At 47.3% G+C, this 133,725-nt stretch overlaps 14 protein-coding genes and 1 long non-coding RNA gene across 26 annotated transcripts; 8 read left to right on the forward strand and 7 right to left on the reverse strand.

Moving 5' to 3' along the window:
* Window positions 1-4,144: 4,144 nt before the first annotated feature.
* Window positions 4,145-23,741, forward strand: boc (BOC cell adhesion associated, oncogene regulated). The gene is made up of 18 exons (XM_029146930.3): window positions 4,145-4,452; window positions 13,807-13,935; window positions 14,402-14,674; window positions 17,441-17,587; window positions 17,997-18,140; window positions 18,230-18,523; window positions 19,178-19,450; window positions 19,529-19,797; window positions 19,885-20,050; window positions 20,157-20,213; window positions 20,490-20,699; window positions 21,035-21,210; window positions 21,297-21,519; window positions 21,605-21,799; window positions 21,879-22,090; window positions 22,176-22,264; window positions 22,387-22,532; window positions 22,675-23,741. Exons 2-18 carry the CDS (start codon window positions 13,824-13,826, stop codon window positions 22,848-22,850), a joined length of 3,162 nt encoding a protein of 1,053 aa, XP_029002763.1. The 5' UTR covers window positions 4,145-4,452; window positions 13,807-13,823; the 3' UTR covers window positions 22,851-23,741.
* Window positions 23,742-24,081: 340 nt separating this feature from the next.
* On the reverse strand, window positions 24,082-33,211 carry LOC114853502 (basic helix-loop-helix domain-containing protein USF3). Its single transcript, XM_029146928.3, has 7 exons — window positions 33,061-33,211; window positions 32,424-32,548; window positions 32,304-32,335; window positions 32,120-32,202; window positions 31,921-32,017; window positions 26,913-31,807; window positions 24,082-26,407 (listed from the first exon to the last, which is right to left on the reverse strand). Exons 2-7 carry the CDS (start codon window positions 32,465-32,467, stop codon window positions 24,584-24,586), a joined length of 6,975 nt encoding a protein of 2,324 aa, XP_029002761.1. The 5' UTR covers window positions 32,468-32,548; window positions 33,061-33,211; the 3' UTR covers window positions 24,082-24,583.
* A 173-nt stretch (window positions 33,212-33,384) lies between these two features.
* On the reverse strand, window positions 33,385-36,927 carry naa50 (N-alpha-acetyltransferase 50, NatE catalytic subunit). 2 transcript variants are annotated; one of them, XM_055508467.1, is made up of 5 exons: window positions 36,704-36,927; window positions 35,458-35,591; window positions 35,056-35,175; window positions 34,899-34,965; window positions 33,385-34,815 (listed from the first exon to the last, which is right to left on the reverse strand). In XM_055508467.1, the coding sequence occupies exons 1-5, from the start codon at window positions 36,709-36,711 to the stop codon at window positions 34,638-34,640; spliced, it is 507 nt and encodes a 168-aa protein (XP_055364442.1). In that variant the 5' UTR covers window positions 36,712-36,927; the 3' UTR covers window positions 33,385-34,637. The 2 variants fall into 2 exon arrangements, with proteins under 2 accessions (XP_055364442.1, XP_055364441.1); XM_055508466.1 differs by having other exon boundaries at window positions 35,458-35,594; window positions 36,704-36,926.
* Window positions 36,928-38,054: 1,127 nt separating this feature from the next.
* Window positions 38,055-44,566, forward strand: atp6v1ab (ATPase H+ transporting V1 subunit Ab). Its single transcript, XM_029147172.3, has 15 exons — window positions 38,055-38,214; window positions 40,358-40,461; window positions 40,573-40,701; window positions 40,869-41,083; window positions 41,173-41,310; window positions 41,521-41,672; window positions 41,762-41,924; window positions 42,001-42,109; window positions 42,191-42,313; window positions 42,584-42,698; window positions 42,787-42,850; window positions 42,925-43,128; window positions 43,198-43,292; window positions 43,390-43,561; window positions 43,666-44,566. The coding sequence occupies exons 2-15, from the start codon at window positions 40,380-40,382 to the stop codon at window positions 43,756-43,758; spliced, it is 1,854 nt and encodes a 617-aa protein (XP_029003005.1). The 5' UTR covers window positions 38,055-38,214; window positions 40,358-40,379; the 3' UTR covers window positions 43,759-44,566.
* A 217-nt stretch (window positions 44,567-44,783) lies between these two features.
* Window positions 44,784-51,602, forward strand: gramd1c (GRAM domain containing 1c). The gene is made up of 17 exons (XM_029147171.3): window positions 44,784-44,943; window positions 45,531-45,639; window positions 46,090-46,213; window positions 46,328-46,428; window positions 46,642-46,737; window positions 46,818-46,898; window positions 48,098-48,343; window positions 48,409-48,568; window positions 48,650-48,793; window positions 48,873-48,991; window positions 49,067-49,209; window positions 49,285-49,388; window positions 49,503-49,676; window positions 49,859-49,922; window positions 50,015-50,134; window positions 50,401-50,506; window positions 50,649-51,602. The coding sequence occupies exons 2-17, from the start codon at window positions 45,544-45,546 to the stop codon at window positions 50,715-50,717; spliced, it is 1,947 nt and encodes a 648-aa protein (XP_029003004.1). The 5' UTR covers window positions 44,784-44,943; window positions 45,531-45,543; the 3' UTR covers window positions 50,718-51,602.
* Window positions 51,603-52,013: 411 nt separating this feature from the next.
* On the forward strand, window positions 52,014-56,467 carry zdhhc23b (zinc finger DHHC-type palmitoyltransferase 23b). The gene is made up of 5 exons (XM_029148228.3): window positions 52,014-52,263; window positions 53,678-53,829; window positions 53,914-54,600; window positions 55,187-55,354; window positions 55,429-56,467. The coding sequence occupies exons 2-5, from the start codon at window positions 53,687-53,689 to the stop codon at window positions 55,700-55,702; spliced, it is 1,272 nt and encodes a 423-aa protein (XP_029004061.1). The 5' UTR covers window positions 52,014-52,263; window positions 53,678-53,686; the 3' UTR covers window positions 55,703-56,467.
* ccdc191 (coiled-coil domain containing 191) lies at window positions 56,413-63,648 on the reverse strand. Of its 2 annotated transcripts, XM_029148224.3 has the most exons (17): window positions 63,349-63,644; window positions 63,225-63,251; window positions 62,885-63,020; window positions 62,636-62,788; window positions 62,243-62,421; window positions 61,860-62,083; window positions 61,268-61,409; window positions 61,001-61,191; window positions 60,656-60,905; window positions 59,751-60,139; window positions 59,110-59,201; window positions 58,718-58,800; window positions 58,508-58,609; window positions 58,287-58,430; window positions 57,383-57,535; window positions 56,992-57,146; window positions 56,413-56,687 (listed from the first exon to the last, which is right to left on the reverse strand). In XM_029148224.3, exons 1-17 carry the CDS (start codon window positions 63,421-63,423, stop codon window positions 56,546-56,548), a joined length of 2,637 nt encoding a protein of 878 aa, XP_029004057.1. In that variant the 5' UTR covers window positions 63,424-63,644; the 3' UTR covers window positions 56,413-56,545. The 2 variants fall into 2 exon arrangements, with proteins under 2 accessions (XP_029004057.1, XP_029004058.1); XM_029148225.3 differs by lacking the exons at window positions 56,413-56,687; window positions 56,992-57,146 and having other exon boundaries at window positions 57,396-57,737; window positions 63,349-63,648.
* Window positions 63,649-63,754: 106 nt separating this feature from the next.
* On the forward strand, window positions 63,755-71,967 carry qtrt2 (queuine tRNA-ribosyltransferase accessory subunit 2). 3 transcript variants are annotated; one of them, XM_029146851.3, is made up of 9 exons: window positions 63,755-63,887; window positions 64,123-64,358; window positions 64,442-64,497; window positions 65,533-65,609; window positions 65,714-65,923; window positions 66,828-67,027; window positions 68,057-68,226; window positions 70,825-70,936; window positions 71,080-71,967. In XM_029146851.3, exons 2-9 carry the CDS (start codon window positions 64,141-64,143, stop codon window positions 71,321-71,323), a joined length of 1,287 nt encoding a protein of 428 aa, XP_029002684.1. In that variant the 5' UTR covers window positions 63,755-63,887; window positions 64,123-64,140; the 3' UTR covers window positions 71,324-71,967. The 3 variants fall into 3 exon arrangements, with proteins under 3 accessions (XP_029002684.1, XP_029002686.1, XP_029002687.1); XM_029146853.3 differs by lacking the exon at window positions 63,755-63,887 and adding an exon at window positions 63,888-64,025; XM_029146854.3 differs by lacking the exon at window positions 63,755-63,887 and having other exon boundaries at window positions 63,894-64,358; window positions 68,057-68,208.
* Window positions 71,968-85,763: 13,796 nt separating this feature from the next.
* Window positions 85,764-100,922, reverse strand: drd3 (dopamine receptor D3). Of its 5 annotated transcripts, none has more exons than XM_055508465.1 (8): window positions 100,387-100,922; window positions 98,474-98,804; window positions 95,685-95,797; window positions 93,000-93,136; window positions 91,171-91,364; window positions 89,596-89,661; window positions 88,406-88,805; window positions 85,764-87,248 (listed from the first exon to the last, which is right to left on the reverse strand). In XM_055508465.1, the coding sequence occupies exons 2-8, from the start codon at window positions 98,762-98,764 to the stop codon at window positions 87,181-87,183; spliced, it is 1,269 nt and encodes a 422-aa protein (XP_055364440.1). In that variant the 5' UTR covers window positions 98,765-98,804; window positions 100,387-100,922; the 3' UTR covers window positions 85,764-87,180. The 5 variants fall into 5 exon arrangements, with proteins under 5 accessions (XP_055364440.1, XP_029002674.2, XP_029002677.1 ...); XM_029146841.3 differs by having other exon boundaries at window positions 85,764-87,309; window positions 88,406-88,802; window positions 100,387-100,918; XM_029146844.3 differs by having other exon boundaries at window positions 85,764-87,309; window positions 100,383-100,918.
* Window positions 100,923-102,517: 1,595 nt separating this feature from the next.
* Window positions 102,518-104,180, reverse strand: LOC114853461 (thiosulfate:glutathione sulfurtransferase-like). The gene is made up of 4 exons (XM_029146859.3): window positions 103,941-104,180; window positions 103,404-103,525; window positions 103,159-103,321; window positions 102,518-102,891 (listed from the first exon to the last, which is right to left on the reverse strand). The coding sequence occupies exons 1-4, from the start codon at window positions 104,120-104,122 to the stop codon at window positions 102,837-102,839; spliced, it is 522 nt and encodes a 173-aa protein (XP_029002692.1). The 5' UTR covers window positions 104,123-104,180; the 3' UTR covers window positions 102,518-102,836.
* An 864-nt stretch (window positions 104,181-105,044) lies between these two features.
* Window positions 105,045-108,968, reverse strand: LOC129604048 (uncharacterized). Its single transcript, XR_008694587.1, has 2 exons — window positions 108,627-108,968; window positions 105,045-105,820 (listed from the first exon to the last, which is right to left on the reverse strand). It is a non-coding gene; the product is annotated as an uncharacterized LOC129604048 (long non-coding RNA).
* Window positions 108,969-109,087: 119 nt separating this feature from the next.
* Window positions 109,088-110,209, forward strand: LOC114853460 (cystatin-B-like). The gene is made up of 3 exons (XM_029146858.3): window positions 109,088-109,247; window positions 109,360-109,461; window positions 109,951-110,209. Exons 1-3 carry the CDS (start codon window positions 109,176-109,178, stop codon window positions 110,068-110,070), a joined length of 294 nt encoding a protein of 97 aa, XP_029002691.1. The 5' UTR covers window positions 109,088-109,175; the 3' UTR covers window positions 110,071-110,209.
* Window positions 110,210-110,340: 131 nt separating this feature from the next.
* Window positions 110,341-112,562, forward strand: LOC114853459 (cystatin-A5-like). Its single transcript, XM_029146856.3, has 3 exons — window positions 110,341-112,129; window positions 112,221-112,322; window positions 112,434-112,562. The coding sequence occupies exons 1-3, from the start codon at window positions 111,998-112,000 to the stop codon at window positions 112,560-112,562; spliced, it is 363 nt and encodes a 120-aa protein (XP_029002689.1). The 5' UTR covers window positions 110,341-111,997.
* Window positions 112,563-112,626: 64 nt separating this feature from the next.
* On the forward strand, window positions 112,627-113,351 carry LOC114853458 (cystatin-A-like). The gene is made up of 3 exons (XM_029146855.2): window positions 112,627-112,783; window positions 112,858-112,959; window positions 113,060-113,351. Exons 1-3 carry the CDS (start codon window positions 112,631-112,633, stop codon window positions 113,186-113,188), a joined length of 384 nt encoding a protein of 127 aa, XP_029002688.1. The 5' UTR covers window positions 112,627-112,630; the 3' UTR covers window positions 113,189-113,351.
* A 705-nt stretch (window positions 113,352-114,056) lies between these two features.
* On the reverse strand, window positions 114,057-131,078 carry LOC114853455 (D(2)-like dopamine receptor). 4 transcript variants are annotated; one of them, XM_041070399.2, is made up of 9 exons: window positions 130,522-131,078; window positions 130,095-130,425; window positions 127,295-127,407; window positions 124,614-124,750; window positions 122,785-122,978; window positions 121,214-121,279; window positions 119,882-120,281; window positions 114,654-114,713; window positions 114,057-114,566 (listed from the first exon to the last, which is right to left on the reverse strand). In XM_041070399.2, the coding sequence occupies exons 2-8, from the start codon at window positions 130,383-130,385 to the stop codon at window positions 114,682-114,684; spliced, it is 1,233 nt and encodes a 410-aa protein (XP_040926333.1). In that variant the 5' UTR covers window positions 130,386-130,425; window positions 130,522-131,078; the 3' UTR covers window positions 114,057-114,566; window positions 114,654-114,681. The 4 variants fall into 4 exon arrangements, with proteins under 4 accessions (XP_040926333.1, XP_029002683.1, XP_029002680.1 ...); XM_029146850.3 differs by lacking the exon at window positions 130,522-131,078 and adding an exon at window positions 129,908-130,024 and having other exon boundaries at window positions 130,095-130,233; XM_029146847.3 differs by having other exon boundaries at window positions 119,882-120,278; window positions 130,095-131,078.
* Window positions 131,079-133,725: the final 2,647 nt, after the last annotated feature.

Below are 133,725 nucleotides of genomic sequence, written 5' to 3' on the forward strand. Positions count from 1 at the left end.
ATCACAGTAAAAACAAAATAAGGTTAATTAAGAAAGCAGGCCTTCTGTTCCCAAACAATGGTTCAAACAAAAGCCAGGCATGAAAAACAAAAAGCTCCAAAGGAATCACTCAGACACAATGATGAATATTGGCTGAGAGAAGCTGTAAAGGGATTCAGCTACAGACTGTACGCTTTAACCAGCAACGATGACGCACTTTGACACGGTGGGTCGACGTCGACTTTAAAAAGTCCTGGAACAAACAAGCAAACGCTGTAAATAAAATCAAGCGGGTGAATCTAAACAAACAGATTCCGTCACTGCAGCTCAGGCACCAGAGCCCCGCGCAATGAAAAACAGTTGCAGAAAATTACATCCCATAGTCTCCGCGGGGACGTGATTTACCTCTGAGCAGAAAAACAACATCTAATCAGAACAGTCACACAGCACATTCCTCACCGTGACACACACAGTACCTCGCCCTGAGGTCCGACCCCCACCTGAGCCCGGATCCGCGTCTCAACAGCACCGGTGCGGCGGAATGAGAGCCAAAAACAGGCCGTCGGCCTCCGCGTCCCTGCGACACACCCACACGCCGTGAGCTGCACATCAATAAGAAGAGAGAGGAACAATAAAACCTCCGGATATTAAAATCTCCCCGGGCGACGATGCGCGGAGCATGTAGCAAAGCGTCTCGGTTGCGTGCGTGTGTGTGTGTGTGTGTGTGTGTGTGTGTGTGCGTGTGTGTGTTGGAGACGTATGAAAAGAAAAAGATGCCATAAATCTCTGCTCCTGCAGTTGTATGAAGAATGTTGATTGTGTGTCTGCATGCAGAGGCCCAGGGCGCAGTTCATCCCGCATCGTCAGTAAATCTGAGGCAGGCTAAAAAACAGGGAGGCGTTCTTATTCTAATAGTTACTACTAACCTTTTATTATAGTTACCCACAGATTGTTGTTTCCTTCCCACACGTAAGTACGACAATACCTTCTTAACTGTGGCTCAAACACTGCGTTTACACATTGTTTGACAGCACTTCTGCACACAAACATATTTTATTTCATTCAAGATGATTTTTAAAGTTACATATTGTAGCTTCAGGTACTTGTGACTAATAATCAATCTTGAGATTTGTGCTACATTATGAGTCCCCAGTGTCATTCTCAGTTCCACTGATCTACTTTACAATAATCTTACATACGAAATACTTCATTTTAAAAAAAAATATTTTTTAATATAGTAGTACGTTTTCGTCCACTTAATTCCAAAGTGTTTCTTTTTACTTTTCACGTTTCACGCTACATTTCAGAGTGAAGTCAGATATTTCAATAAACTGCACCAGAAATAAGACGATAAGTGCACTGGTCAAAATCTGTAAATATTTGTATGAGGGTTGAATAAATCCAACCAACTACTTCCTCAGCAGTGTCCAGACTATATTCTGATTATATCCGTTGAATTATTATGGCAGCTGTTATTACTATGTAGGACAAAACTCTCAATTAAACAGTAACAGAAGCAAGGAATCCCTTAGAATAAACTGCTGTGTGTTCTACTGTATCTGCCCCTGCTGGGTTTGACATAAGTCATGTGCTTGACGTTTGCAGTTTAGAGGTCATGAAACGACACCATTTAGCTCCCTATGAAGACATTTTCCCAGGGGTTCTTTCTGTATTTTTACAATTTAGGATCTGGAGGTTCAAAGGTTGGAGGAGGAAAAAACATGATTCCAGTCCCTGCGATGAATCTGTCGCTGGACGACCCTGACATGTGCTACACAGTATTTCATGCTTGCATGTTCTTGCTAGCGCTTAATTACCTGACTGTTACAGTATGTGTTCAGACTTATAGGATGATTCTACAGAAACACCTGTCGTTTGAATGTCTGGGTTACTGGAATGACACACACCATGACTGAGGCGATTTGTGCACATTTCCGCTCACAGTGGAGCTTCAGGTCCTTTGAAATATTATTACATCGATGTGGTTTTCATGGAGTCTTGGTTGCAACCTTTGGCTTACTGTATGATGGCGGTTCTGAGGCAGCGAAGGTGGATAAAATCACTAAGATGGAAAAATGTGCAAGTCGGGACCTGTCATCAGCCCGCATCCTTCGCCTGCGCATCATCTGCTGTCATGTTTAGAAAATGCAGTCAAACAAAACAAAGTCCAGCAATGGAGAGTTCACGTAGCAGCAAAGGATAGTGTTTTACATTAAAAAGCTTTTTGTCTGTTTCATTTAGACTTTTTACCAAATCATCTGAAAACTCAGTACAACATCATCACTTTTAGAAAGGTTCCTGCTGAACTCACTACAGTGCCCGTCTGACTGATTGATTGCTACTTGGTGTCTTGACGGCAGATTTGCTTTTAATGTGGCAACACAGAGCCACTAGGTGAGTTAGAATGTGGTGAGGCAACAGGTTGTACCAGCTAATTAGCTTAATTAGCAGCACCTGCACCGGCGCTGTGGTCGGCGATCGCAAATTAATGTACATTTTTATACACCTATGCCCCACGAAGTGTGTGTGTGTGTGTGTGTGTGTGTGTGTGTGTGTGTGTGTGTGTGTGTGTGTGGCGTGATCCATTCTGGTTTTGTTACGCTGAGGAAGCGACACAGCTGCTAAGGTCAGCGGGAGACACAGAGCGAGGGGACAGTGTGCCGTTGCCATGGCGCCCAACCAAACAATTGAGCGAGCAGGTCTGAGCGGAGACGAATCACGCGGCCGCGAGGAGGAGAGAGATCACCTCGTGTTCGGCCCGAACGCTCGCTGATGAACAATGCGCCCTCCAACACACTGGATGAATTCACACCTGTCAGCTGACACCTCAGACCTCTGTTCAGCCAATTCAGCCTTTGTTGGTGAAACGCACAAATCACACCACATGCTCACACGGTGCTGACACCCTCTCCTCGACTCTCCATTACTTTCATAACCGCATTCATAATCATCTACATGACAAACTGTGCAGGGCTGTATAGTAGGGTGCGGGTGGTGGGGGCTGACAAGTGTTTGTGCTGCAGGGAAGAGGTGCATGCTGGGATTGCGGCCTGCTGAGAGAGTGGCATTCTGGGAGGCGGCGTCCTGCGGGCAGGGCCTCTGGGGGATGCAGTATGGTTAATAGGCCTTTCATGGCCGACCCACAAAGCCTTTTGTCCCCGGCTAATTCATCCTGCCCAGCATGGAGAGATGCGGGGGGAGGGGGGCCGCGGAGGGGCTTTTTTTCGGGGTTGGGACTCCCCTCTTTTCTTCTTCTCCCCTCTTACACTGCCGCGTAGCGTAGGGTGGCGCCGGGGTGAGGGAGCCGCGTACAAACAGAGCCCCGCTCGGTAGCAACAGCATCAAAACATTGGCAGGGCCCGCGACGTGCTGGCAAACGGCAGCACAACACAACGCTGGAAAACACCCGTGATTAATGAGGCCGAGGCCGGAGTATCCTGCAGCGCGTGACGCACGCCGGGACGCGGACGGCGTCACGCCGCCCGGCTGCGACCGGGCCTCACCTGAGCCGCGGGTGTCCCTGAGCCCTCAGGTATAGGAGTTTGGGGTTTCAGAGAGCAGGGACACGGCCCGCTTCCCACCAACAGACCCCCGCCCCCCCATCGGACCCCTCTGTGATGTGGGAACAGTCAGTTATTAATGAACTGGACGGCAGAGCTCCAGCGTGTGCTGACTGAAGTGGAGAATTCCTGAGCAAGCACAGGGGGGGGGTCAGGCTGTGATCAGTAGTGTGATGTAGTATGATAGTGTGCGTGTGTGTGTGTGTGTGTGTGTGTGTGTGTGTGTGTGTGTTGCACAGTCCTGACTGGTTCTGTCCTGTCCACAACAGCACAACACTGCACAGCTGCACTAGAGGGCCTGCAGGCATCAATGGACCGGGGTCAATGCAAACCCTGTGGGGACCGGCGCATACCAAATCAGGGGGAACGGAGCAGGAGGAGGGGGAGGGTGTGTGTGTGTGTGGGGGGGGGGGGGGGGGTCGTCTTCTCCTCCGGGACACCCTAGCCTCCCGAGAAGTCACGTTTCGGGAGCTCGACTCCGCATTACGACGCGCCCGTTCACTGGGAACGCCGGTCCAGGCGCAGTTTTGCGCGCAGCCCGCGGAAAGTCCCCCGTGTGCGGCGAGTAGGGATCTGTAGTCTGCGCAAACGGCTTTGCGTCGCGCAGCTCTGGGATTTTCGGAGCCAGTCCCTATTGTTCAGATCCCTCCTCCTGCTTGGGAAGTGGGAGGACCCGAAAAGGCGTCGCAAAAGGGAGAATTGTTTGAGAGCTCAGTCATCCAAAAACGTCCTTTCAATGCGAGAAGTTGAGGAGCCGAAGAAAATGTCGGTGGCATCGCAGTAAATTACTAAAGCGGGGAGGAACGAGAAAAGCGAAAAAGCCTTGTTTTTCTGGGACTAAAACCGCAGGAGAGACGAGGAGAGCAGAGCGCTCGGCCAAAACGAGGTGTGAGCACCAAGTCGAGCAGTTTGGGTGAGTTGTGTCCCTTCATGCGGTCAATGTTGTCGCGTTGTTCGGCGTTGTATCAACTTGTAGCCATTGGAAACCGTTAAAGATAAAAAGCAGCCGGTTTGCGCCTTTACATTGTGGCGAGACTATTGAAAGGCTCGCGTGTCGCCGTGTTTATAGAGAGCGTGGTGACTTTTGTCAGACCACTTCTACTGTTAGATCGGCTACTTTGTGTCTTTTCTGCTTAATGATGTAGCTTTTCGAAACGTTTCCGTGTCACAGATGCGCTTTATTGCGACGGGGGTGCGCGTTTTCTTTGCGCACTTTGGAAACTTATCCCCCGGTTGGAGAAGTGAACTTCGCTGTCGGACTTAGCCTGTTGTTGTGCGCCCGCATCCCACGAACTCTCCCTTCTTTCTTCCTGCCTCCATTGCTTAAATATCGCGGTCGGATCCACACACGCAGCGAGGCACCGCATCGGTGTGGCTCGTTGTTGAGACCCACGGTGTGTGTGTTTTTTTAGACCTGCGTGGGGTTCATTGGACGGGGTTTTGCGTGCGCCGTTTTGCAGGCCGCAGCCTATAGCTGCTACCATAGGGTAACCGAAAACAGACATGCCGAGCTCTGCCAGATTCACCCCCGTGTTACGAACGTCGTGTCGTGATGCGATGACGTTCGTCACCAATAAAAACCCACAACGGCCTCCTTTTTATAAGTTTAGTCTAAACTCTGCAGGGCGTCACTGATTTCCGTTTAGCGTTTTATTAATGCACGGCTGGCACTGATGGAGCAAAACACAACGAGCCCACCTGAGTGCACGCCTGTAGTCCCGCAACCCCGCACCCACGGTCCTGTTGTTAGAATAACCTAATTAAAGCCTCCAATAAAGTGACAGCTGCTCGGTGCGGCCGCACAGGAATGCGGCATCCTGCCTCCGCTGTCAGGAGACACCCCGTCTGATATCATCCCCTCATTCAGGGCCGATTTAATGAGAAAATGTTTGTCTTAATCCCCGGGCTGCTAATGAGTGTTGGCCGGAGTGTCACTCACCGTGGGGCCGAGCGGGGACACAGATTAAAGCGGGGCTACACTGACGGGGCCGCGCAGGAACAGCCGCGGGGGTTCAAGTTTCCAGCCCCAGGTGTCGTTTTGTTGTCCGGATTACACGAAGGCTCCGCGGCCCGGCGGGGACGAACGCCGGCCGCTGAGTGACGGACATGGCATCAGACAAGAGGGCCCGATTGTTCCCGCTGAATCAATGTCACTTGGATTAAAAGTCGAAACGAATGGCCTGGCCTCCTCCAATTAGGCGCACAGCTTATAGGAGAATTAATTGGTCTCAGTAAAAAGGAGGCCCTTGTTGGGTTAGTTGTTGTTGTTGATCATCTCTGGCAGTCGGGTGGATCAAAGTTGAACTAATTGATTCCAGTCTGATTATCTGCCTGTTTCTCACACTGCTTTGGTTGTTTGGCTCTGCTTTACGGAGAATAGGGGGGGGGGGGTCACACAATTATGGACGTTCAAAAGACATATCGCACCATATTCCAAGTCGTACAGCTAAATCTGCTCATAATAGTCTGCTCAATACACCTCTCTATTAGTAGCAAATAATATCCATTAGTTGTTTTCATGCTTGAATCTAATAAATAACCGAATGAGGAAAAACATGCAGGAGACATAAGTTTGGCTCCTGAGAAGTGTTTTAAAAAATGGAAAAACACGTCATCAAATAAATTCCTAATAAAAGGGTTTTAACTCTTTCGTTGCACCTCTGGACTAGACTGATCAAGCTCTGTTTCCAGATGTTGCTACCATCTGGATAGACAGAAAAGCAGCCCTAAATATATATAAGTTTACTTTTTGATGAGAAATGTGCACAGCTGAGACGCGTCAGTTCGGCAAAGGAAGGTCCTGTAAGACCTTTACACTGAAGCGTAACCTGAACATATGTGACTGATCCTGGTCACCTGCCAGACGCCCATGTAGCCGAGTCAAGAGCCGCCCGCTCCCTATTATTTGCCCAGAGTCTGGGGTTTCATCTGTGTCTGTAGCAGCTCAGTGTTCATGTGTGAAAAGCTACTGGATTTACTGAAGAATATATTGTTTAAGGCCGTGTTGGTTTGATTTTATAATCCACTCAGCCTCATGACGTATGACTTAATGATCCAATTATCAGGATATGGTTGGACTTGTTTAATGCTCACCTTTTACGTCCTGGACGGGAATCACACGTCCTCGGAGGTGGATTTAGGGATCACGAACGGCGGGCGGTTTGAAGAACGCCTCCGCCGATCTCGTGCTTTTGAGCCGTCAGTTCCCCGTTTCTGACTGTGGTGCTGGAAAGCAACAGTGTTATTGTACAGGGTGTAACATTGGCGTTAATAGACAAAGGGGGAAAAAGTCCTTCCTGAGGGCAGGCTTTCATCTCTATGACAGCGGGTACACTCCTGCAGTCATAACAGCCTGCAGGTTCGGCTGCATGAGTGTGTGAGTGACGCTTGCGTCCAATCCGGATTATCTCTTTGCACTGGAATGCGTTGCTCGTCATTACGGTCCTTAACTGGCCTCACCTGCGCGGTTGTTATTGAAAGGAGAAGCTGACGGAATGTGTGTGTGTGTGTGTGTGTGTGTGTGTGTGTGTGTGTGTGTGTGTGTGTGTGTGTGTGTGTGTGTGTGTGTGTGTGTGTGTGTGTGTGTGTGTGTGTGTGTGTGTGTGTGTGTGTGTGTGTGTGTGTGTTTCATAAATGAGTGAGGAACACACACATCGCGAAATAAGGCCGCTTCATTTCCCAGAGCTGGACATTATTGGCTTGTTGACATACGGTGCATTAATCCACCAGATTGGAGGTTGGGGCTTGGGCCTCGTGCCCCCGAGGAGGGCTCCTACTCAGATATTGGATAACCAGAGAGGCACACCTGGAGCGGCAGGTGGCCAGTGTAAACCCCCCCCCCTCTCCCCGGGGGCTGCATACCTCTCCTCCTGATCCTCCGTGGCAGCCAGGACCGAGAGAGGGAGGAATGGAAGGTGGGAAAAGGGGGGAACGGTGAAGGGGAAAGTAGTGACAGAACGTTGGAGGAGCTAATTAAACAGGATCAAACGTGAGGAAGGTTCTAGGAGAAAACACACTTTCATTCAGTCCTGACAGCTCTGACAGCGATCACCCAGAGCCTCTAAGCCAGCTGAGTTGATTTGTTCCACTACTTAAAGTTAAAGTTAAGAATGCCTTGATTGGATAATGAAGTTAACCAGAGCGTACTCCCTTACACACACACGCTCACACACTCACGCACAATCGCTGATCAACTCCAGACTCGGGTAAGAATCGTGTGTGTGTGTGTGTGTGTGTGTGTGTGTGTGTGTGTGTGTGTGTGTGTGTGTGTGTGTGTGTGTGTGTGTGTGTGTGTGTGTGTGTGTGTGTGTGTGTGTGTGTGTGTGTGTGTGTGGACATAGGCAAGTGTGTGTTAAGCAGATATTTGGACAAAGATTAGGGGGAGTTATTACGAGCCAAAAGCAACCCAGAGACAATAATAGATCATTTACACAGAGGCTCTGAGATTCTATTTTAACTGGGACCGCTCACTTTAAGCCCCCCCCCCTTATTTTTTTGTGTCTCTACCACACACAATAATAAATAATCATTTAACCAATAATCATATATTTAAAGTGTTGCCCCAGAGAGTGAAACTCATCACTGAAGAATGCCGTACTGGCAGGAGAGGATATGATTCAACAGAATAAATCACTGGGCACCGGATCGCTTATTTATTGGGCCCTGGAGGTTATCGGATGTGTGTGTGTGTGTGTGTGTGTGTGTGTGTGTGTGTGTGTGTGTGTGTGTGTGTGTTATGTCGCAGGATGATGCACATGCATCTCTCCGGTGGACGGGGCCGGCGCATCGTCTGGCCTCTCGCGGATCCAGCTCTCTCTGAAACGAGCCTCCAGCTGTTTCTCCTCTGGCGAGCGGCTCCGGACGCGGAGCCTTCGCTCGTGAGGCTCGAAGCAGCAGTTGCACCATCTCGAGGCCCACGCCCTCTCGCGCTGTTCACTTCACCGACTTGGCGCCGCTTTAGAATTCGGCCTCACGTTGTTTTCCTGTAACGTTTGCCCCGGTTGTTTCATGTAACAGCCTTTATCCTTTTGCTCGTCTCTCTCTCTGTGTCTCTGCCTTATCTCTGTCTCCCACAGCCTCCCTGTATCTGTTTTTCATATAACATTTCACTCCCTGCTTTTCTTCATCTCCCACTGAGAGTTGTGAGGCCAGGCAGCTTCTCTGTCTCACTGCTATTTTTTTTCTCCTTCTTCTGGTTTCTGATGAATAATGGGGAGAAATTGCTCTTGATTTATAATTGGTACCATTCATCTGATGCATGAGCTGCCAAAGGAGCTTGGGGCCCCTTTCACCCCCTCACATCTCTACTCCCTCCCTCCCAATGATGCAGGAACTCACAAGGAGAAGGCAGCAATGTGTACACTAATGAAAGTCTATATTAGCATGGATGAAGCTGCTGTGTGTGTGTGTGTGTGTGTGTGTGTGTGTGATTGTGTGTGTGTGTGGTTTATCTCTCTGAGGATCAGCTTTTTCTTTCTTTTTTTGCATGTTGAGAAAAGTTCTTGAGGTCTGCATGTTTATGTGCCTCTGTGAGTATACTTTTACAATGTAATAGGAGTTTGTGTGATGACTTGTTTATGTGTCATCAAGTGTGTGTGTCTGTGTGTGTTTGTGTGTTTAGAGAAGACAGGCAGGGGAAAAATGGCTGTGGGTGAATTAAGTACTAACTGCATGCAGCACTATGAATTTCTGGGTATTAGATATTTTTCTCACTAGTGTGTATGTGTGTGTGTGTATGTGTGCATGTGTGTTCCAGGCTCCTCAAGGTGTAAACCAAGAATTGGTTTTGAATGTAGTACTAATAAGAATTTTAAGAAGATGGGAACATTGTGTTTTCACACACACACACACACAGTGCGTGCTTTTGCGTTTGTGTGATGAAACCTGATTTAATTTTAATTTTTAATTTTTTAATTTGTTTCCAATTCATCCCTTTTCCTAATTATCTATATAGATTGACAACTCATCTTCTCAATGAAGCCATATTTACACGCATTATTATCTATATATGCATTGATTTATTCCGTCCACCCGTCCAGTGGTGCCTCATCATTAGTTTGCTCAGATGATCTTGCTCACCCTGGCAGCTGTACTGATCCAGGCTTGTTCCCATGGCCCTGGTGGGCACACTGTCGTCTCATCCTAGCCAGAGGAATGCGGGTGGGTGTGTTCCCCATACAACCATAATTAGCTTTCCTGGGTTAATTCAGCTTCGTTATCTAAATTATGCAAATTCTGCAGCACCTAATTGATTAGAGACCCCCTCCTCTACATCACAGGGCCCGTCCAGATCGCGTTAATCCTCAAGACGCTCTGTAGCTCATTAGTGTCGCTTTGGGCAGAGGGGCAGAGGAGGGGCTGGCTGGGCATATAGCTTGTTAATACTTTGTGAAGAGTGTGTGTGTGTGTGTGTGTGTGTGTGTGTGTGTGTGTGTGTGTGTGTGTGTGTGTGTGTGTGTGTGTGTGTGTGTGTGTGTGTGTGTGTGTGTGTGTGTGTGTGTGCACAAATATTAAGCAAAAAAGGAGTAAATTCTCAGCCTCAGGGACGCTGAGATGCTTTGATGTGTGATTTTATGGCATGAGAACGACTGATGTCTTAGTGAAGGATTTCAATGAAATTTCCCCCGTCCACCTGTTGGAGTTGAGTTTTGATGCCAAGTTGAAACTCCAGACGGTTTTACTCTCGATCTGTGTGGGGGGCCGGCGATGGATGGGAATGGATTCAGGATTTGTTCTGCCAAGGGTTCGGTTGTGTCAAATACAGAAGTGGAAGAACAGACGTTCTGCTTTGTTTAGATGACGTTCCAGGAGCCACAGGACAAATATTCCTCATCGTACCACAGGTTTTCACATTGTTGCACGAGCTGTTGAGACTCGACATCAAATGTGTTCATTTAAACCAGCTTTGTGTTTTTGAATAGTTTATCAAGCAAAATTTTTTTTCTATACTATATATACTTTCCTAAATACTTTCTTTATCACTATAAATTTAATGAATGAATCATATGCATTTGAATTCAAGTATTTTAATGAATACATAGTCATAATTTCTTAATGGGTCTCACATAATTGGTGGATTATCTAAGTCTTAGACAGTTGATTGGACAAAACGAGCAGTGTCTAAAGGCGTCGCCTCCTGCCGTCTGATCAGATTTCTCCGTATCAGTTACGGACGTTACCCTCCCCACATTTACTCTGTTTCCGCTCTCCCCCCGCACGCCGATGCTGAGCCGGCGGCGCTGCCGACCCGTTGAGCGATCCCCGGAGGCCCTTCGCGAACCCGGGTCGGGCTGCGAGGGCCGGCAAACAGATCGACGGAGTGAGGGGAAAATATGTTGGGACGCGGCCGCGTCGCTCTCACACACGCTCCCCCGAACACTCCCTCTCTTTGTGGAGACGCTGCTCTCTCCTCCTGCTCGCCTGCCAGTTAACGGCCTCTCCATTAATTTGAGTTGCTGTTCTGCTTTCTCAGTCAACCTCTCCAGCGCCCCCCCCCCCACTACTGCCATAAACCCCCTTCACCCATCCCGCATCAATCCATGAACCCCCCCCCTCCCTTTCCAGCCTTCCCAAACCCTTCCCTCCACACACTGCTCTCAAACCTCTCGGTTATTGAGCCCCCCCCCCTTCTCTTTGGTCATTGAGCAGGGCCCATCAGCTCTTCCCCGGGCCCTTCAGAGTAGCGTCTCCCCTTTCTCCAGGGGTCTGCGAGGTCTTTGTCCGTGCACCGGCTCACTGCTTTACAATGACTCTCCACTCTATTAAGGTGCGTTCTGCCTGTTAGCGTCGCCAAGGGCAACTGGCCTCCCGCATGGCAGCTATGCAGCATGGCATTGTGGGCCGCAGGCCCGAGTGGGGCAGTTGAACCCCCGCCACTCCTCACACTTGACACCGCATGTGTTTATCTAAAGGGGGGGCTTTGTGGTGTTTGGAGAATCTTGAGGTTGTGGAGGGGAGGGGGTGTAAAAACATGTAAAAATGGGGGAGGATGGGGGAGGCCAAGGGGGGAGTTTGGGGAGGTGATAAATATTCAACAGCTCAGCTCCTCAGAAGGAGTGAGTGCCGGCCCTCCATCACCTCCTCCCCTCCTGCGTGTCCTCTCCATGCCAGAAAGCAGATGGAATGTGAGCGCTCAGGGAGGAGGCTCCACTCGGGTTTTATCCAATTAGCAGGGTTGTCAAAATGAATTTATCCACGGAGGTTGGGGGACAATGGGGCTGGTAGTGGCCGGGGACGACTGGGTCCCCGCTGTCTTTACTTAGCACGCTCACAATGCGCGTCTGTCAAGTGACTCTCCCACACTGACATATAAGGCACTGGCAAACCTTCTCTGGTAATGCTCGCAGGCACAGTCTGATCCCAGTGTGTGTGTGTGAGTTTGACTCTGAAGGGGCAAATTCTGTGTTGCTGAAATATTTCCCCTCTCCTGCGTTCACGTTGCTGCTCTGGATTTAAAAGGTTCACACAGTTCCCTCCCTGCGCTGTCACTGAAGTATGTTTTAATACCACAAGGCTGCTCACACAGTGTTTGTCATGCTGTGCTATTCATCGCCGGCAGGACTGAAACAAAACAGTCTCTCTGGTTCCTAATTTACTGGCACTGTCTGCGTGTGTGCTCTGGTTTTTATCAGGCCTGGGGATGTGGAGGAGGCGCTTCTCCTCCGTCTGCGAAGGACGGATGGAGACACTTGAACGTAGACGTGGGGTCAACTTTTCACCCTGTGGTGGGGCATCGAGGAACCGCGGGTTCCACCGTAACTCGCTGTTTGTTTACAGAGTTACTGACGGCCGCTCCATGAGTAAACCCATGTAATAGATGGCAACGCTTCCAACGTGAACAGCGAGACGCACGCGCGGCTGCACGTGAAAGCGGTTAATTACTGCGACAAAGAGTCTCCTCAGTCAAACGCTGCTCCTTGTGTCGTCATGGTGTGTGTGTGTGTGTGTGTGTGTGTGTGTGTGTGTGTGTGTGTGTGTGTGTGTGTGTGTGTGTGTGTGTGTGTGTGTGTGTGTGTGTGTGTGTGTGTGTGTGTGTGTGTGTGGCCATTAGCGCAGCAGCAGCTGTTTTCTCATCAGCATGCTGCTTTGCTTATTGTCAGTGGCGTGTGCCAGGCCGCCCCAACGTGTTCACTGGTGCCGTTAAGTGAAGGTGCTCGTAAGAGTTTCCATTTTCTTACTAGCTTCAACCCCTGGAGTCTGTGTGCGAGCGCCGTTAATCATCTCTGTCGCCAAAATAAGATCAGGACAAATATGTATGAGAAAGTTGTGCGCTGCCGCCGCATAGGAGCCACTGAGGTCTGGTCCCATTCTGCACTAAGGTTCGGAAGGCAATAATGCTGGGTTTGGGTTCAGACGGTGCTGGAGAGAGGTCCCGCCGCTCCTCGGCTCATCGTTCGGGGGCGCGGAGACGTAGATGAGCTCAAACCCAGCTCGTGACTGCGCTCTGTGTCGGAGAACGCGGCGGGACCACCCTCCTCATCCTGACGGGAAGCTGTTAGTTTAACCTGACGGGAAAGAATTTGCAGAAGTTGGCAGCAAGTAACAAGGGAGCACGAAAAGCTCTCCTCTCTCCATTAACTGTTAATAGACTGATCTCAGCTTTGCTTGCACTACGTGCTGCCCTGAGCTGAAACCCCTCCTCTCCTCCATCTTGAGCACATGCACGCTGCTCTGATAGATTCCCCTCTTGTTCCTCCTCCTGTCCTGTCTCTCATTAGTTGTTCTTTGTGTGTGTGTGTGTGTGTGTGTGTGTGTGTGTGTGTGTGTGTGTGTGTGTGTGTGTGTGTGTGTGTGTGTGTGTGTGTGTGTGTGTGTGTGTGTGTGTGTGCGTGTGCGTGTGTGCGTGTGCGCGTGTGTGCGCGAGACCCCTCTACCTGTATCGGTTACACCTGAGCGGGAAGGCGGGGGGATCGGGTTACGGCCCGCAGAATGAGGGCGCCCCTTTGATGAATGCGGGCGCAGGAGACGGGGTCGCTGGGCGAGATGGGGGCCGACGGAGAAGAAAGGAGTTATTTGTGTCTGCAGTTTGGCTGCTGAGGGCACTGCAGCCTGCACCCACTCACCTGGGCTGTGTTTGTGTATGTACGTGTACAAGTAAGGCTGGAGTACAGAGGGCGGCCTGTACCCCCAGCTGAAGATTTACAGCTCAGATGCATCCAAGTCTGTGCACTTGTGTCCGTTTGTTTCGGTCACAATAACGTCACACTACTTGCTTTGCGTGAGTTAACCCTTGAACGTTCTCCTAAAGTTCTCCCGTGTGTGTTTGCAGGGGCCAGTGTATGGAAGATGTCTGGAAAGCGAGACTGGGCACCGTGGATGAAAAAGAGAAGGGCTCCAGTGTTGTGTGCTCTGGGCGCAGTGCTGCTGTGCTGCCTGCAGGGCGGCGCCTCCGCCTCCGGTAAGTAGACGAGGAAAAAGAACACGCTACACGCAGCAGAAAAAGCCAAAAAGCTCCATTTTGTGGAACCGGGTCAGTTTTCACCATTTCATAGACGTTATTGATCCGACTCGGTTCGTACCGTTGTTTTTTCTGAACCCTCGGAGCAGATCTCGCCAGAGCCAAAGTATCCGGGCTGCCGGGGAGAGGCGTGTGTTATGTGTCTGGCAACAGCTGGTTGTTTGAAATAAATTTGAAGAAGTGGGTAGTTTTAGATGAGCTGCACTAACCACCAGCGCTGCACCGAAAAAGAAGCCGAGAACTGTGACGAGGAGAATTAACCGTGAGCGCTTCAGCGTGTTTCAAGTGCCAAATATTTAGGAGTTAAGACGCACAAACGCGATCCCGGCCAAGAATATTGCAGTTTGATGGAATATGTATCAAAGCGACTAAACATCTGGGGTTGTGTGTGTGATCTGCTCTTCAGATGACGTCCCGGCGTTCACGGAGGAGCCCATGTCTGTCGTGCAGAAGCTGGGAGGCAGCGTGAACCTCAGCTGCAGCGCCCGGCCCGCCTCCGCCAACATCAGCTGGCACCTCAACGGCCGCGAGCTGCGCAACGGGGACCTGGGCGTGGTGCTGGGGCCCAGCGGCCTCTTCGTCCCCGCGCTGTCCAACGTGACGCTGGGCCGCTACCGCTGCGTGGCCGCCACCGCCGCCGGGGCCCTGGCCAGCGTGCCGGCCAACGTCACCGCTGCCAGTGAGTAGCCTCCAACAAGCACAAACGAACACAACTACAGTTTGATGTTGGTGGAATCGGCTGCAGGTCCCGAAAATCTCACGTTGATGCGATGGAGTTAGGTGAATTATTCTCCTCAGCTATTTGCTGGTCTGAGTGTGTGGGGTTACATTTGATATGCATCATGGGACCCGGAGGCGGCCTGAAGCTGTGTAACACGAGCCGGAGGAATGGAGTGGACACGGGGGCCGTTGAGAGCAGCCCCCCCCCCCCCCCCATCGGCCCCTCCGCTGCTCACAGCCGCCACATTCCTCTCTGCGGGACCCGACAGCAGGGCGCAGCAGAAAATTATGGCCCCGTAATTGGTGAAGGGGGCTTAGGGGGAGATAAGAGCGGCTGTGTGCGATGGGGGGTGGGCAGGGGTCACGGGTGTGTGCCTGACTTGGGTAAGAAGAGGGTCTCTGTGTTGTTCTGCATGTGGTGATGTGATGTATGAGGCTGCCACAGGTGAAGAAACTGGAGGTGTTTCAGGCCAGTCGCGACAAGATTCCCGCACAAGATGAGACGTGATGTCACATCTTGTCTCTGTGCGCGAGCACACACACACACACACACACACACACGTTTTCACTCCTCACCCTGCACTTTCTCTCCCCCCTTTTTTACTTCTCCTCCCCTTTTGTTCCCCTCACCTCTTGTGGGCTTTTCTTTTCTCTTGTCAACCTGTGATTACTGCCAGCGAGTGTGTAGCACATGCACAGAGACATTAAGCAGTTATTGATAGCGCCAATAAAGGATGAATCGCTGAGATAACCACATGTGGAGCCAGAATGCTCGCCCCGCCTCTCCTCTGAACCGCCTCTAATTTAATAACGGCCTCTCCGCGGCCACCCCCGAACCGCCTGAGGAATCGCTCCGCGGGGAGTGTGTGCGTGCCTGCTTTTCCATTTGAACCCTCTTTAGGCTGTGCGCACATGTTTTTTGTGATCAGGTTAGCTCGATTCCAGACCCTCCACGCTATCCGGCTCCGAAAGGATCCCTTGCTTTCTTGGCATTAGTTGAAAGGCTCCTCGCTCGGAATTCCTGCGCAGACAATCACCCTCCCATTTGGCCGCACGGAAAGGCAGACGTGTATCCGCACAACGCGAACACGCCGCGCAACACATTGCACAAACATGTTATTCGGATACACATGCGTACACACAGGCCTCCTACTGCTGCACATAAAGATGATGGATGCACTGAGTCTCCAGAAATATTTAAGCCGGCCTTGCCAAGCAGCCCTGGTGCGGTAGGTCGGCTTCACTTTATGAATACCATCAATCCTCCATCCCTGCTGAGTGTGTGCGCACACACACACACACACACACCTGAGAGGCACCCATACGGGACTGTTCTACAAAGAATGTGGAACAGTAGAGTGGGGGGTTAAAAGGTGTAACTGGAGGAATTTGGAGGAAGGGGGTAGGTGGGATGGGTAGATATGGAGAAGTCCTGGTGGTAGTGTCTGTAAAAACAGCAACTGATTGATTTAGCAAATGGAGCACCACACGGCCTCTCTGTAGGCCCACCCTCTCTCTCTCTCTCTCTCACACACACACATATATACACACACACACACACACACACACACACACACACACACACACACACACACACACCATCTTTTTAAAATAAGAGCTGAAACACAGTCTTGGAGTGTTTCTGGACCCTGGTCAGCTCCCTCAGATGAGGACACGGGGACGGATCCAGCTCTCATGCAGACTAAATCAGCAGCCTCGAGTAAATCACTTGTGATGTCCATATCGGTTGATGCCCTGGCCTCGACTAAGCTTCGCTCATTACAGATGTACACAATGCTTCATCGGCTGACTGTATATTCTCGCAACAGCTTTCTTTTTTTTCGCCAGAGCGTGTGGTTAGGCCAAGAAAAACACACCAGTTATAGCACCTCTGGAAAGAATGGAGAGAGCCTGTGTTTGTTAGAATAAATCAACAAAGGCTGGTAGACATTTAATTACGTTTCTGGAGAAGTTTTATTTACCTTTCATTTCGCTGCTGGACTCCTTCATGACAAATTTCCCGCTTGTTGCTTTCTTTTTCCCTCCTGTGCTGCTCCCTTCTCTCCTTTTATTTTCCTTCTGTTTTAAATCTGTGAAGCTGCATATAGTGTGTCCCCGCTAGGGTTTTGGGTTTTTTTCCCCCCTGGTTTCCTTAAACGCCAAGTTGTTTCCTCCCCGAACCAAAACTGGATATCTTTCCATGAAACTCTATAGGAAGGACACCTCTGACCTTTGACCCTGCAGCCAAGCCTCTGGGCTGCTCAGGTGGGGGTTTAGGAGGTCAGAGGTTGGATGAGTGTCTGTGCTGTGCAGACTGTGTGTCTACGGTACAAAGTCACAGCACATGGCCCCAGTAATCCCACTCCTGCGTTTCCCACAGAATCTAAACCAGCTCCACTCTGACTCTGGTGCTTGACAGGATTAATGACGCGTACTTGCATGTTACAGACACCACTTTTAGGCTTTGGCCTCGTCCAAAGGGACACGAAATGAGCCAAACAGAAACATTGGTCTTAATGCTTGTAAGAAACCTCTATACATTTAGCCAAGTCGTGCTGATGCAAACAGTGGGAGTACAAATTACCAAGTGAACACAAGAGGAGCTGTGGGGCTGTGGTTGCTGAGGTCTGATTGTGTACACGTGCAGTTAGAGGTGATTTATACTGCATATTAGCGTCATGAAACCGAGCTCATCTGCGTTTTTCCACTGTTTGTCTCCTTCCAGAGCTGCGTGACTTCGAGCCTGACGACCAACAGGAGATCGAGGTCGACGAAGGCAACACGGCCGTCATTGAGTGTCACCTGCCCGAGAGCCAACCCAAAGCTCAGGTCCGCTACAGCGTCAAACAGGAGTGGCTGGAGACGTCCAAAGGTACGGCGCTTCCTGCGGATCCTTAGGCCCCCCCCCCACCGCCAGGCCCATCTCGGTGATTTACTGGACGGAATGCTATAATCCTCCTATCTGACCCTCCATAAAACTGGTGATAAGGGTATTATCTGAAGAATGTTGAGACATGGGAACCCAGTTGTTTATTTTTCAAACTATTTACTTCCAAGTTGCCTGGAAGCAAAGAGAAAAGCTCCAGTGATTTGTGGCTGGTATGCTGATGATGCCTGGGAGCTGTAGGTACTGATATCTGCAGCTTATCTGGGAGGAAATGAATCCCACACTGACAGGCACTCAGTGCCAGACTGTAGGACGCCACCTTGTGGTTTTTCATTGTCTTCGTCCTATCGTGTAGGATCCTACTCTGAACTCCTTTCTTTTTCTTATTCTGCAGGGAATTACCTCATCATGCCATCAGGGAACCTACAGATAGCCAACGCGACCCAGGACGACGAGGGGCCGTATAAGTGTGCTGCCTACAACCCCATCACTCAGGAGGTGAAGACGTCCATCTCTGCCGACCGCCTGCGTATACGCCGTGAGTCACTCTCTCCAGGACAAGCCTCCTATTAACATATTCATTTCGGCTTAAATGTAATCACGCCTTGGCCGTCGTCACCTCCCCAGGCTCCATGTCGGAAGCGGCTCGCATCATCTACCCGCCGGCGTCCCGCTCCATCATGGTGACCAAGGGCCAGCGGCTGGTGCTGGAGTGCGTGGCCAGTGGAATTCCGACCCCCCAAGTCACGTGGGCCAAAGACGGGCAGAGGCTGCGTTCCCATAACAACACGCACTTCCTGCTCAGCAACCTGCTGATCGACGCGGTGGCCGAGGCCGACTCGGGCACTTACATATGCCAGGCGGACAATGGCATCGGCTCAGCCAGCTCTGCCACCGTGCTCTATGACGTACAAGTGTTCGGTGAGGAGACCTTTATTTTGAAATATAACAAATGTGTGTTTCTGTAAAGGCTTTTCATAGTGAGTGGAGTTTGTTTATTTGACTCTACAAGTTCTTTTTAGAGTTTAAACCTGGGTCATGGATTTAATAATTACACAGACTCCTGTTTGGCGGACGGGGAAAACAGGATCTTGTATGTATGCATGCACTGGAGTGTGAGAAGCAGGGGAAGCGGGGCGGTGTTGTGTTAGAAAGCGTTGGTGGAGACTGAGCTCTCTGTTTTGCAGCGTGACTTGATTGAGTGTGTCTAGGTTATGGATGACTGTTTTCATAGTGATTTTCTGTGCGCGTGTGCGCACACAAGTGTGTGCGAGTGTGAGTTGCGGGCTTGTCTCTCTGCAGCTGGGTCCAATTAAAGCCAGAGAGCTGCTGTAGCTGTAATGAGCTTTTCTCTTTCTCTGATTCACAAGCAGCCAACCATCAACTAGCTGGCTCAGACCGCCTGTGCGTTATTCTCTACACGTGTGCAGGTTTATTACTCACTAAAATCACGAGTTGACAGATAATTTATAATCAGAATCACCATATATCACCTGGTTCCAACTGTGATCATTTAAAAAGTTTTCTTTCTTTTATGCAATTATAAATTCAATAATCGCCCCCTTCTTCCTGCAGAGCCTCCTCAGGTCACGGTGACGCTGCAGCAGCAGGAGGTGGTGTACGGCGAGACCGTGCGCATCGCCTGCCAGGTGCACGGCAAGCCCACTCCCTCTGTGATGTGGCTCCACAACGCCCGGCCCCTCGGCCCGTCCAGTCGCCACCGCATCTCCCCGCGGGTGCTGCGCGTCTCCAACGTGGGCCCGCAGGACGACGGCCTGTACCAGTGCATGGCCGAGAACGGGGTGGGCAGCTCCCAGGACTCCGCTCGCCTCATCACGGTCTCCACCGGTACGCTGGATACTTTTACCCTCAAAGATCTGAGAGCTTTGTTTTACAGCCCCTACATTTAATCGACGGTCTTTTCAGGGATTACGTCCAGAGGGAAGCTGCCCTCCATTTATCGGCCACTCAGCCCGGACAAGGTGCTGAGAGAGCAGCCGCCCGTGAAGCCGGGAGCTACGGGGGCCATGTTGCCTATGGACTGCTCTGAGCTGCCGGCGCAGATCCTGCCTGTGGAGGCTCCCATCATCCTCAGCCAGCCGCGCACTGGGAAGGCTGACTACTACGAGCTCACCTGGAGGCCCCGGCATGAGCGAGGAGCCCGTGTGCTGGAGTACATGGTCAAATACAGAAAGGTAGCGCAGGAAGAAAGCATGACTTCATTGCATCTTCCCAAATATACCCTCCTGCTGTTGGTCACTTTCCCCCGTGTCTCTTCTCAGGTGGGAGACCCTCTGGCAGAGTGGACCTCTAGTAGTATCTCCGGGTCTTTGCACAAGCTGACTCTGGCCAAGCTGCAGCCAGACAGCCTGTATGAGGTGGAGATGGCTGCCAAGAACTGTGCCGGTTTGGGCCAACCAGCCATGATGACCTTCCGAACTGGCAAAGGTGCATAAACCATAAATCCCGCAGTCATCAGCTAAAAAGGCTCTCACCTGTTATGACTGGCTTTGGTCTTGTCACCAGCCTGAACCTGTGGTTCCTCTGTTTTCAGGTCGCAAAGTGCACGATCCACCAAAAACTCCTGCTGTTCCTTCACCAAGCCTCTCTCGTAAGCAGCCGACCCGGTCCCCGCTGGACTCCTCCTTTTAACAGTACTAATGATAACCACCACCTCTACTAATATAAGCGCAACCAGGTGTTGTTTTACAGTCAGATCATCCGCTGCTAACCATTCTCTTCTTGACTAACACTTCTCAACCTCTTTTTTCCGCTCTGGTACTGAAGGATGAGCTCTCAGTAAGTGTGGAATGTGCTTTGGCCATTTTCTGTGACTTTGTGCCTGTTGTTGTCCTTCGTCTGACACCACTCTTCCTCCCAAACGCAGCTCCCGAGGCCCCCGACAAGCCCACAGTCTCCACGGCGACGGAAACGTCGGCGTACGTGACTTGGATTCCTCGCGGCAACCGTGGCTTCCCCATCCAGTCTTTCCGGGTGGAGTACAAGAAGGTGAAGAAGGCGGGGGAGGACTGGGTGACGGCGGTGGAGAACATCCCCCCGTCGCGTCTCTCCGTGGAGATCACGGGCCTGGAGAAAGGTGGGCCGTCCTCACACGAGCGTTTAGCAGTGTTTTTATTCACGGCTTATTGTAAATGCTGGGGGGGGGGGTAGTAGGATGTAGTAAGACTATATAATTAAATTGATGTCCTGCATAATTACAATCCCACACCCTGTAAATTCATCAGGCATTCATTACAGGCATTCCAGTAACTGCTGCCATCAATCAAAACTTCATAACTGAATTACAGTCAACATCATATTTGCTGTGAGAAGGGAAACCGGAAGAAACCGAACACCATCCGACGCTGAACATAGAGCTTTGTTCCCTGCAGCCCTCAGACAGAACCTGAACGCTCGTCCCTCCCCCTCCAGGTACCTCTTATAAGTTCCGTGTGGTGGCGGTGAACGTGATTGGCTCCAGTCCTCCCAGTGCCCCTTCCAAGGCGTACACCGTGGTGGGTGGGAGGACCCACGAACGCCCCGTGGACGGACCCTACATCACCTACAACGAGGCCATCAACGACACGACCATCATCCTCAAATGGACCGTGAGTGTCCGGCGGGCGGCTGATAAACGGGCCGTGCTATTTACGGTTCATTGTGATGGTCATGCGATTTATCCCCGCCTCCGCAGTACACGCCTGTAAACAACACGCCCATCTACGGCTTCTACATCTACTACCGACCAACAGACAGCGATAATGACAGTGACTATAAGAAGGACGTGGTGGAGGGAGACCGGTACTGGCACTCGATCACTGACCTGCAGCCGGAGACGGCCTACGACATCAAGATGCAGAGTTTCAACGAGAAGGGGGAGAGTGAATTCGGGAATGTGGTGATCCTGGAAACGAAAGGTGAGCTCATTGTTTGATATGAATGCGTACGCGTGCATTCGATCCGCTTGTGTGCATGTGTGTAATGCCCTCTCGCCCCCATCAGCTCGTCCCAATCGTCCCAACCAGCGGCCCGCTCCGTCCCAGACCCCAGACCACGGGCCGGACCTCCCCACGGGACTGGTGCCTCGGCCCGGCGACCTCCCCTATCTCATAGTTGGCATCGTCCTGATAGCCTTCGTGTTCATCATCATCGTTGCCTTCATCCCTTTCTGTCTCTGGAGGGTGTGGGCTAAACAGAGTGAGTTCCCGCTACATTTCCTCAGGGCTTTTCCCAAACTCCTGCGTTGGCCTCTGACACACGTTTGTGCTCGTTTCAGAGCAAACGTCCGACCTGTGCTTCCCACCTGTGGCCGCCCCGGTGTCGTCCTGCCAGTACACCATGGTTCCCCTCCAGGGACTCGCCCTGGTCGGCCACTGCCCGTTGGACGGTCACATGACTGCTCCACACGGCGCCTACCCCAGCAATGGAGAATACACGCCGAACGGGAAAGCGCACCATGCCACGCAGTGTCTGCCTGGGATGCAGCCGGTAAAACGCCTCCGTCCAGCCTCACCGCTGAACTCTGCTGCTCTCTGGCCTCTGTGCTCAATAAAGTCTCTGTTGGCTCTTGCAGGATGAGGTTGATTGTAACATGGAGTCGGAAACGTTGTTGCCACAGACGGCGTCAAATGGACACGTTCCGGTCTATCGTTACTCCACCAGGTGTGTTTACAGGCCGTGTTTGAAGTTATCATAGAAAACCGGCTGAAAGCTGATGTTTAAGGTCACGAAAGGAAGTCAAATGATGCGACACGGCTGATAACTCCACTTGTTTTGTCTCTCAGTGGTCTAGAGCATCATGAACACGCTTGCTCTCCCGATGACTCCACTCTACAGCTCCTCGACTCCTCCCGCCACCGTGTTGGTTCACATGAACTGGGAGGTGAAGGCAGCTTTTGTTGTGGGGATAAAGCAGAGAACATCACTCACAGTATGTGGCTGCGCCTCTATCAATTTCACTAATGACGGAAAAAATAGTTTGTTCCAGCTTTTTTATAGAAATGTTTTATGAAGGTAATTTTAAGCCTAAAGCAGTGAGTAAAAGTTGTTTCTTCTTGTTTTCTTTTGTGCAGATTTGGCGCCTTTCCGCCTTCTATCGCTAGAAGACGAAGGGATCTTCACCGCATCTGCATCAACGACAGCAGCCACAACGCCACAATCCATAGACACAACAATACAGGAAGTGGACATCCTCCCAAACGAGGCCTCCCCTGAGGACTACGGCGCAGACAACACAACAGATGCATGAGACTGTTACAAAGGAGAAAACTAGAAAAAAATATTTATTTTTGTATCAAAAGTATTTATATATTTATGCTTTTGTACATAGTGTCTGTACTGTATATAAGGTTATTTTCATATTGAAAGACTATTCCTACATTTGCTTCTCACTGTGTTACGGCGGAGCGAGCACCATGTTGTGATGCTGAGCTCCTGCTGCGTTTGTGGATTTGAGAGGTTTGCAACGTAATTCCTGGTGAGAAGATGATCAGGGGCTTCCTTTAAGTTCAGCACTTCACTGTCTAGACCCTCCTCACTTCTTAAACCATTCCTCATAGACCTTCGCCCTAAACGTTTGGACCTTACGTACTCAGCTTTACAGGCAATGGGACCTTTAGAACCAGTCTGATGCTGTAACTATGAGGTGCTTGACGCTGCGTAGCCGATGCTTTATCACATTTTCATCGCGTCATCTTGTATAGTAATAACACGTGTATTACGCATTGTTTGTCATTAAACTAACGAGTGTATGCAACATAAATCAGTTTCAGTAGTGTACAAGAGATTATATATTGTATAGCTATTTATTGTTTTGATTTTATTTTTCAAATCACTGAATGGGAGAGATTCTGGAAAATACCTTAACTCAGTCATTGATAAGCTGAACTTGACAGCGCAGCCACGTGCGCATTTACTCATTGCTGGTTACCAAATGACAGCCAGGTGAGGGAGCTGTGACGACCGTGTCAGTATTATTCCTCCCTCACAGGTCAGTGCATAAGTATTAGTCTTTGCTAGAGACATCTGCAATCGAAATGAAGGAGATCCTGAATCGACACCTGCCCCTTTTGGAATGTAACCGTTCTGTGGTTGCACATGCTGGAGCACTATTGCATGTAAATAAAAGCTTATGAAAGTGTTTGAGTGTAGCATCTCTTCCATCTTAGGACAGTTGTGGGGTGGGTTCAGTCTGCACACAAGTCTGCAGTCACACTGTGATTAAATGTTATTTTCTGTGCTTTGCTATGTTTTACCGTGAAAACATTTGATTTGCTCTGTAATTCTTTTACAGATGTGGCAACTTAGATTTAAAATCCACTCTTGCTGAAATAGAGGCCACTCCTACATTAGTGTTCACTGATTGTCCCAAGTCTGCAGCTTGCAACAATCCAAGCTAGAAAAAAAAAATCAAGTTTGTAGTTCAAGTGCCACCTAGTGGTGGCTGATATACAACTAAACATCCCCAATTGCAGCGAATACAAAGGTCTCCTTATAAACTTTAATCAACTTTGTATTTACAAATACATAATCAATTCTGATATGAAACATTGGTATTTACAAAATAGCTCTTGAAAACAGATTCTGTACAGAAGAACCAGATATAAGTTAGTAAATTACTGTACATTGGTAGGTAACTGTGCAGCGTTCTCATCAATCCAGAATACACTGAATTCAAGTTCTAAACGTAAATTTGATTTAGTTTTACTACCAGTTGACTTCAACAAGATTATATCTGCTTACAGTAAAATCTTTTAAATATTACAAATAAGTAAGACATAGTACATATGCCAAAGGGCATAAGCATTTCTGAAACTGAAACTGTAAAAACATGTAAACTTTCAGATGACTGTGGCGTTATCAGCCTAGAAACTGCTCCTCAGCTGCTTTACCACCACTATCTGAGCATAAAAATAAAAAAAAATTAAATAAATTAAACTTCTCTCAAAACCGCTAGCTAATCAAATTGAGCAGTAGCCCTCCTCAAACGGCAGAGCTGCCGTCGTGGCCCAGAATGTGGCTGATGTTGTGGGCAGGACGATTGGGCTGCTTGCCCGAGTCAGCAGACGAGGTGTTGGAGAGCGAGAGCAGGGGAGACATGGGCATGGCTGAGCCGTCCGTGGGCATGCCTGTGGCGATCTCAGGGAAGAGAGAGGTGAGGCTGAAGTTGGAGATGTGAGGGGTGATGCCGGACGAGTTCGCAATGGGCATCGGGGGCATTTCTGGGAGCAAGGGGAAGCTGGCCTGGCCAAAACCAACAGGGCGAGGTGGGGAAAGGATGGACCCGAAGCGGTTGTTAAGCGGAGGAGCGCTGCTCTTGTCGGCACTTGGGCTAGTAAACATTTGGTTGGGAAAGTACTGAAGAGTGACGTCACTAGGAAGACTCGGATGGGCTGCTGGAGAATATGAAGGATAAAAGGAGGGCAAAGTGTTCTGGGGCTCCACAGGCAGGAGAGAGGGTGTACGGGAGGTGTTAGGCTGGCTGACTGGGGGGATGAATGTGGAGTTAGCGTTGATGGGCGGTGGAGGATTCATCCCTCCCTCTGGAATAAAGGGGAAGCCAAAGTTCTGCGCTATGTGTTGGTCAGGGACCAGGTTGTTTTCACTAGGAACCTGTGCGCCTTCGGCCATGAAGCGAACGATGGTGCTGCGGCGCGCCTCTCCTCCAGACTGGGGCCGGCCCAGCAGCACCCCTCCTCCAGAGGGCAGAGGCAGGTGGCCGTCCGGCTCAAACGGGTTGCTTGGCCTCAGGGCACCCGACCGAGGTCGATCGCCCGGCCTCAGCTTGGTGGCCTGGCTCTCCCGCGCAAGGTGACGGGAGTGCTGGCTGACAGCAGCGGGAGGCCTGGAGGGGGCGGAGGAGCGTCCAGGATCAGAGCTGCTGTGTGGGGACGGAGGGTGTGGGAGGCCTCCGCGCACCCCTGAGCCTCCGTGCATGCTACTGCTGACCTGAGATATGTGGCCCTTGTTGCTGTCGCCAAGCCGCATTGCTGGAGGCTTCTGCGTCTGGGGCACACTGGGACTGGAGGCCTTGGCCTGAATGTCAACGGTCGAGCTCCCGGGCACACACGTGTACTCCATGCTCACAGGGGGACAGCACTGCACTGCTCGCTGATGGTTCCCCTGCTCAGAGAGGTGGGGGGGGATAAGACCTTGCATGAAACTCTGATGACATCCTTCCTGCTCTCTGGTCAGCGGTGGCCCAACCTGTCCTCCTTGTGAGCCAGAATGAGCTGCACTGTAGCCACTGCGGTTCCTGCCATCCGCTGGAGGGACCCCACCCATCCTGAACCCTCCCTGCTGCTGCCCCTGAGGTCCTCTTTGAGATGGTTGCACTGATTTGGGTGTCATGTCACTCCCACGGGACACCTGGGGGTCAAAACCGCCCAGCTGATGTCCTCCTCCCCCTCCCCCCATTGCCTTGAAGGGTGGGCACTCTGAAACTCGCTGTATATCAGCAGAGCCTGCGTGGTCCGAAGGCAGACGGTTCTGTGGGTTGTGTGCTATGTTGGCCTTCCCTCGCGACGTGTCCATGTAACCACGGAGGTCGTGGTGCTCCTGTGCAGCACCGCGGCCGGGCTGAAGGTGAAGACCCATGCGCTGCGGCTGCTGCTGGTCTCCACTTGTGGGGCTTTTCCCGATGAGAGCTTCTGCAGAGTAGTTAGAAACACGGTGGCGTTCTTGGCGCGACGGGGCACAGGCCAGATCCGTCGACCGCGACACAGGATTGGTGGGAGGAGAGATGAGCTGCTGCTCCAGTGTCCTAGAGCTCATCATCCTCTGCATAGCATTGTGGTCCTGACCAGGCTGAGGGCAAACAAATAATGTTATTTAGTTATTTAGAGACAGCAGTCTGTACTTGGTGCTGCGAAACAATGTCAGCAATAAATACAGTTATTGTGTACAAACCGTTAGTGACGCTGCACCCACCCAAAGGCATAAATTAAAACATTCCTTCCTGACAGTTCCCAGACATTTATATACATGCACAGTATAAATTCAAGAGAGCAAGTGAGATGTTACAATAATTCATTTGCTTTGCACTGGAAGTGACTTGCAGCCATAAATTGTCATTCCTATGTCTTAACAGTGACAAAGGGGGTGGACCTGCTTTTACAATGCAAACAATTTTATTTAAAAAAATGTTTCAGTGGAGGAGTAACTGTGGTGTCCTGTGGTAAATAGTTTAAAATAGCCCATACAAGTTACATCACATTTCTAAAATGAACTCTTACTGCCACACAATAAATGTAAAAAGCATAGACGACCCCTTACAGATTTTATATCATATAGTCCCCAAGGCCCAGCTCACCTTCAGGTGTTCCTGCTGACCCAGGTGGTTGCTGTGAAGGGCCCTGGATCCTGCTGCCACAGCTTCACAGCTCTTGTCCTGGTGTCTAAAGTGCTGCTGCTGCTGCTGCTGCTGTTGCTGTTGTTGTTGTTGTTGTTGTTGGATCTGCTGAAGGTGCTGCTGGTGTCTGGTGTGGGAGCTCTGCTGCTGCTGTTGTTGTGGGTGTTGTTGATGCTGCCCTTGCGGCTGCTGATGCGGCTGCTGTTGGTGCTGTTGAGAATGAGACTGTTGATGCTGCGTTGCCTGTTGATGCTGTTGTGATTGTTGGTGTGACTGTTGCTGATGTTGGGACTGCTGCTGCTGCTGCTGAGTGTGCTGTTGATGCTGTGGTTGCTGCTGTTGATGCGAGTGCTGCTGCTGTTGGATGCCAGACTTTTCCAAGTGATGCTGCTTTTGTTGGAGACCAGCAGGCGAACCTGTCTGACTGCCTCGGACAAGTCCACGCTTCTTCTGGACATGCTGCTGCTGCTGCTGCTGATCTTGTTGCTGCTGCTGCTGAAGTGCCCTCTGATGCAGTGAGTGGCGTTGTGCAGGATCAGGGTGTGTCAGGTGGTGTTGCAAATGATGATACAGATGGTGTCGTTGTTGCTCTTGCTGCTGCTTCATGTAAAGGTTTCCTCCCAGGTGCTGACCGGACTGGGATAACACATGCTGAGGATGACCCTGGGGCATATGGAGCACCCCTGGCTGGTTCTGCTCTGGGGGTCCTTGAGGTGGGCAGTGGCCATCTGTGGTTCGAACCACTGGACTCATAAAAGGTTTTGTTGCAAAGAGAGAACCTCCACCTTCTGAATTAATTCTGGACATGAAAGAAGAGGAGGTGGGTGGGAGCTGTCCCACCATCATCTGGCTGTGATCTGGTGCCTTCACATCCATATGACTAACAGTGGAAGCTGATGGAGGGCAAGGCTTGGGTCGTTTTCCAGGGTTCAGCATCACATCCTCCGTTGCCTGTCGCTTAGAGATGATTTTCGCTTGTCGCTCGCTCACACCAACTCCAGCCTGAGCCCTCAATAATGCATTCTTTAAGGGGGTATACTCATTTGGCTGGGTGGCACCTGAGCAGGGGGACAGAGCATTGTTTGACGGCTGGGATATATGGGTTGAGGTCCCGACAGGTGAGGGAACTGATCGCTGGTGACCAGGCAAACTGGGAGAGCCAGTGTACGGCTGCTGACTAGAGCTGGGCCTGATCAGGTTGTTTACACTGAGGCTAGCCACGGTGCCAGTCTGGGATGAGCTCTGAGGCTGAACCTGGGGGAGAGTCTGAGACTGAGAATACGAGATGTTCTGTGGATGCCTGCTTCCACTGGGCCCACTGACAGACCCCTCCCCAGCCTGACCTCTTACAGACACCTGGACAGAGGGTTTACCCGTGTCCAAAGGCTTAGTCACTTTCACCTGCTGTCCTGCTGGGCCTCTTTCTTTACTGCTTGACACTGGTGGGGTTTGAGGGTGCTCCCATGTGGCTGTGTTGGGGTTGGCTGAAGCAGTGCTGTCACCAGAGCAGCCACTATTCCTCCTCTCAGGGCTTTCCTGTTCTAGCATGGCCAAGGCCAGCATTTCTGCCTGCTCAGATGTAAAAGTAAATGTTCCAAAGGAGCCGGAAGAGGAACTAATACTGTGACCCTGGGGGAGCATGGACGCCACAGAGAACCCTCTGCCACCCCCAGCCACTGTAGACATGGGGGAATCTGTGTGTCTGCTAGACGTCACTGGGTTCTCGATAGTTTGATTGTCAAGGTTTGTATATACTTGTTGAGAAACCGAGAAGTCCTTTCTACTGGCTGTATCAGCTGCCAGCAAAACGTCTTTCTCTGCTGTTGTGGAAAGTCTCTCGTCTTGAGCCTCCCTTCCTCCTCTAGGATGCTGGGATGATTTGATGTCAACTCCATTTAAGGGAATCTTTGACATGATGTCAGTCTCTTGAGCTAGAGATTTAGAAGTACCGACCCGTTTCCTGATTTCTGAACTTGCTGTTGTAACTGCAACTGCAGGAATAGCTGTTACAGGAGTGGAGACAGTCTTGGTTGTAGACAAAGAAGCTGCAGTGGTGGAAAGAGACTCACTATCACTCTGCAGAGCGTTGCGGGCATTCAAACTCTCAGGATGAAATACTGAAGTTGGCTGAGCGGCAGATTGAAGCGGTGCAGCTGCTGAGATGCTGCTGGGGCAGGCTGGAGTCAGACATGCAGTAGAAACAGTGGAAGTGGTTGTTGTAGATTGAGGGTCAGTGGCACACGAAGAACTGACCACAGATCTGCTCTGTGTAGAAACAGCAGTGATGGGAGAAGACTTACTTGGCGTTACATCAGTCTCTGCACTGGTGGCTGGCTGTTGAACTTCTGGATCTAGGAGTTTACTTACAGCTGAAGGATTGTCAGAAGCTACAGCTGGTTTAATCCCAGAGGCCGCAGCTGCACTAACTGTTGACTTCACAGATGAAGTGCTGATAGTTGTAGCTGCAGTCGTTAAACCACCGGTGTTGGCGTGACGGCTGATGCCATCACTCTGAGGTGCACTGAGGGAACTTTTGCTCTGTGGATGAGGCGGTTCACTACACACAATCATTTTAAGTGTGTTCTGAGTAGATGTTACCTTTTGTTTCGAATTATTGGTTTCTGTAGTTGTGAAAGTGGTGGTACACGTGGATGGAATGGCTGTGACTTGAGGTACTGTAAGTTGAACTATTGGACTGTCTTCTGCAGCTTCCGGGGCCTTGGTGGATACAGCAGCAGCAGCAGCAGCAGCAGCAGCAGCAGCAGGCTGTTGCTGACTGAGGTCTTTTTTCTTGGCAAGTTTAGTCCGTCTAGTAGCTCTCTTTGTATTCAAATTTGCATTTTGCCTCTTTCCAGAAGTTTTCACCTCCAATCCAGGTGTGACTGGGTTCAAACCAGGGGTCTGTAGCTGCTGTGCAGGTATAGCAATTGTTGTTCCAGGAGCTGATGCTGGAGCAGGAAACTGCTGTTGCTTTTGTTGAACCACTGAACAAGAAGTAGCTGGAGGATTGCCATTGTTTTGGGTGTTAATGGAAAGCGAAATCCCTTGTGAGATGCTCTGGTTGAGGCTGCTTAGAGCCCCTAAACTGTTAAGAGCAACATTAGTATTTGGTTCCTCAGCTGTGGTGGGCTGGACCAGCTGAAGGGTACTTTGGCCCTGGGAACTGGCTTTGTCAGATGTCTTCATTGGCTGCAAGGCGAATACCTGGCCGTTGACAGTGATAGTCTGTGGGGTTGGAGGAACTGGTAGTGAAGAGGATGCCTGGGTGGCCTGAAGAGAATGATTTGCCTGGGGCTGAACGGGACGAGGGAGAATGTGCACCAGTTGTTTTCCCCCAACACTCTGCAAAGCTGTGGCAGTGACTGAGCTGCTGGTTGTGGATAGCTGAGTGGACACAGCAGGTACTGCAGCAGGCACCATGCTAATCTGTGGATTCTGAGGAGCAGGTGCAGCCTGATTAGGAGCCTGGATGATGACAATGTGCTGACATGGTGCCTGATTGGCCATATCCTCCCTTACAATTGACTGGGCTGGGCAGGCACTAGCTTGCTGAAGAATGACCACACTTGGGTTGTTAGTGTTCTGTGGTGCTGTTACACCTGAAGGTGTAGCTCTGGTTGGGTTCACCTGCAGCACTTGCATGGTTTGGAGCAGGGGGAGTACAGGAGCCTGAGGCTGAGGAATGAGCGCCGTTGGAGGACGTGGAGCTAATGATGCTGATTGAAGTAAAGCAGGCTGGGGTTGCGACACAACAGCAGGATGTGCCACGGCAGCTGGCTGGGGCATGACGGCTGACTGGGGGAGAACAGCACATTGAGCCTGCGGGGCTAAGACAGGCTGAGTCTGTACCTGGCTAAGGATTGCTGGCTGTAGCTGAGGTGATCTTTGAAAGGGTTTTGCTTGAATGTGAGTTGTGATGGGTGCTTGCTGTACAGGCACGTGTGGTTGCATCTGTATTTGAATAGGCTGAACAGACGTTTTGGCTGGACACACAGTCACCCGCTGAACAGCCTGCAGACTGTTGCTAACGTCTGCAGTTGGAAGGCTCTGGCACACTGGCTGCACCGTGTTTCCTGCCATTTGCAGTGTTGTCCATGTAGTCTGGGTGCTGCCTGCTGCTCCACATCCAAGAAGCGCCTGGTTATCTGTGTTAGTTGTGTAACTTAAAGTCCTTATGGAGGTTTCCTGTGTCACCCTAGAGCAAGTGTCGGAGGCTGCTGTTGTGGTTACACTTTGGGTGAATGTGTCTAGATTAGACACAGGTGGAACAGAGCTTTCAGCTGGGACTTGTGAGGCTGAAGTGGCTGCTATTGCCAGCGAGTTGGCTGGGGCAGCAGTCTGTGGTTGCTGGGTAAGGGCAGTTGCATCTGTAGGAATTTGAAGGGTGATGTAAGACACGGAGGGTGGCAGAGCTGGGGCCGGAGATGGTGTCTCCAAAACACACTGCTCCACCACTCTCAGGCTAGGCGTAGACTGGGTTGGTGTGACGACTGACCCAGGGAGAAGTGCAGGAGTTGAAGAAGAGGTATTAACTTGCAACAGGGTACCATTAACCCTTAATCTGCCACCAACCTCTGATGGTTGCTGAAGAATTAATGTTTCCGAAGGCGGTTTGCCTGGGCTAGTCTCCTTCCCTGCAGGGCAAGTCACATTGCCATTGGAATAGACAACAATCCCCTTCGGTAGTTGGTGGGTGGGAGTCACCTTTGCAACCTTGGCACAGCGCTGTTTGCCCTTCCAGTGCACAGTAGGGTCTTCTAAGAGGTTTATGTCATGGGCTTTGAGAAGCTCAATGTAGTGAGCACTCTCTTTCCTCTGTTCCTCTAACTGACGACGCAACCGACGGATCTCCTCCGCTGAACAGAGATCAAATACACATTATCAATAGATTAGACTTGATCACATTGTAATTAATGAAGTGCACATATACTTCAAATAAACTATGTGAACCAGGTGTACAAAACTTTACCTTGGACTCTATCCCCTCCTTCCAGTAGCATTGAATCATTCTGTTTCTTTAGTTCAGTGATGTAGCGAAATGCTTGCTCCAAGATCATGTTCTTACTCTACAAACAGGGAGATAAAGGTTCTATGCACAATATGTCATGCAACAAGTATATTACAGACATGCTGGTGATTAACCCAACCTATGACAGCTTTTCTCCTACCTGTTTCAGTGCCTGGGAACAGGGGAGAAGATTACCAATACGGTTAATCCCAGCATTAATCTTCTCTTTTCGGTGCCTCTCAACTAAAGAAGGAGACTGAATTTTAATCTCACTGTAGATTCAGGGCCATGTTAAGAAGATAATGCAGCAATATTTTAACAGAAACATTATAAGCCTTTTTTACCTGCATTATGAGATTCTTTGTTTTTCTTTTTCCTGCAAAAACAAGAAATAATCCAAATATTCAACTGCCTCTACAGAGATTTAGAAAAATACAAAATGAGCAGATATGTAACATGCATACTTGGGTTTACGACCAGGTGTCTGCGTTTCAGTCATCTCTGGCATCCTGTCCCAACAGTTGCCTGATAGATAAGGTTCCGATCAATACATCTAACAGCTGTATCTCAATTTCTCTCCGTGCAAGTTCTGCAAGGAAAAGCATCCCGACACAGTATGAATTACCAATAGGTTTGATGACAGTGGGTAAATGTACAGAACCGAAGATTTTTCTATACAATTAGTCTAAATTGATCTCGTCCTATAGTCTTTGTAGAAATGTTATAGTGAAACCGCACATAGCTTCTAATACTAGTTATTGGATGCTAACAAACTGTAGTAGATTAACCTAAATTCATAGCTGAAAAACTATACTCACACACATCCACTACAGCAAAGTTAAACACACACAAAACGAATTACACATACAGTTTAAGTGAGCGACTCGTGGTTTACACTGTTTCTATATTTATTCCGTCACTTATTTAACAAACAGGAAACTAGCATCCTGAGCAAGTACCTATTTAGCTAGCTTTCTGTTAGCTCGCCGGCTAACTGCTAGCCTGTTTTACCGTGACCGATAGAATTATTACAGAATTAATGGCGGATTTCTTTACGTCCGCGCTGATAAGGGTTACTAATGGATGGTACTCCCCACTAACCTGTAGCCTCGACATTTTGGAGACTGTCTACAGCTGCGAGAACTTTGACAGTAAAAGCTAGCCAACTGTTAGCTATCAAAGCGTTCAGCTCAACTCATCTCTCAAAACAATCTAGATCTACCTAACGATGAAGTGAAGGGAGGGCTCTGGTTGAGCTAACAACCAATGGTAACGCGGATATACATGGTGTCAACCAATCATAAAGTGGAGAGACACAACGTTGGGCGGATTTATATTGAATGCACCAACACATGTGTACTGTTGTTTAAAATGACTTTACGCATTTACGATGCTTTGCTATGCATATACGGACCATCAGACAAATTTTACTGCAAATAGTAAATCCTTTATTTAGACGTTAAAAAGTCTTACAATATAGAGCTCCAGAAAAGATAAAATTCTTCAAAGAAAGAAAAACATGCTTATACTACATCGGAGAGGACACAACTCTCCGTGCATGCAGAGGGGTCAGAGTTTCCTCTGGGTAATACATTGTTTAAGACACCATACTAAACACATTATCAACAGAGCCTCAAAACCAAAGTGGAGGTGTTTGCAACAACAGATTCTGCCTGAGGCTGGAAGTTTGAGAAAACCATCTCTGCAAAGTGGCTACATAAGGTGCCAAAGGAGTTTGAGTTATCATGTCTCAAAACACATCCATGTGTTCAGAGACATGTATCCTCACACCCCCTCATTATACGACTGAAAATAATGCCCAAATCCAACCCAAAAAGCCAATCTGTTATTTTGACATCCCTCACAAGTTTGCAAAGAGCTCTCTGAGAGACAATGGATGTAACAAATTTTAGTTGGTTTCTTTCATCACCTAATGATATCACTCTTAGCTGTAAACCCGGGAGAACCTCTAAATCATTTGCCATCTTGATGTAAATAAAAATAAACAGCTGAAAGGGAATTAAATTAACAGGTTGGAAAATAAAGTTATGCAGAAATTATGAGTGGTGACCACTCCTTTCCACCACCTCACAACCGTTCAGCCTCCCTAGAGACTGTTCCAAGGGGATACATTTTCCCCCTGGTCTTGATAAATCAACATACTACTCTGATTAATTCTGCATAAATTCCAGGACTGAGCTGGTGAGGAAATAGAGTTGACCGTTCCATGTTACACCTCAAAGCATCACTCCAAACTGACAAGCTGGGAGCATGTGTGTCAGTGAATGTCATCCACACACTTTACTGCTTTAAATGAACAGTTCTCTTTTGCTTAACAGTTTAGATATGTCCCCTGTAAATAACTGCGTAAAAAACAACTAAAACAACAAAAGTACGATTGCAAACACCACATCCCTTTCCACTAAGTCTAAAACTGAAGTTGGCAACTTTCTCGATGGGAACATCTTTGAATACAGACCTTTTTGTCATCTGAATGAGAAAGGGGGAGCCATAAGATTAGCAAAAACGAAACAGGACCCCTTTGCAAAGTAAATGCATCAAATGTTGTACTTTAAATTTTGTTTGTTTTTTTAGCGTCCTTTGAAGAAAGTGTTGAATGTGTTGACCCTGGGGCATTTGTCACAGTTCTGTTTCTGTGGTGGGCACAAGATGTGTCCTTATTCTGCCTTCTGAAGCTCTCCGGTTGGGGGTGCACATGGACTGCGCAGGCTCTTCTGCAACACATGGGCATCTGCAGGCTCTATCCTCTTGTAGTAATTCTTTTTTGTTTCGATGATCTCAAAACCAAACTTCTGGTAAAAGTCAATGGCTGACTCGTTGCTGATTTGAACATGACTGAGTTAAAAGAAAAAAATAACTTATTCAGTGTTATAATAGTAGAATAAACCATATTCTAAAGTGCAATGTAGTAAACTCACAGGTAAATGTTGTCAAAAGTGCCATCCTTTTCACAGATGTTTAGCACATGATTCAGCATCTTTGTACCTAGAAATGGTGAGAAAGGAAAATTGTAAAACGTAAACACAAGACAACAAAGTGCTCTACAACATCATCTAGAAAATAAAGTGGCCCTACCAATTCCAAGTCTACGGTAGGGTGCTAAACAGCCAAGGGTCATGATGTACAGTCTTTTCTGGTTCTGAGAGTGGTCCACTCTGCAGCACACAGCTCCAACTGCAATGTCATTGAAGTATGCTGCAAGATAAAAACAAGGTAACACTCAAAAAAAAACCCATTAATTTACATTAGTGCATTATTTTTTAATGCATCAAATAATGGATGAGGGCATGAAACTTTTTTTCTGGCAATAAAAAAGGTGTCTATGATCTAAATTAGTTAACAGGTGAAAGTTTATAAAAGTATTGTTAACTGAAATTATTAGTAATATAATTGTGACCATAATATGTGGAAGACAAAAAGTTATAGAGATTTCTTTAAATTTATCTGTGAGTTAGCTACATGACTGATCACTCTTACCTAGCTTTGCAAGCTCTCCAACTTCAAGCACGTCTTTGTAAAACTTGTCGTTGTAGCTGACAGGGAAGATGACCTGATTCAGGCGCTTCAACTGCTTAATGTTGTGGGGTGTAACATCCCCCAACTCGATCCGGCTACTGGAACAAGATCAAAACGGTCAAACAGCTGACAATAAGCAACAGAAAACAGACCAAGTCTGGCAATGATGAAAAGTAGCTTCATAAGCCAAAATACAATTGTGTTTATGGCCAAGTTCAAGGGTCAAAGCCTTTCTGGGTGTGGTAATATTTACATCATGTTTATATACTGGAGGCAAGAGATCCAGTAAAGCTAGTAAGTGCATATCGAGGCTGGAATTGTAAGGCAGAGTCACAGTGTCAAAGTCAACTCTCCCAAAAACTACAGCTGAAGTAAATTGAGTTGATATTCTAGACACTGTTTTAGTTGACTGATTGCACAAGTCAAAAACTCAACTCAAAACTTTATGACACCTCAAGAATGTTGGTAGATTTGTAAATCACTAAGTCAGCCAAACACAACTGACCATTTGGCCTTACTGACAGTTTCACTGTGGTATTTTTAGGACGAAGACAATTCCAAAAAGAGCTGCGTCACGTGTGCTGATCATCAGGACGTACAGTGCCAACATCCTTCAAACTGAAATGACTGAAACCCTATCTCAACAATTAGATGAGCTGAAAGAGACCTGAGCTAAAAATGTGCGAGTAAAGACGTGGGGCATCCCTGCCAATGTGTTACTTTGACAGCTCAGGTTACATGAACTCTAAAGTTGATGTTCCGGTATATGACACGCGTTGGCATCATACCCAGGACAGTGCAGTGACATGTACAGTGCCTTGATTAACCGCCTTGCGTATTGGATCACGCCAAAAATTAGCGGAGTCTGTTTGACAAAAATTGACAGAAATGTGGGACCTGCCTATGTAGCTTAGCCTGGACTGGGTTTACTGACTCAGCTTCCCAGTAGCAGCTAGCTAGTTAGCTTCGCTGGGTAGCAGACTGAAATAGCCAACAAGCGGATTAATTCAACAAGAATGTCCGCGACAGAACTGATTCGGCAGCCTTGCTGTGGTTTAAATGTTCTGTCCGACATATGAATAAATGTACTTTAGCAAGCTAGCTAGCCTCGCCGTGTCCTCCCCGCCTCCCCTTTTAGAAAAAAACACACATGAAAAACTTTACTCGTGCTAAGCTACTTATTAATGACTTAAAAGCTCACACTCACCCTTTCATTGTAAACAGATATTATCCCTTATTTTCGACGAGACCGGACTTTACAGTTGTTTTGGGTACAAACGAGGAATTCTGACAGAGTTAGGGTCGGGGCTGCCTCCCGTTTTACCCTCCACATGTAGCTAGTTGCGATGGTTGCCGTTAGCTTAGCTGCCGCCGCACTCCTTCCACAACTGTGTGGAGACTCTCAACCCTGACCCTCGCATGCGCACAAGCACTGTGACGTATTTCATACGTATGCATTATAAAAGTTTGACCTCAGTTTTGTCTCTCAGGTTCTGTCCTGGAAGAAATGCGCAGCTCTTTTAAAATTTAAGTAAACATTTGATATTTAACTAAATAGAATAACCTTAAAATGTTCAAAAAATATGAATTTGTCACTAGTGCAAGAAATTGTTGTGTTCATTTGACATCGTGACTCATTATAGACTTGATGTTTGTGTATTTCTAAGTAAAAGTAGAGGTCTGTCAGTCAGTCTGCTGGTGAACTTCGGTTCTTACCGGCTGCTGCTTTACATAGTTCAGAAACTGAAACCTGGGTTAGCTAAATTCTATGGTGTGTTTGCAATATAGCACATTTGTTTACTATGCAGCATATATTTGAAAAAAAAATACAAAGATTATGACTTGGCGGTCGCAGCTAAATGTTATCTGTTTGTACAAACCATATTAAAATACCTAAGAGTGTTTTAGGCATGAACTTTAGATCCATAGACACAGTAAAGGTTAATTATAGCTATTGTCACTACTTATTTCACAGCAGAATTTGTTTGTTAATTTTTTTAATTTTTCTAATAAACAGAAATTAACACAAGATAAGGCAACGCAACTATAAAAACATAAAAAATATAATATGAGATAAAAGTGTTATTTCCCATTCTGACGCTTAAAATAAACTACTCAAAATACTGAAATAAGGCACATTAACAGAGTAAAAAACGTAAACGTATGTGCGTCTCCATTTTGGCTCAAGCGTTCCTTCAAAGATATTCAGCACTTGAGAGATAGCCTGCACATAGCCCAGCTAGTCTTTAACTTGAAGGTAGTAGTGGTCTGCAGCATTTAAAGCTACCAACCGCATTAACGTAGATGTAGGTGTGACACCCGTGAAGTCATCCAAAATTGCAAAATTTAATATATACAGCTTCTTAAAACTGGGAACCAATAATTCCGCTACTCAGTCTTATACGATAGTTTCTAGTATTATTAATTTATTTTTGAATGTAAAACTTTGTAGCCTTAAATGTAAAGTTGTCGTAGTGATGTATGCTATTAAAGAACCTCCTGTAGACTACAACTAATCGCTAGTGATCGATCTATTAGCGTTCAGCACTTAGAAATCTTTGCGGTGGATCCTGGGCGGATCCAAAATGGCGGCGGTTTCATGGGCCCTAGCAGTAAAACCGAGCAGCGAGTGAATGAAGTCAGCTGATCTCAGCCTGCTGTCACGCATCGCAGCAACCACCATTTCTCTCTTGAGGCAACACGGCAAAGCACCAGGCGGTAAATATTGCATTTTGTTTGACGGCGTCGCGTATTTTCGATATAATGAATTAGTGCTAGCTTTGGTGTGGGAAGGCCGTGGAATTGTTTCGCTTTCTCGTCGCGTTAAGACCATGAAGCAAGCGACTTGTCAACCAGGCCGAGAGACCAGTGTTGCTATCTGTTTTATATTACTGATCAACCTTTGGGGTTAGCTCATATTTCTGCCGCTGTGTTGTATGGGGGGATGCAGTGGATATTGCTGGTAGACGCCTTTTCAATTAATCGGCTGGATTTTAGGCTCACGTTGTTGAGACAGTGACGCGGTACTGAGGAAAGCGTCTGAAAGATCCTGTCCTGAGATCAGTTTCAAAGCCAAGGCTCGGAGCAGTGCTCATCAACAAATGTGAGCTACCTGGTTATTCCCGTGTCATTAAATCACTCTTAATATAACCTAATGCAGCGAAGCTTTGCAGCCCGGTAGCTCCATTAGATGTTTGCAGTTACCATCACTGTGTCAGGGTCTTTTGCTTGGCCACGTCACTTACATGCTACATTTCTGAGGGTATTTCTGCACAGACACTATTATCCTACACGTAGATCAATAAGTGACCTGGGTTAGTTTGCTCAAATAATGATTGTAAGCATTCGGATAATGGTTTACAACTGAAGTTTCCTTTTCTCATGTTGCTTTAGAGGATTGGTTTGTCTCTTGCTCTTTATCATAGAGATCAGCAGAACTAGTTATAGATCGGCTGCAGTATGCACCTGGAAAATTTTTATGTGGAGGATTTTACAGTTGTCCAGTATTTCCAACCTTTATTTGTACTTTCCAGTTTTTCACCATGCAAGATTTTCCACTTCCTTCCTTAAATAGCCTCATATACTCAGACCACTCAGTCATGTGCCAGCATCATATGATCAAGTGTCATGTCTGTTCATAACTCATTAATCTGGAAGTAAGGAACTAACTGCTTTGTTGTAACATTTTCATGGTTTATATGTTAATTCTAGTTCAGTTTGTAGCAGTGGTAATGAAACACATAGCAAAGCTCATGATTAGAACAAAAGCTCTTATCTATTGACTGCTTCGTTCTCCTTCTCTTTCAAATTTTCAGCCACACTAAATATTCCAGGTTTTTCCAGTGTTTCGGATATAATCCTCCCTCTTGTTATTTATTCAAATTTAAAATTCATATTTTATGTTTTTAATTAAATTCAAACAAAAGGAAAAGAAGGAAAGCATCAAGGATAGGATTCCTGACATTCCTGCATCGACCTGAGGGTGGCGCTGCCCCATCTCTGCACAGATGGTCTAAGCTGCCTAGCGTAAACAGGAAGATCTGTGTATCAGGGGAAGGACAAGAAAAGGGCACAGATGCCACGCATGTGATACGGTTGTCAGACAGAAAATAAAAAAAAGGATATAGAAATTCACCAAAATGCTTTTAATGACTTTGTCTAGCGTGTGTCATACACAGTATGATGTGGATAGAGCAGGTCTGGAATGTGAGCACGACATCTGCAGTCAGCTCTGTGCGGGGATGGGTTTATGTCACGACTCAGTGTTTGGCCCGTGTGAAATAAATATGTCATAAAACTAAAAACAAATAGAGAGGGACAACAGGAAATACAGATTCCCATCATGGGGGCAGGATGCAGTTCCTTAGGCTGCATTAAAATGGTGCAGCGTGTGTTTTAATACCTGTGAAGGGAAGCCGGGTAAACATGCTGCTGTGTGGGATTCCCTCTCATGTCGCTCGGACACGTCGTCATAATGATCGGCTGTCGTGTTGAACCTGAGGGGTGCGTGTGTGCAGACTCTGTAGCACTGAGATACGTGGATGCGTGAGCAGTGATGTTGCCGGATTTTCCTGGTGGTTTCCTTGGTTACAGGAGGCGGTGCCTGGTTTAGGGTACTAGCACATTAAGCAAACATATTTGTGCTGATGAGAGGATTTAAAAAATATATATAATTATGAAAAAATACATGTCTAATACATTTCAATGCACTATTCTGCTAACAAAATGGAAATGTCATTTGAATGTCATGCTGTAAGCAGCTGTTAAATATGTATCTTACCTTTCATAGAAGTATAATACATCCTAATATTTACCCTCATTACCCTCTCTCACATTCTCCTTCTCTGTGCTCTGCTTACAGTTAGTCTAATAATCCAGCGAAGATGGACATGTCCAAGCTGCCCAAGATCAGGGATGAGGAGAGAGAGAGCCAGTTTGGATACGTCCACGGAGTCTCCGGACCAGGTTGGCCTTTTGTGCACAGACACGGGAATGAGGCATACAGAGACTCATCCACTCCCCGCCGCCTTTGTTCACGGCGTTTTGTCTGATCGTTTACCTTGTTTGTGTTCCCAGTCGTGACTGCCACGGCCATGGCTGGAGCGGCCATGTACGAGCTCGTCCGTGTGGGCCACAGCGAGCTGGTGGGAGAGATTATCAGGTTGGAGGGAGACATGGCAACAATTCAGGTCTACGAGGAGACGTGTATCCTGACTCCTACCGGGTTTTGTTTGTTTGCTATGAACCCAACTTTTGTTTAGAGTAAAGGACTGGAGAAATGTTTAAATAATTGAAATGATGTCAGACTGAGTTCATAGTAGATTTTGTGATCTACTGTGCAAACTGGTGGATTTTCCTGAGCCCCAGTCCAGCCGGTGTGTCCGTTGGAGATCCTGTGCTGCGGACAGGGAAGCCCCTCTCTGTTGAGTTGGGCCCAGGAATCATGGGCTCCATCTTTGACGGTATCCAACGACCCCTGAAGGACATCAATGACCTCACAAAAAGTATCTACATTCCCAGAGGTGTGAACATCGGTGCACTCAACCGAGACCTCAAGTGGGAGTTTTCTCCCAGCAAGAGTCTGCGGGTACGAGCCAGTGCACACGTCAGTCATGGGTTTGAATCTTCGAGTCGGTCCGATTTACCGTCTGCATGGCTCTCCCCTCTCTCCGGTAGGTTGGCAGCCACATGACAGGAGGAGACATCTACGGCATGGTGTACGAGAACTCCCTCATTAGGCACAAGATCATGCTGCCTCCCAAAAACCGGGGCACCGTCACCTACGTGGCTCCACCTGGAAACTACGACGTTACTGTGAGTCAGGCAGAACCCTCAGTTGCTGGCGACCTTCAGAAGTGATGGTTGTGTTGATGGTTGTGTTGATGGTGTGTGTTGGTGTGTGTGTGTGTGTGTGTGTGTGTGTGTGTGTGTGTGTGTGTGTGTGTGTGTGTGTGTGTGTGTGTGTGTGTGTGTGTGTGTGTGTGTGTGTGTGTGTGTGTGTGTGTGTGTGTGTCCGTCCATCAGGATGTGGTCATGGAGCTGGAGTTCGAGGGGGTGAAGGAGAAGTTCACCATGGTGCAGGTGTGGCCTGTCAGACAAGTGCGACCCGTCACAGAGAAGCTGCCCGCCAACCACCCGCTGCTGACTGGACAGAGGGTGCTGGATGCCCTTTTCCCGTGAGTCACACCTCCTCCTTTTTAACCTTTCTGTTTTTTTTTATCTTCTGATGATGTCTGACATATTCCCCCCTGTACCTCTTGTAAAGGTGTGTGCAGGGAGGAACCACCGCCATCCCAGGAGCCTTTGGTTGTGGCAAGACTGTCATCTCCCAGTCCTTGTCCAAGTACTCCAACAGTGATGTCATCGTCTATGTAGGATGTGGGGAGCGCGGTAACGAGATGTCAGAAGTACTGAGAGACTTCCCAGAGGTGCGTATTTACGGTGCTGGTAACCTTGAACTTACACTTGTGATCAGAGCAACTGACTGTGAGGTCTGACCCACAGCTGACTATGGAAGTGGATGGGAAGATAGAGAGCATCATGAAGAGAACGGCCCTGGTGGCCAACACCTCCAACATGCCCGTAGCTGCCAGAGAAGCCTCCATCTATACAGGTAAACATCTCCAACAGCCGTAGTGAAGGGCTTTATGTGGCAGATGAGTCACTCAGGCTTATTTTGTCTTTTTTTTCGTAGGAATCACTCTGTCTGAGTACTTCAGAGACATGGGATACAACGTGAGCATGATGGCCGACTCCACGTCCCGTTGGGCCGAGGCTCTCAGGGAGATTTCAGGCCGTCTGGCTGAGATGCCTGCTGGTAAACCTCTAGTTTTCTAGGGATTAAAAACATTACTAGTGGTTCCTGACGGGGATCCTGCCGTTGGGGAAATGAGGAAACGAGAAACAGATTTTCAGTGTTTCTCTGTTCTGTTCTGCTTTCTATAAGGAAACTAAAAGTTATGGTCATCTGCTCATTCTGACCAAGACCGATAGTCTCTGTCCTTCCTTCAGTGTCTAAAATGAGGCTTTGTACTCTTGGTCAAACTAAAGCTGCTGGTTTAGGTCTAATCACTAACTTGATCTGCAGACAGCGGTTATCCCGCCTACCTGGGCGCCCGCCTCGCCTCCTTCTACGAGCGTGCCGGCAGGGTGAAGTGCCTGGGCAACCCTGAGAGGGAGGGCAGCGTCAGCATCGTGGGAGCGTGAGTACAGCGTTGCGTCACTAGAGGGAGACTTGGCTCTGTCTTTCATTTGTTCAGTAAAACGTTTTTTAAATCTTTTCTTTCCCAGTGTATCGCCTCCTGGTGGTGACTTCTCTGACCCCGTTACTTCAGCCACGCTTGGTATCGTGCAGGTACGCAGTCACACACCGTGTCCGCTGTCACCGGCATCCACATGGTTTAAGGCGCCTGTCGTTTCCTCCCTCAGGTGTTCTGGGGTCTAGATAAGAAGCTCGCTCAGAGGAAGCACTTCCCTTCTGTGAACTGGCTCATCAGCTACAGCAAATACACTCGCGCTTTAGATGAATATTACGACAAGCACTTCCCTGAGTTTGTGCCCCTGCGCACCAAGGCGAAGGAGATCCTTCAGGAGGAGGAGGACCTGGCTGAGATTGTGCAGCTTGTTGGAAAGGTAACTCTGAAGGGGTCTGATCTCTGATCTGACTTCTATAGGTTTGTTTCACGTCTGTAACCCTAACAGGCATCGCTGGCCGAGACGGATAAAATCACCCTGGAAGTAGCCAAACTGATCAAAGACGACTTCCTGCAGCAGAACGGTTACACTCCCTACGACAGGTAACGTCACGGTTCACATAAAATACATCAGACTGAATCACAGAAGCCTGAAACGTACACATTGATAGAATAATTATTACTTTTGTGCGTCTCCCAGGTTCTGTCCCTTCTATAAGACCGTGGGGATTCTCTCCAACATGATTTCCTTCTACGACATGGCGAGGCACGCCGTCGAGACCACGGCTCAGAGTGACAACAAGATCACCTGGGCCATGATCAGGGAGCACATGGGAGACATCCTCTACAGGATCAGCTCAATGAAGTTCAAGGTGTGTGGTTCTCGCTTTTGTTCAGAGCCTGATTATTTATGTTAGGGGAAGGGGGGGGGCATAAAAGTTTCCGTGCATGACTCGTGGCCTCCATCACCCCACAGGACCCGGTGAAGGACGGCGAGGCTAAGATCAAGGGCGAGTACGCTCAGCTGCTGGAGGACATGCAGAACGGCTTCCGTACGCTGGAGGAGTAGGCCTCCCATCTCTCACAGCAGAATCACATTCCACCCTGTCATATCCCCAAAGCCTGCGTGTTCCCCTGTGCTACTGTTGTGGGTGATGTGTTTACACAATTTCATGTGGAGGGAAAAGAGAAAGATGTACTGTATTCATTAGTATTTGTTGCCTCATATCGGCTGACTCTGGATCCTCTGCATGGTCATTGAAAGAGTGTTTGCAAGCGTGTGTGTGTGTGTGTGTGTGTGTGTGTGTGTGTGTGTGTGTGTGTGTGTGTGTGTGTGTGTGTGTGTGTGTGTGTGTGTGTGTGTGTGTGTGTGTGTGTGTGTGTGTGTGTGTGTGTGTGTGTGTGTGTGTGTGTATGAAAGAGAGATCTCTTCACCTCGTTTCTTTCAGATTTCCGTGTGTAACCGTGTTGCTTCTCCCTGGAAATTGCTGTTTGGTTGATGTATTGTAATTCATAGACCATCTGTACAGAAGAGTATTGAATATAAATTTAATAAGGTCAGTCTATTTATTGCCAGCATAACAACGCAACGCAAAAGTTTTTGTTCTCTCTCTTTGTTTTTATGCTTGTTTCATGCTGTGCCGTGTTGTGAACTTTGCTGTGTGAATGTTTAGGGATCAACGCTCTGCTGTCCAATACTTTAGTCATGTTTCGCCCAAAGAATAAAATCACGGGGAAAGAAACAAACAGTGTCTGTCTGTTTGTTTTGCGCCGTAGTTTAATGATGCTGTCAAACTGGTCTCTCTACATATCAGCAATTCTCTGTACGTAAGTCTCCTGCACCCTGTTCTCAAAATAAAAACATCTTTTTAAAGGGCCAGAGCTTTCATTACTGCTTCCAGTAGTAGTTAGTTAGAGATTATGGAGAAGTTATAAATTAATTTCTAATTGTTATTTAAAAATGGTTCCTCCAAACATAACACATGACACCGCCGCTCGCTCAGCTGATTGCTTAATACCACAACTGCATGGCTGTAATTAGAGTCCGCTTAAATGAGAGGACGTCACCAGTACGACGCCTCCCCGCAGGTATGTTGACCCGGCTGAATGAGACGCACCTGCACGTCGGACCGGGAGCACGCTGCTCTCATTAGCACTAGGAGTTTCGTCGTTGGTTTCGAGTTTTCTTGATCTTTCATTTTGCACCCAACTCGGTCGCAGAGACAGTCGAAACCCTGGGTCCTCTACGCGTCAGGTGAGTGATTGGCGACGTGCATGTGGAGACACGACAAGAGCTGCTGGCGCCGTGCGTAAAGGTGTCGTGCCACATGGCTGACGCCTTTACATGCGTGGATCTCGTAGGTTTTCATCGCCTTGGTTTTGGTGAGACTCGCCATCTTTGACGACTGATCGCCGATTAGTTGATATCAGCCCACAGAATCTGACCCCTAGTAGAAACGGAGCAGTGGAGCATACTGTGTGCAGATAACAGTTGGCAGCTTACTAGCAACGTATATATTACGCGAGGTGAACGGATGAAATGCAAGTTAACATTTTTATGCGTAATCCGCTGTTTATTGAGCCCTTTTGCGTTTTACGAGGCACCACGGATGTCTGAAAACACGCACACTAGGAGTTTCAGTCCACTGGCATGACAACACTCCCTCGGTGTCGCCGTCCCAGTCAAACCAGTTATGTTGCAGGGATAAAGACGCCCCATGTGTGGCTGCGAGAGTTCCCAGTTTAATGGGACTTGCTACATCACGCTCGCCTCGTTTTTTTTTTTTAAAGTTGGTTTTAAAGCCGCAAAGTTGACGTTGTGCCGCATTTCACTCCGAGCAGCACCACCGAACAGATGGACCAAATATCCAACCGGTCCGGAGTAGCCAGCGATGACGTCACAGACGAGACCGCATCTCTGGTGGACCTCCGGTGGAGCTCCGATGAGGAGGTAAAATAACTGTACTCTGGTTGACATAAAGCTACTGATGCTTCGGGAAATCGGACGTCACTGCCCTCTGGTGGTTCGGTTCACTTATTTACATGGAGCCAAGTCACAACAGTCATCTCTAGGCACTTTATACAGTCGTTCATTTTCCATTCTAGTTCTACTACACCTAATTGTAGTAATATTCCTAAAATGGAAGTAGGCAGTTTGTAAGATCTTTTTAATATATGATGTAAAGGTAAAACACAGAGGTTCCACACAGGTTCCTCTGGAGCATTGGGTCATACACAGTAATGTCTCTAATTCTAATAATCCTCAGTTTAATATGAATTTATTGGGGGAAGTTGCAGGACAATCAGGATGTGATGCCTCTGACTAGTTGGTCTGTTTCATACGGTTCAGCTTCATTACACCACGTGTGTGTGTGAGTAACGTTGATCTCTGCCCCGTCAGAGCTCGGACCCTCAGGGCCAGTGCATGGCTGCGCCTCAGGCCCCCGTCACCACCTACAAGCAGAGGTTTGAGGAATTCAAGAAGCTGTTCAAAGAGCTGCCGGAGTTCGAGCGGCTCATAGTGGGTGAGTTGCAGTCACTTCCTGGAAGCCCCTAATTGTTGTTGTGCTTATTATAAGGCCTGCAGTATTCTAATAGCTGCATTGTACCCCCCCCCCCCCACACACACACACACACAGACTACCCATGTGCCCTCCAGCGAGACATCCTCCTTCAGGGACGCCTCTATCTCTCAGACAACTGGCTCTGTTTCTACAGCAATGTGTTCCGAGGGACAAAGGTAATGAGACGGCGAAGAGGGACGGTGAACGCAGACAATAATCTGGAGACACTCTTTATGGTGCAACAGTGAGATTGTACAAATAAAAAGAGATAAAATGATGTGTGGGAGGACCTGTTTGACAGGATCTCATCCATAATATTGCTTGATTTAGGGTGTGTGTGTGTGTGTGTGTGTGCTCGAACCTCTGTGACCTTTAACCTCCTCCCATAGATTTCTCTGATGCTTAAAGACATTGTGAATGTGACGAGGGAGAAAACGGCTCGGCTCATTCCCAACGCCGTCCAGATCTACACCAACGCGGAGAAGGCACGTTGCGCTCGTGAGCAAGCGAACGACCAGAGGTCACGCTCTAAAGTCTCCTGATTTTTAATTTTTTACCTCCGCAGTTCTTCTTCACTTCCTTCTCGGCAAGAGAGAAAAGCTACCAGGCGGTTTTCCGCATGTGGCAAAGCGCGCTGGTGGAGAAGGTGAAGTCCTGCTCTGATCACGTGATACCAACACAGTCACTCTAACGCTAACAATAGAGACTTTGCTGCCGTCAAACGATTCCCCAGCTGTGACTAAATTCCAGCAGGTCTGTGACTTTTACCCTGTAGTGCAGCACTTATCTAATCGGCCCGAGGTTATCTGCTGCTCGTGCCGCTGCGTGGACCGCAGGGTAAAGATCTGTACACGGCTGCACAGGTTGGACGTAGGTCCAAGAGACGCACCCGCATCCAAACACAACCGTTTAAGAGGCAAGAAATCGGTGAACGGGAGAAACAAAATATTACATCAAACACTTGTTTCCTATAGATGATTAACTGTTAGAAGGGAAGGATGTTCTGCTAAACCTCACGTCGCCCGTCGACGCCCTGCTCGCGTCCGCGGGGACGCGCGTCTGCTGGGGACTGGAGCGCAAACACCTGCGTTTAAAAACACGAGCGTCGGGAGTTCAGCGACCTCCTCCCCAGGTGTGGTCACGAGGGCTGGGCTTCGTTCTCCGCAGCTCGCCTCGGAGCCGACGCTCGTGCGACAACCGCATCAACACAAACGGCTCTCCCCGATCCCTTTTTTTTAAGTCTTACGTGTTTGCGAACCGAACCGAACTTCGGACACGGATCGAGGTTTTTATCCGTGTTTTTAAACTCGGGGTCGGTCTCGGCTGCGCGTCCCGATCGCTCGCGAGCAGAACTTCCTGAATGCGAGTGCGCGGCGCGTCCAGGTTCCAGATCGGCGTCCGACGGGCCGTCCACGCGCACGGCTGAGGGGGAAATGTCCGCTGACGAGTGAGTAAACGCGTAGCCGGTTTCTGACGGTTAAATGAAGCGCGTCAATGTTGTAGGAAACGTTTTATTCATTTACATAAACAGGCCTGTAGCACACGTCACCTCTAAGTGACAGATCTTTAGTTGAAATATTTATTCAGTATCAGTTATTCACATATTTTTCTTTTTTCATTGACTGTGCTTGTCTTGACTGCAAAGGGTTAACTGAGCGTGAGTATCCAGGCAGTTCAGAGACAATAAAGTTTAATTGTTGTGTAAGCAGAGCAGGCTGTAAATAATACTGTGTCGCTGCGTTGCCAGGTACCTGCAGCCCAAATTATCTTCCCATTATTAGACTCCCCACACGCACATTCACAGGCTGGGCTCTAATTTGTCCCATCTCCGTTTCAACCCTCCAGCCTCTGACCAGCTCGGACTTCTGGCAGATGCTAAAGCAGCACTATGGGCAAGACCTGGGCCTGAGCCATGACGAGATGGAGAGCTTGCAGTCAACAGCAGAATCGAGCCTGACCGACGGGTCGGGGAAGGTGGAGCGGACCCCCTCGGGCCGCACGTCCGTGGCGGAGCACGCACCCCTCGAGGCCTCCACGCCCCAAGGGGAGGACCTGCCCTCCCCCTTCACCCCCCCGTCCTCCGCCACCACGGTACTGACGCGGCTTTCTCAGAACGCGGGTCTTCTGTGCATGTCGTCACCTTTGTCCTCCTGCAGGATGACTCCCGCAACACCCCGTCTCAGAGGCGCAGTCCCGTCCCGTCGATGGACCGCCTGGCGCAGGAGCGTCTGTCCAAGCGCTCGGCGCTCTCCCTCGACCTCAACGCCAACGAGAACGGCGTGTCTGAGCTGAGCGGGTCCGAAAGCCTGGAGGAAGGTGGGAGCGCTGCTGGGGAAGGCCGGACCCCGTGCGCTCCGTGGTCCTGTGCTCTAACGTTGTGCTCGTTCTCTCTTCCAGTGGAGGAGCGGGTGGGTTTGTCCCAGGTGCAGGGCCGCCTCTATTTGAACAAGGTTTTCCACATCAGCGCCAACAAGATGTTCGAGCTGCTCTTCACCGACTCCGGCTTCACCCGCAGGTTCATGAGCGTCAGGAAAATAACCAGTAAGACCAGTTCTCGCCTCACGTCTCGAGCCCACTTTACCCGCCGTTTCCAAACCTGTTGCATTGCCTGCGTGTCCAGACGCCAGCTTCACGTCGTGGCAGAAGGACGGCTCTGGAAACATGAGACGGAGTCTGAACTACACGATAACAATCAGCAACCCTTTGATCGGCAAGTTCTCCACGGCGACGGAGAACCAGGTGCGTTGACCTGAATAGCAAACCATGCACGAATAAATGTTACCGCTGCTTATTTGCCTTTCATTTTTCCCCCAGACGCTTTACAAAGAATCCAGGGATGGTCAGTATTACCTAGTGGATTCAGAGGTCTACACTCACGACGTCCCCTATCACGACTACTTCTACACGCAGAACAGATACTACATCATACGTAACTCGAAGCGGAAGTGTCGGCTCAGGTGAGGTGTCCTATCGCACGTCTATTGTCCTAGGTCTTCTGAGACCGTTGTTTACAACATGGGATGTGCTGCCAGGGTTTACACGGACGTGAAGTACAAGAAGCAGCCATGGGGCCTGGTCAAGTCCTTCATCACCAAGAACTCCTGGAGCGGCATCGAGGATTATTTCAGGGAGCTGGGTGAGTTGCACTCGTGCCTGTTAAATGCCGAGTCATCGAAGCTCCGCCAGGAGACTCCGTTATGTTAAAACGGCCGGCACCGCCTGATTCAGTTGGTGTTCGGACTCCGTGCAGAAGCAGAACTGCTGGAGGAGGAAGCGGAGATGACTCAGGGAGGCGGCGGCGACGCCGGGAAGATGGGCGGCCTCCGGCGGAGGAGGCGGACGTACAGCCGCACTCTGCAGGAGCACATGAAGCCCAACAAGCCGTACGGGCAAGACCCCGAGCAGCACCGAGATGGCAGCATGGGTACGGCACCTCTGATGATCCTAGTAGGAATAGGTCCATGGAACCACACATTTAAGGACTTTCTATCTGAGATCTAACATCTCAAAGACAATATTTGCGTTGAAAAGTAGATGGACACGTAGAATACAATAGTTTCACACATCAGTCAAGATGTGCTGATCTGATATGTTTTCTATTCTAAGGCCCCATAGAGATGAAAGACTCCAGATGGAACACAACCACTATAGTAGCTGGGATGAGTGTGATGTGAGTTGTGCCTCACTTTTTTTTTTTTTTTTAAGTAAAGTATCTTTGTTCTGCTCTGGCCTGGCTGTTTGAAAGTGAATGTCTCTCTTCAGATTGCTCATCCTGACTGTGCTGAACCTGGGCCTGTTCTTCAAGCTGTGGGCCATGGAGGATGTCGCCCACCGCATGTACCTGAGCACCAAGCACCGGCTCAGGGAGCGGAACGAGGCCAGGTCAGAAGTTGTCTGTTGTTGTGCAACGTGCGCATCGTGAGTCTTCGTCAGTAGTTGCGACTTGGAAAGCAGAAGTCCCGTTGTGGGTGGAGAAGAGGAAGATGATAGTTCTCCTCTGCCTCACTTGTCTGGGGCTTTTAGGCAGCCTGCGTTGTTGCAGTAAATGGGATTATGCAAGTTGCACCTCTAGACCTCATGTTCATCTCTTCTCTAATTTCATTTAAAAAATATATAAATGAATGGTCCTTGTCTAATTGTTTTGACAGGTTGGCCCCAGAATATGGCCCCAGGCCGGACCCTGGGTTCAGGACGAGAGAAGAGATGTACCTACTGAAAAATGTACTGCAGGACTCCATCAACCTTTTAGAACAGGTATGTCAGCTGGTTTTGAATCATTACCAAAAACCTACCTGTAAAATGAATGTCTTGTATACGTTGATTGATCCTCCCTGCAGAGAAAGATACAGTGCATGTTCAATACGACACAAGCTGTTCTCTCTCCTCCTCTTCACAGCTCCGCAGCTCTCTGGTGGCTCTGCAGCAGAACTTTGCTCTGACCAATCAAACTGCAACGGCGCAGTGATGCTGAGCGCCCGCTGGCGGAACCGGAGGAACCTAAAGGTTCTAGTGCTGAGGAGCTCCCTCCCGTATCCAGTGATGTTTCCACGCAGACGTTCCCACATCCCTGACGTGCTCTGTGTTGTCAAGGGTTACACATCCCAAAGCATCAGGCGCCGGGATGTTTTCAAGACATCAGACTGACTGCTGGGAGGGCAAAGTTACATCAGTCGGCCACTCTGGGGGCAGTGGGTGCAGATTTCTGAAGGATTCTCTTTTACTGTAGCATTAGATTTCAGCAAACCCTCCTGCCTAGATGAGCCTGAACCCACAAATGTTATACCTACCTTGAATTTAGTTTTATCTTTGGGAATTCATATTTAAAACAATTTTATCTATTCTATTGTTTGCACAGATGCCTGGTAAATAAGGCTGTTTTAGTTTGTTTTATTTTTTTTCTGTCAATAAACAAAAGTAACTTAATTTCAGATGTTTCTCTTCTGTAACTAGAAAATTTCTATTTATAAAGGACTGGCTGCAACTTGAAATGTACATTAAAATCTTTTTTATATGCTTTATCCACCGCAACTAGTGTGTAAATACGCTAGACGTTTCTCAAAGCGCATTTAGGTTAATTCATTAGCTTCCAGCTTTTCCAAATGAAGGTTCATCTTCACGTGGTGATGTGTTTCTATATATTTATATAATTCCACACTGAACTGAAAATGCACAATTTAGTTGGACTTTAACTGTTTTATTTTGTTGGATGCTCAGTGGGCTGAGCTCGTTGCCTCATTACACTCTGAACACTAGACACATTATACATTTTTTGTAGGCATGTGCACAAAATTACTTGGACTTTGTTTTAGAACACGCTGCTTCCATCTTTGGATTATAAAATTTAAAGGCACACCTTGTTTCCTTATTTACTGTGTATACAAAATAACCTCTACCTTTTACACAGTCATTCTGTCTTTAAGATACAAAGTAATTTGGTTTGAGTCAAACTGCTTTATTTTAATTTTGATTTTACTTCGACTGCATTTTATTTAAATGATCTTCTAGAGTAGGATGTTCTGTCTGTGTTAATTAAAATTCTACATACTCGCTCGTACAGTCTTCCTCAATCTAATACTCGCCATTACTACTCTGCCATTATTCCTATTTAAAAATCAGTCAAATAAACGTAGTGGAGTAAAAACTGCCATATTACGCTCCAAACTTTATTGAAGTATATAATAAGTATATTTGTACTTATGACGTTACTTCGTTACTATTCGTCCTAAGTTCTGGGCGGGGAAAGTCCACCTCGTTGACGTCAAAAGTGAAACCGCTTCCGGTCTCTGTACCGGAGACCAAACCTCGGCGTCAATCCCGCGTACGCGAACCCCTGTTTAGTCCCGATCGACTGTTCTGGTCCCGGTCGACTGTTCTGGCATGTAGCTCCCGACGACACCGGATACGAGAGCCGGGACCCGGAGGGAGAGTTCGGCCGAGGAGCCGCCGGAGAAGCGGCTTCGGTGCGTGTTCGGTCGCTGGGAAGCGTCGGCATGTAGCGGCTCCGAGTCCAGGTCGGTTCGGCTGCGTGCTCGTGTTCTGTGCGGTTCGGTTCTGGAAACATGCTGGACGCAGCTGAGACAAGTGTGACCGCGATTACCTGGATGTTATGCAAGTATATATAGGTAGATATATAGAAAACAACGTTATCTACTATACTAATAATATTATCATAAACATATACAGTAACGCGACCTGTAGAAAGGTGAGAACATGACATGGTTCTGTTAAAGTGGGGCTGTTTACGGTGATCTGCTTGTTCAGGAAGTCTTCAACTGTCGTTTCATGCGTAACGTTTGGGGTCCCTGAAAACTACTGTTTATTTCCTGATGGTAATAAGTTCCAGACGTGGGCTTTCTGTTGAATTTACTTCTTTATTATTTATTTATATATTGTTTCAGAAAGGCAGGGGGGGGACACAGCACTCCGGGGTCTCAGTTACAGTACAATAACCCCCCCCCCCCCCCCCCCCCCCCCACACACACACACACGCTCGGTTCAAAGGAAGTGTCTGATATGATATTACACACCACAAAACTTTTTTTAATTTACAGTTCAGGCATCAGTTCCGGCAAAAACCTTGTTCATCGAAGTCCAAGTGACTTTTCTACATCTAGAGGTCAAAGTTTGACAAATCCTCCTGCCTTCCATATAAATAAGAAAGCTGATCATTTGACGGAGCGTCCAGTCACGTTCAGCCATCGCTCACATTCTTTCATTCATTCATTCTCTTCTATATGGCTGTACATAATAAAGGACGTGATTCATAACATAAAATCTCTGTTACATCATAAAACCGCTGAGCACTATTTTTTTGATGGAGCAGGTGTTTGTGTGACTACAGCCATTCATCAGTGCACACAACATGGTTTGTCTTGTCTCTAGGCTCTTGCAGACTCCATCCTTTAGATGCTTGTGACCTCCTCTGACCCCGATGTTAGTTTGATCACATGCTGACTAATGACAACACACCAGGGCCGCGCTTTGATTCGTTGCTCATTCGGATCGCCCCCAGAGACAGGTTTAACGGAGTAGGAGGATTAATCTGCCTTAGTGGCTCCCTGGCCCATCATCAGTCTTGTTTTTTGTTACGGAGACGACGTTGCAGTTGTTCTAAACGCTGCCTCACCTCAGCCCAAATCCATCTGTGCTGCCCAAACACGCCGGCGGGCTGCGGCGGTGCTGCGCGTCATTAAAGAATGACAGATGTGTGACAGATGTGGGGGTTAGAGGTGGACTGGGCTGAGTCAAATAAGCAGGGTCTGTGGTGGAAATCTGCCCGGAGCCCCTCCCGCATCTGAAAACGCAGGCGACGCACAAAGCTCATTTCAGCGAAGTGCTTTTTCGCGCCGTTTCCAATTATCGAGGTTCGCGTCCCGTCTCCCAAATGCCGCGAAATCCGAGTTCCCGGCGTTCATTTTGTCACAGGTGAAGGTCATGAAGGCGCGCGCCCGGAAGGTGCGGGGGGCGGAGGGGGAGGAGGCGCTGTGCTGCTGCGAGTACGTGAACCGGCGCGGGCAGCGCAGCCACGTGGCCGCCTGCTGCTGCGACTGCGAGGACCTGGACGACGCCTGCGACCGGTGAGACGCCGCCCGTAAAAGTCCTCATTAATACGTATTTATTACAGGAGTCCGTTAGAACGCTCCTGTCATTTGCTCCCTCAGCTTTCTGAAGCGGGAGCCCCAGAAGCCCGAGTCCTTTTCTCAGGTAGCTGCCGTCCTGTCGGACCGGTTCCGTGTGCCGTGGCCGTGGGGCGGAGCGCGTCGGGTGGACCTGTCCATCGTCCCCCCCCTCGTCCTGCTTCCCGTCCTGCTGCGGGTCGCCGCCCTCCACTTCCTGATGGGCGCCGTGGTCCTGACGGTGCTGCCGGGCCTGGTGCTGTGGTACTACTACGTCACCCACCGGCAGAAGGGGCGCACGCTGTTCTTCCTCAGCCTGGCGCTCTTCTCCCTGGGGTACATGTACTACTTGTTCGTGGCGGAGGTGTTTCCCCGGGGGGACGTGAGCCCGGTCCAGCTGGCGGCGGTAACGGCTGGCGTCATCCTCACGCTGGCTGCTCTTTTCCGCACCAAGAGGGAACCGGGCCTTGTCCGGCCGAAACGGGACGCCGTCCACAGCACAGTGACCTATTACAGGCCTCTGGCAGACTCTGAGCCCCTCCTCAACGGGGGGCAGCAGGAGGTGATGACCGTGACCAGCCGGGCCGGAGCTACGGAGCAGATGGGGGTGGAGCTACAGGAAACCAGCCGCAGGAACTGGTGCCCAGTGTGCAGGCTGGCGCGGCCCCCGAGGGCCGGACACTGTCGGATCTGTGGCGTCTGCGTGCTGCGTCTGGACCACCACTGTGTCTGGTGGGTGCCGTTTCAACTCCTCCCGTCACCGGCGTCCTCCTCGACCCGCTGCTGAAGTTGTCTAGGCTTTTCTTCAGCTTAAAAACATTTACCTTTCATACCTTTCATTCATTTCAGCGAGTGTTTGTCTGTGCACATATGTACGTTGAATCACACATTATAAGTGCAGCTATAAGTAAACATCCCTCAGCTGCCACCCACTCCTGCGTGTGTGTTTGTGTGTGTGTGTGTGCTTCTGCATGTGTGTAACCGAGTCTCAGTATTGTGTTCTGAGTGTGTGTTTGTTTGTTTGTTTGCGTGCATGTGTTTGTTTGTGTGTGTGTGTGTGTGTGTGTGCGTGCGTGCGTACGCTCCTCCGTGTGTGTGTGTTTATCGGTTTGTTTGTGCTCCTGCATGTGTGTAACCCGAGTCTCAGTACCGTGTTGTGTGTGTGTGTGTGTGTGTGTGTGTGTGTGTGTGTGCTCCTGCGCATGTGTGTGTGTTTATCGATTTGTTTGCGCTCCTGCATGTGTGTAACCCGAGTCTCAGTACCATGTTCTGTCTGCCTGTGTGTTCTGGTCGTGCGTCCCCCCGTTTCTGGGGGCAGGATCAACGGCTGCGTGGGACAGGCCAATCACCGCAGCTTCCTGCTCACGCTCGTCCTCTTCCTCCTGACGTCTCTGTACGGGATCGGCCTGGTGCTGCAGAGCGTGTGTCCGGGGCAGTACCTGCTGACCGCGCTGCTCTACTGCCCGGGGGTCTACAACCAGTACAGGTAGGTGGAACCTGTTCATGCGTCGCGCAGTGCCTCGGCACGCCTCTATGTCAACGCGTCCCTGTCTGCTCCAGCACCGCCCTCTGCTTCACCTGCGCCTGGTACTGCAGCATCGTGACCGGCGGCCTGCTCCACCTGCTGCTGGTGCAGGTCATCAACATCAGCTGCAACGTCACGGAGCGCGAGGCGCGCGCCGCCCTGCGGGACAAGAGCGCCCGCCGCGCCCTGTGGGGGCTCGTCGTGGACACCGGCGTCTACTCCAGAGGTTTCCGTAGCAACTGGGCTGAGTTCTTGACCATGGGGGACAAAGGGATGCTTCCCCATCAGGCCCCCACAGACCTGGTGTAAGCCACCGGTCACCAAGCGGCAGCTTCTGCTCCCGTCCACTGGGTGGCACCGTGGCTCCTTTCAACATTTCAACCTCACTGGTTTTCACTGTGGGTGTAAACTTGACTGTTACCACAAGGTTATGGAAGCAATTGCCCCGATTTTATCACCTACCAATAATGTCTACAAAACCAATAAGACTCTCCACCATTAATGTCACTGATGTCTGGCATCTCCTCTATGCAGCCCTATCCCGCCCTCGGTTATCTACGTCTGCCGCCGCCGCGCTCCACCTTTCATCCGTCTTTCTGCCAAGTGCATATTAGCGTTCCCATCACTCCTTCTGACGCCAACGTTCCCCTCGGTTCCCCTCGGCGTTCTAGTGCCTTGCTGGAGCGTGGCAGAATGTACTGTGGGATAAAGGAACTGTGGATCTGCGTAGGAATATATGATGATGCCTCTACTTGTGGTCAGTCCGGCTCAAAACAGCTGCACACTTCACCTCGTTCACCTCCCACGAACGCGCATCGATGCTCACAACGGAGGGAATCTTGGCACTCTGAATTGTTTCATGCATATTTATCAGTGATGAATGAATCTCTATGCGAGTCTAATTAAAGTTCTACAGTGCGACATGATGAATGATTGCCGAGTTCTGAATATATCACGTTATGTTTTTAGGTACAATCTTGAATCAGACTCTGCACTTTTTGTAACAAACATTGCATTGGTCTATTTGTATCCACTTCTGTTTATTTATTTTCATTAAACAAATGTAAAGCATGAGCACACCCCTACTTGTATCATCGTATACTGCTGGAGCTGAGAGCGCCTCCTCTGCAGCTTTATCTCCTCGTAGGGATTTCACAGTGGATTGGAGCAGAAATCGGGCAGGACCTCGGCAACTTTCCGTCCCAGCTTTTCCCGCCGCCGCTCCCTCTCTCTTTCCTTGCGCTGCAGACACGGCAGCTGCGTCCAGGTGAGGAAGCATCGCCGCAGCGCCCGTCTGAAGTGCAGGCAGATGGAGAGACAGACGGGGACGAGAGCGTGAGCAATAAGAAACTGAATAATAGGGACGAGGGGTGACAACACCTGATGAGTTTTCACATGTTGTTAATGGGGGCTTATTAACAATGGCAGCTGGTGGACATTCAACCACAGGCTGTGGTCGGTTTGCTGATTTGTAGGTCATACAATATGATAATGGTAATCATAATAGCAGTGCTCTTAATAAAAATAACTAATTTAATTAGAAAATGAATACATCTGGTTCTAACTTCTACTGTTCTAACAGTAAAGAGCTATGACACCTGTTGTCGTGCTCCTGAGCCAGCTCCAGACGGTCCATCTCCACCAGTTTCTCCTCGGTCACGTGGTCCAGTATCGCCGCCAGGAACCTCTTCAGCGTGCGGGAACGGTAGAAACGCTCCGCCCGCTCCTCCTGAATCATGCGCCAGTCTTTTAGCTGGAACCCAACATAGAGATAACTGATCCTTTAGCAGTGGAAAAGCTGCAATTCAATGTAGAATGGTCCAAACTTTTCCTCTTTCCTAAAAACTGAGCCCATGAAAACACAGTCGACGGCAGCTAAAAGTCGAGATTAGAAAAAAGTGTTTCCAAGGGTCACGGGTGGCTGAGGTTCTGATTCGGAGTAATTGTGCTGGTGCGTGCGCATGTGTGTGCCTTCAGGTGTGCACTCACTCTTTTCCAGCAGCTTAAGCTCCTCCGAAGCAGAAAGTGCTGGTGTAGCTGGTCGGCAGAAGCCTCCCGCTCGGCCGCAGACTCTCTGGCTGATTGCTGCCAGCCCAGCGTGCAGCGCCTCAGGAGGATGAGACTGTGATGGGTGTGGGCCAGCTGGCGGGTGATTTAGAAGCAAAGCACAGATGCAGGCCGATGAATGCATGGGAGCGTATGGAGCGGGTGAAGACTATGGGGCTGGTGCAACGTAAACACTCGCCTCTGGGTAGTTTGGGCATTTTTCCCCATCTCACGCGTTGCGAGTGTGGGTGCTTGGCCTTCAAATGTCTGTTCCCTTCAGCCGAGTGACTATTTTCACCTGTCAGGGTGCGTTGCTTGTAATAATAACTTCTATACAGCACTTGCAAACAATGTATATGTTCATGTTTTTCATACATGAATAGACGGATGAAATAAAGGTCAGGTGAAATCATTATAGAAAAGAAAAGTCGACCATAAACAGAAATCAAATATTTTAAATAGTGTTCCTATTGATTTCAAAAGTGTTTTCGCTGTGTTGATTTATTTGCTGCGTTGTTCTACCTCTTCGGGTTCGGTGATTGCACTGTGCCAGTCAACACAAAGAGCAAAGTAATCCTTTGTGTTGCTACAAGTTAAGACCCCCTGATTAGTCCTGTCAATTTCCTTCAAAGCAGAGCGAAAAGGAAATGTCAGGCTAGAAAGCATTTTTTCCCACCACTGGTCTGTGCGCTACAAAACATTTAAGCCATTGAGCTGTTGAGGGTTGTGTAATGCATTGTAGATGTACGTCTGGGGGGGGGGTTATCAGCTACCCTTGGACATCACATTGACGCGTTCTTCTTTAACACGGCTTTGGTTTCCTCTCCGTGCGCGGCTGGAGCTTTACCTCTGCGTTGGCCCGTGTGAGCTGAAGGAGGCGTTTCCATGGCGCCAGGCCTCGCCTCAGCACCAGGGATCTGTCGTAATGTTGACGGGAGCGTTTCAGGAGCTCCTGGTGCCTTCTCCGCTGCCGCTGCTTCTCCTCCTCCCTCTGCACAAAGCAAACGAGGCGTCTTCAGGTGGATCCTCCGCTGCGTGTACCGACGCCGCCTGCTGTCTGTGCCTCACCTCTCTCTCCAGCCTCTTCTCCTCCCGCTTCTTTTCTACTGCTCTGCGTTTCTCCTCCTCCTCCTCCCTCCTCCTCTGCTCCTCGGCAGCTTTCATTTCAGCCTAGAAAGTCGTCCGCTTTGGTTAAATTTACCTTTTAACACAATCATAGCTTCCTATTATTTCACAGAGCAGTTCATTGGAGCAGGACGCAGCTTCCCAGCCTCTCACCAGCTTTTCCTCTTCTTTTTTCCTCTTGAGCTCCTCAACTTCCTTTCTTCTTTCTGAGCGTTGATGAGCACGAGCCTCCATAGCTTCAAACAAAAGGGAAAAGGGCACGCTGAACATATGTACATGTTTAGAGTATGCATGTGTCGCACAAATAAATAGAAGTCATAGTAAAAAAAGAACAGTACAGCTTGGTGACCACACACCCTTAGACTTTCATTGCAGGAGTAATATCTCCATAGGAGGTCGGCCAATTTACCTGAACAAACAACCACAGCCCTGTTTCATCGCACGCGGAGGCAGATATATTGCATCTCTGCTGTGTATGTTTGTGTGTGTATGTGTCTGTCCTCTGCTATTACGCTCCCAGAGACAGAAGGAATGTGCGGACTGACCCGTGATGATTGGATGGGGGCACGTCTGGCGTGTGACAGCTTTCCTCCGAGGCGTACACAGACTGTCAGGTTCTCCAGGAACTCCCTCCGCCCTGCAACAGCAGCGATCACAGCCACAAGCGGAGGGAACAAAGGCCCGTCATAAATCTGTCTGCACAGTCACAGCTTCCCCATCCTTGCCCACAACCTCAGCTAAAGGCAAACTCACCCTCAGCTTAGACTGTGTGTGTGATCGTGTACATGAATTTCAATGTGCAGCTGATCTGTTCCTCTGTGCACTTACTTAGGTTTCATAAATGGGGCTTTTTCAGGATCATGAAAACCTAATTTAATTCACCTCGCTGGAGCTCATAAAAACAAAGATTTGATGAATTGTATTCTGCCATAACTCATCACTGAAGAGTGAGCTACCCCACGTAATGAGAAAGAGCTGAGGCAATATTACTGTATAATGGTATTCTTCTACTAGAAATGAATGAAGTTTTAACATTTCCATGACAACAGCTTCTATATGGACCCTGGGGAAAAGTTGTTTCCAAGGTCAAACGCGCACTCTGGGACTTGGGACGAAGGCGTGACAGCGACCGCAGCTGCAGCAGGAGCCGGTTTAACGCCTGCACGGTGAAGCGCGGTGAGCCTACCTCTGCTCTGTGGGATTAACGTTCTGGGTCCTCGAGCCGCCTCTCGCCGCCGGACGGGTAAGCTGCGTCGCCTTCTCCATCTCCAGCTCCAATCCCATCATGCTCTGCTCCTGCCTCAGCCTTGTGATTTGCTCCTGCTGCTCCCTCAGCAGCCTCCTCTGCTGTGTGATAATCTGCTGCTGAGCGGCATGTCTGCTTTCCAACCTGGTGCCGGGTGACGTGGCGGCGTTGGGACCTCCACCTCCACCTCCACCTCGCCGCCGCGCCTCGCGGAGCTCGGCGGCGTCCGGGGCTACGTGTCCCCTGGTCACCTGCCACGGCTCAGTGGGCTCCACGCGATGCGGTGCAGAGGTGACGGGGGCTAAGATGACCGGCGTGGGGTGACCTTCCTAAAGAGAACAAACCAGCAAAGAAAAGCTCATGAAACGCCGTCCATGAGGAGCTTAAGGGCTTCATCGACTGAGTTCTTGATATAAAAGCAACTAAAGTCTAAGCGTGACTCTAACTGTTATACGTTGACCCACTCTGCAGCTCCAGCTTCTTCTCCAGCTCTTTCTCCATCTCTCAGGCTTCCACACTGACTCCTCTCATTCATTCTTAACGCGTTTTCACCTCTCTATCTCTATATTTCTTTAACTCTCTCACTCTTCACCAAATCCCCCTGGCTGATAAAGTATATTGTACTTGGAGGTTTGTAGGAAAATATTTTATTTAGTTCAGCCCCAAACTTGTTTTTCTCGTTAGTAATTAAGCCTGCAGCATCGCCTCTCGGGGTACGACCTGGTGTTTTAGTAATGGATTTCGTTCTGTCTTAATATTTCAGTCGGTTGCAAAAAGACCTGTCAGGACTTAAATGAATCCCTGTGCATTGTTGCTGTTGATATGAGGATTTGTGCACCTCTCACCTCCCCTGCGGCGCCCGCCGGAGCGGGAGCCCCGGGCGGAGCCGTCGCCGGCTGAGGATCTGGGGTCGGTGCAGCCTGGAGTTTGCCCGTCAAAGCGGCGCTGAGTAGGTCGGCCATCCTGCGCCGGGTTTCCTGCTGCCGGGCTAAAAGCTCTCGTTGTTCCCTTTCCGTGCGGCACCACAGCTGCCACTCATTCAGACATCGCCGTAGCAGCCGCTTCCGGTCACTCTCCACAGCCACCTGGCATTGTCTGACGGAGACGGCAAATGTTAGTGTGTAATTGACTTCTAATTAGCGTCCAAATATTGAAGTGGCCCCTCAGCATTTATTCCCTTTGGCTCTTGCCTGTTCTCAGCTCGTAGCGCCTCCGCCACGCTGGCCACCTCCCGCTGCTTTTGCGCGGCCCACGCCACGGCCCGCCACGCGCGCCACGCTCTCAGCTGCCTCCTCCAGTCACACAGGGCCATCGCCTTCCCTATGCGCATCCTCCTGTCCAGCAACACTGAGTACCATGCAGAGAAATGCCTCTGCACACACTAAGATGTGCAGCAATTACGCGTTTGCAGGACCTTCCTCCACACGCAAGCACAAGCACAGAGTTTAGAAACCAACCTTCAGGTTGTTGATTTGAACCTTGGCTTGAATTTTTTGTCCTTTATATCCATCTGTGTCGCGCTGCTGAGGTTTTCCAAGAAGTGCTGGAGCTGATTGGAGGCTTCTCACTGCCCCTTGCGCCTCCTCTCTCTCCCTTTCCCTGGGAAATAAACATACAGGTCTCCAATGACAGCACAAATGCAAGCTGTGTTAGAAATTAAATGATATAACATTATGTTAGGTCAGTTTGTACTGTTTTGCTATTACATATTTATTGTAAGTCAACTTCAGACACCAATCTGCTTTACTATTTATTCTTACTTCACCTTTCCTGTCTCTTCTCCCAGTGGTTTCCTAAAAAAACTTACCTTATGATAATAATCCTATTTGCATTAATCCATCTTTATGTCTATTCGGGGACAACCTTTGACTGCTCTACACATATTATGTTCATGATGGGACAGATTTTATGGCCAGTGCAAACAGCTGGTTACACAACAACAGTCTCACCTTGTCGATGAAGAGATCCCACTTGCACATTAGATGTTTGGGCCTAGGGTCACATGCAGTGATGCTAACATACAGTATATAGTTGCCGTGGAGACCATACCTCTGTTTAGCCAGCTGCTCCAGGCCTCTCTGCTCCGCCATCTGACGCCGCAGTCTCACCACCTCCTGCTGCAAAAGCTCTTCCTGCCTACGTTCCTCCCGCGTCCTCCTCATCTCCTCCTCCCGCTCCCTCCTCTTCGCCTCCTCTCTGACTTCCAGCTGAGACGCCCTCTCTCTCTGTTGCCGCTGCCTCTCAGCCTCCCGCCGCGCTCTGTTTTCTCGCACCTTCAAAGGGAGTCGGCGGCAATTACTGTAATTGAGAATGCGAGGTGGGAGGCCTCTGGTTCCAGGCCGCTCGCCCTGTGCTACTCACTTTTCCAACCCACATCATTCAGATCTCATTATGCCGCTTGAAATAAGCTTGAGATTCACTTAGTAACGTACCTGCTGGTGTCGCGCTTCCATGGTGACCATTGGATTTCTGAGCTTCCTCCTTGTTTGTCCGACATCGAGAGCCAGTTCCTCCATCATGCCACAGTCCAACACTTCTTGCTCCATCAGGTCTTGTAGGAAGCTGTTAACAGCGCTGTGATCTTCTTCCTCAGTCAGGCACTTGTAGAGATCTAATATGACAAATGAGGAGTTTCTGAAGAACTTCACCAGCTAAAAATTACTGATAATTATGTTGTAACACAAAGTAACTTTTTAGATTGATTTCTTTGTCTCCAGGCATAGACAGAAAAAACTTTCTTAGTATTTTGTAGGGCCATTCAAGGCATATTGAAAATAAATAAAATAAATACATTAGACCAGCAGCTAACAACACAGTTTTCTTACCATCAAAGTTGTCATAAGTTAGAGTGGTGGGCTGAGGGTCTGCTAAAGCAGCAGGGCTTCTCCTCTCCGTGGAGCATATCAGGTCATCTTCCTCATCCATCTCCAGCTCCAGCCGCAGTTTACTGCCCAGCCAATCGCTCAGAAGACTCTGAGCTGCAAGAAGCAATCCAAATGCCAGCGTTCAGCCTGCTTCTGCACAGCTTCTCTGTTTAATGCTTTAGGAAACGCTTCTCTGGAGAGCTGGCCTACCTTCGCTGTAAGCATCATCGTGATCCCTTAACTGGTCAGAGCTCTGCAATGCTACAGCCAGGCTGCCGACTCCTGAGGGGGGTTTCTTGTGAGAGAAGACTTCAGACACAGCAAACTCTGAAGCCTTCTCCACTCGCTGAGGACAAAAACGCAGCTCATCTTTTTATTTTATTTATAACTGTAAATGATATATCTCTCACTCTCATTATATACAGTGTATTTTATGTATAAGTGTCAGAAAATGTGGCCCATTGGTCATTATTCTGCATTGTGACTGCTTAGATTAATAATACAAAAAGATAAATGATGATTCATAAACATGCAATGCACTCAAGTTTACCTTCCTCCACTGATCGATGTCGCCATTCTTCATGTCCATGCAATATTGAAAAAAAAATCATATGTAAGGTGATATTGTTTACAAAAAACACAGGAGGAAACATGGAAATGCTTGCCTTACTTACCTTGTCTGCAGATGCACTCTTTGCTCGCGTCCTCCAGCTAAAACGGTGGGGATTGTGACTTGGGAACGTCATCATCCATTTCTTGATAACCACTTTCACTCAATTTAAACTTTATATCTAGAATAAACTGTTCAAAACACGATACAGGTCAGATGAAACTCTACACACAACAGCCATGAAGTTGGACCAAATACGATTTTGGGAAATGTAGTTACACGGAACATTTCTATTGGCTCAATGTCCCAGCAAATACGTCTTTCAGGACTACACCTCCCACTACGCTTGTTTCTATTTAGGCGTCTTTCCGGTAACCATAGCAACTTCGCCAGCCCACAAAGAAAAATAGTGTTGTCAAAACGCAATAAAGATATAAAATAAAATACAATTCCGTTTGAAAGTGTAGCACAATGCAATGTATAAATGTTTTGTTAGAAGAAAGGGGCAAAAAAGCTATTTTGTATTTTTTTTTTAAGTTCCGCCGCGCCGGTGGTTACGACATAATTCCGCGACTTGTAGTTCCTGATAGGTTGTGAGTTTGGGTAAGAGACACAAGGAGGATGCTCTTTTAAAAAACTGTCTGTATTTCAAACTATCGCGGTTATAAATGCGTAGATTTTTCTAATCAGAGTGTGCCAAGAACAGCCTTCTCGGCGAAGGCTTCCAGGAAGTCATAACACGTGTGTGAACCGCTAGCTAGCTACGTGGCTAAGTCACGTGCTGTTGTATCTAGTTTACATAATTGTCTCAAGCTATAGCGTTCGCTTTTTTTTCCAGACACAGTGTGCTGTTAATATGAGTGGCAGCAGGATGAAACTGGAGCTGACTCGGGTGGTCCAGGGCAGAAGTCGGCTGGGTGTTCTGAAGGGGCTCGGTAAGACGGGACAGCACTCCCTGGAGGTCCCGGGGTGTCTGCTCTACACCCACCTTGGCACCGTGCCCCACCTCACCCAGGACACGCTGCACACGCTGAGCCCGCTGCCCTGTGTCACTCAGGTCAACCTGTCCAACATGTGAGGCACATCAGCACACAGTGTCACAAGCACCGAGGTGTTTCTGAAATCTAACGTGCACCTTTATCACTTTCCCCATCAAGAGCAGAGCACCGGGATGTTCTGGAGGAGTTTAAAGACGGATTCAGGAAGTTTGCAGGTACCAATCTTTCTTTTTCCATCTTCTTCTCACATTACAACATCTCTATTAAAGAGTCACCGAGAGAAACTATATATATATATATCACAAATTCTAATGCTATTCAAATCAAATGTATTCAGTATTGATTAAAAGTTAATTTGCTGTCAGCTGTAAACTGCAAATGAAAATGAAAAGCATTGCATCGATATTAATGCCGTAAACCTTCAATAAGATTGGAAAAATACAGGATTCTTTTTTTATAGACGTAGAAGTATTAATTTAATCAGCATGTGAAGTTTGTTCTAATCACTTCATAAGGGGATTCAGGGTTTCTCTAGAGGTGGGAACGGAAAGGTTGGTTTTTGGCTGTTCTGCACCACTGTGGCTGACATTTTCAGGTAACAACCACATCAGAGGATCCTCTGCCAGGTTTAAAATCCTGTACTGGAGTGTCTGGCTGATTGATGTGAATGTCACACATTTGTGAAGGTTAAATTTACACCGAAGAGCTTGGGGTACACTAACTGTGTTTCCACTGGCTAAAATAGAAAGACTGGAGCAAATGAGGGTGCTTCTAAATTTAAAGTTGAGTTTTGAAAAGCTGATTAGTGCCAGGAGCTTGACTAAAAAGTAGTGCTGTTCAGAGCAATATTTATATACATGAGTGACCTCATTTGGGTTTTGTGTGCAACATTAGCTGAGATGCTAAGCTTTAAGCTCTCCTTCAGGAAACCAAATTTGAAATTTAGAAATGTAATCACTGTAGTGTCACTTGCTCTAAACAGTCTATTGTGCTGTGTGAAAAGTCCCAGAAGGGCAGTAATTTAATAATGAGGAAATATAAACAGCATTTGCTGCATTTTATGCTTTTGATTTTCTCCTGCAGCTGGGTTTTCTGATAAAGCCCCTCTCCGACTCAGAGCCATCCTATTAACAGGCAGTAATGAAGGCATCTCACTGTCACCTGGCTTTGTGTGCAGCCTGTGCTCGCCTGTGTTTTTCCATCTGGTTTTGCTCTCTGTGAGTGACACATATTGACTTTGTATTTCTCAGGGCTTCATGACACTGTGTTGTACTGCTCGCTTCACGACCCTGCAGCCCCTTGCCCGACTGGTTATACAACCAACAAGGTGAGCAGGAACCTCTGCTTAAGGAACAATTTCTCTATATTTGGTATTAATATATTTGCTTGTCTCACCAAAACGGTCTTTTTAAATGTCATGCTTCTTGTTAGACGGTGTCAGTGTGGGGCAGTGGTGGTCGGATCGAGCTGACGGTGGCCAAGTTCATGGCTCTTCAGAAGACCGTGCAGGCAGACTGGTACCAGAGCATGGCGGATGGAGAGACGTGGCAGAACACCACCTCTCGCAAACGAGTTAGAAAATCTGTGGATCGAACCCTGGCTCACTTGGACGAGTGTCTGCTGGTGCATCAAAGCTCCCAGGTGCAGACCCAATTGGCATTCACTAAACATACACAGCAGAGCTCTGGCATTTTATAATTCTAAAGTCTGTTTCTGTGAATCCTTCATGCACAGCGCGAGAACACCAGACTAGGATTGATAATTGGTAATTTAGATGTCACCGGGGCTGCTGTGCGACTGCTGGAAACTGTGTGGTTAGGAGGAAAACAGTATTAATGAGTGCAAACATCTGGAGGTCTGTAGGTGGCTTTTCTTACTATAATTTAATCAGGACTAATGACTTGTTTTCCTTTCCATGTAATGCAGTGAAATGTTGCCTCATTTTATGATGAATTGATTCTCAGAGAGCTGCAGGTGATGCATAAATGATCTAATTACTGTGGGCCTCAGTATAGTGTTTCCATTTTTTACTGTATTGCACCAGTTCTATCAGAGACGCACACAGCGCCAGAATTGTACATTTCCAAACTTGCCATTAAACATTTTATGTTGTTGCGCCCGCAAATCCTATGAGGAAAACCAGTTAGGGTAGTGAACACATGGATTTATTTTTCCATATACTGCTGCAATGATGTAATTACAGATTTTATTGTGTAATCACAACACCAAATTTTCCCTGGAATAACAAGTCCAGCAGAGGCAGCAGCATTTCTCAGGTGACTGACAACAGTATTGTGCTGAAAGAACTGTTGATTGTGTGAATGTGAAGGTAATTTCTTGTTCAGTCATTACAATCCAGACTGGCAGTTTTTAAAAATAAGACAGTGTTTATTTTTGCAATCAAAAGAAAATTTCTTCTTGTCTTCTTGTTATACACAATGTGTGGGTATGAATATGGAGCTGTAATCTAATTAATGTCTGCATTTATGTTTCCGCAAGCATTTTCTTTATTTCCTGTGTTTAATTACCAAACTGTCATTTTCAGGAGCTGAAGGGAGTGGAGGTGTTCGGCGTGGTGGAAGGAGGGGATATTCTGGAAGAGAGGATACGCTCAGCCAGGGAGACGGCCAAGCGGCCCGTGGCAGGATTCTGCCTGGATGGTCTGCAGACGGGCTCCGTGGATCAGGCCCTGAGGATTCAGCTAACGTCTGCGGTGATCAAGGAGCTGCCTGAGTACAAACCCAGGTCAGACGCCCTCATTACATGAAGTGCAGTTATCACGGTTGTGAAGAGATTATTCTTTACTAATCAAACGCTCTTCTTCAATGTTAATTGAAAAGTAATCACCGTCAGCAGTAGCAGTCAAATAGAAGCATCTTCAAAATGAAAAAGAACGTGGCTGGAAAAACAACCGTCCCTGTAACGGTGTTGTTTTTTTAATTAATTCATAATTCTGACACAAATAAGGGAAGTTTGATTTATAATTATTCATTTGACACGACTCTACAGTTTCTTGTATTCACACAGAAACCAAATAAACAGGACAACAGCTTATTTCAGAATCGCACACTCAACTTCTTGGTGTAAAAGAGAAACTGTCCTACTGTTTTTTCTTATGTTAATTGCAAAAGTTTAAAAGACTACTCAGGAGTACAATAAACAATGTGCTGGTTTTGATGCTCATTAAGGCCTTCACCATTTTTAATATTTAGCTTGATCACTGACTTCTAACTTTAAATTGGTTTTAGGCTAATTTAAGCAGCAAAATGTCAAGGTAGTTAAATTTTGTGTTTTTTTTTACTTTATTTTCAGATTTAAAAAAAACACGAGTTTATTATCCTTTTATTAAATTTAAAAACCAACCCAGTGCAGCAGTGTAGTTTAAAGTGCATCAGTGACTCATTATGGTGGAACAGTCTGTGTGCAGAACGCTGAGCGTGCCCAGTTGCTGGGTCGTGCTCAGTCAATTCATTATCCAGCCTGATTGATTACCAACACAACAGCTCTGTTAACGGCGCCGCAGGCCGTCAGCAGTCATTATGTCAGCTCAAGCTCAAAGCATATTATATGCCCTTTGAAACTAATTTTTTTGTTTACTCATAGTTTACATATTTAACTACACAATGTAGAATATTTTCTTCTTTTATTAAAAATCAAATGTCTTTGACTTTTAGACAGTTTTTGTATGTTTGATTTAAGAAATCCAACAAACTTTTCAATGCTGACCTTAAACCGATGGATAATGGTGCGTTGTCTTTTGTGATTGCTCAACAGACTGATGCAGGGTGTAGGACGACCCGACGAGGTGCTGGACTGCGTGGATGCTGGCGTGGATCTGTTTGAAGGTTTCTTCCCCTTCCAGGTGACGGAGCGAGGCTGCGCTCTAAGCTTCAACTTCGACATCTCTCCAGACCCGGAGCGCGCAGGTAGAGCGCCCCCTGCAGGTGTGGCAAATAGCTGTAATGAAAAGTAGTTGCAGTACAGCTGAAGTTCCTAGTTTTAACAGGAAATGGTCCTATAAAGCAAAAGTAAAGTAATGAAGGAAAGGTTAGTTTAACTGGCAGTTAAGTTGTGCCCTGGCAGGTATTGATCTATTAATTTATATATGTGGTACCAAATGCCACTAATGAGACAGACTATATATTTTTTTAGAATTTCAGTCTCTTACTTGAGCCTCATTTTAATGTTGCAAGATGCACAGAACCTATAATGAGATATAGATCAAGCTTGTTATTCTCAGCTGCTCCAACGTTCTCATTTAAGTAGCATCAGCTTCACTCTTATTATAAATGCTCACTTTCGTAGTCTGCACTGCTCATTCTTTCAACAAAGGATTATTTTCATGTTCTTTTCAGCCTATGCAATTTTATTATCATCCGGCATTATAGACATGTACCATTTAAATCACAGCATGCAGGAGTTTAATGACAAAATTCAAAGCTGACAAAATAAGAAAATGGTGAAAACCATTTTGGAATTTGACAGAGCCTAATTGCTTATTGTCAAACCAAATGACCTTTCAGGTAAAGTACCTTGAATTCACTTTAATGTTTTAGATGCAAATGTGTGTAAATTGCCCCAAACCATTGATAGATCTAGCATTTTTCTGCAAGTACTTACAGACGTGGCGACACCCCCGACACGGTTAGTACTTCACCTGACCTGCTTTCTGCACATAACAGATGTGGACTAAGCAATTAAAAGGGCAGAAAAGCAAAAATGAGCAGTACTTTAATGTTTTCAGCTGTACCCAGTTGTGGTTCACTGATTAGTGCAATGAAGTGGTTATTTGCCTGATAATGAGCTATTATGTTAATTGCAGCAGGAGGAGCCTGTGATTGAATTTAAAATGCATACTGTATGTGGTTAATGTTTCTGGAACAAATCTCAGGTCACGCTCATCTCACGATAGATTTGGCTGCTTTGTGAAGCAGTTGTGTAGTTTCTAACTCTTCCCTCCACTAATTAGGAGCAGAGAAATTCTGCGGGTGATATAAAATCAATGATGCAGCTCATATTGTAGCTGTTAAGGCTGATGATGGTTCCGATCAGGTCTGGTTCTGGTTGTTGCCCCAATGAAAAGCCCCAAATAAGTGTTGGCTTAGTAAAAGTGGTGAAATGCACCAACCTGACCCGCTGCAGAGTTTGCGCTTCATTAAAAAGCTCACGTTAAACTCGACTGATAGACGGAGTGAAGTTTGGTATCCAGCAGCATCTAGTGCTAGACAGCGCTAATCGATTCTGCACAGGGAGTGTAATGGAGTTCAGTGGAGGTGAGAATCAAACCTGAACAGGAAATCTAATTCCCCCATCAGCCAATTATACAGATCCCTGGAGGTGGAGAGTTGGGGAGTTAAGGTCCTTTTTGACACGGTATATAAATTACCCCTTTACTTCCTTATCGCCCACCTGAACACCCCCCTGCCAACTTCACCTTTAGATTCATCTTTTTAACATTCAGTGTTTTTTTCCGTGCTCATTGCATGTCAGAGTTGGTGGAGAAAAAGCAGAGTTAAAACACATTAATATTTAAGTGAGTAAAAACCGTGATGTTTGACCTTTGGGGGGTTAAAAGCTTTTAACCTCACCAGGAAGTTGGTGTTAAAGTGCCTGTGCCCGTTTGCTCTTGGCCTCAACTTTACCATGGGTTGAATCACATTTAAATATATTAAACGATTATTTAAACAGGTTTACTGGTTTAGGGAGAAGCACACTTTTTCTTTTTAGATGTATGTTTTCCTGCAGGCTGTGGATCAAGTAAAAAGAATGTTTTGGGCCTTTTTGGCCGTTAATAAACAGTTAACTGCATAAAATCACAATTTACAACTGTGTGCTTCAGCTGAGGAGTCTTATAACTTCAAATCCTCTCTTTTCCACCTCAGCCTCTCTAGTTACTGCTCCACTGCTCTCAACTTATTGCTCTTCAATCCAAGTTGCTTCTGCCTCCTTTCTATTTTATTAGTCTTGGTCAAGCGTTATGTTGTCTCTTTTATCCTCATGCTTATCACTCCACCTTAAGCTCCAGCCCAATCCCCAGCATAAAAATTTCATTTATATGCTTTGTTTGCCCACTTTGTTGCCCTGAGCTTCACTTGTGTGTTTCTGCTAAATCCATTTTGCACTATCGTTGCCTCTTTTATCTTTAATCGTATGCATTGCCATGGACTCCTTTCTTAGTACTTCTCTGCTCCTTTACCATCTTTACTCTGATGTGTGGAGCTGACTGGTCAGCTTTGTGCAGCCAACCTCTCCCTAACAGACCATTCACTGTTAGATCTGTGCTTTTCTTCATTATTATTAAATTAACTGAAGTCATTTTGCAGTTTTACTCCCATCTGTGTAAAACGGGTGTTGGTCCTTACATGGCCAGTTTGTAATTATGTTATAATAGTAGAGACACTGGGACACAGCAGCGATTAATAGAGGTCCAACTATGTTACATGTTGCATTTGATTATTGCTTCAGGGATCTGTATGTGTGAAAACGAATGTGAGTGGTTTGAGGTGCACTGGGCCTAATGAGTTGTGTGTATGTTTCTGCAGTGCTGGACTTAAATGAAGAGGACCCAGCAGGTGGCACGCAAGAGAACGGAGATGTAAATCTGGAGGATCAAACACAGATGACACATTTTGAGATCAACCTTAAAGACACGAGGTTTGTAGCAGACTTTGTGATCCCAGAGGTTTTATTAAGCTGAGGTTCCTGCTGAATCTTTGCTTTAATGTACTTGCCCAATGCCTGATTTACATTTAGGACTGGCTTTTCACCACGGCTTATTTCTTTGAATTTCAATCCAGGTACCAGGACGACTTCAGGCCGCTGGTGAACGGGTGTGGCTGTTACTGTTGTAGGAACCACAAGAGGGCATACCTGCACCACTTGCTGGTGACCAATGAGCTGCTAGCTGGAGTCTTGCTTATGATCCACAACACAGCCCATTACCACAGCTTCTTTGGTGCCCTAAGAGAAGCTCTGGCCAATGACAAACTGGACCTCCTTACCCGACGGGTGCTTGGGGGGAGAAGCAAGCAGAAGGAATAATGAGGACGAATCAGACAGATGGGAGCGGGATTGGTCCAACGGGATCAGTGAAGTGTCAATCAAAGCTCTATCTTGCTCAGCACCTTGAGACTGAGTCACTGTTGTGTTGCTAAAAGTCATGTCTCTGACGCACCTTTGATCCAAGCGGGTGAAAAGAGATCAGAGCAGAGAGACAATCATGACTCCTGGTTCCCCATTAGGAAAACTGTGTTCATGAAGCCTTTGTACTGAAGAGACCAGATAGCTGGTGATGGAGTAAGGGGTACGTTTATGAAGAGGAAAGGAGCTGGATAAAAGGTCATATTGAATTTGCTTATAGAGAGAAATAAGGCAGGGTGAGGGACTATGACTCCCTGAGTGCCTCAGGCCTGATTGCTGGTCAGCAGTTGAATGACACAGCAGCACGGAGCGGTGGACAAAGCAAAAAGTGTGACCAGTTATTACAGGAAATAATAACCAATATAGATCCTGCTTTTCTCCTGTTGTACAATGAAAAAGTGCATGTACAGTAACATCTTTCAGGCTTAGTTTTACTGTCATTTCATCCTTTATTGATCTTTTCTTTCACACTAATTTATGTGCTTAATCAATATTTTTAATTTTTCAGTTGGATACCTCTAATAAAACGAGTCTTTCCCACACAACCGCACACGTTAATTGGCGTAAAGAGTTTTTAACCCTGGGGGTTAACCATTATGTGTTGTTATGCTGCTTCCACATGTCCATGCCAACATGCAGATGTTGGGATTCTGGTCTTCTGCAGGTGTCGGGGAGCTTTAAGCCGACAGCCCCGCTGTTGCTGTTGCTGCTGCTGAGAAAAGGATAAAGATGAGATAAAGAAATGAGTCTACTGCCTCCCATGCAGCGATGGAGGGAGGCTTTTGAAGGTGAGGGTAAATAATTGACTGCCAGACCGTGTAGATGTCTGTGGGGGACAGGGCACAGCCTGAGAGGGGGAGAGTGGCATTTATGGAAGAGCAATAAGGATTTCTAATGTATATATGGGCTTCCTGAACACGTCAACCATTAGAATTTGCAGTTGTCGGTAGGTGGACACTGCATATATGATATTAAAAAATAGGTTTAAAGTGTCTGGGAACAGTGGAATTTTATTATTGCCTGTGGGGAGAATGGGCGAAAGATAAAAGCACGGACCTCTCCGCTGTTTATTTTAAGGTGTAATGGAATGACGATAGACAGAAGCTGGAGCGGAACAAGGTTGTAAAGTCAATCCCCCAGATTAGCTGGTAAAAATAGAAGAGGTGGTGAATGGCTATTGTGCTCCTTTCCTTCACTGCCTGTGTTTGATATTCTTTGGGAAAAAAATCAGTTTAGGTGGTTTCACTATAATCCTTAAAGTTCTAGGAGCATACGCTTTGGAAAACAAACTTTGCAACAATTACGTCTCTGTGAAGCTGTTACAACTGTCCACTGTAAATCACGGCAGCCCATTATTCATTCGTGACCTTCAGCTGTACAATAAAATTAAACTTACTCTAAACATATAGCAGATGGGGGGGAGGTGTTTCTACACAGAGTGATAGATCACAGAGAGAATGTGTTAAGATTGAAAACAAAGGTGTTAACGTTTAAAAGAAGAGGATACGACAGAGTTAATACTGTACGAGATCCACACAACACATCAGCTACAGAACGTACACATGCATTATTAAAAATCCCCTGCAGTGAACAGAATGCAGTGTAAAAATAATACCTGAAGCTCTATAGTGAATGTCATAACCACATTTTATAATCCCGCACTGCAAACGATGTGAAGAGTGATACACAGATCTCGTGTTTTCCTCTCTGTGTGCTTCATGGTCACCTGAAGTCCAACATTCACGCCTCCCTTAGCTCCCTCACACGACTACTGAAGAAAATTGCTGGCTCTTCAGGTTCCAGATGCCCCAGCTGCTCGCTGTTTCTGCCTGTCTGCTGTTATTTGGGCAGGCAAGACACGCACATTTATCAGAGCCTTTTCACTGGCAAAAAAAAGAAACTGGAAATGATGCTGATGAGTGCATGTGAACCAACACACTGAATTTAATGTTAGCAAAACAGGATGACTGTCGCACGCAGTCATTTCTGACATAAACTGATCTTGGACTGTGGACTGTGAACATGTTTATTCTTATCTGTGACCTTGAAAATATGTCGTTTTCACCTTGACTGTGGGAAATTGAGTTCCCTGATGTACTTTAATTTTTACATTAATTACCATAAGTTATGGTTTTATTTTTACAATACTGAGACCTTGAGTGTAATAATATCGTTCTACATGGTTCATGTTGGAATGACAATAAATCATCTTTGAATCCTTTAACTGCTTATTTTAAAAATGAGTCTAAAACTACAGTTTAGCGCTTCTAAGAAGCTGGTGCTCGTTCTTGTTCTGCAACGCTGTCTCTACTGCGGGTCACGATTTCCATGTAAAAGAGCCCTGAATGACACAGTCAGCAGGTGGCCCTCGTAGCTCATTTCAGCTAATTATACAGACGGAGAAGGCTTTTCAGGCTGGATCCCTTCAAGTTCCTCCTCTGTGTCTCCGCGCTCCTGGGCAAGTTTGCGCTGTGAGCTCAGTCTCGCATTTATCTCGCACTTCACATGGCAGCTGGATTGTTATCGGCGATCTTGCCAGCGTAACACGATAAAGAATGAGCTAAGCTGCTCTTCCAGGAGAACAGAAGGCCTCATAAAGCCAGCGGTGTGAGGTGCAGCAGGTGTTATCGTGGAGGAAATGATGGCCACCGAAGAGCTATTTAAGTGAGGGATTTTGTTGTCGGCCTCCAAAATCTCAGCAGTGAGAAAGTGGCAGCGTTCCTCACTTTGATAAGCAAGTGGCTGTGATACTAGTGGGGCACAGATCCAGAGGCCATGTGACCCCTTGGGGAGCCTCGCTTGAGTGTGATTGCTAAGATTCCTCACTGGAAACTCTGACTAGAGGCAGAGAGCCACAAAACAGCTTCACTGAAAGTAGATCCAATAAGACGACGTCTGCGATGTACAAAGAGGCGTTTGAGGCACACTGTTTAGAATATAACTCAACCCTGACGTGGTTCTTCTCCATCATTTCACTCAATTTGGAATGATCAGGACACGGTGAATGGAGAGGGCGACGCTGCCCCGGTCACTCCGGTCCCCATGGAAACCCCTGGCCACCAGTGAGGCTTCACACCACCCTGTTGGCTATGAACGATTGTTCACTAATCAGGATGCCAAACGCTTATTACCTCCCTGACGTATTTGAAAATCCATTTATGGGTCCAAATCACAAGCTGACAATATCCTAAATAAGCAGAGACCGTCTCGCTCATAAGAAGTGAATATTTTATCAGAGCAGCTCTAAATCATAAAAAAACGTGGAGCACCTTTTATTTATAACAAGAACAAGGCTCTCGATTGTGAATAATCTGTTGTACATCCAAGTTTCTTTGCTTTATATTTAAACCCGTTGCGATCAGATGGTTCTATTGCTTTATACCAACATTTGAATACGTACGTGCAGGTTAATCGATTCTGCTGAAACCCAGAAAGGCCACAACGCAGGAACGCCTCAGACTTGGCCGTTAACATACGTCCGCACTGAACGTGAGCTCACGCAGCTGACGCAGCGCTGGATCATTCATTATTTAAATCATCTGACACCCAGATTAAAGTGTTAACTACGCACTTGACTCCACACGCATGTTCCTCTGACAGAGAAAAGCTCTCATGGAGCAACATTAAGGTTTCCTCGTGTGATAGCGGCAGCGAGGCGCACGCCGTTGCATGTTGTTTTTCAGATAAATAGATGAAGTGCGGCGCCTCGGCTGATGTGAACGTTGTTTTCCTATATTAACGCTACCGTTTGCATAATTGCGGGTATCCATGCCAACAGCTGCCTGACTGATTGGGCTGCATTCACTGCCAGTTGCTCCTCACCTTTAAATATTTAAACATGAAATTAAATTTACAATACACACTCAACTCTGTAAATAGCTCCCCAATGACACAATTTGTTATTTTGCTTCTCTCCATCGTCACAGTTGTTTTAATGTAAAGCAAAATGCATGAGGTGAAAAGCAAACGTCAGCTTTGATTTGAGAGTTACATTTCGGACGTTCTCAGACGAACTCTTGAGAATACTACAACTTCCTCGGTTGTGGGCCAGTTGTGCGATGCGTTGTGGGTATATGTGGTAAGTAATTGCCTGACTGAGGGCGTTTATAAAGACGCGCAAAGATAAAGGAGCATCATTAGGCTGCTAAATATAAGCTGAGACATGGGGCTTGGGAGGTATATGAGGCAGACATACTGCCAAAAACACCAGGTGCAGGAATTGTCTTATAAATAGATGAAATGCACAGTTTGCTCCCAGCTCAAGCCTTTGTTGAAAAAATGTGAAGTGCTTCTGACTTGGCTCAAGGATCCTCAGTGTAACGATTAAAGTTAATTTATTTTAATCAGAACCTTAAAAGATGTCCAATAAATACATGTTAGTTTTCAGATTAGACTAAATTATGTTTGGCTCAAATGGGTTCTGTGGGAAAAACTAGTCAGGTTCCTAAATGTACTGCAAACGATTATTAAAGTAAGAAGATGTAAAATATGACATGGCCAAATAGCCTCTCGTTCGCAGCTCCTTAAATCATCTCATCCAGACCCGATCAGTTCTAAGTGATGGGTTCAGGAGCCCGGAGCCTTTTTAATCCGTGGAGTTATTAGGCTGTTTACAGCTTGAGGGTCGTTGAGGCCACCTGTGGGTTGTCGTTCCATTATTTGTGTTGTTGTGTGACTGAATGGAGCCTGCTTGAGGAGTGAGGACGTCGGGCCTGTGCTGTACGAGGCTGATAAGTGGAGTGGTGAACCTTTCTTCACTGCAGTGGACTAAAGGAAGTCATTAATGTCAAACTGGTCCAAACAGACTGTTTCCTTTTATTTCTGAAATGCCCTCGTTTAGTTAATTGAGGGTTCACTCAGAGGACACCAAATGTTACTGCGTGCAGGATGAGCTCATGCTCCCAGTGTTTCTGTTCTCCGCTCCCCCAGAGGTCACAGAAAGTTGAACGAAAGGTCGGCTGTGTTGAGTTTAGTAGGACAGTGGACGCATGAAAAGGCCATGTAGCGTTTGCCCTTTGCTCGCGAGTGCTGTTGTTTAGCAGCAGGAAGCAGGAAAGACTCATTGAGCAGATTTCAGGTGTGGACTTTTTATAGAACTGAAACAAGACAGCGATGCTAAAAAGGAAAAGAAGCAGATGTGGCATAAAATATTAACACTTATAGGTTTTGTGGCTGCGTGTAGGAGAACATTTGCCTTTTTATGTGACGAGGAGTTTGTGTAAGACAGTGGCTGCGTGCGAATGATGTTTCAGGGATTCATCCTCTTCAATAGGATGGAAAAATGTGCATTACAACCCTTTAGGTGCAGAAATCTCAAGGTTAATTTGTGATGCACCATATTTTATCTAAACTGATGTGTGTGTCACTTGTTTCATGTAGTGAAGGGAGCCTGAATGGTTAGCTATCAATCACCTGCTCTCGTGGCTCAGCACTGCACATAATCTACTCATATACATGTCAGTCAGAACTCTGGGCGGTTTATTATTCCTATTTCTTATAATAAAAAGAAATATGGTCTCAATTTAAAGTGGTTGAAACAAGACAAATGGTTGTGATTAATGTCACTGTCTTGTTAACACGGAACCTAAATACTTCTGTCCTTCACAGATCATAGATCATTATGTGTCTCACATTAGTGCAAAGCAAAGCCGCGTCACGCGACTTGGCCTTTTGTCTATTCCCACAAATATCAGGACGCGCGGGAACCACGGGCCGTGATGTCAGCAGGGATCAGGCCGACAGCAGTAGAGTTATTGTAATGAGCGTGAAGTGTTTTGTGGTCTTTAGCGTGACTCAAGTCTTCAAACGACTGCTATGGAGTTTGGTTTTTCTCTGCACTGATGGAGAGATGCATTATGGGATGTTTGCCATCAAGGGCCGGCCAGCCACGTGTTTGTGCCATAGTGTGAAGTTAACTTAAAAAAAGGTTTTTCTCTTTTATTTGTGTATTAATGGGGCAATGTAAGGATGATACAAACAGCCGTTGACAGCGTCCTTTGAGGGAACAGGATAAAGAGAGAATTTATAAGTGGGAGAAATGAAAGAAAATCCAGTTCAGGCTTCCTCTTAAGCAAAGGTTGTCTTTCTTTCTTTCCACCTCGACCGATGGAGTTCGCTGCTAGCAGAGGATTAGAAGTTCATCTGAATGTGAAGACGCAACATCAAAAGCAGATTTGCATGTCGAGCTTTAGTTCCATCTCGCGTCTGAAGCGGGAGGCAAAATGTGGCGCATTTGGGCAGATTTTTCATTTAAACTTCAGCGCTGGACACATAAAAAAGACACATAAGTAACTGGATCGTTTTTAAAAAGCACATCTAGTCCCGGACTGCGATTTTGAGCACGTAGAGTAAACATGAGAACATGTAGCTGCCTTCGGGCGCCTGCTCCACTCACCACTGCTGGTTTGTTAAGGCTGCTCTGAACGCGATAACAAACCACGTCCAGTAAGAGAGCAGTCAGTTCTCATTTGAGCCTTTCGCCTGTACTCTGAGAAAATGAGATCTCTGGAGTTTCTCCTAGTTCATGAACACGCTGCAGCCGGCGTATGAAACCTTATGTTTACATAATTAAAACTTGGTAGATTCTAACGAGATCAGCGCGATGCTGCGGCTGCATTGAGCGATTATATGAAAGTCACAGGTGTTACATGGAGCAAGACTGCTTTGGGGGCTTTTCTTACTATAATACTCTATACTTGCCTGAGCCTGAGGATAAATGAATCTCAGGGCAGCACCAGGCTTCAGAATCAACGCTCCAGGAGATAAAACCCAATCTTTTCTCTCTCGGCATGGCTTCTCTTGGATAAAAAGTGGCAGGAAACTTGTGATTCTGGGTTTAATCCTGCCCCGTGTTTCCCGTCATGTCTAATTTTAAAAGATTAAATGCTTGACACAAGATATCTCCCTGTTAAGTTTTAGGAAATCACATACAGTAGGACAGGAAAAACACACTTTTGTCAAACTTTCCAGCTTTCTGCTCTAAGCTGACGGCACCATGTGAATAACAGAGCTCCCACAACATGTAGAAACGGGCTTTTGCCTGCTTTAATGTGGCTGACGTGACAGCACACGAGGGTCAACACAGATGTCCACATCTGCATCCATACGACTCCGAGGCATTACCATAAGATGGGGGCTGCTGTACATCCATGACGTGCCAGCGGTGTTCCACCCTGTTGCACTGCTGGGTTAATGTTGGTGATACAATGGTATAATCTACTCTGAGTTCATGTGTGGGTGGTGAGACGCTGCTGTTGCTTAAGTTCTTTACTATTCAGGGTTGTTTGTAAAGTATGTGAGCTCAATTTAGACGGTGGCTTATTACAGAGATAATGAACACAGGAGGTTTATAAATAGATGCATCTGTTTGCGTTATATTCAGATACACATCTGATTATCAATAGCAAATACACAGGCTCCTGAGAAATTTAAAGCGGGACAAAACCTCCACAAAATAATTAAAAAACACTATGTAGCAATTAATTGTATCGGCCTCATCTCCAGAGCTGCCGTTAGGTTGACATTTTGTTCGTGCTGAGGTTAATGAGTGTGTGTGTAAAATCTTGCAGATCCTTCTGCTGCAAAAAATGCATCTCTGCTGGTTCAGGCCTGAAGTGTGCCGTGAAAGTTGAGTAATTAAAGGTGAAAATAGAGACGCGTTCAAGACAAACACAAGTGAAGGGTTCACATGAACCACACTGGCGGCAACTGTATGTGTGGAGCTGATGAGGAAAATACAATTTAACAGTAGCCTGATAATGTTACAGTTGAAGATATATGAAAATTATAATCATCTCTTCTTTGGTCTCGGTCCTAAAATGGTTAAATCAGGATTTTAATGCAAAATGGGGATTAGTGGGCATAAAAGAGAAAAGACTGAGAAGAGTCTTGTTTATTTAATCAGTTGAAAGCAAAATAATAATTTTATTGAATTACTACAATGTTACTTTTAATCACCTTCACCTGTTATGACTATGACATATTTGAACAAAACCAGCTGAGTTGCAGCTTAACTATGTTTAGCTCTGCTTCTGTTCAGAAGGACACATTACGGCATCAAAGGGTTTCTTTGTCAGGACCATAACAGCTTTTTTTCCCTCCATGACACAAATTGAGCCATATTCCTCTATCTGTCAGCAGGTGACACTAGTATCGCTGATAGTTGCCATGGAAACGCAGCTCTTCGCTATATGTTGTAGGGCTTAAAATAAGTCGGGCTTTATTTGTTTAGCGCCCACTAGAAATGAGTGTGAGAATAAAACAGCAGGTTTTTTATGGCAGAGTTGTTGAAGTTCATTTATGGGGGCGGGTCACTGATGACAACCTGTGCTTTAGGACTGGTTTGGTTATTTTGAGAGGAAGCTTGTTGTGTCTGTGATGATTCATATGCATTTTTGAGGCCGGGTCGGGCCGCTGTTGGAGCTTTGGAGGTCAGACAACAAGGTAAAGCTGCAGGCGCAAACTGGTACCAATACCGTGCAGTCCTGCGTCTGACGACTGAGGACGCTCAATATGTAGGTGAGCAAATCGGTCCCTGCCACACGCGTTATGCGTGAGTATCTACTCTAATTAGAAAATTGGCCATTTTAACTTGCTTGTGACTTTCTGCTCTTAGTGATTCTGTGGTGACGCCGCTCGCTGGGAATGAGGCGACAGCCACTGGTTAGAGGAAACCTCCTTCGCCACACAACAGGTACTCATTAAGCCTCCGGCAGCGGCTCCGTCTTCCCTGATTTGGCTGACATGGCAACGGCGAAGGACGGGAGCCAGTGAGAACAGAGCGCTGAGGAAAATTAGTTTGCACAGAGTTAAGAAAGAACATTTTAAGAACTAATATTAGAAAAGGGAGAGGAGAGAAAAACTACTAAACTAAATTTACTGTCTGGAAGCTGGTTAGCTTTTAGTGATTAGGTGAGGTTTCTATTGCCCTCCTTGGATGGACCCTTTGTGACTGTACAAGAGCAGAGCTGTTCATGAGGGCCATGGTCCGGGCGCTATTGGGGGAATCGTGTGAGAAATCAGTCATGTATTTGTGCTCATCGATTAAACATTGTTCCCGGGGGTCTTTCAATCTGCAGATTTAATTAAGAAGTTTCACAGTTCTAACTGGCAGCGGCGAAGGGACCACAGCTGCGACGGGGAGGGAAGATTATGGTGTCAGGGAAAGAACATGAGAAACAGTGAAGGTGCGACAGGCAAAAATGTAATTGGTATGAGAAAAATGAGACGCTAATGCCTCAGGCAACAGAAAGCGACACAGGGATGATAGATTAGAGCTGGGAACTGTTACAGGTCAGATCAACGTTTCAGGCTAACGTAGCCTTCTTATTTGCATTAAATTAGAATATACAGTCTATGTTGTACAGCAGTCCTTTTTTTGAAGCAACTTTACTTATAGTAAAGTTTTAATGAAGTTGAAGTTTCAATGAAGTTCACAGGGTTAAACAAGAACCTAAACTGTGGCAAAGACCCTTCGTATTCAGTTTAGAGGTGTCATCCATCTTTCGGAAACCTAAAGAAAAAGTCTGATTCCCGAAATGTTTAATAATTCTTTTATTTCCCGTCTCTACTCCAACCACGTGGAGACTGTAGGTAAAGCATGTCTGGATCGATGCAGCCTCGCAGCAACGACGATCGATGTAAGAGGCCGATGCAGATGAAGCTGAATGAACACTTCAGAAATGTTGACACAGGGGAGTCAGAAATGAGGAGGAGTCCGTGTGCTGCTCACTCAGCTGAATCTTACTGCTTTGTTAAAGCAGAGAGGGTTGTCTGATTGTTTACCAAGCAGCGAAGAAGAAAAACTATCATTGTTATTCTGGAAACCCAACATCCGCGGAGCACAGTGACCGAGGGAAGAAGAAGTAGTCCATATGAAAACTATGGAAACCACCTCATCCATAGCCTCCCTGGACAGGAGCCGCCCGAACTCACAAATACCAATTAAACCCCCGGCTGGAGTCGGGAGAGAGAGGAAACGGAGCGGGGGGTTTAAAGAGAGAGCTGCTGTGCAGGAGCAGGCTGGATAACAGAGGCGTAGCAGCGAACACGAGCGGTGCAGAGTGTGTCTGTGCGCTGATTAAAGCAACTGGTTCCATCCACGTGCTTGGGAGGAGGTGATAAAAAAGCTGGAAGTAAACACTGACTCTGAAGAAAAAAAGCCACTATCAAGGAAGGAGTCTTTGTGGCCCTTCCCATCCGAGGTTTGCTCTTAGAAGTTCCTGATGCAACCATACAATATTTAATGTCTCTCTCCCTCGCGCGGGCTCTGATTTGGAAGCGCAGCCAAACATCCTTATGCACAGTTTTCCCGTGAACCGCAACCACAGCAGGTTTCTCCTCCTCATTGCTGCGCGGGAGGCGGGGGAGGCGGGGGAGGCTCCCGCCGGAGCACAGCGAGCCCAGGTGCTGAGGGTTCAGACCCAGAAAGGCGTGACCGTGCATAAAAAAGCATTAGGCCTGCTTATGCGTCACTGTATGCGCGTCTCTATTTGGGCGAGCAGCTAATCTGCAGCTAAGTGCAATTTGCTGAGATACAGTCCCGTCCTTGTGATTGGGCGCGAAATAATAAATGCATTACCTACAGAATGAATCCGCTTCTCCTGGGAAATACATGAGGAACTAATTGAGGGAGGTTCCTGCGTTCAGCATTCTCCCACTGGAGAAAGAAGCTGCATCCTGAGGTGCAGTAAGGTGGTTCTGCCGGTGGAGACCCCGCGCACACCGCTGCGTTGTGTTGATTCTCGGGCAGCAGCGTTTTCCTTTTCGTCTGTTCCACAGGAGAGGATCTGAGGCGCGTTCTGACGCCGCACTCGTCCTGAAAAGGTGGAGCGCAGCGCGGTTCTTTCTGCTTAATCATGCAAACGGCGTGCGACGCGTTCCCGGCGGTTGAGCGGGCGATGCGCTGGTGGGAGCGCGGCGTTTTAATTGGTTGTTCAGCGTTCGACGCCGACGCGTTTAAATGTCAGAGGCGTCACAGAACACGGCGGAGGAAGATTTGCTTTCTCAAAGTTGAGGTCATTTGCTTTAACTGCCTTCTTATCTCATCTTATTTACCAACACTCCACGCGCTGGCCGTCCGGAGGTAATTACATCTAATCATGACGAATTTTGCTCAAATTCTCCGTGCAGGTCACGAAATCCGTTCTTCGCCGAGGCCTCCGTTCGTCCTCATCGCAGGTATGAGATAAATACTGCTGGGGAGCATTACGAGGCCTCCACCAGTCTGTTGCAAACACAGAGAGAGAGAGAGAGAGAGAAAGAGCGAGGGCCCAGAGCGGCGCCGGAGATAACGCTCGCAAACAAAGAAGTCCGCTCACGTCCCGAACCGGTTTATCAATGCAGAGCGACCCTGAAACAAAGCGGGGTTAAAGACGCCAGCGACTCCTGTGGCATAATTAAAGCCTCACACGATGCAGTTTCAGGGTTTGAAATTAATTAGTGGTGATGTGTCGACCATCAGCTTTAATTTTACGGTCCCGAGTGAAAGCCTGGATGGACTGTGCAGGAACCAGCCCGATACAATTATAGACCACCCCCAGCTCCAGCTCTGGACGAACCCACGTAACCTCTGCGGCCCGTCTGGAGGTCGGCCGTCAGCACAGCGCTCCGTCGGCCCGCGCTTCAGGGATCGGGTCAACTGTGAAGAAGAGCGTCGGTCTTCACCGGGGAAATAACGCTCCTGTCCTCCTCCGCGTTCTTTCTACATAAATTGGGTTCATGAAGTGAAAAATTCTGCAATGGCCAAGTGACCTGAATCTAAGGGAGTGTGTTTCACCCGCTGAAGGCACCCCCCCCTCTGAACCTGGAAACAGTCACAGAAGCGTCACGAGGAGAGCCAGCATGTGGTGAAGCCTAGGCCCAATATTAACTGATCTCCTCTGGTTTGTTTATTCAGTAAATGTGAGCGCTGCTTGGGCCCATCAGTATTCTGAGCTCATCGCCTCCACATTTGTGTTTGCACTCATCACCTTCCTCAGTCGTCTGCAACCCGTTGACATGTTTGACGGCTTAATCATGCTGGTCACATTATGCATTCGCTACTATCAAATGGTAACAAGCTGTCGCCACGGGAACCTTGCAGGGGTTGCAGGTACGGCCGTCGACGTCACGCAGCCCCCATCAGAACGCGTCACGTCTGTCTTTACTTCCATTAACTGGACGGACAGCGGGTGAAGGGACGAAATCTCTCAAGTCCGGTCTCCAAAAATACTTCCCACCTTTGCGCGCGGCCTCTTGACCTTAGCACGGCGGCAAATTAGCAGGAAGGCCGGCATGTGTATAAATGACAGCGGGCGACAGAGAGGGGAGGATGATTATGGTGCTGCTCTGACATGTTGGTGGGAGGACAAAAAGTGGGAGGCATCGGTGCAAGGAGACGGGGGGCAGACGGAGCGCCAGTCAAAGCCCTGTCTGTAATAATCATCTTTATCCATCATTATTAGCCGCTGCTAAACACTGCTGCTGCCCATCACAGCTGTTCATCCTCCCCCAGAGATGCAGAAAGCCTCTCATATTCAGTCAGGAAACAATGGGGGATGTGCTATTTGTGCTCTCAGTCGTGGGCCCGGTTTTGTTCTGTGCGGACCGCGTGCATCCGAGCAGCAGGAGCAGCAGGAGGCGATGGAGCGGCGGCCCCGCGTTCGTCCTCCGTGGGGCTTTCGGGTTCCGATCCGCCCACTTGAACCTGTTGGAGCGCCGTCTTGCCCGGCGCCTGCGAGCACCTGTTTGTGCGCTCGCGCCCGTGAACCCGCCGTGCGCCTGCAAGTCATGCGGCAAATGTGATCATCCCCGAAGCACGCGGCCGCGCAGCCAGCTGTGGCCCCGCGTCCTTCATGCAGATGTGGGTCACACGTTCAGCTTAATTTCTCAAAGAGTCGATTAGCCAGCGATCTTTGAAAAACCCAGAAGGCAAATTAACACTAACCTCTAATTATACAGGTCAATAATATTTCATTCCCTGCCCTGTATAAATATTTCTAATCTGATTAGTCTGCAGGCTATAGTTAGCACATTTTATCATCCACGTGGTAAAAATAGGCCTTGTGGATCCTAAAGATACCTTGATGGTGAGCGTGACTCATGGGTATGCTGATACACAGGGGAGCTAATAGCTTGTACTGTACGCACAGTGACAGTTCGGTGGAGATCCACCAGCCAAAGCGGGACATTTCCCAAAGGAGCGAGAGGCTCAGCATGAAAGATTAAACAGACAGAGAGAGAGAGAATGAAAGAGATGAGCTGTGAGGCCACAGGTGCCTCCAACACGTAGTCCCCTCCCTTCAGAGCTTCAGTTGTGGTTCCTCTGGGCGCCCTGGAGTCGTACTCTGTGATCGCTTATTTGTAGCTTTATATTTTTATTTAACTTTACAGGACTCTTTTTACATGGAGGCCTGTGGTCGACAAGCAGCAGCTGTCAAACGAGCATCGTGCGCCCAGCCGTCGGCGGAACGCCTGACTGAACGGACCGTCGGAGACGGTCTGACAGGAGCCAGCGGCTCCAGCGCGGTTCTCACACGTACCAGAACCTATGCAAGTTTGTTTGTGTTCTCTATGTGACACAGGAACCAAAGCAAGGTCTCCCAGTTCAGACTGCGACTCATCAGTGGAACCACTTTAAAAACCTTAGACTATAACTCACCGGAATCTCACCGGTTCATTCCCACATGAAGTGATTCATTTAATTCTGGTTCTGCTCCATATTTCTTCCCCAGTCATTCACATAATGATGGAGAGCATTATCCTATAGAACTACGATACATCCTAGTGTTTGCTGAGCGTTGCACTGACATGAGACAGATTAAGCTTGCAGCTATATACATTAATCGCTTACCTGCTGTGCTTCAACTTGCTTTCTATTTGCTGAGTGAAATTACTCAAATTAATGCAAGTTTAAGTCAATGAAAATTCTACAGTGTCTTACGCTGATAGACTCCTAAAGCAAAGTGTCGTTGGTCTTTTGTCTTTTGTTGAGTCTTTGTGTCTCTGAACTCGATGACACCGTTCAACCGTCTGTGAGCATTGCGCCAATTGTTTTTAATGGTGAAACAGATGGCACAAAGTTTAATGAGAGCACGGTGAGATACGATCTTATTGTTATTTTTAAGAGAACACTTCCGCCAGCGTATTTGCTCAAACAAAAACCAACACATGCAAAATGAGACGAATGACTGGAGGTAATTGATTCATTTATATGAGATTCAGGACAGAGCAGTCTGATGAAATCCTTACATTATTATTATTTATGTCCTGATTATATCCCTGTAAATATGCACACGTGCCTGTTCTATGTTAAATATTGATTTCTGTTGCATAAAGACAGATTTTGAGAAGGACAAATCAATGAATGCTACGGTTTATTGATTGGCTGATTGCCTTGTGATGATCACAAGCTGGAGGCTCCTCTCACTGCGCAATCATAAACACACACACACACACAGGTACATCATCGTCATATGAAGTCTCAGTGGAACCGGGCTGAGTCGATGCAGCGGCGCACAGTGTCAGGGGAGCAGGTGCTGATGCCTTTCAGAAAAATAAGTGAGCTGGAGAAAGGCTGCCCCCCCACACACATACACACACACACTCTCTGCCCATCAGCACCTGTCCTTCCATGATCCATCTACCTGTCGTTTCCTTCCAATTCCATCTTTGATCCGTCTCCATTCACGTCGTCTCTCTCCTCTTTCGGTTTTCCTCCTCCTACTCGGCTCCTCTCGCTCTGCTCCTGCCTCCAGACTCGTCCTCCGTCTGCGTCTTTGTCTCTGAATCTCCTGTAATCTCGTTCTATTAGCTCAGCCCCACCAGTGCTTTGATTCCCCAGTATCAGATCCCCACTGCACAGACAGATGACTGCGAGTCGGAGCAGCATTTGTTCACTTTTATTTACACACTGCAGTGAATGCCCCGTTGATGACAGACCTGCCACCACATGCTTCACAATTCTGCTTAACTTGTAAAGATCAAGAAGCTCCTGCCTTCACTGGCACGTTGGAACAGCCAGTAGGCGGCTCCAGATTAGGGAGACGAGTGCCAGCGAACAGAAAGTCTTTTAATAATAATAAAAAAACACTGAACATTTCTAGGGTGCATTGCATCCAACTCTCATTTTTTATTCCTAATGGCTCCACACTGATATTTATGACTCCTGCCAGGGACCAGTGGCACAGTTAGAGTGGTCAACCTTTGATTTGTGCATGCTCTTGTGAGTAAGTGATAGTAATGATGATTGAGGAGTGGGGGAGGTTGTCTCATTAGCTAATCCACACAATGCTGTGGCCTTCGGAGTTGAGCCTCACTTAATCACTCTTAAAGCTCCATCCATGGCAGAAAGCAGCTTCCTCAAGTCCTGCATAAAGGAACTGTGGCAGCGAGCGGAACCCACACTGTACAAGACGTTCACAAGAACGTCCATCTTGCGTTCTGCATCTTTGATGTGTAATACCCAGTTATGATGGAGTCCCAGTTTTGCAAAGCATCAAATGATTTGAGTCTTTATCCGAGTTGGAAAAAAGTAAAAATCCTCTCTTTGAATTTATTGCACACGGGATTTTATTGTTTCAATCCTGCACCGCGCTGCTGCTGTTTAACTCCTGTGGTACAAAAGCCTCCGATCGTCTGCGATGAGGGTCTGAGTTGTGCGCCTCTCCGGTGGCTCATTTCCATTTTCAGTTTTGTGGCATGGCTCCGTCCTCAGCAGCTGAGGATCTTGATGAAGGCCCGTCTGAACTCGATGTTGAAGGTGGTGTAGATGACGGGGTTTAGGGCGCTGTTGACATAGCCGAGCCAGGTGAACGCGCCGTACAGGGCGGGAGGCACGTAGCACGTCCTGCAGTGGGTGTTCAGGATGTGAGTCACAAAGAAAGGCAGCCAGCAGATGAGAAACACCCCTGGAGCAGCCGGAGAGCAGAGACGTACGCAGAGAGAGGACGATGCGGTGTAATGGAGGGTGTAAGTGGGACAGAGTGATGGGGGGGGGGTGCAAGTAGAGCAAGGAGATGGAGAATGTGAAACGAAACGTGTTGAAAGTGTAAATGTGAGGGGGAGGAAGAGGCAGGAGATAAAAAAAAAAGCATTATGTGTTAATAAGGATCATACTTCATGTGTAGTAAACCTGCAACTGTTCAGCCTGAGCTTAGCAACAACTACGTGTGCGCATGGAAAACCAGGGGTCACGTGTTCAACCGAAGCCACGGTTAATGAGGGTTGAGGCCACGACGCGAGTACAGGAGGTGTGAAAAGGTCAGTTAACCAAGCTACGCAGTAAATATGAACGCATCCTGGATAATAGATCTAAATAGATCAGTCCAAGGTTCAGGAGCCTCGCGTCCAGATACTGCCTCATGATATATAGTACTACTGTACTGCTGTTGTAGTATAATAGGCTGCAGCCTTCATCTTCTAGCATTATGTGTTATCTGAAGCTCAACGTTTACAATGGTGTTACATCACTGTTGATCAACTGAAGGACAGTTGTCATTATACTAGCTTATAATGATAACATGTACATTTATAATAATACCCAACAATATGATGAATCTGTACATTTTTGCTCACCGCACTCTTTAAACAGTGATTTTGCTAAAAGGCAGGTGGGAAGTGGGCGGAGCTGAGGGCATCTCCGCTTTCACTGACGCCTCTGTAATATAATCGGACGCTGCTGATTGTGTCTTCGTCGGGGAGGCCTGCGCCGTGCCAGAGGTAACTGGACCATCTCACAGAAAGCTGGCTGCGGCCGCTGCGTCAGGAGCCGGGGCGCGCGTCCGCGAGGCCGACATTTCAGCTTGATTTACTGTGAGTCTGGAGAAAAGGGGGGGGCGGCGGGGGCGCATGGAGTGAGCCGTCACGGCCGGGGGAGAATGCAGAGCAGGGCACTGGGAGCAGCACACATTGAGGGATGCAGGGGCAGCTGCTTTATGTGCATTAAACGGCCTGTATTAGGCGTTATGGTGAGTTTCGCTGTGGGCGCCTGTGTCCTGTACTCACCCAGCACGATGGCCAGCATCTGCGTGGCCTTCTTCTCCCGGGCGTGCATGCTCCGGAAGCGCTGGTTGTTGGTGTGAGAGTGAGGAGCCGGCCTCAGAGACGTGTGCGTTCGCCCGTTGGACAGGTCCTTCACCTCGCAGCCCATCCTGACGGGAGGACCCTCGCCCTGGTTGCTGTCCGCCGCCGCTGCCTCCTCCTCCCCCTCCTCCCCCTCCTCCCCCGGCTGCTGCTCCGGGTCCAGCTCGGTGCGGCCGCAGGACGCGTGGCTGATGCTGCAGTAGTTCTGCGTGTCCACCGGGGGCAGCGCCGAGTGCTCCGCCGGCCGCGTCCTCGGGTGCTTGCGCCACAGGCATCCTGAGAGCAGGCTGGGCTTGGACGGACCCAGAGGCTCCACGCTCTGCTGATGAGACGCGATGGGCGAGGGTCATCAACCAGAACCTTTATTTAATCGTTTAACATGTTTATTGAACTAACACACTTTCTAAAGAATAATGATCGTGGTGGGATTTTTTTCTATTACCTTACGTGGAAAATATTAAATAAGTTTCAAAGTTTCACAACTCATCCTAAAAAGTAATGAATAAATGAGGAGCTGGCCAATACAAATCAGACGAACGCACAAAGTGCCTCCAAGCCACATTTATGAATCCTAGCTGCACAGTTAGTATTCAGCATGTATCATACTGTTACTACAGTGTATTCATTACCTGCAACATTTAATTTTTATAGCCTGCTCATTGATCTTTTTCACCTTCTGAGCCTCCAACAAATCCACAAACTGTGCGTAGAGGAATGACTCCTGCCAGTTGCCGCGCTTCATTTCCAGCACGGCAACAAATATGAATCTCTTTTTATTTTTTTTCTCGCACGCAGTCGTCTCGTCGCACTTTTTTCCTCAGGGAGGAAGAAATGACAGATTTGCGTTCCGGCTGCCTGCGAGCGCTCTGGGGATTATTCAGGTGCTGCAGTGCGTCACCGACGGAGCAGGGGACGCGAAGGCAACGAGCCTCGGCTGCTTCTCAGACCCCCGGCCTGAGACCACATGAGGAGACGCTCAGCGCGGACAGACCCACATGAACAGCTAAAAACAGCACCTCCTCGTGTGTGGCTAAGTCACAGTACGCCAACACACTTAATGCGAGAGTTAGTCAGGCACCAGGCTGGAGAAAGGCAAGACTAATACCACGTACCACTTTAATCCGTATAGGTGAAAGGTCCTGCTTCGCCTTGGGAGTTTCCTCTTGGAGACACGTTTCCTGAGAAATCAGAGGGAAGATCAAGATAGAGCTTTTCAGAGAGATGTGTTGAAACCCTCTGCGGGTGAATAATGTGTGTGGAGTATATGAAAGCTTATTGATTCATTTGTATTCATCTCTATTCAAAGAAATAGCAGCAGACATAATTGGGTTTTCTGTCACTTTCAGTCCTGAGCTAAACGTGTTGCTGTTAAATGAAAGCTTCCCATGAAAAATAAAGGTTGTCGCCTCTGAACCGGAGCAAAGGCTGAATATCCCCTCCTTCGTATCAAACGTTCCCTCAGCTGACTGACTCGGGGTCGTATTATGTTATTTCAAAATTGTAACTGTGTCTGGCTGAGCCGCTCCAGGGCTCCGATCCTCCAACGGGTGACTCCACTCATGAATGAGATCCCAAACTGTGGCTGAGCCGCAACCAATTATCCGCAACCTGCTGTTAAAATGAACAACTTGACTCTGACTCTGTGTGCGGCGGAGGGGAAAATTGTTGTGGAATGAATCCAAGCACAATAGAGAAGCCCCTGAATTCTCTAATTGTGGCTTTTTTTTATGCCGCATATTTTAAAAATGAGTTGATACTAATGTTTGCAACCTCGTGTCACCACGTGTCCTTGCTCGTGAAGCAAACGCTTGTTTGATCGATGGAACTGGGACAAAGACTAGAAAGGAAAGAGCTGACAGCTGGTTGTCACTGTAAACTGACACACAGAGTCAGCATTTTGTATTATTATTAACATTATTAAGAACTAAACATAGCTTTGACTGTTGATTCTCAAAATAAACTGCTTAATGTTTAGCGGCTGTTGCGTTGAACCTTGGTTTTACAGTGACGGTACAGTTGCATCTATTGACCTGAGAAGCATCTACATTTACAGAGAGGTCAAAGGTCGTTCGAGCAGTTCTGATATCCTTCTGACTTTTATCTGCATGTAACAAATGGAAATTCATGCGTGCGATAAAAACCGCTGTTACTGTACCTCAGGGTAATTTCACCGTGTCCCTGACAACACTGCTCCTGTGCATCACTGTGATTACATGTTTCATTTCCTACTGTAATCAAACTAGTTATGAGGCTCGCACACTCTTTCCAACCGAAAGGTCGAATACAAAGGTAAAGTGTAATTTGCAAGTCATTATGAATGTGCATAAAGCGTGAGCAAAAATACAAAAGATCAGCTCATCTGAAGCACAAAAGTACCTTTTGACATTTTGTCCCACGTATTTTAACCTCATAGATAGATGAGGCGATTTTTCCCTTTCTGGGTAACACTCATAATAAACTGTAATATCTCAGCTACCACCGTTTATATGTTAGAACAAATGGACATGAACAGTCATAAATATCAGTGAATCACAACCTGCCAGTTGTTTTTGCTGCTGAAGTTATTCCTATCAATGGCTTCTAACTTATTTATAAAGCAGTTGCACTTATTAATCATTAAACAGCATTAGTAAGGACTCGTACTGGAAGTCTTCATTAAAAAGTGGTGGCATATGTGAGGGTCTCACCACAGATGGCGGGGTGGAGCCTGGCTGGACCTTTCTGCAGGGCTGGCCGAAGGAGATCCTCTTCCGCCTCATCCTGAGGAAGACATAGATGCGGATGTAGACCAGCAGCGTGACAATGAAAGGCAGGTAGAAGGACACCACGGAGGAGTAGATGACGAAGTCCGGGTTCGAGATGGAGCACACCATCGGGTCATCTGGAAAAAAAAAAAAGGAAAGGAACTTTGAAAGAGCTTCAAATTGATAGGGCTAATAAAAGGGACTGTAGGTGTAACCTGCTGACCTCGGACCCTAGTGCATGCTCATTAAAACGACCTTGGTGGTTTGTCCCCTTTTATATACAGTGTGCATAGTGATCGGAACAATGTTATATCGTACGCGCTCACATATGGAGGCGTGATTCATTTGACCATAACGGCACCATAAATTCAGAGCAACTGATGCAATAATAGAAGTGAATGGAGACAGTTTTTTTCCAATCAATCAAGTCCTGGAAGCTGCCGGTGCGGTAAACTGAAAAGGACGCAGGTTTAGATCGCACCTGTAAAATACGCATGGCCTGTAAATGGCATGAGAAGTGCAGCGAGACCCTTCTGAATGAACAGACAGACGGAAACAAGGGCAGAGTTGGTTATATTTCTGGCAACTCTCTAAACCACCTTCACTTTCTCGATTCCTATTATTTATCCAAGGGCTCTCACGCAGCATTTAAATTCTCAGACTGTGTTTTTTCAGCCCGTTTCTTTCCGAAGGACGATTGAGGTTCTTGAACTCGTCGCGCATCCACGGGCTCCTCCTTCCAGCCGCAATGCGTGGTCGCATGCAGACAAAAACAGCCGGAGTGCTGCAATCATTAGCTATTGTATTTCACTCATACACCAAAGCTCTTATCTCTGCGAGTAGCTTTACATTGTGTCGGACTAATGCTCTTAATTGTGTGCGTGCAGCCATCCATCCGCTGCAGGCTATAGAATTTAAAATAGCAGCTCACATTTCTGTTTAATTTCGTTTCACACAATTTCTTACTTTCTTAACGTTTTAGATTTAGCATCTCCTACAGCAGCCGCAGCTGAGTGGAGTTTAACTAAAGGCATAAAGGTGACCTTAAGAACAGTAGCTGAAAACCGAAACAACATTGGACAAATCTGTATTCATTATAATATTATAGTCTAGCGTTTACAGGTTATCATAGAAATACAGATTTGTACGTGCCTAAGTGAGAGCAGTGTTAATCTTTGAGGCTACAGCCAATCACCACAGGACAAATAACTCATTACAATACATGCATTTGAGGCCCCAGAACTGTACAATAGGGCATTGACCTCATATTGAGTCCCAGGAAGAATAAATAAATACATATGCTCGGCTAAATATCAGCATAGAGTTGCAGTTACTGTACAATAGTGGCTAGAGAAAACCTGCATGCAACTAAACCCCAGCTTAATTAAAATAGTCTTGATTTGCTCGTTTTTCTTCCCTGTTCCCTATTTAGAGAAACTGCTGTAATACATGCGATGCAAATTTGCTGACAAGTAGAAGTCAGACACTGCTCAAATGCTGACCTGTCTCACCAGCATCTGCACGTATATCAATCTGAGGCGCAACAAAGACGGAGGCGTGATAGATTTGGTGAGAAGCCTGGCTCTGATGAACTAGATTGGTGGGTTGTGCCTTTGAATTCCATTTAGTTTGCCTCTCATGTGCTGACTCTAAACCATGACCCTGGGTTTCAGAATAGAGCCTTGGAAGCATGCATTCAATTCCCCAGCCTGAATAACTTAACTGTAATATACCTGGAAAGGATCATAAACTCCTAATATTATTGACCTGACCTGTGGTGTTGAAGCCAAACAGAAGGGGACAGGAGACGGCGAAAGCCAGGACCCACACGGTGGCAATCATCACCAGAACTCGCTTCCTGGAGCGGTGCGTGGTGTTGTACAAAACAGGCATCACCACTGCTGTGTACCTGCAGACAGACACACACACACGCAGGAACGATGACAAAAGTGCTGATATAGAACGAGAAACTAATTAGAGAGAGGAAGAAAAGAAATGGACTTCAGGGATGCGAAGACACGCGCCGCTGAGAGAAGGGGTGTGATATAGAGAGCAACAATAGAGCAGCAAACCAGGCATTTCTATTTAGAAACAATTTGGGCCCTCACCAATAAAACCAAGTGGAGCTTTGATTTAAGAGCTAATCAGCCTACAATGCGCCAAGACTCTATAATGAGTCTGGAAAAAGTAGATTCAGCAACGGCTCAAAGAGGCAGCAATTACGCCGGACCCCGACCTCACGTGAGTGTGATGCTATGTTGTTTAGCGCCAGATAAGTGCCATGATTGTTTATCCTCATCAGGCTAATTACTTCTTCTGCAGGCACAACACGGGGCAGAAACCCAGAGCCGAAAGCACGTGGGGACTCACCGAAAACTGCTGTCTGCTCTGATAAAAGCGGAGCGTGGTGAAAAATAATGCACGCGGTTTATTGATCAAGCGCCGCCCGGAGTGAAGGCGCGGGCGAACGTCTCGGCGCTCCAAACAATGCGCCGTTTGACGTGAGGGGCTCTCGTCCTATTAACGGGCGACAAATCCTCGCCGCTATGAATAAATGATCCTGCCGCATAGGTGATGCAGATGTGTTGTCAGCGCGACAGGGCCCCCGGTGCTGCACATTCATTTAGCTCCGAACAAGTTGTGTGATACCGCAGCTGTTTAACACGCTCAATCAACCACAGAGCAGCAGGCACTAAAAACGTGCCCCCCCGCACGCGTAAAACGTGCACGCTGGCAGGAGTGTGACCAAATACAATCAGAGCAATTACCCGTTGGGATCGTTAGAGTGGCGTGAAACCTACAAAAGAGGCCTGTGGAGCTCCACCGAGCGCCAGTCGACAGTGAACACGTACTGTAGCGTCATGCTACTGCAAGATCAAAGAAGACCTGTTGGGTTACAGCAGTAGTTGTAATGTATATTACAGCACTGTACAGGAGTTTGAAAGCTTCAAACTTGAAACCACAGAGGAGCATAAAACTTTCAACTAAGGAGCAGGAAGAGTCCGGGGCTGGGCTCTTATCCTCGCTGTACATACCCATCGCATTAATATTACTGTTAGGGGACCGTGGGCAAAAACTGGACGTCGAAACCTTATTAGGTTTTAGTTATTTACCAGTGAACAGACCACATGCAAGCTGGTCAGGACCTGAAACTTGGCCCGCAACAGATGCTCCAATGTAGGTTAGATGTAACAGACCAGCACTATCTGGGACTCTGGGACAGAAATAAGAATGTTTTCATCATACTGGTGTTGATTCAGTTATGCAGATCAGATATTTCTGAGATTTTGCATCCTAAAACAGATAAACTATATAATTGATCATCCCCTTAAATAATTTGTAATCAGCTAAAGAGGACGAGAGTATAAACATGGCTCGAAGACAGAACCTTGAGGAACACCACCAGACAAACAGTAGCTGTCCCATCCAGTGTCTGAGCCTCTAACCAAGGCGCTGTGGCTGATTGTACAGTAGCAACACTCAGGGAAGAGGTCGAGGATAATCAGTGTTCATTTTACTACCCCAGGCTTCTTTTAAAAGAGCCTCCCTCTAAGACCTTAGTCAAGGTAACCCAGGATCCCAGGAAAGATTGGATTTTTTGTGTTATAGTATTATAGTAGTATTTGAAATAGGCTGGGATTTGGCCAGATGTGAATGAATTATTGATTATAGTGTACAAAACGGGTACAATGTCAAATGGACAAGAGGAGTGTTTTGAGACACCTCCTTGGAAAATAGGTTTAGGCTCTTAGTGAAATTATAGAAAGGGGAAAGAAAATATAGTTGGTGTGTCAACTATCTTCCCAACATACGTGGAAAGCAAGTCGCCTTCACCAAATGCAGCTAATGAAAGACCAGTACTGACAATGTGTTGGGATGTATTTCCCAGTAAGATGGTCTGGTATCCGAAAAAACAGGTCGAAAAGAACAGTTATAATAAAAATGTTCTCAAAATAAATGATGGTTAAACTGGATGACAGAAAACTCTAATACACTTAACGGAGCTGGTGCAGGTGGCTGGATGCTACAATCATATACAGTAAAGGGAATATGGGCTTTGATCTTTTGTATTTCAAAGGAAGAGAGCCGCCCACTGCTCCACCACCGACGTTTAGACGTGGCCTGAAATTCAAGGCAACCTGATAAAAGTTTAATGGATCTGGCACAGAGCCGCGAAACAGGTACGAAGCGTCCTCCTCCGTCGTTTATCAGTAAAGAGAGGTTCACACTCCTCAGTGAGAAGCCACTGGGAAGCATCCTATAAAACCTCCACACAGTACACACAGCACACAGGTGCTCACTCCATCTGCGGATTTGGGGTTTGAAGTTCTCTGGGGGGGGTTTGAAATACTTCCTAATTGAGGTAAAATGAAAGAATATGGAAATATTTTCACACACATTTACACTTCAGACGTCACGGCAACACCGGTAGCTTCACAGCGCGTGAACGCACTCACCTGTCGATGCTGATAGCGCACAGGTTGAGGATACTGGCAGTGCACATCATCACATCCAGCGTGACAAAGATGTTACAGTAGAGCCGGCTGAAGAGCCAGGCGCCGCCGACCACCTGCGCGGGACAGACAGGCCGATTAGCAACGTGTGACAGGCCAGTGGAGGAGGGGGACGTCCACACGGAGAGGAGGCAACGGCACCGGGTGCTTCATGGCCCCCGAGCCGACGCCGCCAAGTGGTCTAAAATACATTTATGCTAGTTTAGACACGTATCAGTCTTATTGAATGAATGAATTTGTATATGTTTCGATGCAATACAGGCTGTAGTAGAGTGTGGAGAGATGATGATGGACGTGCTGTTAGCAGCTAGCAGACAGGACACGGGTTCACTGCCGGATTTAAGTTTTCATTTCTCAGAACGGACGTTAACGCCAGCTACAGCAACAGCATCCACAACCCCCCAGGCCTCTGCTTCCACCCCCCCCCCCCCCCCCCCCACCCCAGACTGACAGGCTCACTTTGGCTCCATAATGCCTGGTAATAACTGTCTGACAAAGATAAATGGGATCCAAGCTGCACCGCCTGACTACTGAACCCAGGCTGGGAATATACAGTGTACGCCGACGGAAGGACGGCGACGGCGGGCACACGGGGGAACGCGAAGATCTGAGGCGACAGACAGCGCATCTCAAACACAAATACAAGCCCGTTAACCGCTTCCATTCTAACTCCTCCTTCACCTCAACCCAAACACCAGCCTGACTTCATCTTAGCACATAAAAACCAGGGTGTAATCACAGAGTTGCATAATGGGATTTGCAGGAGTGTTACCCATCATGCACGTTGCATAGTAAATCTGTAAAGCCCTTGAGTGTGTTCACATGCTGACAAGAAATAAAAAAACTGCATTCTGAGCATCTCAGGACTGACTAGTGAACGCTATTGATCCAGAATGCACGGCACAAAGAGAAACCAGGTGCTCGAGAAGAAATTAGGATAAATTGCAGGTAGTTTGAAACCACGCGACAAAAAGGTCTGTGAAAATAAAAACAACAATGATGTCAAACATTAGTCTGACTGCTGCCTGCTCCACCAACCTCTCTTTTAAGCTATGATGGGGTTGTAACAGATGTGTTTACACATGTATGTGCGCTTAAATACGAGGCCGAGGTGGAGGCTGAGTTGTAGGCTGAGGTGGAGGTGGAGGCTGAGGTGCGGTTTTGACATTCAGCCAAACAGCAGCGCTCATACGAACTCGACCCCAAGGAAAAGTAACCTCTGTAGAACAAATGGACACGTTTCCATAGTCGGGTCATAGGCTGCATGTGCCGAGGCTGAACAACATCCAAGCGGATGAATTGTGGAAACTCAACGATCCGTCATGGCTGCCAATACAACCACTTGCTTCCAGAATAGTTATAAATCAACTGAAGCGTCCGGGGAGTCGGGGGTGTGCCGGGGGGCATGTGATTAGTGTTTGTGGGAAGAGCGATGCTCAGTCTCTTCTCATCCCAGACGAACCCTGCAGAAGCAGAAACTCCAGGACTGATGTCAACTTCCACGTTAGCCAAGTCAGACAGCTTTGCCTGCATCGAAGTGAAGCGATTCCTCGGAGGAGTGTACAGCACAACTTTGATCGTGGAACGCAGCACATGCTTTTACAGCATGACTGTGAAACACATGACTGGACCCCGCCAAGGATTCCAGGCTGCTTGAACTCACCCTTCATGGGATAAAATCCTCTTTAATTTGTCAGCTGTGGTTCAGTGGGTGTGTTGTGCTTCATTCTGCTTGACCTGCCGTTGTCTCTTCTGAGAAGCGAGCGGTCCGGCCAACAGCGGGCAAACTTGGGGCAGCAGGGGTGGCTCTTTGATGAACAGGCCAGACTTCCGCTAGATGGGTTTCAGGCCTGGTGTGGGCAAACAGCTGTCCTGGAGCTGCACGCGGAGGCCTGAGCTCCAAAGACGGCCTTCTCGCACCACGTACTGTATCACGCGTTACTTCCATGAAGCATGGACGCCCGCGGGTCCTGCGCAGCGGCGCGGTTCATTGAGCCGCCGGACGACGAGCGACACAAGCAGGTAGGCGGAGGAAATGGACAATTAGTGAGTGAATAATCTGTGAAGTGTAAATAAAAAATGAACAGCAGCCATAAGGCTCAGTTTGGCTCCGGGTTTGATAGCATATGTAAAGTCACAGTCGCTGTGAAGCAGCCAATTACCTCCAGCACGTGAAGGTGTAATTAGTTAATGCTCAATATGCAGCAGCTACACATGAACAGAGAAGCACTGCTTTTCATCATCATTACTGTCTGCTATCACCCACACAGTTGTCACTACATAATAAGCTCCAAATGCCCGCCGTCCTTTTACACTATAGCTCTTGTCAGACATGCTCCCCTTCCCGTTAACCTGACGGCATCTGTGCGAGTCCGGGGAGGGTCCTCTCCTCTCCTCTCCTCTCCTCTCCTCTCCTCTCCTCTCCTCTCCTCTCCTCTCCTCTCCTCTCCTCTCCTCTCCTCGCCTCCTCCAGTGTCAGCACCTCAATAACTGCCAAGCATCTGTATTTCAATCTCTTCCACACCCTAGGTTCTATGTCTCCACCTCATCACCCGTCTTTCCTCCGGAGCAGTACATCAGTTGTTGGAAGCAGTGCATAGATCGTGGAAATGGTTCAACTGCAAGGAGAATGCTCTCTTGCACGACTCGCTTCTCCTAAGCCTGTCAAAGACATAAAATAAAACACACAGTGCAAAGCAAACCTCCCACAAATCCAGCCAGGCCCTCCTTACCTCCAGGTACACGGCCCAGGGCATGACCAGCGAGGCCACGAGCAGGTCGGCCACAGCCAGGCTGACCACCAGGTAGTTGGTGGTGGTCTGGAGGGAGCGCTCCCTCAGCACAGCCAGACACACCAGCACGTTCCCAAACACGATGGCCAGGATGAGCAGGGAGTAGAGCATGGCGTAGTAGTTCCTCTCCCCCTCGTCCTGCCACGAGGCCTCCGCGCTGCCGTTCCCCTCGTCCGGCCCGAACAGCTCCGACTCGTTCCAGAGCCTCTCTGCGCTGCTAAACGTCGCCATGGAGACGTCCCGGTGACATGGGAGTGAAGAATCTGAACACCTACCGGAGGAGAAGTGTTGTCGACGAAAGTCTTTTAGCAGACGCAACATTTTTACCATCTCATTAGCAAAAATAAAACATCAGCGGCATCTGAACCATCAGACGGTGGTGGCGGCGGCGTTCCGGGTCAGAGGCCCGCGGGGAGACGTCGCCTGGCTCCTAGCAACAGTCGTCATATGGACTGGTAACGCTTGAAATCCACCCCAGTGGACAGTGTAATGTTCTCTGCTGCTCACTGTGCATTAGTGGTCTATTTTACCTGAATGAAGAAAAAAAACTTAAGCGCACGCAGGTCGATGCCTCCACAAGACAGAGGTCCTATTGATTCAACCAACTCCATAAAAGCTCAGCAGAAATCCACCCGCAAACTTCATCTGCTTTGCAATTTATGATTACTGTAAATGTGTTTCCCTGCTTCATCTGAACGGTTTATTACACGACTAAAAGACAGAAACTAGGAAGGATGGTGAGTTTAATGAGGGCTTGGCTGAGTGCCTTTGAGCAGTGTCAGTGAGGTTAGCTCACTGGGGAGGGGTAATAAGTCTGTGTTGCCACCCGGAGAGCTCTGTTGGCTCTGGTCCTGGGCTCTGCTCCTTGCACTCCATCCTTCCTCTCATTTGTTCCCAATCCTCCCCGTGGCTTCAGTCCAGATAACAATGCGCTGGTAATGCCCACACCTGTGTCTAGATGGTAAACAAATGGCCCCATCTCTTCCACTTACTCGCTCTCTCGCTCTCTCTCTCCGTGGCAGAAATGAAGAGAAAGACACCGAGACCTGGCTCCAATCCACAAGGCTTTTAAAGATTTACCCAGTCTATGTTTCCACTCTCTTCATCAATGGTTTCAGTATCATATTATTGTCCACAACAGAATGTGAGGAAGCAAAAGGAAAACCAGCTGCTGATACCGATCACCTTGGAGTCTCCTAATGGCAGCGCAGCAGTGGGCTCATAACAAAATTAGGTGTGACAGGTCAGGAAGGAGGGAGATCGTGGCCACAGCAGCCATGAAACACATGCTGTACAGTACATTATGATGCTCTGCATGGTTTGTTTAGGTCCTGAAAAAATGCTAAATAATAATAATAATAATAATAATAATAATAATAATAATAATAATAATAATAATAATAACAATAATAATAATAATAATAGTGTGTAACCATTAGAGAGAATCTACTGTTTTTAAGAATTTAGGAACAGGAACACCTTGGTGACATTATCACAATCATCAATCACACGTGATTTGTTAAATTGAAGTGATCAACCTGTCAGCAACTTGATGTATGTGTTCGTCTATGGTGTAGAAAGTGCCAGGAATTATTAAATTGCCACAACCAATAGAATTAATAAAAAAACCCCACATCATTAAATTAAATTAGTACAACATCGGGCTTCACAGTGAAGCACTGAAAAGCTGGGGTCAAATCTAGTCCAGAAACACGGATGATTAACTCCATAACGTGATTCGAGATCATGCAGGAACAGTTGCAACACAAACAAATGCAAATCAAGCGCCAAAACATTTTGAAAGGACGTCTAATGATGTCCGTGTAAAAGCAAAATGATCTAAACACACTTACGACACCGCTACTGCTCCTCACGCAGGAAATCATCAGACGCCATCGAGGCAAAGCAGCGTCCGTCCAGAGTCAAAAGTTGCCCGGGGATCGCGTCCGGCGCCGTGCAGAGCAGCCGGAGCGCTCGGTGCCATTGCGCACAGACGAACGCGAACGCGGAGAGCTCAAGGGTGAACGTCTGCGCGCCGCCGCCGTGGCGCGTTTCATTCCCCCCTTCTCCAAACGCCCGGTGCCGCCGCGACGGCCGCTCACACGCGTGCCGAGCCGCGAGTCTGCAGCCGCACCGGAGGCGCGCGTGCGGTGTACGCGTCGGGCAAGTCAGGCGACGCTTCCCGGAGCGCGTGGAGTGATGCAATGGCGACAACACGCTCCGTTTGAAAATCCCAACAAAGTTGTTTTTCGCGTTTTCGCGATTTCAAACTCCAGTCCCAAGGCTGCGTTTCACAGCACGACCCTGAAGCGGACCGGGTCGCGCTTTGCTGGAAGTGCGTAAAAATAGCCCAATGTTGTCCCCGTAAAACAAGATGAGGCGATAGGCGGCGTAAATCGGGCCAGTCGGGTTCTGGGCATGTCAGGATGTATCATGACACACTGCTGTGGCTCCGGCATCTAATGGGTTTGTTTGCACGTCCGTGTCACACACACCGGGCCAAGACCCCTTAAACGCTGCTATGAAGCCGTGTCCCGCCTCAGTCTGCGCTTTGTTTTGCCATCTTTTGCATGGCATCGTCACATACCCATAATAAGCCCCACAGGAGCTCCTACGGCGCAAACAAATGAGATCTGGACCAAAAAGCACGGCGAAAAATCAAAACGAGATGTTATTTTTTCCCTCTATGAATCAGTTCCAATCTGCGAAGAATCACACTTGCGGAAGAAATCCAAGCCTTTTCTGCAGCACATAAGTGAAGGTGGTTCTTGCTACAGTCATTTAACTCTCTAGAGGACCACATGGTTCATGTTTCCTGATATATTTATCCCTGATAATTAGCAACGGCCAAACTAGATGCTTTTATAAAGCCTTCCTTCATGTTTCTTCTAAGAGTGATTCATCACAACGACCCAAACTGTCCATTCACCACAACCTGCATTACAAAAGCACCCGAATATCCCTGATGCTTATATTTGACCCCTCAGCTGCTCTCCTGCTCATCCATTACATTCTAATCTGCCTTATACTTTATGTTGTGCACAGAATATGGTGCAATATTTAGGGAATCCATCTCACTGTCTCCCACAGAATGAGCAGCAGGGTGTGTGTGTTTTCACTGGTGATTGATATGATGCAGGTAGGTGTTTGGAGCAGAGGCAAACTCCTCCTACGTGAGCAGATAGAGGACATATACAACTTATGATGGACCAGTGCAGCCCTCTCACTCCCAGAGCGACAGTATGCACCGCACGCCCACACACCTGCTTCATTATTGGTGTTTTGCAGATACCCCAGATGAGATGGAGTCCTAGAGCAAGGTGAGGCTTGAAATAGGGTCCCTTTCCCCTGTGAATGAGGGATGCACACACCTGGTGCAGATTGGGCTCTGGAACATTGTTTGCAGGTGTCTCTCACCTGCCTAAAGTTGTACCTCGACCACGTGAAGGTCAGCCCTAAGAGGGCACTTCTGAAGTAATGAAACACGTTCTGTTGGAAAAATGGACCCAGACTTATTTGAAATGATGCTGCCACCTACAGGGACCGAGCATGAACTGCTTTTCACCGTTCTGGCGTAATTTCCTGGTTCATTTGTCCTGTGACGAGTTTCAGTAGATTCAACTGTGCATATGTTAGCATTTGAATTTCTTCGCCTCATTCGGTTGTTCTCGATTCATCATGGATGCTGCTCAAGCTTCATGTTTGTGGCTGTTATGTGCTTGTGGTGGGGTCTAGTGCCAGTCTGTTTGATGGAACATTTGTCTGTGCTCCTCTTGTTCCCATTCTGGGTATTTAGTATATTTCCCCTGCTTCCAGTGAATTTAAGTCATTCTTAGCCTTTGTTCTGTTGTGTATTCTTAGTTATTTAAATGAGTTTTATGCGTGGGTTGTACATTTGGGTTCTTGCCTCCTAGCTGCTCTGAGTGAGCATTAGTCTGACTGTAACAGAAAAATATATGTGCACAAGAACAAGCAGTCACATGATGAATTTTCTATGTAATTTAATTAACATTACGCAGGTTCCTGTCCAGTTTATTGGTGGAAATCAAAATAGCACAAAAAAACTAAACATAATATTAAAATGAGTGTCCTTATAGTATATATATATATATATATCATTATCAAATTGTTACTCTAACTCGAGTTCACATTATTGTGTTATAAAAATTGCACATTTTGATACAATTGATACATTGTGATCATCATCTGCAGTGGTTCAGAGCAGCTCCCGTCTCTAGATTCACCCTCTGGTTTGATATTTGCAGTGAAGCTGTGGGACTGAAGGGCAGAATTCAGCCTGGATTTATTTTCCTTCCTTCTCTGCCCACTCACTGTAGCCGCCTTCATAGTGTCTTGCCCTGAAAGTAAGAAGCGGAGACTCTTTTTACTAACTGCTGGCATCACCTACTCAAAGGTCAAGACACTGAAGCAGCATGCGTGGACATTGTACTGCAGTACTGATTAATAAATAACAATATGCAAAGTGCTCCACATTCTGTGGATTAGCAGAAAATTCACTTCGTTCAGTTCAGTTCAAAGAGATAAGTGGTGAAGTGACTTTAGCCGATAACTGTGACAAGTTGTGGCCTTAACGCGTCGATGTAATAACGCCAGGTGTTATTTACCTGCTGAAACCCAACTGAAGAGCGATGTCCAGCGCCTTGGCGCTCCGTTTGCCGCTCCGGCAGTGAAACACAATGTTGTCGTCGTTTTTTCCAGGAGCCTTCACCTTGAACTTCTCCTGGAAGAGCTCAGGAGCCAGCTGCAGAGACTCCTGCAGGGTGTCCACTGACACACACAGAACAGTGGAGGAAGAGCAACATAGCAGCAACCCGAGGCTACTGTACTTCATGCCTGTGTCTCCACTCACATGGGACGTTGACCGCGTCTGCAATGCGTCCATCCTGGTATTCGTCGGGGTTTCTCACATCGTACAGCTGAACGGTGCGGTTCGACAGCATGGTCTTCAGCTGCGAGTATGTCACCACTGAATTAAGGAGAGACACAGAAACATCACATGCATCTGACTTTAACGACCATCAGCCGGAGCCTGTTAAATAAGTCAACACCTGGGATGTGGCCCCCGCACCTGGAAAAACCTGTTGCTGAATGATCCAAGCTACTCATGTTTCAAAGATACAACCACATAAAACCACTGTTAGACAAACTGCTGTGAAGTCAGGGGCAGTAAACGCTTTAACAGTGTCATAAACTACTGCAGGAAGTTGTTTGTCTTATCATTTTTACATGTTTTTTTACTGAAGTGGTCTTTAAATTAAGATTCAAGCAAATATAGCGGAATTATAATAGAAAGGGAGCTTAATTGTTTACAATTAAACACATAAACTTGGCATAATATTAGTAAAATGATTTCTGAATGACAGACAGAAAGGAAATATCGTTTTACCACGGTCGGTTGCTTCTCCCCATGTTGGAACTTGATGTCGCAAACGTGCGACAAACTGAGCTGAAAGTCGGGTAAGACCTGCAGTTCATCTCCGCAACAACGCGGCCGACGGTCCGCGAAAGCATAATGGACATCATGATGGAGGCGACGGCGCAGAACACGCTGACAGCAGCAGGACGCATTGACCAGGAGCGACCTCTGCGCTCCGGAGACGCGTCTCTTCTTCTTCTTTGCCTTGAAGTGCGCCCGAGACGCGCGCGACGCTGCACCGCCGTCACCGGGCGGGAGAAGTAAACGCCGTCGCACACGGAACCGCGGAGCCAAGGCGGGTTCTGGTTCTGGACGTGAAAACGAAGCGAGCACGGAAATACGGGGATGTGGTTATTTTCATCTAGAGGTCCATGATTTTTTATATACAAGTGAAGCAGTCCATAAAATTTACCAGTACACTTTATTTGCATCCTAGTTGATCCAGCAACTCAACCAAGATGATTGAATTCTATTTGGATGTAATGCGCTGTTTTCCCTGAATGTGCCTCACTTGTCCAGCAGATGTCCTCACTAAACCTAGACCAGGGTCAGTCCGTCATTTACTAACCAATGTGCTTGAAGCTGAACTGGTAATATAATTTTACCCATACCTCATAAATAAAGTTTGTAATCTTAATGACAAAATCAATTACACGTGTTTACTGCGGATGTTAGTTCAAGAATTTACTTCCTGATTGACCATTAAGCTGAATTATTGCAGTTTCTGTAATTGTGAGGACGCATTTACTAGCTGACTAGTGGGTACCAGAAGGTGTGGAGGATGGAAAGTTTGACCATAACTGTTCTGTCGTGTTCTATCAAACGACTGTGGGGTTCAATTAGACACAGCCATACGCGCAGCGCTTTACTCCCGTGTTCACTTTATTGTCCTCCCCCCCAGTACATCACACTCCACACAAGGTTCCTACTCACCAGATAGCGCCTGATCCCACTACATCCTCTTTACGGAGCAGAGAATAGATGGCATACCTTAATGCTTCCCACCTTGATTAAATCACCAAATAGCATGCTCTTTAAACGCAGAACTTATGAGCCCACACTCCCAGCAGGATGTATAGGTACAGGCAAACATTCATTTATTCAGTAACGTGCCATAGTTATCCACCTGATGGTTTAACATTCTCAGAACCACAACATTTCCTCAACACTATGAGAGTTGGGGTAGACTGGCCAGCCCCTAGGCCCGAGTGTAGGGATTATTCTGCCCATTATTCACTCAGTTCCTATATCTATGAACAAAGATAGTCTTTTAGGTACACTGGAGACGCCATCTCTCTTTATAACGTCTGCCACTTAGAGAACACTGCTAACTGGAAACGCTTTCTGCCTCCGGAGACGTACTCATCTGTGCTGGTCCTGGCAGTGAGGATACAGGTGTGTCAGGGACTGACTGTCTGTTGCTGAAAGGTGGAACCTGTTCCTCCGCAGGGTCCCCATGGGTGTCTCGATGACGTAAGACCTTGGTGTACCAGCTCTTTAAACCTGTGCCTCTTTCTGACATGTCCCTCACCCACACCGCATCTCCAGGTTGCAGTTGTGATACTGTAGGTCATGTGCCCCGTGTCTGCGGTTGTAGTTCTGTGGTTGTTTTGCTCTGTATTGCCGTTTAGTTGCTTTCAGCTTTCTCACATCAGCATGTTTCGGTTGAGCTGTGATGGAGGAATAACAAGAATGGTAGTTGTTTTTCTCCTTCCCATAAGAAGTTCTGTCGGACTGTATCCATTTGCAAGCGGGGCAGAACGATATTCCATGAGTCCAGGGTATGGATCGTCTGACTTCTTGAGAATTCCCTTTACCGTTCTCACAGCTCGCTCAGCCTCCCCATTGCTCTGTGGGAAACGAGGACTAGACGTCACATGACTAAAACCCCAATGCTGTGCAAACCTTTTGAATGACTCAGAAACAAACTGTGGTCCATTATATGATCACATTTCTACTGGGATCCCATGACAAGCAAAGATGGATTTAAATTCCTCTATCACTGCCTCTTATTGAGTGACTTAGATGTCAGTTCAGCTACTTTAGAGTATCTGGAGAAATAGTCCACAACCATCAAATATTGTTTGTTGTCAAACTGAAACAAATCAGCTCCTACATTTGACCATGGCCTTAAAGGAAATGTTGTACGCAACATTGTCTCTCTGAGATTTATTCTCTCTCGTCAACAGACATCACAGTTCTCTACCATCAGGTCAGATTCTTGTTAAGACCTGGCCACCACACTGACTGCTTTGCTCTCTCTCTGCACTTGGTTAATCCCAGATGTTCCTGGGATGTCCCCACATGGCTTAATAATCTAACCTAAGAATTTAATTTTGTTTTTGGATAACTTACATTTCTCATTGAGTGTGACCCCTGCATCCTGCAGTCGTGACAGTGCTCTTCTCAGTCTGTCATTGTGTTCGTTCTGTGTGGATCCTCATATCATCACGTCATCGATCTGACACACAACACAATCTAAACCTTCCAGGATGTGTAACATGCGTTTCTGGAAATGTTCTGGAGCTAATGATATTCTAAAACACAAACGGTTGTAGCAGTAATGCCCAAATGGTTTAGCTCCTCTTTGACCTTTGGTAGAAGTGGGCGAGAGATTCGTCTTGGTCTTGAGAGTCAAAAAGGCTGTGCACCAGGCCTCAGCACAATGTTGTACTCACCCTCCATCTTCTCTAGTTCGCTAAAAAGCTCTGGGAACTTTTTTTTAACAGTCCCTTTTGGTTCTAGGCTAATGCTCTACAACCTGGCAACCAGCTGTAATGCTATGGCTGCCGTTCCACTCAGCAGTGAAGGGTTCAGTCCTCTAACCACATAAATGTTCTCTGTGATGGTTGTGCTGTTCCCGCTCAGAGTCACTGTGAACATGTATTTGACATTCAGGCGTTTACCCCCTGGCCCTCTTAGGATCTTAACAGGTCTCTCGAGTTCACTGAAGTGACCCTGGTTATACAGTTTTTCAGACACTGCCGTCACGTCAGCCCCAGTGAACACGGTTCTATGATTGTCTACATCTACCTCTGTCAGACAGGGACCCTTTGTCACCTTGTCCAACACTGAGCCAAGAAACTCAGTTTTCTCCTCAAGCTCTTCTGTCACCGTTGCCACCTTCTGCAGACTCTTGCGTAATGTCCTTTTCCCCTGTACTGGTTACATGCTGCGTCTTTTGCTGGGCACTGTTCCCAGCTGTGGCCTTTTGTATCTCCACATCTTTTGCACTGTGTCGGCCTGTCCTGCTGCATTTTCTTAACTTCACGACCGACTGGCTTCTAATTGATTTGGGGCTGCGCGCCGCCATGTTGACACGCATGCACGCTGTCTTAACAGCGGGTTCAAAGTGGACAGGCAGCTCTTGTCCGCTTTGAACCCACTGTTAAGTGCTTCGTGCTGTTTCTTAACCTGTTCGCTTTGTCTAGCTCTATTAACAGCTTTCTCAAGCGTTAGCTCAGGGTCCAATTGAAGTTGCGCTGACAAGCATTTATCTTTCAGAGAGGCCTGACATGGTTATGATGTCTCTGACACTCATTCCCCATATTTCACACTGGAGCAGTAATTCAACGGTTAGCTGTTCAGAATGGTTTTGTTTTGCTTCCAGCTTGGTCAGCAGGGCCCCAAATAAAAAAAAGTATTTACAAGGTTAGTGTGGACAAACAGCACATGGGCCCTGACCTCAGGATTCTGGAAATACTCCACAGACACCATTGACCTTGGGGAGGAGCATAAGACCAGGCAAATACCTCTGACCTTTTTTGGTTATTGTAGTAGCAGTTGATATCTGGTGAGTAGGAACCTTGTGTGGAGTGCGAAGTACTGGGGGGAGGTCAATAAAGTGAATGCTGTGATGCGTATGTGATTCACATAATTGAACCCCAGAGTTGTTAAGTAGAACACGACAGAGCAGAAAGGATCAGGAATCAATACTGAAGGCTGTTTGTCTCCTTTCAGACAGATGATTTCCTGCTAATTTTACTCTAGTTGCTAGTTGGAACAGATTCTACATAAAAGCTTAACTTGGTGAAGCGGTCAGACTTAGATTCTGATCTATTTTAATTTATTTTTCACTTTGGTTTCTGTGAAGAACTCCTGTTCTTATTCATAAGGTCCTGAGGACAGGGGCCTATTCATGCCAGTCGACCACAACAACCCCGTAAATACTTCTCTTTATGAGACTGGCTGACCTTGACAGAAGCTCAAAAGTGGTGGATAACAGTTTACTGGACCAAGTGTTCTTTAACTGGACCAGGCGGTTAAGCCAAGGATGACCTAAAGAACAACTGTTCCCCTTTACTCTTTTTTTTTTATAATACTGAGGCTAAAGCTGGCTAAAGCGTTTTTACGTGTGTGTAGGTGTTTAGAGCAGTGGTCTGTGTTAGTGGTAGTAGCGTGTTTCATCTGCAGCACCGTGAGTGTTGTAGGGGACAATAAGCGGGGTTTTAGGCTTGGATGCACTAGTTCCGAATAAAATACATTATTTATATAACACAATAAATCGAAGCCTCCTATTGTCCGCTTAAAGGTGTAGTTGTCTTGAGTGGGAGTGACCCTCATGGTGTGGAGATACTGTATGTGTGCCCTAACTGTATTATGAAGTGTAAGCGAAAAGCTTTCTGTTGCCATAGAAACGCTTGGGGTGTAGCTTACCAGTTTAGCCTAGCTTGGGGAACAATGTAGCACAATGGTTCCAACCAGTAATATTTACATGGATCACATGCTGCTTTTTGTGTAGTGAGTTTCAGGCCAGATTCCAGCTGCTTTCAGCGAAAACGGGAACTGTCGCCAGACGGATGACACAAACAAGAATCCATCACCACTTCCAGTCAACCCATGGAGCCATTGCTTCACCTTTGTCAGGCGCTAAACGGCCACGCCTTGGACCAAACCATGTTACAGAGAAAACGACCGACAACTAAGACTTCATATCGTTTATTTTGTCCTTCCGTTTCTGGCACCACATCATTTCTATAAATTAAAATGTATTTTATATTCCAGTTTACAAGTGGGGCCGAATTAACTTTTTAGCTTGGTCTATTTCTAAACTACCCCCCCCCCCCTTTTCTTTTGCTGATGGTACGTCCCAAGCTACGCGTCATGTGATTCTGAGTCAACTTCACCGACGCCGACTGACGGAACCCGCTTCACTCTGACTGCAGTCTCTCAGTTGTCAACGACCCCTGTCCAGAATCTGTTACCATGGCCACTCTCTGTGGAGGAACCTCTCCGTCCAAGGATGCCGACGAAAAAATCCAGAAGATCTGTGACAGCGTAAGTGCAGACGGAGTTCAGTAGCACCTTTTAATGGCTTGCGTTTCATTGATGCTGCTGCTAACTCCTTGCTAACTACTTATTTCCACCCTGCTAACTTGTTATTAACCAGGTTAAGCATCACGCAGAGGCGAAATCGGGGAAAAACTTTGAAATCTTCAAAGCAGTATCGTACACGAGTCAAGTTGTGGCTGGGACCAACTACTTCGTCAAGGTAATCATGTTTATAACAGAACCGTAGCTCCACCAAAGTATGTTGAAGCCGCTGCAATCATAATTGTTATAAAAACAACGTTAACGTCACTTGGCTGTGTGGAGTTGGCTCCAGAAACTAAATCAGGAATATATAAAGGGATTTAGTGAATAAGTGTGGAAGAATTCCAGACACAACCACAGTTTTTATCTCACTCTAACCTGAACCAACCCGATATGACTATTGGCATCTTTAATTCTGTAAATACAAACAATTGTATTATTGTGTAAAGTCTAATGCACCTAAGTGTGTGTGTGTGTGTGTGTGTGTGTATAGTGATTATGGTGAGAATATAAACCAATTGAAATGGAAACATGTTCGAAAGTATTGTTAAGGATTTGAGTTGAGCATTTAAAGACTGGCAAGTAGGTAGATGGTATACTGTAAATAAAAAAGATCTGTTTCATGTACTAATCTAAACTGTGTTTTATTTAATGTTACATTCTACAGGTTCATACGGGAGGTGACGAACACATTCACCTCCGTATTCACGTGAAGCTTGGAGGAGAAATTGAGCTGGCTGCTATTCAGCACCCCAAGAGCGCCCAGGACCCCATTGCGTATTTCTAATGGTAGCACAGAGCATGCAAAGCGCCCCGTCAGTGCCTCCAAGTTCCAATGGCATTAGAAAGTATTAATCTAGAACCAGTTTAGTCTTAGTTCACACAATATATCTTTGTTCCTACTAATAAATGATCTGCAAATATTAGAGCATGTATATTGATTGATGTATTGGCCATAAAATAACATCGAGCTGATTTTGACAAATGATCCATGGGGGAGAAAATCTCTCCACACCCATTGCTTGGATGTAGCATCAGATTTATAATTCAAGTTGATGTTTCAATACAAAATGAGTTAGTGCATTAAAGCTACAGCAAAATGTGCAAACACTTAATAACTGTATCTGGAAGGTTCATGTTCATGCTGGATATTCTAGTTGGGGGATGTGGGTGAGTGAGGTCAAGCTGTTGTTGGGTTCAGTTTCATATTCAAGGCACACGACAGTAGTATCACTTCTGTACTCCTCAGGAAGTTAATAAGAAAGACAATTTAGTTTATTTAAAAATATGTTTTATTTTGAATATTCTTACGTCATGATGCTGTCATGCTGCAGCTCCTGAAGGAAGCATCACCACCAAAAGATGGCGCCCTCTGCACAAAACACACAAATCATTGCAGGGCTGTCCCCAGAGAAAGGTCATGGAGCCACTGGTTCAAGTTTCAACCTGTGAGATGTTGTTAAAACAGGAATGTTATGTGCACATGAATGTAAATCCCTTAAACAAAGTCATTAGATGTGTTTTTATAGGAAAAGCAGATTTTCTCATTGGTCAGGAATCTAGTGTAAATATTGCTGAGCATTTTAGACACATTACTGTTAAGCTGGTCATTCGTATCCACAGTAAGACGGGCTCCTGCATTTTGTCACTGGGTATCAATTTACAGCTGAAGGCTGGAGTCACGGTGGGTCGTTACTGCAGTGGCACAGTTGTCTTTAGTTTGTGCCTCAGCATGCACTAACGTGATTAATTCAAACTGCTACATCCTCCCAGACAAGATTCCTCCCACACATAAGATACTTTACAGATGAGATCTCTGACATTTAGATTTTTGCTGCTTTCTGCAGCAACAGATTTTGTGTTTTGTAAATTCATAGTATTCTGAGGGTTGCCCTCTTCCAGCAGTTTGGTGATCCATCTCACTTACAGGACATCATGTTAATAAGAAAACCACCTCAGTGTTGTCTCTTGATTGGATCACATCACCTGGTGATGACGTCTAACCCCTTCTTGTGCCCAGAAAGCCCTATCTTCAAATCAGCCACATGACAGCACAGCCTTTGAGATACAGCATTGCCTCATTGATATGACCCTGAACAGACAGTTTAACTCATTTGAATACAAACTTTACTGTGTCCATATTGTAAAGTGAAGACACCACACAGAGCTGAAATGTGCCCAACCTTAATGTCAAGCAATGACTCACGTACTAAATACACTTTTCTGCAGCTGTGGCCACTAAATCACGTTTTTCAAGCTAGTCCTCTGTTGTGTGTGAAGGGCTGCTGATGTGCCACACATCTAAATCTGAATTCAAATTTTAACATAGAGTTTTTGGGAAGTGCCAGAAGATGAAGAAAGGCTTGTGAAGTAACGCATCAAGGACGAGAAACATTAAAAAGAAGAAATCTGTGGTTACGCATGAATGTGAGTCGCCTCCAGGTCTCGATGCAGCATGAGACAGTCATTTGACTGCAGTCAACTGAAAATCCATACACCATGATGTCTTCACTACAGTATATTGAATTTCAATTATCTGACTTACACAAAATTTAAAAAGCGCCTCTGGATTTTTGCTGTGATTCATGGAGGTTTTGCAACAACCTTAATGATGCAGGACTATAGTTCCACATTTACTGTATAGCTCCACCCAAAGGGTCAGATACAGTATGTACAGTATGAAGCGGGGGGTGGTTACCCAGTGAACATCTATAATGACGGCTCAATATTCAACTAGACGCATCATTCACTTCACTTCAACAAACCTCGAGACGATGGAGACCTGCGTTGGTGGTTACACTGGGACGAGTGATGCTGATGCACAAACCCAGAGACTTGTTGATCTGGTGAGCTTCAGTTTCCTTTTATTCTTTTCTTATTCTCCATCAGTCTCTTGTTTGCTTTTCTGCTGAATTTATTGCTGTCGTTCACACACAGGTGAAGTGCCAGTTGGAGGAGAAGACTAACAAGACATATGAGGAGTTACAAGCCATCGAGTACAGATCACAGTTTGTGTGTGGAACCAACTATCTCATCAAGGTGAAGACTAGCATTTGCATGTTACCTTAACTGACTGTTGTACTGGAAAGCTGCTGAACAGAACCCTCAGCAGTGGACGGACAGGTTTACAGTTTGGGTTTGTGCCTGCAGGTTCGTGCAGGACTGTGTAGTTACATTCACATCATCGTCTTTGAGGCCCTTCCAGTCTACGGAGGAGAAGTTAAGCTGATGGAAGTGAAGGAAAACCACACCAGAGACCATCCTCTCATACCTTTCTAACCTGATCACACGGCCTGCTCCGGTGGCTCGGCGCCTTCAGGCTGCAGCCTAATGCAGGTACAGTATAAATGCTGCTACATGAGAACCTGCTGAACAGTCACCAGGTAGAAACAGACAGTTCACCCACCGGAGCCTCACTCTCTGTGAAAATGGCAAGTGTACCTGGAGGATACTCTGATCCCAAACCTGCAACTGACGAAATTAAGAAAATTTGTCATGAGGTAAGCTTCAGTTCAGCTGTATTTATTCTTCATACTGTTGCTGTTGAATTTACACGTGTGTCATTCGTGCACAGGTGCAGAACCAAGTGGAGGGAAAGACAAACCAGAAATATCATGATTTTAAACCTGTTACATACAGATGCCAGGTTGTGGCTGGAAAAAACTTTCTGGTCAAGGTAACTCGTATTGTGCTAATCTTTATTTCAAATGAATGACTAAAACATCCGATGTATAGGTTTAATGATCCCTGATTATTGATTTGTGATTTGTCTGCAGATTCACGCGGGTGCCGATCATTACATCCACGTGAAGCTGTTCCAGGGGCTTCCTTGCAACGGAGGGAAGATTGCGGTGAATGGTGTGCAGGAACACCACAAGAAGGACGATCCCCTGGTGCCGTTCTAACGCGACCACACAGTCTGCTTCTGTAGAACTGAAGCCTCAGAACCAAACTCTGCTGTTTGTTGTTTGCTTCAGTTTTAACGCGTTCAAGCACAAAGTCTACAATGACAATCAGGAGCTCCTTGTACTTGTTTAAAAAAGAAAATTAAAGAATGGATTGAAATAAGATTGACTCAATTTGTTTATTATTAAAGCCTGACTTATAAAATAGGTTCATTCCTAAATTAACAAAGGTTTAAATTAATTTCCTTATAATTTGATGTTTGATGTTTACTATTATTGCTTTGCTTTTGCGGTGCTCAATAAATTGGTTAAAATCAATGTTTGTTTACATTAAAGGTCCTCATGATGAGGATGGAGGTGCGTAAACAGTCTCTAGTGATAGATTCAATGACTTATAGTAATGTGGAGTTTTATATGAGCTGGTGATTATATTTCTACAGCCTTTAAATTAATCCTCTAATGATTAAACCTTCTCAAAATCTTCATGATGCATTTTCTGCTTCAACATCAAACAAACAACAAACTGCTACTTTATGCATATGACTGAAGGAGACATTTACACATCAAGTGTTGTGTTGAGGCGCGTACAGAATCTAATCGGACAAGAAAGTCCTGTTTTTCTGTCCTGTTAATAGAATATTTTAACAAAATGTTTCAGGGTAGGACATCAGAGAGAGTTGGCTTTCCTGGGTTTACCCACAAACCCTGAGGTTTATGCAACTTTTTCTAAGATTACATGTGTCTAATGAAGGCTCAGACATTTACTGGTCACTGTTTGGTGTAAAAATGAACACCGTTTGAGTCTCTCACAGTTTTCTCTCCAGCCCAGAAGCAGTGATTTCGGTCTTTTAAAAAAAATTAAATTAAATAAAAATAAATTAAAAAATTTAATTGCCAAAATAAAGTCAAGGCAGATGAGAAATGAGATCACTTCTGCATGTAACATATATGCAAATTTCCAGGATCCTAGTTTCTTAACTCCTCCTAAACCTGTTACGCAATTACCTACGAAACCTCTGATTATGTGCAGGATTCCAGGCATTAACATAAGGACCAACACTTTGTAAATGGTTTAAATCACACACCACAAACACCATCTAAGAACATTTCATTCAAAAAAATACTATTTGTACAATGTCTCTCATTGCAGAAGCACATACAGTAGATGTCTGTTATACACTGGTGGTAACTGCAATCAATCATCACTATGGAATAAAGTGTGTTGGACTAGAGGTCCGGGTCGGTCTGGGTGCTGAACAGGCTGCAGTCAGGACTCAGCAGCAGCTCACAGTCTCAGATCTGGTCTGGACTGGAACCAGTAGGAGGTTCACTTCACCTTTGGAGGCGTGTAGTGGATTCTGCACCTTTCATTGAAAACCTGAGCAACAACAACAAGTGGCATTGATCGTGGGCCAGTAGACAAGTGCTGCAGGGCATCAGGTATGAATGATAACAGTGAGCAAACCTTCAGACTTCTGTCATTGACGACTTCTTCAACGTTCCCCTCCGACTGCATCAGCTTCAACTATACACCAGAAATAAAAAGATTAAGATTTAAGGGATGATCACTATGATTTATGACTGCACAATGAAGTTAGGGTAAATAAACGAGGATGCGTGTGGAATAATAACTGAGTAAAACAATCTACACTCAACACTTCTGTTTTAAATACAACATTTCGAACCTTTTACCAACACAAATTAAACTCTCTCCCCTTCACTACACTAATGTGTAACAGATCTACACAACATGTCACAACCCATGACCGAAACTATATGTTTACTGTATTGTTTATGAGTGAACCGAGCCAATGAGGAGCGTCTCCTGCAATAATGAGGGTTAACATCTGCTTGTCAGGAAGGACCCAAATGCGCGGCTCCTCTTCTTTTTTTGTCTTTTAAATGGCCGGTGGTAACTAACTGAAAGGTGCCACCTTACTGCCACCTACAGTACTATGCTGGAGTGTGGACCAGAGTAGATGCTGCCCTCATCTTCCCTACTTCCCTCTGTATTTTATACAGATGTCTGCCTGTTCGTCCCTTAACCCAGTTATTTTGCCATTTATTGATGATTTTACTTTTACGGATTTCGCTTCTGCCTTACTAATATCCATAAACCTTTCCTGTTTGATTGGCTCCTTTGCCAGTGAATCTGCCATCTCGTTCCCTCTAATCTCTGTGTGTGTGCCGGTACATGCATAAATGTAACTGCTATGTTTAGAAGAGAAAGAGAAATTAACCCTTATTAGTCCCACAGTGGGGAAATTTGTTCTCTGCATTTGACCCATCCCCCTTGGGGGAGCAGTGAGCTGCCACATGAGCGGCGCTCGGGGAGCTAGCGCGAAGTGTCTTGCTCAGGGGCACACCTGATGCCGAGGCGGGGGATCGAACAGCAGACCTTTTGCCTTCCGAGGTTGACGCGCTACCAAATTGCATTAATTATATCCTGCCTATTCCGGTATGAAAATGATTTTATTGAAATTAAAGCTGAGCTGGAATCTGAGCATAGAATGACTTTGCCTGGAAGACCCACACACGCTGGGGAGACTATGCCCCTCGGCTGGCCTGGGAACGCCTTGGGGTCCCTCCGGAAGAGCTGGAGGAAGTGTGCGGGGAGAGGGAAATCTGGAACGCTCTGCTCAGACTGCTGCCCCTGCGACCCGGCCCCAGATAAAGCGGTTGAAAATGGATGGATGGATGGATGGATGGATGGATGGATGGATGGATGGATGGATGGATGGATGGATGGATGGATAAGAATAAGAATAAGAATAAGAAAACCTTTAATAGTCCCGCAGTGGGGAAATTACCTCTCACAACAGCAGTACAGATGAGCAAGAATACAGGTACAGAACAGTTTGTGTTGGCACAGTACAAAGCAGTACAGTACAGTTAGAGTGAGTATGAGGTCATTGCAGGGTTATTGCACAGTAATGGGTATAAGATTTGTACCGGTAACAATATACATGATTGTTCACAGATTTACACAAATATTGTGCAGAGCAGGTTGCTATATAAACCACTGATGCAGTGGGTGAGTGACTGTGGTGGGATGTGGTCAACAGTTCTGATTGTACAGTCTGACAGCAGCAGGTAGGAAGGATCTACGATATCTCTCCTTCACACAGCGAGGGTGGATCAGTCTGCTACTGAAGCTGCTCTCCAGAGCAGACAGTGAGTCCTCCAGTGGGTGAGAGACCTGGTCCATGATGGATGTCAGTTTAGCCAGGACCCTTCTCTCACCCACCTCCTGCACCGTGTCCAGAGTGCAGCCCAGGACAGAGCTGGACTTCTTGATGATCCTGTCCAGTCTCTTCCTGTCCCTCGCTGTGATGCTGCTGCCCCAGCAGACCACACCGTACAGGATGGCTGATGCCACCACAGAGTCATAGAAGGTCTTCAGGAGTGGCCCCTTCACTCCAAAAGACCGCAGTCTCCTCAGCAGGTAGAGTCTGCTCTGACCCTTCCTGTACAGTGCATCCGTGTTATGAGTCCAGTCCAGTTTATTGTTCAGATGCACTCCCAGGTACTTGTAAGAGTCCACTCTCTCAATGTCCCTTCCCTGGATGTGCATCAGTGGGATGACAGCAGGCTGCTGTCTGCGGAAATCCACCACTACATTACACTACATCCCTACATTGATCAGGAGGTGGTTCCGCTGGCACCAGTCCACAAAGTTCTGAGTGAGTCCTCTGTACTCTGCATCGTCATCATCGGTGATCAGTCCGACGATCGCAGAGTCATCAGAGAACTTCTGCAGAACACAGCTGTCCGTGTTGTGTCTGAAGTCTGACGTGTAGAGGGTGAAAAGGAAGGGGGCCAGTACAGTCCCCTGTGGGGCCCCCACACTGCAGGTCAGAGTGTCAGACACACAGTCCCTGGCTCTCACAAACTGAGGCCTGTTTGTGAGATAGTCCATAATCCACTCCGTCAGATCAAGGTCCACACCAGCCTCCTCCAGTTTGTGTTTCAGAAGCATCGGCTGGATGGTGTTGAAGGCACTGGAGAAGTCAAAGAACATGATCCTCACAGTGCTGCCGGGCTTCTCTAGGTGGGAAAGGGCTCGATGTAGGAGGAAGATGACAGCGTCGTCTACTCCTATGCCGTGTCGGTAGGCGAACTGCAGCGGGTCCAGGTAGGTTCCCACCGCAGAGCGGAGGTGACCCAGGACCAGTCTCTCCAGTGTCTTCATCAGGTGTGATGTCAGAGCCACTGGTCTGAAGCTGCTGGGGTCTTTGGCGTGCGGTGTCTTGGGCACTGGTACCACGCAGGAGGTCTTCCAGAGCTGTGGTACCACCCTCAGCTTGAGGCTCAGGTTGAAGACATGCTCCATAACTCCACACAGTTCGCCTGCACAGGACTTAAGGAGTCTGGAGCTGATGCCGTCTGGTCCAGCTGCTTTCCTGGCCTTGATCTTCCTGAGCTCACTTCTCACCTGGGTGCTGGAGAAGGATAGGGGTGGAGGGAGTGTCTTAGTGTGGTGTGAAGTGAGGGGTTGAGGAAGTGACTCAGTGTGGTGTGAAGTGAGGGGGTGTGGTTGGGATGAGTCACCAGTCGTCAGGGCTGAGGGTAGAGGGCTTTGTGTAAAGGTGTGAAGGGCTGTGGGGGCTGGTAATCCAGTGGTATGAGGTGACAAGAGGTTCGGAGGCAGCTGCTGGGAGGTGTGAGTGGGTGCTTGGTCAAACCTATTAAAGTGTGAGTTCAGCTCGTTGACCCAGCTCAGGTCACCCTCAGCCTGTGGGTGTGGAGCTTTGAAGCCTGAGATGGTTTTCAGGCTCCTCCACACCTCACTGACATTGTTCTGCTGCAGCTGCTCCTCCATCTTCCTCCTGTAGCTGGACTTCCCCTCACGGATTTTCCTCCTCAGCTCCTTCTGCACCCTCCTCAGCTCCTCCCTGTCCCCTGATTTAAATGCTCTCTTCTTCTCCTTTAGCAGAGCTTTAATATCAGGGGTGACCCATGGCTTGCTGTTGGTGAAACACCGAACCCGCCTGGTGGGAACAGTGTTTTCACAGCAGAAGTTTATGTAGTCCGTTACACAGTCTGTTATTGCGTTAATGGATGGATGGATGGATAGAAGTGTTTGCTGAAAGCGCAATGTTTCACAATGTCTGAGGTTTTCACGAGAGAAGTCAGACTACAGATGGCACGGGCGGCTCGGCCATGTCTGCGATTATCCCAACACCAACGCTGTCTCCCGTTGTTAAGATGTAAATGTTTTCTAAATTGGAGCTCTGGTCAAAGAATACAGTGCTTGATGTTCAATGAAGGCAAAAGACTTTACATTTGAATGAATACAAAAAAACTCAAGAGGCAAGCGTTTACTCGAACGGCGACAACCGGTTATTTCTGAAATGAAATAAGGCTCCAGAGGTCTGACCTGTTCACGCCGCAAGCCGCCTTCACGACTTCTCTTGTCGCTGGTAATTTGAATATCAGAGGTAAAGATGTCCTTTTTGAGCCAGATTGGTCAAAGCAGCTCAGGTGTTTTCTTACAAAGATCCAAGTTTGGGCCGCTTCAACATTAAGTCAGGTTGTTAGTTTCATGGCTGAAGAACTTGAATCCTTGTGAGGTACAGATCCTGGGGTAAAGTGTCTGATCAGAAGATCCTTCAAAACCAGACATCAAGGTTTAATGTACAGAGCAGAGGATTTTCTTTATTTTCTACCACCTACCTTCTGCTGTAGTGCAAGTAGAGCAAGGAGATGGAGAATGTGAAACGAAACGTGTTGAAAGTGTAAATGTGAGGGGGAGGAAGAGGCAGGAGATAAAAAAAAAGCATTATGTGTTAATAAGGATCATACTTCATGTGTAGTAAACCTGCAACTGTTCAGCCTGAGCTTAGCAACAACTACGTGTGCGCATGGAAAACCAGGGGTCACGTGTTCAACCGAAGCCACGGTTAATGAGGGTTGAGGCCACGACGCGAGTACAGGAGGTGTGAAAAGGTCAGTTAACCAAGCTACGCAGTAAATATGAACGCATCCTGGATAATAGATCTAAATAGATCAGTCCAAGGTTCAGGAGCCTCGCGTCCAGATACTGCCTCATGATATATAGTACTACTGTACTGCTGTTGTAGTATAATAGGCTGCAGCCTTCATCTTCTAGCATTATGTGTTATCTGAAGCTCAACGTTTACAATGGTGTTACATCACTGTTGATCAACTGAAGGACAGTTGTCATTATACTAGCTTATAATGATAACATGTACATTTATAATAATACCCAACAATATGATGAATCTGTACATTTTTGCTCACCGCACTCTTTAAACAGTGATTTTGCTAAAAGGCAGGTGGGAAGTGGGCGGAGCTGAGGGCATCTCCGCTTTCACTGACGCCTCTGTAATATAATCGGACGCTGCTGATTGTGTCTTCGTCGGGGAGGCCTGCGCCGTGCCAGAGGTAACTGGACCATCTCACAGAAAGCTGGCTGCGGCCGCTGCGTCAGGAGCCGGGGCGCGCGTCCGCGAGGCCGACATTTCTGCTTGATTTACTGTGAGTCTGGAGAAAAGGGGGGGGCGGCGGGGGCGCATGGAGTGAGCCGTCACGGCCGGGGGAGAATGCAGAGCAGGGCACTGGGAGCAGCACACATTGAGGGATGCAGGGGCAGCTGCTTTATGTGCATTAAACGGCCTGTATTAGGCGTTATGGTGAGTTTCGCTGTGGGCTCCTGTGTCCTGTACTCACCCAGCACGATGGCCAGCATCTGCGTGGCCTTCTTCTCCCGGGCGTGCATGCTCCGGAAGCGCTGGTTGTTGGTGTGAGAGTGAGGAGCCGGCCTCAGAGACGTGTGCGTTCGCCCGTTGGACAGGTCCTTCACCTCGCAGCCCATCCTGACGGGAGGACCCTCGCCCTGGTTGCTGTCCGCCGCCGCTGCCTCCTCCTCCCCCTCCTCCCCCTCCTCCCCCGGCTGCTGCTCCGGGTCCAGCTCGGTGCGGCCGCAGGACGCGTGGCTGATGCTGCAGTAGTTCTGCGTGTCCACCGGGGGCAGCGCCGAGTGCTCCGCCGGCCGCGTCCTCGGGTGCTTGCGCCACAGGCATCCTGAGAGCAGGCTGGGCTTGGACGGACCCAGAGGCTCCACGCTCTGCTGATGAGACGCGATGGGCGAGGGTCATCAACCAGAACCTTTATTTAATCGATCAACATGTTTACATCTAACTGTACTGTACTGCTTTGTACTGTGCCAACACAAACTGTTCTGTACCTGTATTCTTGCTCATCTGTACTGCTGTTGTGAGAGGTAATTTCCCCACTGCGGGACTATTAAAGGTTTTCTTATTCTTATTCTTATTCTTGAACTAACACACTTTCTAAAGAATAATGATCGTGGTGGGATTTTTTTCTATTACCTTACGTGGAAAATATTAAATAAGTTTCAAAGTTTCACAACTCATCCTAAAAAGTAATGAATAAATGAGGAGCTGGCCAATACAAATCAGACGAACGCACAAAGTGCCTCCAAGCCACATTTATGAATCCTAGCTGCACAGTTAGTATTCAGCATGTATCATACTGTTACTACAGTGTATTCATTACCTGCAACATTTAATTTTTATAGCCTGCTCATTGATCTTTTTCACCTTCTGAGCCTCCAACAAATCCACAAACTGTGCGTAGAGGAATGACTCCTGCCAGTTGCCGCGCTTCATTTCCAGCACGGCAACAAATATGAATCTCTTTTTATTTTTTTTCTCGCACGCAGTCGTCTCGTCGCACTTTTTTCCTCAGGGAGGAAGAAATGACAGATTTGCGTTCCGGCTGCCTGCGAGCGCTCTGGGGATTATTCAGGTGCTGCAGTGCGTCACCGACGGAGCAGGGGACGCGAAGGCAACGAGCCTCGGCTGCTTCTCAGACCCCCGGCCTGAGACCACATGAGGAGACGCTCAGCGCGGACAGACCCACATGAACAGCTAAAAACAGCACCTCCTCGTGTGTGGCTAAGTCACAGTACGCCAACACACTTAATGCGAGAGTTAGTCAGGCACCAGGCTGGAGAAAGGCAAGACTAATACCACGTACCACTTTAATCCGTATAGGTGAAAGGTCCTGCTTCGCCTTGGGAGTTTCCTCTTGGAGACACGTTTCCTGAGAAATCAGAGGGAAGATCAAGATAGAGCTTTTCAGAGAGATGTGTTGAAACCCTCTGCGGGTGAATAATGTGTGTGGAGTATATGAAAGCTTATTGATTCTTTGTATTCATCTCTATTCAAAGAAATAGCAGCAGACATAATTGGGTTTTCTGTCACTTTCAGTCCTGAGCTAAACGTGTTGCTGTTAAATGAAAGCTTCCCATGAAAAATAAAGGTTGTCGCCTCTGAACCGGAGCAAAGGCTGAATATCCCCTCCTTCGTATCAAACGTTCCCTCAGCTGACTGACTCGGGGTCGTATTATGTTATTTCAAAATTGTAACTGTGTCTGGCTGAGCCGCTCCAGGGCTCCGATCCTCCAACGGGTGACTCCACTCATGAATGAGATCCCAAACTGTGGCTGAGCCGCAACCAATTATCCGCAACCTGCTAAAATGAACAACTTGACTCTGACTCTGTGTGCGGCGGAGGGGAAAATTGTTGTGGAATGAATCCAAGCACAATAGAGAAGCCCCTGAATTCTCTAATTGTGGCTTTTTTTTATGCCGCATATTTTAAAAATGAGTTGATACTAATGTTTGCAACCTCGTGTCACCACGTGTCCTTGCTCGTGAAGCAAACGCTTGTTTGATCGATGGAACTGGGACAAAGACTAGAAAGGAAAGAGCTGACAGCTGGTTGTCACTGTAAACTGACACACAGAGTCAGCATTTTGTATTATTATTAACATTATTAAGAACTAAACATAGCTTTGACTGTTGATTCTCAAAATAAACTGCTTAATGTTTAGCGGCTGTTGCGTTGAACCTTGGTTTTACAGTGACGGTACAGTTGCATCTATTGACCTGAGAAGCATCTACATTTACAGAGAGGTCAAAGGTCGTTCGAGCAGTTCTGATATCCTTCTGACTTTTATCTGCATGTAACAAATGGAAATTCATGCGTGCGATAAAAACCGCTGTTACTGTACCTCAGGGTAATTTCACCGTGTCCCTGACAACACTGCTCCTGTGCATCACTGTGATTACATGTTTCATTTCCTACTGTAATCAAACTAGTTATGAGGCTCGCACACTCTTTCCAACCGAAAGGTCGAACACAAAGGTAAAGTGTAATTTGCAAGTCATTATGAATGTGCATAAAGCGTGAGCAAAAATACAAAAGATCAGCTCATCTGAAGCACAAAAGTACCTTTTGACATTTTGTCCCACGTATTTTAACCTCATAGATAGATGAGGCGATTTTTCCCTTTCTGGGTAACACTCATAATAAACTGTAATATCTCAGCTACCACCGTTTATATGTTAGAACAAATGGACATGAACAGTCATAAATATCAGTGAATCACAACCTGCCAGTTGTTTTTGCTGCTGAAGTTATTCCTATCAATGGCTTCTAACTTATTTATAAAGCAGTTGCACTTATTAGTCATTAAACAGCATTAGTAAGGACTCGTACTGGAAGTCTTCATTAAAAAGTGGTGGCATATGTGAGGGTCTCACCACAGATGGCGGGGTGGAGCCTGGCTGGACCTTTCTGCAGGGCTGGCCGAAGGAGATCCTCTTCCGCCTCATCCTGAGGAAGACATAGATGCGGATGTAGACCAGCAGCGTGACAATGAAAGGCAGGTAGAAGGACACCACGGAGGAGTAGATGACGAAGTCCGGGTTCGAGATGGAGCACACCATCGGGTCATCTGGAAAAAAAAAAAAGGAAAGGAACTTTGAAAGAGCTTCAAATTGATAGGGCTAATAAAAGGGACTGTAGGTGTAACCTGCTGACCTCGGACCCTAGTGCATGCTCATTAAAACGACCTTGGTGGTTTGTCCCCTTTTATATACAGTGTGCATAGTGATCGGAACAATGTTATATCGTACGCGCTCACATATGGAGGCGTGATTCATTTGACCATAACGGCACCATAAATTCAGAGCAACTGATGCAATAATAGAAGTGAATGGAGACAGTTTTTTTCCAATCAATCAAGTCCTGGAAGCTGCCGGTGCGGTAAACTGAAAAGGACGCAGGTTTAGATCGCACCTGTAAAATACGCATGGCCTGTAAATGGCATGAGAAGTGCAGCGAGACCCTTCTGAATGAACAGACAGACGGAAACAAGGGCAGAGTTGGTTATATTTCTGGCAACTCTCTAAACCACCTTCACTTTCTCGATTCCTATTATTTATCCAAGGGCTCTCACGCAGCATTTAAATTCTCAGACTGTGTTTTTTCAGCCCGTTTCTTTCCGAAGGACGATTGAGGTTCTTGAACTCGTCGCGCATCCACGGGCTCCTCCTTCCAGCCGCAATGCGTGGTCGCATGCAGACAAAAACAGCCGGAGTGCTGCAATCATTAGCTATTGTATTTCACTCATACACCAAAGCTCTTATCTCTGCGAGTAGCTTTACATTGTGTCGGACTAATGCTCTTAATTGTGTGCGTGCAGCCATCCATCCGCTGCAGGCTATAGAATTTAAAATAGCAGCTCACATTTCTGTTTAATTTCGTTTCACACAATTTCTTACTTTCTTAACGTTTTAGATTTAGCATCTCCTACAGCAGCCGCAGCTGAGTGGAGTTTAACTAAAGGCATAAAGGTGACCTTAAGAACAGTAGCTGAAAACCGAAACAACATTGGACAAATCTGTATTCATTATAATATTATAGTCTAGCGTTTACAGTTTATCATAGAAATACAGATTTGCACGTGCCTAAGTGAGAGCAGTGTTAATCTTTGAGGCTACAGCCAATCACCACAGGACAAATAACTCATTACAATACATGCATTTGAGGCCCCAGAACTGTACAATAGGGCATTGACCTCATATTGAGTCCCAGGAAGAATAAATAAATACATATGCTCGGCTAAATATCAGCATAGAGTTGCAGTTACTGTACAATAGTGGCTAGAGAAAACCTGCATGCAACTAAACCCCAGCTTAATTAAAATAGTCTTGATTTGCTCGTTTTTCTTCCCTGTTCCCTATTTAGAGAAACTGCTGTAATACATGCGATGCAAATTTGCTGACAAGTAGAAGTCAGACACTGCTCAAATGCTAACCTGTCTCACCAGCATCTGCACGTATATCAATCTGAGGCGCAACAAAGACGGAGGCGTGATAGATTTGGTAAGAAGCCTGGCTCTGATGAACTAGATTGGTGGGTTGTGCCTTTGAATTCCATTTAGTTTGCCTCTCATGTGCTGACTCTAAACCATGACCCTGGGTTTCAGAATAGAGCCTTGGAAGCATGCATTCAATTCCCCAGCCTGAATAACTTAACTGTAATATACCTGGAAAGGATCATAAACTCCTAATATTATTGACCTGACCTGTGGTGTTGAAGCCAAACAGAAGGGGACAGGAGACGGCGAAAGCCAGGACCCACACGGTGGCAATCATCACCAGAACTCGCTTCCTGGAGCGGTGCGTGGTGTTGTACAAAACAGGCATCACCACTGCTGTGTACCTGCAGACAGACACACACACACGCAGGAACGATGACAAAAGTGCTGATATAGAACGAGAAACTAATTAGAGAGAGGAAGAAAAGAAATGGACTTCAGGGATGCGAAGACACGCGCCGCTGAGAGAAGGGGTGTGATATAGAGAGCAACAATAGAGCAGCAAACCAGGCATTTCTATTTAGAAACAATTTGGGCCCTCACCAATAAAACCAAGTGGAGCTTTGATTTAAGAGCTAATCAGCCTACAATGCGCCAAGACTCTATAATGAGTCTGGAAAAAGTAGATTCAGCAACGGCTCAAAGAGGCAGCAATTACGCCGGACCCCGACCTCACGTGAGTGTGATGCTATGTTGTTTAGCGCCAGATAAGTGCCATGATTGTTTATCCTCATCAGGCTAATTACTTCTTCTGCAGGCACAACACGGGGCAGAAACCCAGAGCCGAAAGCACGTGGGGACTCACCGAAAACTGCTGTCTGCTCTGATAAAAGCGGAGCGTGGTGAAAAATAATGCACGCGGTTTATTGATCAAGCGCCGCCCGGAGTGAAGGCGCGGGCGAACGGCTCGGCGCTCCAAACAACGCGCCGTTTGACGTGAGGGGCTCTCGTCCTATTAACGGGCGACAAATCCTCGCCGCTATGAATAAATGATCCTGCCGCATAGGTGATGCAGATGTGTTGTCAGCGCGACAGGGCCCCCGGTGCTGCACATTCATTTAGCTCCGAACAAGTTGTGTGATACCGCAGCTGTTTAACACGCTCAATCAACCACAGAGCAGCAGGCACTAAAAACGTGCCCCCCCGCACGCGTAAAACGTGCACGCTGGCAGGAGTGTGACCAAATACAATCAGAGCAATTACCCGTTGGGATCGTTAGAGTGGCGTGAAACCTACAAAAGAGGCCTGTGGAGCTCCACCGAGCGCCAGTCGACAGTGAACACGTACTGTAGCGTCATGCTACTGCAAGATCAAAGAAGACCTGTTGGGTTACAGCAGTAGTTGTAATGTATATTACAGCACTGTACAGGAGTTTGAAAGCTTCAAACTTGAAACCACAGAGGAGCATAAAACTTTCAACTAAGGAGCAGGAAGAGTCCGGGGCTGGGCTCTTATCCTCGCTGTACATACCCATCGCATTAATATTACTGTTAGGGGACTGTGGGCAAAAACTGGACGTCAAAACCTTATTAGGTTTTAGATATTTACCAGTGAACAGACCACATGCAAGCTGGTCAGGACCTGAAACTTGGCCCGCAACAGATGCTCCAATGTAGGTTAGATGTAACAGACCAGCACTATCTGGGACTCTGGGACAGAAATAAGAATGTTTTCATCATACTGGTGTTGATTCAGTTATGCAGATCAGATATTTTGCATCCTAAAACAGATAAACTATATAATTGATCATCCCCTTAAATAATTTGTAATCAGCTAAAGAGGACGAGAGTATAAACATGGCTCGAAGACAGAACCTTGAGGAACACCACCAGACAAACAGTAGCTGTCCCATCCAGTGTCTGAGCCTCTAACCAAGGCGCTGTGGCTGATTGTACAGTAGCAACACTCAGGGAAGAGGTCGAGGATAATCAGTGTTCATTTTACTACCCCAGGCTTCTTTTAAAAGAGCCTCCCTCTAAGACCTTAGTCAAGGTAACCCAGGATCCCAGGAAAGATTGGATTTTTTGTGTTATAGTGGTTCTATAACAGAGTATTTGAAATAGGCTGGGATTTGGCCAGATGTGAATGAATTATTGATTATAGTGTACAAAACGGGTACAATGTCAAATGGACAAGAGGAGTGTTTTGAGACACCTCCTTGGAAAATAGGTTTAGGCTCTTAGTGAAATTATAGAAAGGGGAAAGAAAATATAGTTGGTGTGTCAACTATCTTCCCAACATACGTGGAAAGCAAGTCGCCTTCACCAAATGCAGCTAATGAAAGACCAGTACTGACAATGTGTTGGGATGTATTTCCCAGTAAGATGGTCTGGTATCCGAAAAAACAGATCGAAAAGAACAGTTATAATAAAAATGTTCTCAAAATAAATGATGGTTAAACTGGATGACAGAAAACTCTAATACACTTTACGGAGCTGGTGCAGGTGGCTGGATGCTACAATCATATACAGTAAAGGGAATATGGGCTTTGATCTTTTGTATTTCAAAGGAAGAGAGCCGCCCACTGCTCCACCACCGACGTTTAGACGTGGCCTGAAATTCAAGGCAACCTGATAAAAGTTTAATGGATCTGGCACAGAGCCGCGAAACAGGTACGAAGCGTCCTCCTCCGTCGTTTATCAGTAAAGAGAGGTTCACACTCCTCAGTGAGAAGCCACTGGGAAGCATCCTATAAAACCTCCACACAGTACACACAGCACACAGGTGCTCACTCCATCTGCGGATTTGGGGTTTGAAGTTCTCTGGGGGGGGTTTGAAATACTTCCTAATTGAGGTAAAATGAAAGAATATGGAAATATTTTCACACACATTTACACTTCAGACGTCACGGCAACACCGGTAGCTTCACAGCGCGTGAACGCACTCACCTGTCGATGCTGATAGCGCACAGGTTGAGGATACTGGCAGTGCACATCATCACATCCAGCGTGACAAAGATGTTACAGTAGAGCCGGCTGAAGAGCCAGGCGCCGCCGACCACCTGCGCGGGACAGACAGGCCGATTAGCAACGTGTGACAGGCCAGTGGAGGAGGGGGACGTCCACACGGAGAGGAGGCAACGGCACCGGGTGCTTCATGGCCCCCGAGCCGACGCCGCCAAGTGGTCTAAAATACATTTATGCTAGTTTAGACACGTATCAGTCTTATTGAATGAATGAATTTGTATATGTTTCGATGCAATACAGGCTGTAGTCGAGTGTGGAGAGATGATGACGGACGTGCTGTTAGCAGCTAGCAGACAGGACACGGGTTCACTGCCGGATTTAAGTTTTCATTTCTCAGAACGGACGTTAACGCCAGCTACAGCAACAGCATCCACAACCCCCCAGGCCTCTGCTTCCACCCCCCCCCCCCCCCCCCCCCCCACCCCAGACTGACAGGCTCACTTTGGCTCCATAATGCCTGGTAATAACTGTCTGACAAAGATAAATGGGATCCAAGCTGCACCGCCTGACTACTGAACCCAGGCTGGGAATATACAGTGTACGCCGACGGAAGGACGGCGACGGCGGGCACACGGGGGAACGCGAAGATCTGAGGCGACAGACAGCGCATCTCAAACACAAATACAAGCCCGTTAACCGCTTCCATTCTAACTCCTCCTTCACCTCAACCCAAACACCAGCCTGACTTCATCTTAGCACATAAAAACCAGGGTGTAATCACAGAGTTGCATAATGGGATTTGCAGGAGTGTTACCCATCATGCACGTTGCATAGTAAATCTGTAAAGCCCTTGAGTGTGTTCACATGCTGACAAGAAATAAAAAAACTGCATTCTGAGCATCTCAGGACTGACTAGTGAACGCTATTGATCCAGAATGCACGGCACAAAGAGAAACCAGGTGCTCGAGAAGAAATTAGGATAAATTGCAGGTAGTTTGAAACCACGCGACAAAAAGGTCTGTGAAAATAAAAACAACAATGATGTCAAACATTAGTCTGACTGCTGCCTGCTCCACCAACCTCTCTTTTAAGCTATGATGGGGTTGTAACAGATGTGTTTACACATGTATGTGCGCTTAAATACGAGGCCGAGGTGGAGGCTGAGTTGTAGGCTGAGGTGGAGGTGGAGGCTGAGGTGCGGTTTTGACATTCAGCCAAACAGCAGCGCTCATACGAACTCGACCCCAAGGAAAAGTAACCTCTGTAGAACAAATGGACACGTTTCCATAGTCGGGTCATAGGCTGCATGTGCCGAGGCTGAACAACATCCAAGCGGATGAATTGTGGAAACTCAACGATCCGTCATGGCTGCCAATACAACCACTTGCTTCCAGAATAGTTATAAATCAACTGAAGCGTCCGGGGAGTCGGGGGTGTGCCGGGGGGCATGTGATTAGTGTTTGTGGGAAGAGCGATGCTCAGTCTCTTCTCATCCCAGACGAACCCTGCAGAAGCAGAAACTCCAGGACTGATGTCAACTTCCACGTTAGCCAAGTCAGACAGCTTTGCCTGCATCGAAGTGAAGCGATTCCTCGGAGGAGTGTACAGCACAACTTTGATCGTGGAACGCAGCACATGCTTTTACAGCATGACTGTGAAACACATGACTGGACCCCGCCAAGGATTCCAGGCTGCTTGAACTCACCCTTCATGGGATAAAATCCTCTTTAATTTGTCAGCTGTGGTTCAGTGGGTGTGTTGTGCTTCATTCTGCTTGACCTGCCGTTGTCTCTTCTGAGAAGCGAGCGGTCCGGCCAACAGCGGGCAAACTTGGGGCAGCGGGGTGGCTCTTTGATGAACAGGCCAGACTTCCGCTAGATGGGTTTCAGGCCTGGTGTGGGCAAACAGCTGTCCTGGAGCTGCACGCGGAGGCCTGAGCTCCAAAGACGGCCTTCTCGCACCACGTACTGTATCACGCGTTACTTCCATGAAGCATGGACGCCTGCGGGTCCTGCGCAGCGGCGCGGTTCATTGAGCCGCCGGACGACGAGCGACACAAGCAGGTAGGCGGAGGAAATGGACAATTAGTGAGTGAATAATCTGTGAAGTGTAAATAAAAAATGAACAGCAGCCATAAGGCTCAGTTTGGCTCCGGGTTTGATAGCATATGTAAAGTCACAGTCGCTGTGAAGCAGCCAATTACCTCCAGCACGTGAAGGTGTAATTAGTTAATGCTCAATATGTCGTCCAGCAGCTACACATGAACAGAGAAGCACTGCTTTTCATCATCATTACTGTCTGCTATCACCCACACAGTTGTCACTACATAATAAGCTCCAAATGCCCGCCGTCCTTTTACACTATAGCTCTTGTCAGACATGCTCCCCTTCCCGTTAACCTGACGGCATCTGTGCGAGTCCGGGGAGGGTCCTCTCCTCTCCTCTCCTCTCCTCTCCTCTCCTCTCCTCTCCTCTCCTCTCCTCTCCTCTCCTCTCCTCTCCTCTCCTCTCCTCGCCTCCTCCAGTGTCAGCACCTCAATAACTGCCAAGCATCTGTATTTCAATCTCTTCCACACCCTAGGTTCTATGTCTCCACCTCATCACCCGTCTTTCCTCCGGAGCAGTACATCAGTTGTTGGAAGCAGTGCATAGATCGTGGAAATGGTTCAACTGCAAGGAGAATGCTCTCTTGCACGACTCGCTTCTCCTAAGCCTGTCAAAGACATAAATAAAACACACAGTGCAAAGCAAACCTCCCACAAATCCAGCCAGGCCCTCCTTACCTCCAGGTACACGGCCCAGGGCATGACCAGCGAGGCCACGAGCAGGTCGGCCACAGCCAGGCTGACCACCAGGTAGTTGGTGGTGGTCTGGAGGGAGCGCTCCCTCAGCACAGCCAGACACACCAGCACGTTCCCAAACACGATGGCCAGGATGAGCAGGGAGTAGAGCATGGCGTAGTAGTTCCTCTCCCCCTCGTCCTGCCACGAGGCCTCCGCGCTGCCGTTCCCCTCGTCCGGCCCGAACAGCTCCGACTCGTTCCAGAGCCTCTCTGCGCTGCTAAACGTCGCCATGGAGACGTCCCGGTGACATGGGAGTGAAGAATCTGAACACCTACCGGAGGAGAAGTGTTGTCGACGAAAGTCTTTTAGCAGACGCAACATTTTTACCATCTCATTAGCAAAAATAAAACATCAGCGGCATCTGAACCATCAGACGGTGGTGGCGGCGTCGTTCCGGGTCAGAGGCCCGCGGGGAGACGTCGCCTGGCTCCTAGCAACAGTCGTCATATGGACTGGTAACGCTTGAAATCCACCCCAGTGGACAGTGTAATGTTCTCTGCTGCTCACTGTGCATTAGTGGTCTATTTTACCTGAATGAAGAAAAAAACTTAAGCGCACGCAGGTCGATGCCTCCACAAGACAGAGGTCCTATTGATTCAACCAACTCCATAAAAGCTCAGCAGAAATCCACCCGCAAACTTCATCTGCTTTGCAATTTATGATTACTGTAAATGTGTTTCCCTGCTTCATCTGAACGGTTTATTACACGACTAAAAGACAGAAACTAGGAAGGATGGTGAGTTTAATGAGGGCTTGGCTGAGTGCCTTTGAGCAGTGTCAGTGAGGTTAGCTCACTGGGGAGGGGTAATAAGTCTGTGTTGCCACCCGGAGAGCTCTGTTGGCTCTGGTCCTGGGCTCTGCTCCTTGCACTCCATCCTTCCTCTCATTTGTTCCCAATCCTCCCCGTGGCTTCTGTCCAGATAACAATGCGCTGGTAATGCCCACACCTGTGTCTAGATGGTAACAAATGGCCCCATCTCTTCCACTTACTCGCTCTCTCGCTCTCTCTCTCCGTGGCAGAAATGAAGAGAAAGACACCGAGACCTGGCTCCAATCCACAAGGCTTTTAAAGATTTACCCAGTCTATGTTTCCACTCTCTTCATCAATGGTTTCAGTATCATATTATTGTCCACAACAGAATGTGAGGAAGCAAAAGGAAAACCAGCTGCTGATACCGATCACCTTGGAGTCTCCTAATGGCAGCGCAGCAGTGGGCTCATAACAAAATTAGGTGTGACAGGTCAGGAAGGAGGGAGATCGTGGCCACAGCAGCCATGAAACACATGCTGTACAGTACATTATGATGCTCTGCGTGGTTTGTTTAGGTCCTGAAAAAATGCTAAATAATAATAATAATAATAATAATAATAATAATAATAGTGTGTAACCATTAGAGAGAATCTACTGTTTTTAAGAATTTAGGAACAGGAACACCTTGGTGACATTATCACAATCATCAATCACACGTGATTTGTTAAATTGAAGTGATCAACCTGTCAGCAACTTGATGTATGTGTTCGTCTATGGTGTAGAAAGTGCCAGGAATGATTAAATTGCCACAACCAATAGAATTAATAAAAAAACCCACATCATTAAATTAAATTAGTACATACATCGGGCTTCACAGTGAAGCACTGAAAAGCTGGGGTTCAAATCTAAGGTCCATAAACACGATGATTAAACTCCATAACGTGATTCGAGATCATGCAGGAACATGCAGTTGCAACACAAACAAATGCAAATCAAGCGCCAAAACATTTTGAAGGACGTCTAATGATGTCCGTGTAAAAGCAAATGATCTAAACAACACTTACGACGGACCGCTACTCTCCCTCACGCAGGAAATCATCGACGCCATCGAGGCAAGCACGTCCGTCAAGAGTCTACGTGCCCGGGGACGCCGTCGGCGCCGTGCAGAAGCAAGCCGTAAGCGCTCGTTGCATTGCGAAGACGCAACGCGAACGGCGGAGAGCTCAAGGGGGAACGTCTGCGCGCCGCCGCCGTGGCGCGTTTCATTCCCCCTATCCAAAACGCCCGGCGTTTGCCGCCGCGACGGCCGCTCACACGCGTGCCGAGCCGCGAGTCTGAGCCGCACCGGAGGCGCGCGTGCGGTTGGACGCGTCGGCAAGCAGGCGACGCTTCCCGAGCGCGGTGGAAGTGGATGCAATGGCGACAACACGCTCCGTTTGAAATCAAATCCCAACAAAGTTGTTTTCCTCGCGTTTTCGCGATTTCAAACTCGTCCAAGGCTGCGTTTTCACAGCACACCCTAAGCGGACCGGCGCGCTTTGCTGGAATGTGCGTAAAAATAGCCCAATGTTGTGTCCACCGCTAAAACAGATGAGGCGATGGCGGCGTAAATCGGGCCAGTCGGGTTTCTGTGGGCAGTTCAGGATGTATCATGACACACTGCTTGTGGCTCCGGCACTCTAATGGGTTTGTTTGCACTCCGTGTACACACCACCGGGCCAAGACCCCTAAACGCTGCTATGAAGCCGTTTGTCCCGCTCAGTCTGCGCTTTGTTTCCATCTTTTTGCATGGCATCGTCAACATACCCATAATAAGCCCACAGGGTCTCCTCGACGGCGCAAACAAATGGATCGACAAAAGCAACGGCGGAAAATCAAACGAATGGTTATTTTTCCCTCTATGAATCAGTTCCAATCTGCGAAGAATTCACACTGCGGAAGTAAATTCCAAGCCTTTTCGTGCAGCACATAAGTGAAGGTGGTTCATTGCTACAGTCCATTTAACTCTCTAGGAGGGACCACTGGTTCAGTGTTGCCTGATATATTTATCCCTGATAATTAGCAAACGGCCAAACTAGATGCTTTATAAGCCCTCCTTCATGTTTTCTTAAGCAGTTGATTCATCAACAACGCCCCATACTGTCCATTCGATTCACCACAACCTGCATTACAACAGCACCCGAATACCCTATGCTTATAGTTGACCCCAGCTGCTCTCCCTGCTCATCCATTTACACTTCTAATCTCATTTACTTTATGTTGTGCAAGAATATGGTTGCAATTATTTAGGGAATCGCATCTCACTGTCTCCCACAGAAATGAATGCACAGGGTGTGTGTGTTTTCACTGGTGATTTGATATGATGCGGTTAGGTGTTTGGAGCGAGGCAAACTCCTCCTACGTCGAGCAGATAGAGGACTCGATACAACTTATGATGACCACATTGCAGCCCTCTCACTCCAAGAGCGACATATGCAACCGCCGCCCACACACTGCTTCATTATTGGTGTTTTGCAGAACCCCAGATGAGATGGAGTCCTAGAGCAAGGTGAGCGCTAATAGGTGTCTCTTTTCCCCTGTGAATGAGGGATGGCACCACCCCTGGTGAGATTGGGCTCCTGGAAACATTGTTGCAGGTGTTCTCCCACCTGCCTTAAAGTTGTACCTCGGCCACGTGAAGGTCAGTCCTAAAGGGCACTTCTGAAGTAAATGAAACACGTTTGTTGGCAAAAATGACCCAGACTTTTTGAAATGATTGCTGCCACCTACAGGATACCGAGAATGAAACTGCTTTCATCACCCGTTATGGCGTAATTTCCT

The sequence above is a fragment of the Betta splendens genome, chromosome 4 (assembly GCF_900634795.4).
Source record: "Betta splendens chromosome 4, fBetSpl5.4, whole genome shotgun sequence".
Classification (NCBI taxonomy): domain Eukaryota; kingdom Metazoa; phylum Chordata; class Actinopteri; order Anabantiformes; family Osphronemidae; genus Betta; species Betta splendens.

Coding starts and splice junctions, on each gene's coding strand:
- LOC114853460 (XM_029146858.3), top strand. CDS start 109,176: ATGGCCACTCTCTGTGGAGGAACCTCTCCGTCCAAGGATGCCGACGAA. Junction 109,248..109,359: donor TCCAGAAGATCTGTGACAGC/GTAAGTGCAGAC, acceptor GTTATTAACCAG/GTTAAGCATCACGCAGAGGC. Junction 109,462..109,950: donor GGACCAACTACTTCGTCAAG/GTAATCATGTTT, acceptor TACATTCTACAG/GTTCATACGGGAGGTGACGA.
- drd3 (XM_029146844.3), bottom strand. CDS start 98,764: ATGGCGACGTTTAGCAGCGCAGAGAGGCTCTGGAACGAGTCGGAGCTG. Junction 88,806..89,595: donor CACCTATACGGATTAAAGTG/GTACGTGGTATT, acceptor GCGTCTCATCAG/CAGAGCGTGGAGCCTCTGGG. Junction 87,310..88,405: donor GATGCTGGCCATCGTGCTGG/GTGAGTACAGGA, acceptor CGGCTGCTCCAG/GGGTGTTTCTCATCTGCTGG.
- ccdc191 (XM_029148224.3), bottom strand. CDS start 63,423: ATGATGACGTTCCCAAGTCACAATCCCCACCGTTTTAGCTGGAGGACG. Junction 61,192..61,267: donor TTCAAATCAACAACCTGAAG/GTTGGTTTCTAA, acceptor TGCACATCTTAG/TGTGTGCAGAGGCATTTCTC. Junction 59,202..59,750: donor GTTAATCCCACAGAGCAGAG/GTAGGCTCACCG, acceptor CTGCTGTTGCAG/GGCGGAGGGAGTTCCTGGAG.
- LOC114853459 (XM_029146856.3), top strand. CDS start 111,998: ATGACGGCTCAATATTCAACTAGACGCATCATTCACTTCACTTCAACA. Junction 112,130..112,220: donor CCCAGAGACTTGTTGATCTG/GTGAGCTTCAGT, acceptor GTTCACACACAG/GTGAAGTGCCAGTTGGAGGA. Junction 112,323..112,433: donor GAACCAACTATCTCATCAAG/GTGAAGACTAGC, acceptor TTGTGCCTGCAG/GTTCGTGCAGGACTGTGTAG.
- atp6v1ab (XM_029147172.3), top strand. CDS start 40,380: ATGGACATGTCCAAGCTGCCCAAGATCAGGGATGAGGAGAGAGAGAGC. Junction 41,925..42,000: donor TACTGAGAGACTTCCCAGAG/GTGCGTATTTAC, acceptor TCTGACCCACAG/CTGACTATGGAAGTGGATGG. Junction 43,129..43,197: donor TTGTGCAGCTTGTTGGAAAG/GTAACTCTGAAG, acceptor TAACCCTAACAG/GCATCGCTGGCCGAGACGGA.
- naa50 (XM_055508466.1), bottom strand. Junction 35,176..35,457: donor TGGAGAGCTTGCAAAGCTAG/GTAAGAGTGATC, acceptor TTTATCTTGCAG/CATACTTCAATGACATTGCA. Junction 34,966..35,055: donor CTACCGTAGACTTGGAATTG/GTAGGGCCACTT, acceptor CACCATTTCTAG/GTACAAAGATGCTGAATCAT.
- LOC114853458 (XM_029146855.2), top strand. CDS start 112,631: ATGCTGCTACATGAGAACCTGCTGAACAGTCACCAGGTAGAAACAGAC. Junction 112,784..112,857: donor TTAAGAAAATTTGTCATGAG/GTAAGCTTCAGT, acceptor ATTCGTGCACAG/GTGCAGAACCAAGTGGAGGG. Junction 112,960..113,059: donor GAAAAAACTTTCTGGTCAAG/GTAACTCGTATT, acceptor ATTTGTCTGCAG/ATTCACGCGGGTGCCGATCA.
- zdhhc23b (XM_029148228.3), top strand. CDS start 53,687: ATGAAGGCGCGCGCCCGGAAGGTGCGGGGGGCGGAGGGGGAGGAGGCG. Junction 53,830..53,913: donor CTGGACGACGCCTGCGACCG/GTGAGACGCCGC, acceptor TTGCTCCCTCAG/CTTTCTGAAGCGGGAGCCCC. Junction 54,601..55,186: donor CTGGACCACCACTGTGTCTG/GTGGGTGCCGTT, acceptor TTCTGGGGGCAG/GATCAACGGCTGCGTGGGAC.
- boc (XM_029146930.3), top strand. CDS start 13,824: ATGTCTGGAAAGCGAGACTGGGCACCGTGGATGAAAAAGAGAAGGGCT. Junction 19,451..19,528: donor CCTCATCACGGTCTCCACCG/GTACGCTGGATA, acceptor CGGTCTTTTCAG/GGATTACGTCCAGAGGGAAG. Junction 22,091..22,175: donor GTCTGCCTGGGATGCAGCCG/GTAAAACGCCTC, acceptor TGGCTCTTGCAG/GATGAGGTTGATTGTAACAT.
- LOC114853502 (XM_029146928.3), bottom strand. CDS start 32,467: ATGCCAGAGATGACTGAAACGCAGACACCTGGTCGTAAACCCAA. Junction 32,018..32,119: donor GTTCCCAGGCACTGAAACAG/GTAGGAGAAAAG, acceptor CCCTGTTTGTAG/AGTAAGAACATGATCTTGGA. Junction 31,808..31,920: donor AGGAGGGGATAGAGTCCAAG/GTAAAGTTTTGT, acceptor ATCTCTGTTCAG/CGGAGGAGATCCGTCGGTTG.
- LOC114853455 (XM_029146846.3), bottom strand. CDS start 130,484: ATGGTAAAAATGTTGCGTCTGCTAAAAGACTTTCGTCGACAACACTTC. Junction 124,751..127,294: donor TGCGCTATCAGCATCGACAG/GTGAGTGCGTTC, acceptor GTCTGTCTGCAG/GTACACAGCAGTGGTGATGC. Junction 114,714..119,881: donor GATGCTGGCCATCGTGCTGG/GTGAGTACAGGA, acceptor TCTGGTGTATAG/TTGAAGCTGATGCAGTCGGA.
- qtrt2 (XM_029146851.3), top strand. CDS start 64,141: ATGAGTGGCAGCAGGATGAAACTGGAGCTGACTCGGGTGGTCCAGGGC. Junction 68,227..70,824: donor AGGTAGAGCGCCCCCTGCAG/GTGTGGCAAATA, acceptor ATGTTTCTGCAG/TGCTGGACTTAAATGAAGAG. Junction 70,937..71,079: donor ATCAACCTTAAAGACACGAG/GTTTGTAGCAGA, acceptor ATTTCAATCCAG/GTACCAGGACGACTTCAGGC.
- gramd1c (XM_029147171.3), top strand. CDS start 45,544: ATGGACCAAATATCCAACCGGTCCGGAGTAGCCAGCGATGACGTCACA. Junction 46,429..46,641: donor ATGTGTTCCGAGGGACAAAG/GTAATGAGACGG, acceptor CTCCTCCCATAG/ATTTCTCTGATGCTTAAAGA. Junction 50,135..50,400: donor AGGGAGCGGAACGAGGCCAG/GTCAGAAGTTGT, acceptor TTGTTTTGACAG/GTTGGCCCCAGAATATGGCC.
- LOC114853461 (XM_029146859.3), bottom strand. CDS start 104,122: ATGCGTCCTGCTGCTGTCAGCGTGTTCTGCGCCGTCGCCTCCATCATG. Junction 103,526..103,940: donor GGGAGAAGCAACCGACCGTG/GTAAAACGATAT, acceptor GTCTCTCCTTAA/TTCAGTGGTGACATACTCGC. Junction 102,892..103,158: donor CTTCAGTTGGGTTTCAGCAG/GTAAATAACACC, acceptor TCTTACTTTCAG/GGCAAGACACTATGAAGGCG.